The 144179-nt window shown below is 32.6% G+C and overlaps 5 protein-coding genes and 1 long non-coding RNA gene across 12 annotated transcripts; 5 read left to right on the top strand and 1 right to left on the bottom strand.

The window, feature by feature from the left end:
* Nucleotides 1-3472: 3472 nt before the first annotated feature.
* On the bottom strand, nt 3473-14795 carry LOC105322125 (probable ATP-dependent RNA helicase DDX27). Its single transcript, XM_011420665.4, has 20 exons — nt 14688-14795; nt 11878-11955; nt 11566-11679; nt 11358-11442; nt 11034-11104; nt 10622-10714; nt 10352-10457; nt 9553-9726; nt 9107-9257; nt 8632-8873; nt 8336-8472; nt 8070-8168; nt 7685-7767; nt 7413-7507; nt 6364-6570; nt 5931-6010; nt 5714-5831; nt 5079-5175; nt 3981-4067; nt 3473-3667 (listed from the first exon to the last, which is right to left on the bottom strand). The coding sequence occupies exons 1-20, from the start codon at nt 14787-14789 to the stop codon at nt 3664-3666; spliced, it is 2223 nt and encodes a 740-aa protein (XP_011418967.2). The 5' UTR covers nt 14790-14795; the 3' UTR covers nt 3473-3663.
* A 158-nt stretch (nt 14796-14953) lies between these two features.
* LOC105322124 (flap endonuclease 1) lies at nt 14954-26647 on the top strand. The gene is made up of 13 exons (XM_011420664.4): nt 14954-15115; nt 16567-16669; nt 16802-16904; nt 18340-18403; nt 18607-18716; nt 19014-19150; nt 19682-19748; nt 19933-20064; nt 20219-20251; nt 24021-24074; nt 24330-24394; nt 25821-25935; nt 26350-26647. Exons 1-13 carry the CDS (start codon nt 15034-15036, stop codon nt 26413-26415), a joined length of 1131 nt encoding a protein of 376 aa, XP_011418966.1. The 5' UTR covers nt 14954-15033; the 3' UTR covers nt 26416-26647.
* A 10264-nt stretch (nt 26648-36911) lies between these two features.
* On the top strand, nt 36912-64397 carry LOC105322122 (A disintegrin and metalloproteinase with thrombospondin motifs 18). Its single transcript, XM_011420662.4, has 24 exons — nt 36912-37525; nt 49119-49176; nt 51086-51432; nt 53443-53608; nt 54511-54767; nt 54911-54994; nt 55152-55311; nt 55486-55591; nt 56202-56339; nt 56711-56864; nt 57076-57171; nt 57439-57587; nt 57781-57844; nt 57968-58079; nt 58351-58478; nt 58952-59075; nt 59261-59505; nt 59765-59906; nt 60025-60151; nt 60251-60458; nt 60681-60866; nt 61303-61509; nt 61837-61984; nt 62664-64397. The coding sequence occupies exons 1-24, from the start codon at nt 37475-37477 to the stop codon at nt 62774-62776; spliced, it is 3570 nt and encodes a 1189-aa protein (XP_011418964.2). The 5' UTR covers nt 36912-37474; the 3' UTR covers nt 62777-64397.
* Nucleotides 64398-68800: 4403 nt separating this feature from the next.
* Nucleotides 68801-83749, top strand: LOC105325757 (solute carrier family 52, riboflavin transporter, member 3-A). 6 transcript variants are annotated; one of them, XM_034482253.2, is made up of 3 exons: nt 68801-68986; nt 80557-81828; nt 82751-83749. In XM_034482253.2, the coding sequence occupies exons 1-3, from the start codon at nt 68942-68944 to the stop codon at nt 82949-82951; spliced, it is 1518 nt and encodes a 505-aa protein (XP_034338144.1). In that variant the 5' UTR covers nt 68801-68941; the 3' UTR covers nt 82952-83749. The 6 variants fall into 6 exon arrangements, with proteins under 6 accessions (XP_034338144.1, XP_034338147.1, XP_034338145.1 ...); XM_034482256.2 differs by having other exon boundaries at nt 68852-68990; XM_034482254.2 differs by lacking the exon at nt 68801-68986 and adding an exon at nt 79000-79156.
* Nucleotides 83750-97384: 13635 nt separating this feature from the next.
* Nucleotides 97385-98751, top strand: LOC117693111 (uncharacterized). The gene is made up of 3 exons (XR_010711655.1): nt 97385-97525; nt 97718-97861; nt 98566-98751. It is a non-coding gene; the product is annotated as an uncharacterized lncRNA (long non-coding RNA).
* A 12813-nt stretch (nt 98752-111564) lies between these two features.
* Nucleotides 111565-131951, top strand: LOC117680399 (low-density lipoprotein receptor-related protein 12). 2 transcript variants are annotated; one of them, XM_034482250.2, is made up of 8 exons: nt 111565-111977; nt 112066-112265; nt 118433-118583; nt 118664-118771; nt 122263-122331; nt 122615-122722; nt 127320-127522; nt 127801-131951. In XM_034482250.2, the coding sequence occupies exons 1-8, from the start codon at nt 111926-111928 to the stop codon at nt 127963-127965; spliced, it is 1056 nt and encodes a 351-aa protein (XP_034338141.1). In that variant the 5' UTR covers nt 111565-111925; the 3' UTR covers nt 127966-131951. The 2 variants fall into 2 exon arrangements, with proteins under 2 accessions (XP_034338141.1, XP_034338139.1); XM_034482248.2 differs by lacking the exons at nt 127320-127522; nt 127801-131951 and adding exons at nt 123096-123183; nt 124522-126103 and having other exon boundaries at nt 111611-111977; nt 122615-122929.
* Nucleotides 131952-144179: the final 12228 nt, after the last annotated feature.

Here is a 144179-nt window from a genome sequence, read left to right as displayed (position 1 = left end):
CCGATATTGATATTCACTTAGTTTACATTGTTGAGAACTAAAGACTAGCATGTTGTGTTATTTCTAAAGCGACACTAGTTATTGGGGTTTTGGCGTGGTCATGACTCCAAATCCACTGACGTTTTTGCAACCACTGTCAATCAAAAACACACACTTATAATTGTCGGTGAAAACCAAAGACGTAACAACAGGTTCTCTTTTGTTATTCTGTTATTTTTATTACATTTCAAGATCCATTCCGTTAAAAGAGCTTAGACACATGTAAACGGCGAGTGGAAATATTTAAGTTATGGATTGTTGAAAATGTATGGGAGGAGAAAACGGAATACAATTGAGTGTATTATTTGCTCAAATTAAACTTGGTACAAAGTCGTTTCACTTGCATGCTGCATGATAGAGTTTTTGAAGAAGCTAGAAAATTTCAATGAACCTAAACACAGCGGACTCTGAGGCTGAACACAAGTACTTATAGTATACATGGATGTACCACAAGTTGCAGTTACCGCGTCTCTTTGAAGTAAAGAAAAATTAATATTTATTACATATTTTGTACATTTATTACAAAAGGTATGGATCATCTAGACAAAAGCATCTCGAACACAGCCATGCATGTTTCAAATAAAAGTAAAACTTGATTTAGAGATATTTTTTAAACAAATTCAGACCCACTTTGCATTTAAAGACATATTTGTGGTTTTAATTATACTTTATTCAAACATTTTGTACTTTGCAAATAATTTTATTGGTTCCCCAAACGTCAGAGCGCGACCCTTTTCAAAACGCGATATCGCTTAATATTCTGAAGGGTCATCAAAAACTTCCAGTGCCCTTAATAAAATATATCTATAACGCTATAAAATATCAATCTGCGCAATAAATGGCGGAGTCATTTATCCTTAGTCCTGAGTGGGGAACATTAAAACACACAGGACAGAACCTTACAACAACCTGTCAAATAAACAGAGACAGAAACACAACAAAGAAAGCACCAAGCCAGAGCATTGGGAAATTCGTCACATCCCCGACAACAAAGGGCTGAGGAGTTTAAATATCACCACAAGTAAATATTTATCATTTTGAAATCTTTGGTTTACAGCTCAATGAATTGGGATATTTGTCTACGTAAGAGTGCAGACAACCTCTAGTCGGCTTACAGTTGTATATATAGATACCTGACCATCCTTTAGGTCAGAATCTGTGGTTATCTGTCAATAGTTGTGTTGTCAAGAGGATGTTTACAAAGACGGAGAAACAATTGTCATATGGTCTTTGAAAAAACGTTACACAGCCTGTCAATATTTATAAACATATCTAGAGAACTGCCTTTAGGACAGTGTATATTTTGACAATACAATGTTCTAGTATGCAGATATTGGAACTTCAATTTAAAACAGTCTTTTCAACTGGCATGTGGTAGGGATATGAGTTCTTATTTTTATTTTATTTATTTATTTTTTTTTTGGGGGGGGGGGGGGGCTAGAGGAGGACCTTCCCTTAATATATCGAGGCATACAAATGTTGACGATATATGTGCAGATGAAGGTGGCAACACAGAATAAATACTAACACAGGTTATAAAATTTTTATTCTGCAATGACCGCTTCCTTCATCACTTGCATGAATCATCAAAGAAAGCATTTTATTGTTTATATTAACATCTCTATTTTAAAAAACTAATAAATTGAACGCAAAAAGTAAGAAAAAATAACTAAATTAATGTTGATTTACACCAGTAGGTTAGATAAAAGAAACAGCCGAATCATCATCTAAGGGAAATCAAGTCTGACATCGTCATGAAGTTTATGTGCAGTCCATGTTTTTTCTTAGGTTCGACCAATCAATAAACGGGGCGTGTAGATTTCAGTCCTGTCAGTTTCTACAGAGCTATGAATTACCATCACTTTCCGAGAAATACACAATAAAATGCTTTCTTTGGTGATTCATGCGGGATATGAAGGTGGCGACATTGCAGAAAAAAACCCATAACCCGCGTTATTACAATGAACAATTTTACAATGAATTACAATTTTCCGTAAGAAATAGAGGGAATACATCGGCATATGTATTAATATATATATACTCGGCAGATGTAAATATAACTTGGTGGATGTAAATATATTATTGTGTCATTTCATATTTTTAACAACCATCCAGTTATTGTTTTTTAAATTTAAAATTCTTATTGCAAAAAAAATGGATTAGCCACGTAGCTTAAGGGAGATCCCTACTCAGACGCGTCATCAATTTAGCGGATATAATAAGCTTTAAAATCGAAAATGATATTTGTTCGGATTTACCGTTTTTTGGTTCTGATTTTTTAATGTTTAATTGATAATTCTAAATTTGATAGAATCAGTCAAGCGATAATAATGTCTACCAGTATATAAAGGTTTTGATCTTCAATGAGTCTAATAGTTGGAAATCGTGAATTTTTGTACTGAGATTTTAGTACGTTTGTGTTTATATATGCAGAGGAAAGGTAATGGTTATCCAAAAAATTAAATTGTACTCATTACATGTAGTTTTGAAAGAAGACTTTTAGTGTTTATCAAAGCAAAGAAATGAAATGCTGTTTTCTGATATATTTTTAAATTGTGTTTGTGACACTTTTTTTTAGCTGCATTTGATAAGGGGGTATATACGTTCTGAAGGTCGTAGAAAAAAAAGAAGCATGTGAAGTACTATATCTTTTTTGCTTTTTGGTTGCATTAGACATAAGTCTAATATTTTAAAGTGTAAAAAATGGTGTTTAAACATAAAATGTTTAAGATAAGTTGAAAAATGTGAAATTATGTAAAAATTTTGAAATAGCATTTTTGTAACATTTCATTATAAAATTTCATTTTAATCAATCAAATGATGATAATCACACTTGTTATTACTTTCTTACTTTAATGATAAATTAAAACGTTTAAAATTTTGTTTTGCCTTGATATTTGTTTAATATTAGCCAAATGATGATTTTAGTTGAAATCATTTGATCGAAGAAGGGGGGTATGCATCTTCTGGAGACTCTAATGATAAAAGTAAATAGTTAAGACATGTATTTTTGGGGCTTTTTTTTATTACATACTGTATTATTTTACTTGATTCATGGAAAAACCCTTACTTTAACCACAAAAATCTTAAGTAGGGACCTACCTTAAGAACTACCGGTAAATTTCAAGAAATAAAAGATGTATGTCTAAAAAAAAACAGCTGTTAAACTTCTGCACTACACAAAATATAACAGTTATTTACAATTTGAAATAACACATAATTTGCATATCATCTACACTTCATACAAAACTTTCCTTCAAAAAACTATCAGCATATAGATCTATTTTACTTTACAGTAGAAACACTAATACCGTCATCAAGCCATAAAAGCACCGGGAACTTGCACAAGTACAGTACACTTGGTGATAAAACAAAGTTTCGTTAACTGAACTACTACCAGGTACAATAACAAACTCTGCGTAGCATAATACCAGCAGATACCACAGACACAATGTCTCCTTAGGATAAAGGAAAAAGACACTCCATTCTGCTTATGGGTTCTTTAATTCAATTCCACCATGGGGAAGACCATAGACAGTTGAAGTAAGAAAGAAGGAAGTTGTTATTCATAATTCATTTTTATTTTTTATAACATCATAAACAATATTCAGTTCTTTCCAAGCATCACCTGCAACAGAGATCAAATAATGTACATGTACTTTTGATTATCACTTTTATTATCCTAAGATTAATACAAAAATAAATGAAACATATTCAATACATTGTGTTTATATTGTGTGACCTAATCACCAGTGAAGGTCATTCAAAGGTCATGGTCAGGTGGTCTACTAGGATTTTGTAATAACCTGGCTAATACCGGTAATAAATAATCTTTTTGATCTCATGACCTTGAAAATTTTTCTTGGGTCATCTGTCCACTTGATACCCAGAAACATATCCATGATGCTGAGGGTTAATAATAATTAGATCATCACACCTACCTTTTTTTGCCTTTCTTTGCCCCTACTGGTTTTTTGCCCCTCTTTTTACCCAATAATCCAAGTTCTTTCTTTTCTTTAAACGAAGGCCTGAAAATACAAGGAATCACAGAATTGGTATTGTTATCTTATACAACGAGGTTCTTATTATCAGCTATTTCAAAACATTTACAGCGAAAAAATACCCTTTCATTATCATCATTCAAAATGATCTTAACTTAGGCAATCATTTCTCCATTCCCAGAAAAATTCTTCCAAAAGCATGCTGATTTTGCAAGACTTGAAAATACAAGTATCTGAATGCATTATTTTGTAAGGTACACGTCATTTATTCAAGCAAGAAGCATGAATGTTTGATCACGCTCATCAAGTATTCTTTTATGCCGTCTAAAGTTGAAATAAAGGCCTATTTGACACTCAAAAAAATTCTGTTTGATGTGAATATATGTTATTTGATGTCCATGATGTTATGCAAATATAACAATAATATTTTCATAAAAGCCTTTTTAAATCAAAAAATTAATGATACATTTGTAAACAACATGAATTTGCTCAGAAAACTTTTGAGCAGAGATTATGAAAAATAGAGACCAAGATGTTAACCAAATATATCAGAGCTTTGATATAAGAACAAAACAAGACATTTTGTGTCCACTTGTATACTATATATTGTAGCTGAAAAGGGCTTTTTTATACGGTATTAGAAAATACAACTACAGTATACATGTTTCATCACCCTGATATCAACTTGAGCATTCATAGGTAATTATTGAATAAAGGGTCTATCAAAAACAAATTAATCAAATTGTTACATAATTTATAATTCTGAAAAATGCACTTTAATGTTTTTGCCAAATCAATGAAAAAGTTTACATAACTAGTTACAATGGTTTCCTATTTGAAATAGATCAATATTGACATAGGAACTATATCAACACAAAAATAAGTTGGTTGGATCTCTGATGAATGCTTACATTTCAGATCTTAGTACCTTGCTTTTATATATTAATTATATTACGGGAAAGTACAGAATAGAAAAGCAAGCAATTTAAAATTGATTGCCTGGTATGAATAAAACTAAAAATGAAAAGTACAACTTACCCCGATCTGAATTTCTTTACAGCACTCTTTCCTGTATTTGTCAGTTCCTGATCAAAAGCAGATTTCCTCTTCTTTGCTTTCTTGTTTTGCTGTTTATCTATAAAATAAGAACGTGAAACATGCGAAAATCAGAAATAAAATCTGCTTTTAAAATCTGTAGTTGATTATGGTCTAATTCATCACCATACATTGGACACTAATTATGTAGCTTTGTGATTACATGAGAAATATCTTACACATGAACAAAGACAAACATCCGTTCCCTTCATCACAAATCTCATACAGGTTATAATGTTATTTACTTCATGAAAAAAATGGAAACATATACTTAATGATAAAGAGTGCTGACAACAAAATATAAAACCCTTATATGGTATTGACACTAGTTTTGTACATGTATGCAGGTCTGATCAATTTTCTATTTTCTTTCTTGAAAGAGTTACTGAATTCAATTATGGAATGAGGTTGGAATTCATCTTATCTCTTTTTCTTTAGAAATTCCTTACATCATTTATCAACTAACAATCTTTACACTTCTTTATGACTTGTACATGTACATCCCTGTAAACTTATCTTACAGTAAGGCAGACAACTCCTAATTAATCGAAAACCAAGTACCATTTCACAAAACTTACTGTTAGTGAAGTCCTCATCTTTGAAAACTCTGATCTTTTTTTGCTTGAAGGCCTTTTTACTGCTACGTACAGCAAACTCATGAGACTTCTGAATTTCATGGTTCACTCTATCCTCTGACTAAAATAGAAATGATGAAACGGTCAGCAGAATTAGGCTTATTGTGATAGGTAAAGGGAAACAACTCTGTTTTGTACTGTTGCACACTTGTGAACATACCGTGAGAGCCTTCTTTTTCTCCTTGTTATTGGCCTTCTTATTTTTGGGTAATTTGGTGAACTCTCCCAGCCGTAATGCCTCTAGAATAAGTAAGAATGTTAAATATCAAAAATTTCGTTGTGAAATCTACAAGAATAGAATAAAGGAACTGCCACCATATATTTAGATCCCATAAACCTCTATCGTAAAAGCCATTCATTAATTGTTGACCGTACCATTGAACAAAATAATTTACAAACTAATGGTAAAGAAATATAGATCACTAAGTCATTTAAAATAATTTCTAGCATTAAACTAAAAGTATTTTTCTCTTTCGTAACATGTATATTTTGTACCTGTATATATTATTCAATCAAAGACTTCTCTTCCCTATGTTGTATTTAAAACGAAGAATCAGATCTTAAATAGAGGTACTTGGGCCTCTGATACTTACCCTTTTCCTGCATTCTCTCTTTGTGGGTTTGGAACCAGGATCTTTTCTGGTCATCCATTCCATTTTTCTCTCTCTCCAGTAACTTCTTGGCCTTATTCATCTGGTTCTCTGTTGCTCTTAGATAGGACTCCTCTTTTTCCTGTGTTTCTATTACTTCCAAGTCCTTCTCCAATTTGCTGATTTTATCTCTGTACTTTGATATCACCTCTGAAAAGTTTGATATCACTTAATGTTATAAACATTGTACAATAAAACTTGTTTAGTACGATCACGGATATAGCAAATTCTAAGATATAGCAAAGTTATTTCAAGTCCCCGGTAAAATTCTTAACAAATCTTTGCAAAATTTTACAGTTATAATGAATTCAGATGTACTGCTTTTGAGTCCCGAAAAGGTGAATAACAATGAAATTAAACACTTTTATAACGAATTTTTTATCTATAATTCAAAAAAAGTTTGCACTACCATTTAAAATAATAGTTTGAATGCAGTTATCTTCATATAAATTTTTGGACTCACAATCCGATTATTAAAGGTATCAAAGTAATGTATTTATATTCTAAGCCTCAATTAGCAAAAATTATAGTCTAGTGAAAGAAAACATGTATGCAGTGAATTTGCTATAGTTTTTTTACGAATTTGTTATACGGATATAACGAATTACAGATATAAAGAAGTAAATCCATTGGTCCCTAGGACTTCGCTTTAACCGAGTTTTACTGTAAATGCATTTTACTTCTCATTAATATGCATGCAATAATGGCAAAAAGATTAAATGGGAATAACTTTTGAGGGAATGCAAACCTTGGAATTTAAAATTTGACACTACTGGTATTAAAACAACTTCTTTAAGTTTTTAATTTGGTATACAATGTATCTAGGTACCAGTGGTCAACATATTCAATATCACCTTTCCATGTCACCTACACACTTTTGTTATTATAATGCAAAATTTATAAAGACAAATTTATACACTAGCCACTTTTACATAGTTTTACTCTTTATATTTAGAAAACACTGGAGCCATTATCTCTCCAAATCGACAAACCTTGAGGCACGATCCTGGTTTTGAGCGGAGTCCTAGCTTTTTTGACCACCTCCTTCAGCAGTTTCCTCTCTTGTTCTCCAACCAGGGTCACTGATCTATGAAATGTACAGAATGTTGTTGAACTATTTGTTAGTACCATTTGTTTCCGATTTAAGATATATCATTAACAGGATTATCAAAAAGATCATATCAATGAAATGATAATATGTTATCAAATTAATGAGAATAATAAATAGTGACTATTAATTGATTGAGTCAGAAGTCAGTATTACCTCCCTTTCTTTCCTGCTCTAGCAGTTCTACCAACTCTATGGACGTAGTGTTTTATTGTGTTAGGCATGGTAAAGTTTATCACCTGTTAATAAAAAAATATATTCATGATAAACAACTGAAATTCAGTGCATGCATGACTAAATGAAAATCATTCCTAAAACAGTATGAAATTTAAGTTGGATTCCATCTTCGCTACCCAAGGGTGACGATCTATGGTGAACAGAGAAACACCCTTGGCTAGCGAAGATGGTTTGATTCATTTCATTAAAAATTAAAACTTAATGTTTACAAAGAACCAAACAATTTTCACAATGTATCATATGAAACAACAATTGATTTTTTGTTATGTATAGCACCTAGTTAAGTGGTAAATAAAAGACTCACAGTTTTGACTCCTTCAATGTCAAGTCCTCTTGCTGCCAGGTCTGTGGCCAACAACACATCTACATCTGCCTGCTTAAACCTCTTTAAGGTTTCCAATCTCTAAAATAAGGGAGTACATGTACACTGATAATTCATATACATTGTACATATAAAAGAATCTGAACATGCTTCTCTCAGAGAGAGAGAGAGAGGGAGAGAGAGAGAGGGAGAGAGAGAGAGGGAGAGAGAGAGAGGGAGAGAGAGATTGAGAGATTTTGAATGTTCACCTGAGCCTGGGATAGATTGCCATGTAGTTCCCCGACATTGACACCCAGCAGTCCCAGGATTATGTGCATTCTGTGGGCCTGCTTTTTTGTCTGTATGAACACAATGCAGTGGTCTCGGAAGGTACGGCTGACTAGTGCTGACGTAAAATACAAATCAAACATAGTAAGATATGAAGTTACATATGTACACAGTCATTCCTTAAGTTAAAAGAATTTTTCATTAAAGAGGAAAGGAAAAAAGACTTTTTTAAAAGTATCATCTAATCAAGCATGAATAGACACAACAATGAGCTTACATGCTATGATTGCCTCCCTGTCGCCCTCTCTGTTAGGCCGTATCCTGATAAACTCCTGCCTGAGCCCCAGGGCTACGTCAGTATTCTGGTTGACGAAGATTTTGACTGGCTGTTTCAGCGACACCGAGGCTAGGTCCTGCACAGCCTCTGACATTGTGGCTGAGAATAGCATGGTCTGTCTGGTCTGGGCACACTGACGAATGATCTCGTTCATCTGCTCCGCGAAGTACTCATCCAACATTCTGATCAGAAAAGAAATTTACAGCGACTTCAATAAAATGAATTTGTACAGTATTTCATTTAAAGTAATGTCTTGCATGGCAACACTCTAATACTTCAATATTCATATAAGTCGTTTGAAAACTAGTATTTTGTCAAAAACATTTCAACTACCACCTGAAATACGCTAGCTCTGAATTATGTTGAAAATGGAGAATACATAAAAAATAAAAAAATAAAACAATTGATGTTATACCTGTCAGCCTCATCCAGCACCAGAATTTCAATGTTTCTGAGAGAGAAATTTGGAGAATTGTGCAAATGGTCAATCAGTCTGCCAGGGGTTGCTATGACGATATCTGGTTTCATGCGTAGAGCTGCCTCCTGAGCTTTGATATCCAATCCACCTGTGTAAAATGATTGTTTTAGTCACTTAGCTTGAACAAGAACATTTCACTTATTACAGGAGACTTAGAGTCCTTTGAAGAAATGGTAAAGAAGCAGAGAAAAAACTTTTAAAAATAATAATTCCATTTCTTGAAAATTTATGTTTGTGCCAAAATGATATTCTTTTACATGTAAATCATTTTATTTCATGAATTAAGAAATAGGTTAAAAATCAACATCAAAAGTGTGTATTATATTCGAAAAATTACAGTACCATTTAAATAAAGACATGGTATAAACTGTGAACCTACGTACCAGCTGATAATACGATCTCAATGTTGGTGTACTGAGCTAACTGCCTGGCTACGGTGTGAACCTGAACTGCTAACTCTCTGGTTGGAACCAGAACCAGAACTCTGGTAGCAGCCTCTTCCTGTGTCCTGTACATTAATCGCTCCAGGATGGGCAGCATGAATGCAACTGTCTTACCTGGACAGAGAGAGAACAAAGAGTTATTCTATAATTGATATAGAAAATCTTTGAAATTGTATCACTGGCTTCAACTTGTACCTTTCCATAATCTCAAGATATTTTTTTTTGTAAAATATGTTACATTGTAATTGGAACTTTTTAATTTTATGGAAAATCCATTATACTTCTCTTACATTAAATCAAAATATCATAGTCTACTATGACTCTAATAAAAATAATGTGCATACATTGAATATATATGGTAGTGGTCCTAATTGTTTTTACTACATGTATTGCAAATAGTTTCAACGGAATATTTAAAAATCAAACGCACTAAATAGTTTATACTATGGAATACTTCTGACCATTTTGGATGAAAACATTATTTACTGCTTGCTGCACTACAGAATGTGTAACATGTATGTATAGAATCGATCATTGAGACCCAATTTTTCAACAAATTGATTTGCCAGAGGTAAGCTAGGTTACTGAATAGATCATAAGGGAAAAGATCCAGTAGCTAACTATAGGCAACTAAATGGAATTACTGTATACAGAAAAGATCAAGTTACTAGGTAACTGAATAGATTTATATCATGTACTGGTATAAGGAAAAAGGTCTGAAATATCAATGACAACTTACCTGAACCAGTTACAGCACAGGCGCAGAGGTCTCGACCTAGGAGAGCGATAGGAATGGTAGCTGCCTGGATTGGTGTCGGCTTAGTAAAGTTCATCTGTCCCAGGCCCTGGCAATATAATAATTAATGATATGTGAAGTTTCAGGCCATGTCATCACTGGTCAAACATATCTCTAAAATCTTGTCTTTTGCATGAAAAACTTGAATTTACACATTATACAATTTTCTGGAATCTTGTTTTTTATCAAGTCTATGTAACTCTTTTTTCCTACCTTCATAAGAGGTCGAGAAACATTCATATCTTGAAACGTCAACTTGTCATCATAGGAATCCACTGTTTCTGAAAACTCAACTTTCTCTTTTTCCTTAAATGCAATACAAAAACAAAAAATGAAAAAATACAAAACATTAAGATTATATCAAAGGATAATATGACGGAAGATATAAATTATCATCTACAATTATTATTTCCTTATCACATTACTGGTATTTTACTATGGGTTCATGATTAAAAATACTTCTTTTTGACAAGGCAACATCAATTTGCAAATACATGTACAACAAATAGCATCAAAACAGTTTAAATTCTCAAACTTGAGTCACTCCTAAATGTCCTAAATGTCCTGTTTATAATAAACAATGATTATTAATGGCCAACAGCAAGTACATGTATATCAGATGTACCTCCTCACTATCAGAATCCATTTTCTTCTTCTTGCCTTTCTTCTTTTTAGTTTCTTTTGTTTTGATTTTGTCTTAAAGGAAACAAAACAGACAATGAACAGTTTAATATTAAAAACCTGAAGAATGAAATCTACATGAAATTTGAATAAGCATTGGATGTTTGTAGAGAACGCCTGTTCACATCAGGAATTAGTTTCACTGACTTAAATGATAAATCAACTTTATACCATGGAGCACAAAACAAAGATAAGTTTACATGTATCTTGATGACCTGGCATATATATACACAGTCAAGTACATTCCTCAGTTTAAAGAAATATATACCTGTCCTCATTTCCTCATCTGAACTTTCATCCTCCTCCTCCTCGATTAAATCATCATCACTTTCAATCACTTCAAACTTGTCTCCCTTGAAATCAAAGTAAATTACACATTACTTTGAGATAAATGAGTTTCAGTATATTATTTAGGTATTGATGGCTACCATTGATGGCTTTCCAGTATTTAAAATCACATCCAGCTTTTACAATACCTTTTTCTGTTGTTTTCTGACTTTCGCTATCTTTTCATCAAGAGTTGTTGCATGTTGTTTCCTTTTAGCATGCCGAAGTGCAAAATCAAAGTCAAAGCTGGCAGTTGGGTCAAACTGAAATATATTTTCATTAAATTAATATATAAGTAATATCTTCACTGGACAAGTATTTAATTCATATCTACTACATGTATTTGCATTGAAATACATTTCTATACACATGTATTTGCCTTAAAAATACTACCAGTATTAAAGCAACATAATTATGTGAAATACAGTACTCTGATAAATTACTAAATGGCTAAAAACTACCTGATCTGTGAAAGAAAACTTGGCATTGAATTCATTATCAGTTTTCTTTGGCTTTTTCTTCTTCTGTTTCTTCGCTGTCTGCAAATGAAATAAAACCATCTGTTAAAATATCTTAAATTGAAAAAAATTTACTTTAATTATCTAAAAAACAAAATCTACAACTTATATAGATATTTCTCAATGGCATGGATGATAGCAAAAGGGTGTCATTGATGTTGAAAGAAGTACCCAAAGAAGACCCATGTGTCCGATTGGGTGACGACTACCGGTATACCCATTCACATACAACTGTCAATCACAATTGTCCACACCACTTCTTAGACAACCCCACTGTTTGATAAGTATAAGTACCAGGAATATAAATTAATGTCAATGATGTGCCCATGACTTTGACCAGTATGTTACTTTACATTGATTTAAACCAATGACAGAGGGTGAAGCCCTCTCACAGGCGATGCTCTCTACATGTGTTTAAACCATAACTATGGAAATTACACTCCATATACATGTATCTTTAAACTTGAAAACCTTTTCCCAAGATGGAGGAAAAACGAATCACTTCATGTGCAGTGATATCACCAACATTCTTGTGAATCTGATAATATCTTCATGTTTGCCGATCATTGTTTGTGATTTTTACCGATGATGAAATAAATGTTATTATTCTGCAAATGGTTATTTTTATTTGTGTTCAAAACTTGTAATTTATTTGGATCTTTCTGCCTGTAATACTAATATGTCATCAGTATGTATATGTAAACTGCGAGGGTGACATTTATTGTTAAAGGTGTAACGGGATGGGATAAATAATGACGGACCAGACCAGGATTCGAACCCCGGCCCACTGAATCTCTAATCAGGTGCTCTACCAACTGAGCTATCTGGCGCCGGAATTCGAACCGGTCTGAACAACACATTCCTCTCTCCTTAAATGATCTTCGCCCTCAGAAATCACCCAAGGCTCTTCCCCTGGCAGGAGTTATTCAGTCAGTTTCAGCGATTGGTCACGCCACCAAATGTAACTGGTTGGGAGAAATAATGACGGACCAGACCAGGATTCAAACCCGGGCCTCCTGAATCTCTAGTGAGGTGCTCTACCTTACTGAGCTATCTGGCGCCAGTATTCAAACCGGTCTGACCGTCACACATATATGAATACATAGATAGGTGGATTTTGATTAATGTTCAGTACTACAAGGTTCGACACTAAGGCACGTCCGACCGACATTGTCTAGTAAACGATGGGTCCGGTCGGGTTAAATGTCTGTATACTAGCCCGACTGGTCGTGTGAAAAAAAAAGTGCACATACTTTTTCTGTAATATTAATATCAATAGAAGTAAAAGCACTTTTTCCTAACAGGCTTAAATTCTTCAAACCGTAATTTAAGTACAACCCAAGGATTAACCTAGAGGATGAAGTGGGGGAAATACTCACTTTTTGATCGGTAACTTCGCCGGAATTTCCTCCGGACAAAAAGTCCAAGTCGCACTGTACACGGAGTTCATATAATCGTGCAAATTAACACCAAGGGCAATAAAATGATAATTATCTAATTCTAAAGACGTCTTCACAAACTCAGTTTATGCCTCTTGTAGTCTGTCTTATCTTTAAGGGTTATAAATACGGGTGATGCAACCACATGCTGTACAAAACGATGTTTATTACTTTAAGGCTAGTGTTGATATATAACACTGAATTTGTATGTAACTTGTAATTAGCTAATAACACTGCCAAATTTATGCTAAAAAAATCATAAACCCTTTGTTTACAGTTATAATATCTTTTTTTAAAAATCTAATCCTCAACATAATGGTTGGGTTGGACTAATGCCACCAAAATACACTAAAAACAGAGACTGATTTTATTTGTCATTTTAGTTAACACAATTACAAAACATTTGATCTATAAAATGTATGAATACATCAAATAAACTGATAATTTTTTTTCAATTTTTAGAATTTGTTTTATTTTCTAATTATAATGACTTGTTTCTAATTTATTGTCAAGTAATAAAAGTCTCCCCGATTTCTCAAACTTCTTCATGTTTCTCTGTTAAGGAGAAGTAAGGGAAGTCTCCAAAAAGTTTTGTTGGTCCCTGGTCAACCATTACTTGTATCATTATTAGTACAGTTTGAATAAAATTAAATCTTAAATAGTGTTTGAATGATTCATTATTGGTAAACCAATACAATTAAACAGAAACAGGTATTTAATATTTTATGTTTTTCATTACGTTTAGTTTATTTTTGTGAAAAATTGGTCAGGGCTAGTAGTAAAAGAGTCAGGGCTAGTGAAAAACTTCTGAGGTAGCCCGACTGGTCTAGTAATTCAAAAACTTAATGTCAAACCCTGTACTATAACTGACAATGAAAATGTTAATATTGTGTTTACTGGCTTCGCCCTCAACATGGTCACACCATAAAACATATTACATAGCAAATGCATTTCCAATATTATTATGATCACGATTTTTGTAAGCTGTCTGTGAAATTCTATATGTAGGCTAGACACAGTCATTCATAAATAAGACCCCCCCCCCCTTTCTACGGTTGTTGTTAAGAGTGTGTAAATATTGAATTTATTGTTAAAAATGTAAAAGCGAATATTCTTTTTAAGCAAGCCAAATTTTAAGAAATATATATATGTGTAAATTTGTTGATTTTAAGAGAACTGCTTGATCAAGTTGATGTAAACAAAAGCACGTGTGCCTGTGGTGAATATTTACTTCATGGCCTTCGCAAAAAAACAATCGTTGCAGCGACTTTCAGTTACATAATATTACGATAGAATAAACAAAGCACATATTACTTGAGCCTCTTCGTTATCACTATCAGAACTTTCGGGTTCAACTTCTATTTCGTCTTCATCCCCTATGGTTCCAATAAATCCGAGTTTCCTCAAGTCCGCCATCTTCAATTTTTTCACACTTTAAATTATTTTCGTAAATTTATAGCAAGTATAAATCGGGTATTTCTGTATAAAATCGGAAACGGTTTAAAATTTTTATATTTTTTACAGGATGACAAATGGTACATTACAGTTTATTTGGTTGTTTATAAAGTACGAAACAAAGCAGCTGACTTTACATGATTTGGCGGGTAAAGTGTTATGGTCAGAAAAGTAAACACAAACCGTCTCTTCTTTTAATTTCAGCATGGGAATTCTAGGTTTATCAAAGTTACTTGGAGACTATGCTCCATCTGCAATGAAGGAAAATGAATTTAAGAATTACTTTGGTAAGATATTGGCGCTGTTTCCTTTTGAATAGAACCATGATAGGTTGGCATCTAGTGGATTTTGGATAGCTCTGAATGTTTGTAATCATGTCTGTATATATCGAATGTAATAACCTGTAGATATATATGTGTACTATACAATCAACACATTCTGTTTTCTTTAACATTATCTCTTAAAATGGAACAGAGCTACCATATAGTCTATTGTTAGATGATCGATGTTCTGCATTATGAAGTTTTTACTCATCAACTACATCGTTTGGTTAAGAAAAAAATCTAAATAATTTAAGGTAAAAGTTTTGCTCTTTTCTTTAATCTCTAAACAGAGCTCTTTTTAAGGAGCTGATCAGTATAGTCTGATAGTGGACATGATCATTTAGTCCTCTTAATTTTCTCCATTCTTTCATATCTATGTTTATTTTCTAAACATTAAAATTAAAATTTAATAGGACTGCTTTTGACATTAAAGGACATGAATGTTATATCTTTTTGGTTGTTATTTGTTAGATTTGAAATGTTTTCCAAAATAATCAAATTCTATCAATTTCATAATTATTAAAATATAGTATCTTTAGCTTGAAAGAAACGAGAAGGATTATAGCCATCATATTTCGAACTCTTTCTTAGCTGAGGGGGAGAGCTATACTCTGTCCCAAGATATTTTGGATTCACGTTTGGCTTAATTGTTTGATATTTATAAATACCTCAGGATCCAAACGATGTTCATTCAAAAGTATGAAAAATTTCCAAGATTTCTCAGTCAAAACGCCCCTGTTAGCTTATCAGGTTTCAATACAATGCTAAAAAATGTTATGTCTACGGAGATTTTGCATTGCAGCAAGCCCGGATGATAACGTTGAAATATTGCGCGATGTATTCCGAGTGTATTCCGAATGGAGAAAAGATGTAAACATTCCCCATTATAAATCTCCGTAAGGAATCTGTTTTCGTTCCTGTGAATTTTTCCGAGTGAAAGATGATAATGTGTCAATGAAATTATCTTGGAAAATATCCCTTTCAACTATTTCAATTGCACTTCTTTCACAGGTAAGTGTATTTTTATTAAAAATCGTCCAAACGTGAATCCAAAATATCTTGGGACAGAGTATAGTCTACAATCCTCTGCTTATCACTACATAGGCACATTACAAAGAAAACTTTTGTAGATTTTCCTGAATCCATGATCTATTGAAAACTAGGAGGGGATGGAAGCTCCAATTTTAATTAGGTCGCAATGATGTCTGCCAACAATCTTGCTAAGACTGAATAATTTGTAGAACTTGTTCACTAATTACAGAAATGAAATATTCTCATTTGAATTGTAAAAAGACACTGACAGGGTATAACTTCCAATCAAAACAAGTATGATCTGTGAACACCTTGAAAAGTGTATCAATAACGTGAGTAGTGACATTTGATTTAATATGAATGTGTGTAATTTTTTATTGTAGGCCGCAAAGTGGCAGTGGATGCTTCCATGTGTATTTACCAGTTTCTTATTGCTGTACGACAAGATGGTAGCAACCTAATGAATGAAGATGGAGAAACCACAAGGTAGACTGATTTTAAAACTTTAAAGAATGCTATTAAAGGGATTGAGTTCTAGACAGTATTTATTATGATTTAAGATATACCGGTATTTTGACATAAATCCATAAGCAAAACTATATGCCTTCTGAATTTTAGTCACCTGATGGGAATGTTTTACCGGACCATTCGAATGGTAGAGAATGGTATTAAACCAGTTTATGTGTTTGATGGTAAACCACCAGACATGAAATCAGGCGAGGTGAGTCATGATTATGTCCGTTTTCAAGAAAAAAAAATGAGCCTGATAAATGAATTTCATATCAAAATGAATAGCTAATAGTTTTGTGTTGTCATTTTAGTTGTAATGGAAGATTTCCTTTTTTGACATTTTCAATTAAGGCCAAACAAAAAAATATGTTTGTTTACTGTTACATGCTGAAAAAAACTAGGGTCGGTAGGTAGGATTTTTTTTTTATTTTATTATAATTTTTTTTTTTTTTTTACAAAACTTTACAAATGTCACATAAACTGATAATACAAAACTGTTTTGCCATTGTGTCATGCTTACTTTTGTTTGCCGTATGCACCCCTGCGAATGTTGTTGTCATTTAAATTTTAGACCACGTGGTTTTATTCGATCCTTCAGTTTAGCAGAAAAAATCATGCCTCGTAATTATAGCCTATTTTACAGAATCTAGGTACTTGTAATCAAATATAAAATCTAGAGGTTTATTGATTTAAACTTTACCTTCATTAATTGGTGGAAAAAATGTGCTCTAGAAATCAATGTGACAATACAAAAAAATAGTTTTTGTCTGCTGTTGCAACAAATAACATGCTTAGTAGACACCCCCCCCCCCCCCACCCCCCCACCCCCCCACCCCCCGAGGATTAATTTTTGATCCGCACCTGACCTAGTAATAGTATCAATAGTGCAACAGACTATACTATTTTATGCAGAATGTTCCTTGAAAAGTTTTTATACAGACACCATTATTTAAAAAAAAAAAAAACCATGATATTGCTCACCACAAGCATCAAACATGGCCATGATCGATATGTGTAAAAATGGATTTAATTTTACGGAAATAAATGCAAGAAATTGGTAAGATAACACCACAGGGTTGATGTCTGGTTTTCAATATCAATTGGATAGCGAAATAAAGAAAATCTAGAAAACTTGTTGCCTTCCTGTCGCTTCGCTCGCTATGCTCACGAAGCTCATTGGTAGGATTTTGCCTGTTTCTTATTTATTTTCAAGAAATTGATAAAATCGCAGACTCCTGTGGTCAAAACTACATGTATTTTCCCCTCCATGTTGTTTGCCTTGTACTTTAAAATCGGGAACCTTTTCATTTCCCCCATGATATCGATCAAACACCTGGATAAATGTCATGTTATTCGGCAATGTGTGCGCATTCTTCGAACTGCAGAGAACATGTGATATCGACGCCATGTTTTTTTTTTACTTTCGATTTCAAACGCTTGACCGATTAAGATGAATATAAAAGTTAAACGTACCCACGTGTGACTTCCGGATTTCTAACGATGGGAAAAAACCCAATTAGGGTCGGCGATTAAATATAGGGTAGGTCGGGTAACCGTAAACAAACATATTTTTTTGTTAGGCCTAAGAGAAATTGTACACAGAGAGTACAAGGACTAGCTTGTAACATTGCATTATTCTTCATCAGCTAGCGAAAAGAAAGGAGAGACGAGAAGAGGCTCAGAAACAGTTAGAGAAGGCAGAGGAAGCAGGTAGATGAATATATAATGTCACAATTTTTTATTTACTGTAGTAAAGCTTTCAGTATATGGCCATGAAATTTATCATCAATTTCTGGTAGATGAATTTGATGTTAAATTTTATGACTTTCTGTGGTTAAGTTTCTGGTATAATCTGAATAACATCATAGATTTTTTCCTGAAATTTAAGTAATGTTTGATTTCTATTTCAATAGGTGATGAGGAAAACATTGAAAAATTCAACAGGAGATTAGTAAAAGTTTCTAAGCAACATAATGAAGAATGCAAAGAGTTGTTGAAATATATGGGAATACCCTTTATTAATGTAAGTTGTCAATATCTGAAGCCTGTTACTCAATTTTGTGTGTACTATCAATGAAATTGTAAAAAAAATATGTACCAGGTTGAAATTATTAGATTTAATAGATAGATTTATTATAAACAACATAACATGAATTTGATAGACCCCCTACTTTTAAAACTGGAGGTATTTATAGTTTTCATTTGTCTCTCAGTATTCTCATAAAGAACATAAACCTAAAAACATGTATTGCCTATGCTCACAGATAGAAAGAATGCTTGTTAGCTGAGACACTTGTTATGGAGTTATGATTTCATTTAGGCCCCTGGTGAGGCTGAGGCACAATGTGCTGCCCTGGTTAAAGCAGGCAAGGTGTACGCCACAGGGACCGAGGATATGGACGCCCTCACCTTTGGTACCACCGTACTGCTGAGGAACTTGACAGTGGCTGAAGCAAGGTCAGCTTACATTTTATTAAAAACAAAAGTGACCAAGAATAGGCATTGTTGTATCTTTCTTTACTTTATCATATGGTGTATTGAAAAAATAATTTGCAATGAATATTACATCTCTGCTAGCCATGGGTTCTCCTTTCCAGCTATTGGCAGATTTGGTATGAGTCTCATTTCATCAGCTATCTGTATTAAATTGGACGTAGGGACTAAATAATACATCCAATTAAAAGTGTTTCATGCTCAACCACATGCAAGAAAAGTAAATAAGCAAAAAAATAGTCTTCATCTTTTTGATAGCCAAATTATCCCTGAAGTGTGCAATCTTATTGGTTAAACTGAAAACATGTCATTATTCCCAGTTGGGCACTTCTCAAAGGCTACAATATTGCACTAAATCCACTAAGGATTGGAGAGGTGGGAAGCGGATCTTATCAATAACCCTTGGCTAGTAAAGATTGAAGTATTATTGATGATTGTGATGTAAAAATATTGTTTAATTGCTTGTGTTATATAAGTCATGTTATATTGCTTCAGAAAGTTACCCATCAAAGAGTACTACTACAACAGAGTGTTAGAGGAGCTGGGATTAACCAAGGATGAGGTGATTATAACAGTAGACAAACATATGTATCCCATCATAGATAATGTAGTAATGGCATACATTTATTCAGTAAGCCTAAAGCTTAATAATTTTTGTTGTCTCTCAACAATTTTTGATATTACCAGTCAATAAAATCTTGCACGTACAGTTACTGTAACTCAACAACCTTTGCGTTCTATTTCAGTTCATTGATTTGTGTATACTGCTTGGCTGTGATTATTGTGACTCCATCAGGGGAATCGGTCCAAAGAGAGCCATTGATCTGATCAAACAGCACAAAACCATCGACGAAATACTCAAACATTTGGATTCCAAGGTCAGTATAGTTGTGTCCAGGGAGAGCACTCAGTACTATTCTCTAATACCTTTATATGTTATAAATGGTTTTGGAATGTTTTATAAATACATGCTTTAGCATGACATAGCAAATTATAACGTTTGCTAAGATGTATCTGTGTTTTATTTTGCAGAAATACACTGTTCCTGAAGATTGGATGTACAAGGTAGGAAAAATAATTTGCAGTCAGTTCAAACATTACTACAGCAGCTGTACTTCAAACAAAGATCTGGCATCATTAGCAGCTTTAATGTCAGATATTACACTTTTTCCTCATAGATATATAGGAATGCTTTTCATAGAAACTTAAAAATTTCAAGCATTCTTGTGAAGTGTTATGTCACACATACATAATAAGCCTGTTCTTATATGGTACTTAATTCCAAGAATTTTTTAACCTGATTTTTCACAAAGACACATGGTTTAGTCACTGAGTTATTTATTGTGTGTCATTGTTAAAAAAAGATGTCATTATGACGAAGCAACATCTAAGTTCTTAGAGTACAAACAGTTGTCCTTATTGGATTGATACAAATATCTCTCAGATAACTTTTATTAAAATTTGCAATTTCTGAGTGTCAGATCTATCATTGTATACTGCAGTTTTTTAGCTCACCTGAGCTGAAAGCTCAAGTGAGCTTTTCTGATCACTTTTTGTCCGTCGTCCGTCCGTCCGTCCGTCTGTCCGTCCGTCTGTCCGTCTGTCCGTCTGTAAACTTTTTACATTTTGAACTTCTTCTCTAAAACCGCTTATCCAATTTCAACCAAATTTGGCACAAAGCATCCTTATGGGAGGGCGAATATAAATTGCAGAAATAAAAGTCCGATCTGTTTTCAAAGCGGAGAAAACCTTGAAAATGTAGAAAAAGGGGGGTGCATTTTTAAAAATCTTCTTCTCAAGAACTACTGATTCCAATTCAACGTAGTTTAGCATAAATTATCCTTATGGGAAGGAAAATATAAATTGCAAAAATTAAGGTCTAATTCTGTTTCAAATCTGAGTTATTACGAAAATAATAATAAAGGAAAGCCGTGTTTCAATCAGTTTAATAGCCTCGGATTCGGCATCCGGTAAAATGGGTAGACAAGACTTGGCCTGGGCAAAACAAAAGATAAGCAGTTATTAATCTGCCAATCTCATTAAAATTTCAGGATAATTGATGGACCAGTATATTTGTATTTGCTGTAATTATTGCTGCAAAATAATGCGTATTTGGAATTGACGATTGCCGATCTGCCCCGGCTTTTATTTTGCCACGGCTCGGTTTTGCTTAACCATTTTACCAAGACTCGTATTCCATACTTCTAAAACGAGGTTCTTTGTTGAAAGCAGCCATGACATTATACGAAAAAGGGTCGATCTGACTATGATGAATTTGCTTGTTGTGCAACAGTTCGCGTATGAAGGGAAATTTTTTAAACATGAAAAATATATTGGTGCCGATTTTGTGAAGTAAATTGAGGCTAAATATTTCAATGCATTGACAGTTTTCACACATGACGTTGATGTTAGCTTGTTCTGATTTTCGTTTCGTTTTCATTATTTATGCTTTGTAACCTGGAAACTGTCGTCTGTATTTCGTGATTTTTACGTATCAAATCAAACAGGGACTTCGGTAAATCAAACAGTTACGTTAACTGTTTACCTGCGCAAATTAAGCAAAATCTGATGTAGGAGTACTGAAATACAATTCATTCTATCGGTAATTCGGCATTATTTTTTGCGTAATGGTAGATTAATGCAATAGGTTTTTGTTGAGATGCTCGGCATTTTCTCGAGTTTATTCAGTTTAAATAGAGTTTGATATCGCTTACGGAAATATGTAGGTATATACATGTATATATATGATTCATTTCGAAAAAATAAATTGTGTTCTTTATTTGTTATACATGTAGTGCATGTTTCTTGTGTTTAATTGTTAACAATTTCTATTAATTATTATAAGCAAGATACAGAGATTTGCTAACAATTCTATGTTTGTACACAGATCTTAAAAGCTTAAGATTAAATCAAAGTACTGATAGTACTGAAAAGCGCTAACCCAGCTTCTGTATGTATATAACAGATATATGTATATAGCATTTCAGCTTCTGTATACGCACTATATTATATTATGACAGTCCCTGCAATGATGTATGTAAGCCCCGTACATTAATTTCACAATAACCCGTAAGTTAGATTCACAATAGCCCGTGCAGTTATGTGCATAAACCCCTGAAACTGGTTCCCTAACCAGTTTAAATGATGTATACTTTTGCTTAGAGGGGGCGGTTATTCGATGCACTGGAAGTTGAAGTCTAACGACCATAAAGGGCTGAGCTATGCTTAGCGCTTTAAAAAGTAAAAAAAATTGTCAATATTTATTACGAAAATTTTCAAAATCTGTTCTTCCAGAAACCAACTTATTGAATTGTAAACTTAACCTTTTTAGCTCACCTGAGAATGGGGCCACAATGGGGGGTCGAAGTTTAACAAATGAATATATAGAGTAAATCTTTAGAAATCCTCTTCTCAGAAACTAATCGGCCAGGAAAGCTGAAACTTGTGTGGAAGCATCCTCAGGTAGTGTAGATTCAAAGATGTGAAAATCATGACCCCTGGGGATAGGGTGGGGCCACAATGGAGGGTCGAAGTTTAACATATGAATATAAAAAGTAAATCTTTAAAAATCTTCTTCTCAGAAACTAATTGGCCAGGAAAGCTGACACTTGTGTGGATGCATCCTTATGTAGTGAAGATTCAAATTTGTGAAAATCATGACCCCCCGGGGGTAGGTTTGGGCCACAATGGGAGATCAACGTTTTACATAGGAATATACACAGTTAATCTTTAAAAATCTTCTTCTCAGAAACTAATCAGCCAGGAAAGCTGACACTTGTGTGGATGCATCCTCAGGTAGTGTAAATTCAAAGTTGTAAAAATCGTGACCCCCGGGGGTAGGGTTGGGCCACAATGGGGGATCGAAGTTTAACATAGGAATATATACAGTAAATCTTTAAAAATCTTCTTCTCAGTAACTAATTCGAAGGCAAAGCTGGAACTTGTGTGGAAGCATCCTCAGGTAGTGAAGATTCAAAGTTGTGAAAATCATGACCCCTGGGGGTAGGTTGGGGCCACAATGGGGGATTGAAGTTAAACATATGATTATATACAGTAAATCTTTAAAAATCTTCTTCTCAGAAACTAATTAGCCAGGAAAGCTAAAACTTGTGTGGAAGCATCCTCAGTTAGTGTAGATTCAAATTTGTGAAAAGCATGACCCCTGGGGGTAGGTTTGGGCCACAATGGGAGGTCGATGTTTTACATAGGAATAAACAGAGTCATCTTTAAAAATCTTCTTCTCAGAAACTAATCAGCCAGGAAAGCTGGAACTTGTGTGAAAGCATCCTCAGGTAGTGTAGATTCAAAGTTGTGAAAATAATGATCCCCACGGGTAGGGTGGGGCCACAATGGGGGGGGGGGGTCAAAGTTTAACAAAGGAATTTATAGGGTAAATCTTTAAAAATCTTCTCAGAAACTAATCAGCCAGATGATTCTTTATAATTGTTAAGACTTTGGCCCCAGGACAATTCTTTGGCCTCATGAGAAGGTTGAGAGTTTACTGTACGTTTATATCCCATATATAAACTATTGTTAGGGATCTTTTTGAGAACTGCAATACTCAACACATGATATGACTATAAAATCATCCTGTTAGAAAAGGGACTAATGATTATAAACATTAGAATATCCAGGGGAAAATGGATTTTATTTATACAGGATTTACATGAATTATTGTATATTGTCCAGATAGTTTGTATTATGACTCCATTGAGCTGATTTTATCATACCTATTGTTCCTCAGGTGAGCGATGTGGCCCATGGGCCTCTTGTATGATAATGACAGCTGATAGCATTCACAATGTGTATAAAATCAGAATTTAAAACATTGCAGGAGGCCAGAAGACTGTTTCAAGAACCAGAGGTAGCAGACCCCGAAGAACTTGAGGTAATAAAGCTCCTCAAGAGGGTTGGAATTTCTTATTCAAAGTTCATATAGATCTGTTTCCACAAAGTATTTGCTTTAGATGGTTGAAATTAGATTGGATTTGAATTTTCTTTTGATGTTTAAAGAAATATTGGCATTTTCTACATTTCAAAATTGTTTTCAAGACTTAAAGTTGGTTTTACAAAAATAATTTAAAAAGTAAATTGAAATCAAAATTGGTTTTAAAAATATTAATGCTGCTTATTATATTTTTAGCTCAAGTGGTCAGAGCCAGATGAGGAAGGATTAATTGATTTCATGGTAACTCAGAAAAATTTCAGGTATGGAAAAACTGGTGCAGGAGTTGTCTCCTCTATCAATCTTGTAATGTATACACTGAACTATCTGAAAATTACCAATGCTCCAAGTCTCACTTACAATCAGATCATGGAATAATGAATTTTGAAAGAATTTTATGGTTGGCTTGAAAAAATTTGTAGTAGCTGTCAACAAAGATTTTACTTCCAATGATGAAAACATTTAGTGAAAGTGTGTTATGAAACAAGGAACAGACACTGTTGTATATATTTTTGGATCTTCATTAGAAATCCACTCTGCATTCAGTATCTGTCAGTGGGATTTATTTGTTTTGCATATTTTCTATTATTTTCTATCCCATTGTTCCAGTTGAGTTTAACTTGCACTCAGAGTGCCAGTGGGTAGAGGTTTTGGAGTGACCTTGAACCAGTCTTTGAGACCAAAGGTCAAGGTCGAAAACCTCCCATATAAAATCTGTTTAAACTTCTTAATAATTAAATGTCTTCAGCTGACAGTATGCTCTTTTTGAGTTGGTCACCTTTTCTGCGATGTCCAGTCATTACCTAAAACATTTATTACAAAATGAAAATCATACAATGAGATAAATCATGTATGGTAAATTTGCAGGAGGGCCTTGACTTGCCTTGACTCCATGTTATGTCTGTTAACTTCTGTATTAAAAACAAGATTTTATTGGGCTTTCCCCTTTCTTTCAAATTTTACATCCTGTTACTGAGAAAACAGAAGGATTGGATATGACAATCAAATTGTTATGAAATTTGTAATGATTTATTCTTCAACTTTCTTTTATCTTTTCTTTGTTTTCTTCAGTTCTTCAAGTTCTTCACTCTATTTTGATAAATTCAAAGTGTTTGTGCATTTTGAATTTGTTTTTTCACAGCGATGTCTAACATTGCTATATCTAGGTCCTTATTGGCTAAGAAAAAAGTATTCAGACATCATCTTGACCAAGATTCTTAGAAAACATAACACAAAACTTGATCCCAATCATAGAATTACAAAATGTTGCCCTGCTAAATGATAGATCTGATCATGTGAGAAACTGTAAATTTCTAATGGCAAAGTTGTTGTGTTTTTTTTTATGAAGGTTCTATAATCTAATTTGCAATTTGGAGCATTGCATTCATTTAGTAGTAAACACATATTAATGCGTACTGTGCTAGCACATATATATATATACTACATAATATACAAAACGAGATAAGTGTTTATATTTACATGTAGGCATGATTATAATCTATGAGTACCATTTTCTAAAAACTATTGCTATTTAAATATATGTATTCACTAATATATTAATGTCTTGGTAAGATTTGCAGTTGCATTGAAGTTCTACATTCATGTGAATATTACTGTAAACATATATATTTGTAATGTAGACTGCTCTTCTGCCACTTCTTTATACATAAACCACTATATCTCTTTCAGTGAGGACAGAATACGAAATGGGATGAAGAAGTTACAGAAAGCCAAGCAAGGAACCACACAGGGGAGATTAGACTCCTTCTTCTCTGTTGTTTCAACATCCTCCACAAAGAGAAAGGTTAGATGGTCAGACGTTGGGGAGCTGAAGTATCCAAATGTTGATGAGACAAAATCAGCATAAGGCTTTATGATACATACAATGTGATATTATGAAGTCGCATATGATATTATTTTTTTTGGGGGGGGGGGGGGACTTCATACTTGATCATGATTTTTTTTTCATTATATGGGCTAATGCTGAATTCATTATTCTAAAGTGCATTATTACCTCACAGTTATATTTGATTTAATAATTTAAGCTTTCATCTTAATCTTTCATCTATCATAAAGTGCACTAAATTTGTAAGTACTGATATTTTGATATTTTTAATGAGAAGCTGCAAGGAACTAGCTCTCGATATATGATAGAAATGCTAGGTAAATAGTGAGGAAACTAGAGTTTGATATTTAACATCAATTTCTCTCTTTTCAGCAAGAGGAGCAGAAAGGTTCAGCAAAAAAGAAAGCCAAAGGAGGCGGATACAAACGTCCAAAATAGACACGAGTGCAGTGAGTGTTGACACTGGGATCTTTTAATTATGTGGATATTCTTTTGACTGTAGGAATTCATTATCTGACCACTGTGATGTAGTGAATACTGTGGAGAGACATTCTGTGTGCACAAACAATGAAACAGTTTCTGGCTGATCTTGTAGACATACTAGTGTCCTATTCCTGTACAAATGTGACAAAAAAGGTATTAAAACATATACGACATCAAATTCAGAAAAGTGTAAGGTTGTTGTAAATAAGCAAGATGTATTACAAAGGATTTCCAGTAGTGAGCAGAGTATGTGTAGGCTTTTCACATGCGATGATCATTTAAGTGGATGGAAAGAGGGTAGTATTGCAAGAATTGAAACCCCATGCTGCAGATTTTTACTGCAGTGAGGGATCTTCATTTAGGACTTTTCAAGGGCTAGTTGGATGTAATTTATATTTGCTGAGTGCTCGGTGCCTGTTTGACAAGGGGTGACAAATGTTTTGTGTACCAAGAGCAAAGGTAAAGATCTTCTTCCCATGTGGTGCACTCTACATGGTCATGAATGAGTAAAACTGTATGGGGGGTTTGTGTAACATAGCGTTTATAGTGCTACCCTTGAACAAAAGGATACCCCATCAGGCCATGAGTTTGCATGTAGGTATGGGACTTTAGGTAATATTGAGTATTAATGATTTTTATAGTGCACCCCCTTGTAGCACGAGAAGCACACTATGGGGTTCTAAAGTTACCCAGGGTGGACCGACTGAATGGAATTGCTGAGCAATTTCTGATGGTTCAGTTTGCTGAAAACACTCAAGTGTGTGAACCTTTGAGCCATAAAGAGTTAATTTTAATACACACAGTTGGGTTGAATGCAAGTACAATTTATGTGAGGTTCAGAGGGAAACTTGGTGTAGTCTTAATAATATTGTCCTAGTGTTGCATTTAAAGCTCTAATAGAAGGTAAATAAACTAGAAATCAGGACAATGCACATTCAATTTTCATAGCACTATGTGTAGGGTCATGAAATGGATAAGAGGAAAATTGGAGTAAATATTGTTTTAGAGTAAATAGAAAAGGTGTATTGTATAGTCATTTACATAGCATTTCTAATGCTACAACATTTATGTTTTTCTGATGAAAGCAAAACTTTGGAAGTTGGTCAAGAAATAAAAACATGTAAACCAATTTTCAGGTGGTCAGAATTTCTAGCCTAAAGGAATGGACACCTGTTGGATTAGACAGGTAGATTGAGCTCTCTTGATCGTGAACTATCAAATAAGCTTCAACTATTATAAATTGCAAAATCAAACTGATTTCTAACATGAAGTGCGGGGCCTACAAGCCGATAAAGACACATGTTTGTCATTCAGAAGTTTGGACAGATAAGAAGCGACGTGATTCAAACTTTCTCCTTTGAGTGCATGTCACTTCCAATGGACGACCTACATGGAGTGACAACAGACAAGCTCGCAGATAAACAATGACATCACACTGATCTTCAGAAAACTCCCTTTGCTTAGCTTTGTTTGGTCGATTTACACAGGAAACAAATATTAATAAGTGTTATGAGCATGTTTGAATATTTGTAGCTAAACAAAAACACAGCCATTAAATTCAGTTCAGGGCTGAAGATAGAGAGCTTACTTACTTATTTAGCAGATCAAGCTGATTTATTAAGGGGTATTAAAGTTTTCTTGTAAAACAATATAAAAGGAACAGTTTTCTTCTGAAGTTAGACAAGGGAAACATGACATTCTTTTCTGGTAAGCAGGCAGAGGACACCTGCAATATTAAAAAATCAAGACTGATTAATTCTCATTTGGAGTTCTTGTCCAGCTGTGAAGGAAGCCTGGCTATGTGAGAAAGTTTTTGAAAGTCATGATTGAAATAGTGAAATTATACTTTAATAAAAGTGCAAGGTTTGATACAGTGTTGTTCACTGGTTTCTTTTGATATTCCTATCTGAAGTATAGAGAATAACTGACTGCATAAACAGAGGTGTCTGTGTACTTGAATGGAATAAACTTTGGAAAGATTAAAAGCAAAAAGCCATTGCCTTGAAGAAACTGATTAAAACCATATTAATCTAACATGATACCACCCTGAAGACATGCAGGGGTTTACTTGACTAAGCCCAAACACCTGTTCAGTATGCAACTGAAGCAATGATTTCTGGCTACAGATTGATAATCCCAAGATCTACTTAAGATGTCTGCTGCGTATTCATTATGGTCAATGAAAAAGTTTCACTTTTCGTCAGATTGTCAACTTTTTCGAGGTGGGGTGTTGAAATTGCCTGACAATTATGCATATGCACCCAGTGTTATTGTGCGGTTATATCAAAGTGTGTATGATTCACAGGGGCAATGTGTAGTAACTTGTCACCATTCATTTGGGAACGAGTTGGTTATCTGATTAATGCAGTCTTCTCTATTGATGTCTGCATGAGAAACAATAAAAAAAGTATAATGCATGTGTTAACAAAAACACGCTACTCCATGATATACTGTTAAAAAATTGTCGTATCAGGTACAGAGAAAAGAGAGCAGTGTATAAATTCTAATACATACATCTGCTTTTTATCTATATGCAAAAACAGGCCATTTATTGTAGAAAAACACATTGTTTGCTTTTCTGTGAGATCTGGAGTATTTTAGTCAAAGATAACCTTATGACTCAAAGCTGATCAATTGTCCTTCAGTCTGATTTTATAATGCCTATATACACTAGTCTTCAGTATTTTTATTTCATTTTACCTGTTTTCCTAAAAATCTTTTTTATGAACACCATCATTGATTTAAATTCACCATGTGTTATTTCCTGAATGGAAAAACCAAAAGACTTTGCTGTTGGCCTTGAACTACATCATTATGTCACTTGCAAAGCACCCCAACACTTGAGGATCACCTTGGTGATCTGTCACGCCCAGCTTTTTTTTTCAGAGGATAAAAGTATTGATAGTTTTGTCCCAATGACCTATTTATTTTTTTCTGTCCATTTCCCGAAATAATTGGAATTGGCTCGGGGTCCCAGATTTTCAAACAGACACTCAGTGTCATCAAAACATGGAAAGGAAGACTGGTAGTTAAACCCTTAATCATTCCTTATTACTATGCCTTGCATAATTTTTCTCTTTTTGAACTTGATCAACATAAGGATTGGATTGAGATGCTGTTTTAGGTCCTTTTGAGAATATTCCCACATCAGTGAACAGAGTGGAGGATCCTCCTGCCAGCACCTCCAATGCTGTCGACCTCTGGTTTATGGTACATCTGAATGATCTAGATGTTACTCCCTAGTGTCTGGTGTAGAAACAATGGGTACAAGTTGACTGAGATTCAGACCTTATAAACCTGGCCCCTGGTAATCTGGTAATGTTACTCCCTAGTGTCTGGTGTAGAAACAATGGGTACAAGTTGACTGAGATTCAGACCTTATAAACCTGACCCCCTGGTAATCTGGTAATGTTACTCCCTAGTGTCTGGTGTAGAAACAATGGGTACAAGTTGACTGAGATTCAGACCTTATAAACCTGGCCCCTGGTAATCTGGTAATGTTACTCCCTAGTGTCTGGTGTAGAAACAATGGGTACAAGTTGACTGAGATTCAGACCTTATAAACCTGACCCCCTGGTAATCTGGTAATGTTACTCCCTAGTGTCTGGTGTAGAAACAATGGGTACAAGTTGACTGAGGTCAGACCTTATAAACCTGGCCCTGGGGCCATAAAAGTAGACAAGCTCACTTTTGATCTCGGTCTCACTTTTCTACTAAAGATATTCCTTTTGAAAAAGTGAGACTGAGATCAAAAGTGAGCTCGTCTAACTTTTATGGCCCCAAGGCCTGCAACCCCAAACTAGCTGTGATGAAGATTTGAATTTCAAAAAAAAAATATTGATAATAGTTGTAAGCCAAGCATGTAAAAAAGTGTATTAATCCATTTATGATGATGCTCTTTTATGAAAGATTCCTAATTCCTGAGGTAACTACGCGATGAATAATTGTGCTTTCAACTTAAAGAATGATATTTTTTACCCAAAGATAAAATACTCCATAAATCATGCAAATCTTTTACTTTCTTTATTAATGCAAATTGCTGGATTAGAAAGGGTTTCTACAGGATAAATTAATTGAATACATTTCGTATCCTCCCACTTTTCTGTTATACTTTAGATGTATTGTGTCAGAGCGAAATAAAAGATATTGTAAAGTTAAATACGATATGATGGATAAACTTGGGACCAAACTGATTTATTGTTGGATTGTGTGATATAACAGAAGAATTACCTCTTTACTGATATTCTATACATTTTTCTAAAAACACATTTTGTAAAGAAGGGTTACAGTGTTTATAACACTGTTAAACCACTTTCAAGGTGAAATAGAATGGTTTTGAATTTTTATCAAGGTTTTTGTTGATTGTATAAAGATTCATGAAATTGAAATTTCTTTTTAAGATGATGTAATTCAATACCTGAAACTGGTAATAATTGAATAAAAAAATTCATCTTTGGGTGTTTGTTTTCAGCTTTTAGGATTAAAACTTACTCTTGTCTAGTGATCTTTATTGTCAAGGTCATTTACTGAAGGTCATATAGGTATATTTACTTTTCCTTGAAATTTTTCTGTTTCTTTACAATTTTTAAAGTTGTTTATACAAAAAATTATATTTACCATTCCTGTAACTGCTCTGTGTTTTCATTATGTTTTTACTCAAAATGTCTGCATTTATGTGTCTTGGAAAATGTTTAGTTCACAAATTAGATGAATATGAAAAGTAGTCTTATATAGTCTTACCTATATGTAACTTAAAAAATGTATTAGTGGGTTTTTTGGTATCCTTTGCTTGTGTGGAGACAAATTAAAATAGATTTGTTAATACTTACTTTAAGCTTTATCAAGCAAGTTGTAAGGTTGCTGAAGTGCAGTTTTTTTTTTTTTAATTTTAAAGATAACCATTTGATTAGACAGTGCTCTTAAATTTTAATGTCTGATAGTTTTCTTTTGAAATGAGTATCATATTCACAAATTAGCGAATTCCTCTGATTGCATTCTGTACTGTTTAGGATTTCAAAGAATTCCAAATCAGATATTTTGCATCTAACTTCATAACATATGCATTTTAATCTGTATTTTTTAATATATATCAAAATTTCAGTGCATGTTGAATGTCATTAGAACATGCTTTGTCCTTTTATGCATTTTTTATCTAGAAACTATTTTTCTGATGAGGACTACGATAAAAAAGGAATTCCATGAAGTTTGGTGCTGGGTGCATGATGCGATACAAAGAGCAAGTGTGTATGGAAGAAGTAATTAAAAATATGCAAATTTATCACCTGAAATCTAAGGTAAGGATCAGGTGAGGCCAGTTTTTTTGTGGTTTTACGAATGACTTTGGATTATCATCGAAGTTTTTTTTTTCCAGCTACAGACGATACATTTCTTATTAATGTTACTTGGAATCTTTCTGATATCAGAAATATATTTCTTTTGTTGTAGTGAAAAACAGGTGTTTACCCTGCAGCATTTCTTTAATGTGTCACAAAATACGCTCGTTTCGGTGGTATTGTATTTCTATAAATTAATATCTCCAGAGATAAACATGTCTTTTAATGTTAATGAAAGGCGAAAAAAGAAAGGAATTTTAAGTCTTGATATGAAAATTGTAAAAATTGTTTATAAATATGTATGAATTTGATGACAGTCACAAGTATATCTGTAAAGAATACTTTTAAGGGAATCTGTAAGATGGCCAAATATGTGCGCATAAAGCATTTACCCTTTTGTGATGTTTAGTTCTAAGACAGCAAATATTTTGTCGCTGAGTTGTGTAAATAGTTTATGTAATTACCAGTGACATTTTCAGTAGAGAATTAGTTTAGCAAACAGGAGGATTTGTATCAAAAGTACGCCTGTAATCTTCCTTTGATCAAAAAGGAATGAAAAATCTCGATATTTACAACTGTCTTGCAATAACCCATCAATGGTCCCTGTTTTCACTGCACATCCCTTTTCAAACACACCTACTGATTATGAATGTGATTTACATGCATTTTTAAAGCTTCTAAATAGCCTAAAATGCAATGTTATTTCTGGTTTCCATGCCAGATAAATTTTTGCTTTGAGAGCAAATATAGCATTCAAGTGTCTTATAAATACTGACAGTATATTATATATTCATTGAATTATTTTAGATTGGCTAAAAACATCGTAAATATTAAAGCATAGCAGTTATTAATACATATATTAACACACTGAAATTATTTTGATGAGGTTTGCTCAAAAGAAGAGCCTTTGAGGTTTTTTTTTTAAGCTTGTCTTTCATCCCAGCTGATGTTGTAGATTTCATTTTTGGCAGGACCCCATCATATGATGACAAGAGTTTGGTGTTGGTTTTCTGTACAGGGAGATGCCTATCTGTACATGAATGACAGCTCCATTCATTTGTATGTATATTGTGTTGTTAATTTATTGATCTCTAAGGATCAGTGACCTCTTCTAAAATAAGAAGAGGCCAGCACCTTTAAGACGGATTTTGTAATTGAGATCTAATTCAGATCTGACTTTAATGTCAAGTGTGAATGAAATCTGCTGCTCTTTTGTGGCTATGTAAAATAGAGGGGGAGAATCAAGGTGTCTTTTACTGGAGATTGTCCATTCGACAGTGTAGGAGAAAAAACTACAGGGAGAATAAATTAAGTTTCTGATGGAAAAAGTCAAAAAACTGACATTTTTGCTGGCAGGGATAGGGTTGTTTGGTGGGGAGTCAACCTTTGTCATCTGTGAAGGAAATCGTTTAATGATAGTAGTTAATATTATTGTCTTGTTAAAGAAGATAAATTTAGAAGTTATGACAGTCTCTGTGAATGAGATCATTTGTACATTACAACATTAAATTTGCACTTGTTTTAAAATTGAAGAATATTTTGGATAGAAATATTACCTGTCATTAGGTGGTCCTTTTTAATTGTCCAAACTGATATTTTTCTGATTATTGAAAGAGATAAAGAATCAAATGGATAGATATCCACATCGTTTATTGATATGCAATATTAATGAAATTATGAATATGAAATATTTTCTTGAATAAAAAATAGAATGCTATACACACTCAGAGAAATAAAACCAGTATTCTGTCAAATTAATTTTTTAAGAAATTCAATCACTTTGAGTCACTTCCGAGCTTTGTGTACTCAATCATTTTTCTGTCAACAAAATATTTACATACAAATCAAATCTGTTATGCATAAAAAACACATTTTTCATTAAATCCACATTATACATTTATGGATCAGTTATTACCGTGATTTTTTTTTTCATTCAAAACTTGAATTTTTTGTTTATTTCTAATTAGATCACTAGATGTGGCCAGTGATGTCGGTAGAGTTGATGATGTCATCAGTACCGGTACATACTGTTGATCTTTGGTAAGTTAATCACTAGACCCATGAATATAATTAATGCAATTTAACATCAAGTATAATTAATTTTAAAAAAAAGTGTTAAAGTTTCCTCCTAAAGCACTTACTAGAAAATTAAGAGGGCACTTTTATTTGTAGTATAAACAATTTATTTTTCTTTGATTAAATATTATGGAATTAAATATTTTTTTTACATTATGTATAGCTTCTTTTATTCTCTAATTTTACTCACATATTGTTCACACTCCAAAAAAAAAAGTCTTGAAAAATGGAGGTTTCAAAATATAGTGGACGGTTGCACATTATAGAATTTTAACTGTAGAAGGTCAGGATTAAATTGTTATGCGAAGGTCAATCATGTTTTCTTCACTTTGCATAAAAGATGATTATGTCTCTTATCTCTGTGTAAGTGGAAATTTTGTCTCAGGGTAAATGTCCAGTTAGTTTATATTAAGTCAAGTAATCAGTCACAGATTGATTTTAAGCTGTAGTTCAAAGGTCAATTTTCAAGGAGGTCTTAGAAAAGCATTTGTTTTACTATGCAGACATACTGTTTGAATTATAAATCAAAAAGCAATTTTATACAGTGTAAAATAGATAATTCAAAAGTTTTGATCACAAAAAGCAACAATCCTTATAAAGTAAAAACAATTAATGCAAACATCTGATGTCATGCCACAAATGATGTGGGTTTTACGAGAGACCGGAGAATTTTGCTTCTGACCTTTCCATGAAGTTATTGGCTACAGTTTTACGCAGCTTGGGCGTAATTTGACCTTTCCTTCAAGTTATTGGTCATATCTCTACAGAGGCTGGTCTTTGAAATTCAATTTTTCAATTTACGATATTTGATTGAATTCAGCCACTGGCAGTTTCCTTCTTGGAAATTCAAGAGAAATGAAAGTTAATGCAATAAATTTTTCAATGTCAATCATTATCTTGTCAAAAAAAGTCTATTTTAGGCAAATTTCTTTTAGATATGTAGCTTTTTTATAACTGTATTAGATATTTTCATGAATTGTGGGGGAGAGGAAAATATGAATGTATTAATATGTAATTTGTCAAAACACTAAAAATTCAAGTCTCGTTTGTGTTTAATGGTGGGGATTTTTGTGGCGTTGGCAATTGATAAGAAAACTTAGAAATAATTAAAGTACAAATAACAAGATTTATTGACAGATGAATTGTTTAATTTCCTGTGAAGTTAAGTGAAAATCAGTAATTAGAAAATTATTACAGCAGTTTAGGAGGACTTTATGATCCCAAAATTTGTACTCATGAAATCCTTTGATTAAGGAAGTGTAACTGCTAAGCACTGCTCATCCTTGAGTGATCTTGAGAAAAAGTCTGAAGTATAGTGAGTCATACAGTGTTAGCCCATTAATTTTTCTCTTCAGCTGTAAATCCTGCCACACAGAAACTCAATTCATCTATTTACTTATTATTCCTTTTCTTTTTACCTGTTCTGAGTGTAAATTTCACACACTTGTCAAAATTCAAGTGGAGCATCAAGTTTGATGGGAATGAACAAAACGACAAGTTTCCAATGTCTCCATCAAGATCAACGTTGGTCTTTATTGGCTTAAGTTTAATTTGGTGGGCTTACGTTCTTTATCTGGCCTATTGCTTTGCTTTTAATCCTTGCAGTGAAATTTGGAACCCCCAATCAATGGAAGTTTTCTTAATAAGAGGTAGAGGCTATCATTCCTTGCAGAGACTGTGTATTGGGTCGTTGGGGTGGAAAAGAAAGGGGGATCAAGATACACTCGTTGAGACTGGCCTAGATCGATTATGTGCATGCAACAGTGGAACATGGAGGGTCGCTCCAGGTCATTGTCAGATAAGCCGTGCTATACTGCTCCCTCAGATATTGTTAGATATTCGGGGCACCTTAACTCCAATCACACCTGTCTATTGCTTAACTTTACCAGACAGGGCATTACCTAAAACCAAGATGAAATTCAGTCCACTTTATTATATCTCTCAGTACCCTTTTATTTTTTTTGTTTCGACTCCCACTTTAATGATACAATGGCATTGGACAAAACTTGTAATGCGACTGCTGTCTATATTTCTATAGATGGTAGGTAGAAAAATTTGACTGGAAGTGGCAACTTAAATGTCTGTTTAATTTTCTGATAAACATTTTTTTATACAAAAGGTTGTGGTCCTTAATAAGAAACAAAATACTTGCACTATTTTACTTAACTTAAGTGTGTCATGTTGTCAGAGTCAAAAGAACGCTTGTCTTCTATGACCTTTGAACTTATTAAATAATATCATTAAAATATTTTTTATATGTAAGTAAACATGGCACATTGTATTTTTGTTTTTACTGGCCACATTCTGTTCTCTGTAAAATGAATAGATAGTGCAAAAATTGCCATTTAATGTAACAAATGTATTCAGTTCCATCGGTGTGGATTAATTGACATATTAATTTCCAATTAAAGGTGTGTAATTATAATTAAATACTGTAAATCTTCTTTTTTGTGTATTGCAGTGTTTGAAAATATGAACAAATTTATAGCTTCTGATATGTGCATATGTCTCATTTTTGGAGAATTTGAAAGATTAATAAAGTGCACAATTTCTATTGGTTAATTAATATAAACTATTTGAGATATTACAATGCTGATAAAAAAAAGAAAAAAAGATTATTGCAAAAAACTGCATTTTGGATTCATTCACTATAGATGTGTATATAAATCAGAAATCTGTATGCTATGAAATTTTAATTATAACCATTATATTTGCCACCACAAGTTATCATGAAATTGTAAAGATTTTCAAATTGTATTTTTGAATTTAGGGAAATAATTTATTTAATGAATTGTGCACCAATTAAATCTTTTGATGAAAGTTTTAAAAGAATCTATTTTGTATTTATAAACGTGAAAGAAAAAAACACTTCAGAATAATATTCTGTTCAAGCTAAAGTGCTACCAGTATAAGATCAAGGAATATTAAGTTACTGTAAATTGATCTTTATCATGGTGTCACAAAATATCTCGCCTAACCTTATTTTAGGTAATGCCACTGAATATACACATGCATATATAAATACAATCACCCCTCTAAACTGACAGCAATAATAGTGTAGGTAGATTGTGAGGATCTTCTGCTTCATAAACATCAATTCTGTAATCCACGAGTCTTTACCATTCAGCTATAACTATTTATTGTTAATGTTACTCAAGCAAAACACTGGTTAGAAAACAGGTATACACAGTGTGCCATGTTTGTGTGGAGTTCTAGCCACAAGTAGTTTTGTCAATGAAGACGATTTAATAGCACCTTGTTACCCCTCGGCAGACTAGACTTATTCTTCAGATGGTCACTCATTCCGACAGTGGACAGACCATGAATCGAATTAAATTTAGGAACTTTTTATTGCTCAATTTCAATTAAGTTTTGCAACTTTATTTATCTGTGCAAAAAAGAAAAAAAAAGTTTTGCTGGACTTTTTCAGTGAGTAATTTGCACTTTTATCGAACTAACTTTTCCTTCAAAATGCAGATTTTTTGACATGGTGAACTTGATGAGAAGAATTCCAGTGTTTTTATCCTGCAGTGTGATATAATTAGGAAGTGATTGTATAATTAATGATACAGTGAAAAGTACTGGAGACTACTGCAATAATTAGAATGTGTTGGATGACTCTTTTTCCAGCTGGGCTTATCCATTCCATCCAAATGGTAAAGCAATATTTATTTAAATTATTTGCATTACTTCTGTGCATAGAGGTCTACAAAAAATTTCATTCATAATTGCTTAATTATATATTTGTTGTGTCGGTGATAATGTGTTTTTTATTGGGGCAGTGATGTAAATGGGCATAAAAAAAATTAATTGCCGCTAATTTGTTTACATATTATGAAGTTTATGCAGAATTACAATACATGACTCTAAGGTAGCTGCATACCGTCCGTGTTAAGAAGGAGAAAATTCATCAATAGATAAATTCTCTCTGCAAAAGGAAACCAGAAACTTAGCTGAGTTCAACATTATTAAGTTGTGTGTATAGTGTCTTAATGGGTGACAGGGCTTATGTTAGCTTGAGTGTCAGAATGATCAAATTTATTTTCTGTAGCATTATGTAAGGATGATTTAGCAGCACAATTAAAATTTTTTGATGCAGTATCAAGATTTTTTTAGGAGACTCTAAAATGTGAAGATAAAGCGATGGTTTTCATAGAGGTTCAGTACTGAGATACTTCAGAAATTTTGATACTTGCATACATATCAGGGAGAGATTTTTTAGTTAGGAAACTGAAACCTTGGGCTATATAATGATAAGAAACTGTGTAAGAGAAAGAGATAAAGGTGTGAATGAAATTGTACTGGTCTTATATTACCTCCAGTTTATCTGAACTTTTTTTGTATATATACTGTAGTGAAAGTTGTATACATTTACTTTATTAATCTGATGCTGAGAAATGGAAGAAGACCAAAGGCTATTTCTTTGGAAGCCAATTATCGCCTGGTCAGTCCTTGAAAAAAGTACATGAATATACACTGAGTCTAAGTGTTGCTGATTAGTTTAAAAGGCGGGATAGAAGGAAGGGGTTGGTACAATTGGTGACATTTCTCCTGTAATTAATGTGGCTTCTTGTCCAGATGGTCATTATATTGAAGTTCTGCTTTTCATGAGATTTTGGTTGATTCCGGAGAAAGGCTGTATACATTTTCAGATGGGGATATCTAGGTGGCTGGCACCGCGTCTCCCGTTCACCTAGGCTTAATCCACTGAAAGGGCCCTCATTATTTGAACATTAGATACCAAAAGAGATAATGACCTTAAAGATGACTACCTTCCAAAGAATACAATTCTAATGATTTTCAATCAGATAAGTTACTATTGTTATTATGATTTCTAACTACCAATACTGAAGATCTGGCCACAGGTCATTTTACTCTTCTATAGATGGTTTTCATCTCGAGCATGATTTCAGGAAAGTTCACTGTTTAGAAACCAGTTACCAAGTGTTTGATTTTAACAGTAAATGGTTTCCTGTAGTGACTAAGATTGATGGGGTAAAAAAAAAAGTGAAATCCTCTGGCCAAAATAAAGTCATCCACTGTGACAATATTAATTATGAATCATTAATCTTGCGTTCTCAAGCAAATGATTCAAGACATTAAGGTCTTTAAAGCTTTATTTGAAAATTAATCGACCCTAAATAAAAAATGGAATATGGGTTGAAAGTGCCGATTTTGTAACTTTACCTTAATCCCATTCTCAGTGCGATAAGACTTTGTTGGTTTGATGTCTTAAGAATTGAGAAGTGTGTATTAAAAAAAGTTATACATCTATACAATCATTGTAAAGACAACTTTTTACATGTTAAAAACCATTAAGGGTGTCTGAGCATTATGTTTCTTCAATGTCTGAAAAGTATATGTACATTTTTTTTTTTTTTTTTAATAATCGTTTTGGAATTTTTAAGCGTATTGTGTATTGAAAATGACCTATTTAACACAATTTTTGAAGGAAATATTTTGGAGATATATCATTTTAAATATAATCATTACCAGTGGGGGGAATATGTAGAATATAGGAATTATCTGTGACTGATTGAATTCTGACAATGAGCGTCACTTCAAAGCGACTGATTAGATTTAAGGCTGACATTTGTGTAAGTTTTTTTTCAGTGTGGTTATTGTGTGATAGGGAAATATGTACACATCTTAATGAACTACTAATTACGTGCTCGGCGGTAACTTGTAACTCATCGACATATTTGACCTTTCATAATCGTATCATTTCACTTAGAAATGCTTTCAAAAGCTTCAATTTTGTCGTTTGAACTAAGTAAACTTTCAGGCAAGTGTATTCTGAGGATTTCACTGTCAGTGGGAGAAAACGGATGAAATTGCTAATTTGAGATGTTTCTTCCCCCAAGTACCAGTATAACCCTTTCTGGGGTACACAGGTTTATCTTGATCAAAATTTTTTGAAGAAAGAAGTGTCATTGCAGGGTATGAAATAATTTTATAAGATTTCATGTATTATTTACTGTTCGTAATTGTCAAGATTTGTTATGAAAGAGTTCTGATTCTGTCATTTTGAAAAGGAACTCGGCAGCCAAGGCTTCACTTTACCACATTTATAACATGCCTTAGAAAGTTGACATTTTATGAAAGTGCACATTTTAAATATTTGTATTGAAAACTAAAAAAAATAATTTAAAAAAATATTAATCATTTAAATGCTTAGATAGCCAGATTTAAAAGTTGTAAAAGTTTTTTACTTAATGAGATAAATGATGAATTATCTAGGATTTCCTGCATGGTATTAGATTGAGGACCAGTATCAGTAAATCATTTCAACGCATTTAGTGCAGAGTTTCTTTAACAACTGTCAGCAATATATACAACTTTTCTTAAACCCAGCACCTTGATCTGTGAAAATCAAATATTACTGGGTCATAAAGTGAAAAAGTGCAAAATCTTAGATTTTATTAAAGGGAGATAAATCAATGTGAAGAGGTGACAGTACTTGGTCATAAAATTAATTCATTTTTGCTTTGATTGTATAGAATATATGGATTTAATTAATGAGGGTTAAGTTTTGAATTACTTTATTTACTGGTTTCTTACCTGTCTATAGTTAAAAAAATGTTTTTAATGAATGGTGTGTAAAAAGTACCTCCGTTTTTATTAGTGCATGTTTATGAAAAATATTTGACAGGAAATGCACATTAGATAAAAGTATCAAGTATTTTTGTTGTTGTGTATTTTATTATAAGCTTTATGTATATCTAGAGTTTATATTTGTTTTGTTAGAAAGCATAAAACTTGACGCGACACAGAGGAGATAAGGGTTTAATGGGATATTGAATACAGTCATACTTGCAGAACCCAGAAAACCTCGCTATACAAATCATTATGTAAATTTGTGGTTGAGCTAAGTTTCCTTTTAATGCTGAAATTTGTGAATGAAAACTAGTTTCTTGGTAGTAGGAGTAACTTATTGTTGAACAAAAATTTAAGATTGATTATTATTTAATCTGGGATGGTACTAGCAAACAAATGTATACCCCGGCCGGTATATATAAATAAAATAATGTGAAACTATCAGGTGGACTGTAAAAATGCAAAAAAAAAAGATATGTCATTGAAAACGTCTTCTTATAGCAGATAGTTAGTAAAAGAAATGAAAATAATGTTACTGCCTTGGTAATTTTAAAATGTTCGTTTCATAAGTAAGCAAAAGGAGTGTTAAATTTTTTGACGGTGATTAAAGGAAAACTCATGTTTTTAACACCATTACTGACAACTAACTTTAAGATTGGTTTAAAAGGCTGGATTTCAATTTCTTTCATTGGATGAACTATGGTATATGCTATACATGATGAAAGAGAGTTTTAAAGCTGCAATGGTACGTGTATGTATCTTCGTTTAAAGTTTGTGTAATATTTTATGAATGGTGTTTGTAAAACGTGAAGATTTTGTTGTGCTCCGTGGATAGAATTTTTAAAAAATATGGTTGTAAATATGTAAAATTGTGATTAATTTGCATGCACAGCTGGGCTATAATGTTTTCAGTTCACTCTGGCATAAGCATCTTTTTATTTTGTTTCATCCACTGGAAAAAAGTAGTTCACGGATATTATATATGTGTCATATATATAATGATATTAAGTACGTAAAACTGCAGGATTGTAATTTCAAACGTAACATGACACTTCCCGATAGATAAATGATATATGTACGGGGGTTCTAAATGCTATGTATTGTTGCTTTGCTTCTTCAGTGAGGAGATACGTTTCTTGGTTCGATGATCAAAACGAAGATTTTGTATAAGTGTCGCAGTGGTTGGCAAACAAATCGTTTTCAATCAACTTTGTTGATTTTATTTATGCACAGAAATTTAGGAATACAGATCAGCTTATTATGCTAACCTTGTGTCTGAGTGATGACTAACAAGAGATCCTCTGTTGATGAATTGGGAAGACACTGAATACAATTTTACGGGTTTTTGGGGTCTTTTTTTCTGAATTTAAACCCCAATTTCATTCATGAATCCTCTATGAGGTATGAATCATTTACTGGTTGTATTTTATTGGATAAGTCTATCAAAGATTTAGAGTAAATACACTCAGTGAAAATTAATGGTATAATTGTGGCCTTTGAAACCCCACCAAAACCTTCAATTAAAGGCTCTTTCAATTGCTGGAAATGTCAACCAAACTAGATTAAAAGAGGTTATGATTATTCATACTAAATTTCTTGTGATATCATCTGCTGAAGACTCTAGAAAAGAAAATTAGCATACACCCTAGTAAAAAAAAGAAGTGCACATTAGCCTACTTTTATATCAGGTGTAAATTGTATATATCTTAAGAAATCGGTATTGTAAGCGCGTACATCTTTGCTTCTTTGAAGGTATTGGGTTCCTTGTCATAGCACTTTGCTACCTTTTAGACACAACTGGGGAAAAAACCAGACAAACAACACAAGTTGTCAATGGTTCTGAAATTTCAGACCTCTATGATGTGTAGGATGTTTATAGAGACGTGAACTAACTTTGCAATGAATGGTTCCGCCAGTAATGAAAGTTGGCTTTTAATTATGGCTATTTTGATAGCAGATGTTATTAGAATAAGTAATACACTGTCTTACTTTCTTTGGCTTATTTGGGGTCATACTTATATTCATTTTAAGGTAGTTTCTACATATACATGATATATGTACAACTTCTTATAACTGATGAACAGAACATTAACTGACTTTTAACGTAGCATCCATTTTAATTAATCAGGATTGTGTGTCAGTTATGATGAATTGAGATTCATTTTAAACTAGATGTAGCAATAAATATTTTATAATGTTACATGTATTGTTCTTGTGTTTAGTGTCATTTATTGGTTGACATCTCATATCTCCGCTTGTTACCAATGTCACAAGTTTCTTAGTAAATTTTTGACATGTATATATATACAAAAAAGTATGAAATTAATCACATTTTGGATAAAAATAGGCTTGCTTTGTTGCCAGAGAATTTTTCTAAACATTTTATTATATGTGTTAATGTATGCAAAGCATTTGATTTTTAATTTTATTTGATATTGATATCTTAATAAGACAAAAGAAAATATTTTCGGAATGCAGTCATTGGTATGAATTTTTTATTTCCAATTTAAGTGTTCTAGATTTTAAAAACTGATTTCAATACATCAATTTTTCCGTCAAATATACTTTTTAGACTAAAGAAAATTGGTGTAGGTATATGTGTACTCATTTTTTTCCGTTTGTTTTATTCATATACATTAAATGTCACCTTTATTGATCTTAATCAAGCAAATGAGTATTCCATATAAGATTGGTTTTTTCCAAATTATGCATAACCCAGACTACATCGTATCAGACAGTCATCACTTCATTCATAAAAATCGTGACCGTGCGGAAAGCTTGACGTACAAATACACTTTAAAAAATCAGAGCTGTGTTGGATCATATATATGTTTTCAAGGACTTGCATTAAGATTTCAAATATTTAGTATAGAGTCTTAGTATCTGCGGTCGAGAGTGAATTCAATTGAAATACCATTAACCCCATTTAAGTATTTACCTATACTCTGATGGGCCGGCTTTAGATGGAGAAAAACAAATATTGACGCCATGAGAATTTAATTGGCAGAAATCTGTTATTAAGAATTGGCATATTGAGCTATATTTGATTATAAAAAATGCTAGTGCATGGTACTTAGGATTCCCATATAGAGTCTTTAATTAATTGTTTACTGCCAAGTATTAAAAGGTCATAAAACTCTGCATAACTGTGAAGAGAAAATAAATGTCTTTACTTTTGGCCCTCTTTCATATATTATTCCAAATCTACAGGTCTGCAGTCCCTGTGTTTGCAAAGTTTATCCGTTTGATTGATATAATGTCCAATTTCTATGTCTTGTTCCAAAAAGTCAATATTTGCTATCTTTCAATGGTATTTCATTCTGCAGAATATAGGTCAAACTCAATGACTCATGTGTAAGTTTTGAACTAGCGAAAACCCTCAAATCTAGAATCAATTAAGGCTATATAAATCAAACTTTACAACTATCCCACTTGTTAACACCCCTTTTGTGTATTTTTGAACACACACATATATTTGTATTTATTTGGAATGAGATTCCTTCTGTCATAAAGGAGAAAGTTGAAGGTCAAAGTTGGGTCATGACCTTAATGTTAAGGTAGTAATTTATTAAACAAATTGTCACTTATGACTGTTTCTTAAGAAAATCCTGCATTCAATAATTATCAGTACCATGCGAAATTTTGCGGATTTTTAATCTTTTTGAGAAAGGCTGCGAGAATGATTTTATTAGATCAGGTTTTTTGGACCTAAATCCTAATTATTCCAAAGGAAACAAGATAGGAAGGCAAACATTCACTTGTAATAGAAGCAAGAAATAGATTTTCGATTTGTTTTGAAGACTACAAACGTTTTGACCTCTAAGGTCAGATCATGAGTATCAACGAAGTTTTTATTTTACCATTTGATATCAGTATTACTTGATCTAATAAGAGGAGGTTGGCATATATTGAATTGTAACAAACTGAAATTTAAGTTTAAGGGCAATCTGTGTTTCTAAATGCTGAACCCTTGCTTATATCTTGAGGTCACTAGTAGCAATGTCTGGTGTCCTGATTTTGGAGAGACGGAGATTGTAGCGTGCCTAATTATATATTGTACATCACAAATCCGCACATTATGGGGAAGGATTTATTTAGTGAGGCGAAGACTTCACCTTTTGTTTTGTGAATAATAAATGTTCTCCATCTGCGTTATTTACTGGGTGTGAGGAATAAAGGCCACATTCACGCAATTTGTTTTGGGGTGTGCATGAGGTTTTAAAAAGGTGACGTGATCTTTCAACCGATTTGCATCAATGCAAAGTAGCATAATCCAGTAAGTGAAAGGTGTGCGGTAGGGTGCGCAGCCAAATTCACTGCGGTTTGTGACATTGGCTTGCAAAGGTCAATGGACTGAATAAAAGCTTGTAAACATGCCGATAACCAATTAATTATTCCAGCGGAGGAGGTGTATATAGTAATACTTGAGTGATTTTTTTCTTGGCAGGTTCAGTGGTTAACGCTTGATGACTAAATAACCAATGTTATTGCATTAGTACTCCCACTAGCTGGTAAATTTGGTGCATTGATTAGTTGCATATGATGTTCAGAGAGTGTAGACAAAAAAAACACTAAAACCTTGAATTAGATTGACACTTCAAGGAGAAGGAAAGGAATATTGACACTTGCTAAACATATTTGTCAACCAAGAAGTTTAGAATTTCCCCCAAAGAACACACCCAGGTGAATAATATGACTAAATAAAGTAATTAAACTGTATCTTGAAAATCATGTAAATGGAGTATAGTGTTGCTGTTTTCTGGCTAGATTGAGTAATCCTAAAGACTTGCAGAGATCAAAAGTCTCGCAAATCCTCCCATTTATCTTGAATATCTGTTCCTCCAGTCTTCCCTCTTGGATCTCATGTTTTTGACCTTTAAAGGAAAACTTGATAGTGGGAGAGAGAAATGGTTGATGAAACGATGTAACATATTTGATGACATTGAAATGAGGCGTTTGAATTTAGCTATGACCTCAGTATGACTTTCCCTGGTCCCTCAATAGCTACTGCTTCAATGACGATTTTGACATGAATCAAAGCTTCTATAATTCCATTCCTGCTGGGACACTTTTTGTGATATGTTTCATTCAAAAGAATTGAAAAGTTCATTCTTCATATGGGTTTTTTCCCCACAAGCTTACATTTATTACCCTTTGCACAGTTTGGTGTGAATTACTGCCCCTTCTTTAATTTTGTGAACAGAATGTGCAAATTGCAATTAGCTGTCTCTTCCTAATCTTCTTCTTCTTCAACTATCAATGACATATACACACGTATGTCATTAGTTTATAAGCAAGCCATTTTAATAGAATTGCATGGATTTACTTTTTCCTTTTAACATTGTAATCATACAGACACCCTTTGTAAAGTATGGCTCCAAACAGTATAATATTCACAATAGGAAGGAGGATAAGGTTTAAATTCATCTCTTCTTGTACATGTATCTATATACATATACAATGTCCAGAAGAAGAGAAGATCAAGAGTATAGACAAAGACTCTTAAAAGATCAATCATTCAAAATCTTGCATTGTATTTTGTACATGTAAATCATTAAATGTCACTAAATAGCTTTCTTCCTTTTCCCTTGTAAGTACTCAGGATTGGTTATAAAAATGTCAAACAGTTTCTTTCATTAAAAAAGCAAGCAGATTAGGAGAGGCTGTGAGACTAATGGCGCTTCTACACTCCCTTTGGAGAGCATTTACAGTGAACTGTCTCACATTATTGTTTTGACCCAAACAAATATAAATCTCAATATCTGCTTCCTTTAATTTGCTATGGAAATTGAAGTACTAATGTATCAACATTCCTATAATGGTATCATACATGTACATGTATTATGGGCAAGTTGTTCATCCATCGTTTATTTTTAAATTACTAATTCTTTCAACAACAAATATTACCTAGCCCTGGTTATACATGCATTTTGAAAATTTTTCTCATAAGATAATCTAATGCACACTTAAATGACACCTAAATCCCCAGCTTAGGAAAGTACAGCTCCAACATGAATTAATCTTTGAATGAAATCTGTGTGAATCCTTGGATGTTTAACCCTTATTTTACCTTTGCTGCCAAAATAACGGGGAAAAGAAGGACCATGGCCACACAATAATTTGACTAATATACCAAGGTTGCTCCGAATTGTTGAATAATATAATGAAGTATTCCTAGTCCCGGGATTATGTGGTGATTTCTTGAAGGAGTGTTATCTGTTGAACCTCATTCAAAAATCAAAAAGAGGCTTGTCAACAACAGGAGAATGCACATTCTATCTCTGGTCGCAAAACTTCTTAATTCATAAATACGACAAGGGGGAATCTTTTTCTCATTTTAATATTAAATGCAGCTTTATTAAACTTAATCTGAGGGAGGATCCCAAGGAACACAACTTTAAGACGACTTATTACGAAGATTTAAAAGTATCTATCGTAACGTCAATTTGGATAAGTGCTAATCTCTGGTGAAATGTCGCCATAAACAAGGATTAACCACTTTTCTCCCAGATTGTATTTTGTGACACAATTTATGGGTCATAACCAGCATCTTTACCTATATTGTAGCTGTTAATTGTAAAATGTAGGTGTATCTTCCCACTTTTCATTCAAAAATTGCTTTCCCTATGATTGAGAATTAGGAAGGCAATAAAGATAATTCTGTTCATTTCAGATAAAAATCACAATTATACACTGTCAGTCTGTGGACGTAAATGCTGTCTAACTTAGTTGTTTTGTATTTATAAGAACCATTGAATTTGTAATTTCTTTTACTAAGAATTAGCACTCAGTTAAGTCCTATTGTGAAAGGTGTACAAGTTATGATAGCATATCCTTATGCATAAACCCATTCCGGGTGACTTAATAAACTCTTAAGAGGTCAGACATAATGTCCACTTTACACAAAGTACAATTAATGTTAGCAAGCAGAAAATGGAGAGCATGTTTGTGTTTGGAATATAGAGTTTATTTTGAATTGATTATTATCTTTGGAAATTCAGACATAAGGACTAAATATTGAATGTAAACACTGAGTTTAAAGACCTTATGAATGGTGTAGAGTTGTGGACAGCAATTCAGTTAATAAGATAAAAAGAAATGGTTTATGCTTAAGTTGCATGATGGGAACTTTGTCCTATCTTGTTGAAAGCTAATCTGTTTCTTTATCTGTTATCAAATGAATGGTTAGTCATATTTTGGGCAAAACTTCATATGAATGAAATTCCTTGATGATCAGAAGTTAAATTGATAGCAGGACTATACCTTTAACAGGCCAGATTTTGATACAAGATTTTGTACTTTTGGGGAGCTTGTCCATTGAAGTATTGTGGGGCAAAGTCTTAAACTGATGGCTATTTGGACTGCTCTGGTTAAAAGTACAGAAAATGTTGGGAAATGATGAGGTGTTGATTATGTATGAGATGCAACATCATTAAATACATTTTCTGCTTAAATTGACCAGAAAAGATCTTTTGACTGTGAAGGTAAAAAAGGTCTTTTGACTACGAATAATAGATAACAATCAAAGAGAGGCCTCCAATGTGGATACATGTATATAAATACATCAGTATTAGCGGCGGTGTCACATAGATGGCTCCAGTTACAGACGTTTGTCACCAGTCCAAGAACCAGCTATTTAAAAAACATCTCTCGTTGTTAGAATTTCATTCATAAAGACCAGCGAGAAACTTGAACGATAGGCTTGGTGTGTCGGGTAGCATATTTACGATGAGGGAAGTTGGGTAGAGAAAAGATACACATCTCATTGGCTACACCAATCCCGTGGCATCCATTACACTTTTTTGCGATCTCTGAATGTAGCCCAATTTTATAAAAGGGATTTCCTTCATGCGACAAGCAATAAAAACGCACGTTTTAATAAATTGCTGTGACATTATCAATGGGATTGAACAGCACATCCATTACACATGTCCCGCAATCATTAATTTATTTTTGGTAATAAATAAATCTTATCCAAGGAACTGACATATATAAAGTAGACTACGGAATCTACTGTAAGGTAAACTCTAGGGGAATGGTTGATGGCATTAATTTGCATAACACAATGGCTAGGGCTTACTAAGTTTATATTAATTTGACATTTTTGATGACCAGTGTCGCAGCCACAAATTAAGTTCTCATTTCCTATTTGAGCAAGGTTACTCTGTGAATAGTCTTCATTGACGTCAGTGTTAACTCTTTTAAACAAAAAAACTGATGTACTGATACATTTATAGTATATTTATATATATACATGTACATGTATTATGTATTGCCAAATAAACTTTATAGTGATTATAGTAAGTTTAATTGTTATATGGATGTCATTATGTTTGAGTCACCTTAATTTAATTTCATCACAACCAGATCTTTCTGTTAACTTTTATCAGCGTGTTCTTTCTGATTAATGAAAACTTTTTTTGAAGTTGGGGATTCTCAACCAATCTTTAGACCAACTTGATTTATAAACATTCTTGGACTTGAATCATACATGATTGGGAGAGGGCAATAATTATATCTGTGGAGAGGGCAATTTAATTTTTTAGAACTTGCGGACAATCTTATTGTACAAGATTGCAATAAAATATGTTCAAATCAAACCATGCATGAGATTCAGGATGAAGCTTACATGGTGTATTGTTTATTTTGCAGGTGGTGCTTTACTTCATTTTTGTGACATCATCAGAATTCCAGAGGGATGACACTGCAGGTATGACATCATTATTGTAAGAAGGTTGTCTTTAACAGAAATGTACGATCTTCAGTAAATTAATCTTGTGAAGGATTAATTTTAACCAAAGCACTTTAATTTTGACCTTTAATGTTCATTACTTTTCCTTTTAAGTGCGAGGCATGCAGTATATTGATAATATCAAGCATGCAAACATTATAAATGATATTTAAACAATGTGAGAGGTCTGTTATTTCATAGAAAATCATATTTAGTTATCTTAGGAACACATGGCAGGAATACCATCATAACTCCAAATTTGAAATGTCACTGTGGTTTTTACTATGTTTAAAGTTTTGGTTACTCACCGTATTTTCATGAAATTAAAACCATCGATTTTTTTTATGTTAATATTGTACATGTTGCATTAACAAGAAAATCTATAAATTTGACACCATGACTATGGAATTAAACTTGTTTACAATATTAATTTCATGTATGTGGGGAAAAAAATATTTGAAAAATAGACCTTATGATTGGTTCTTTGGTACCTTAAATATGATCATAGCAGCACAATAAACATTCTAATATGACATATCTATTAACTTAACCAGAACTGCACTTCTTGGTAAAATATGACTGCTTTTCTGAAGATTAGGGATAGGTGATGTCCCAACATGAAGTGGTTACATCCATAAATCACCAGTTGAAAGTAAGAGAACCAGTATCTGGGCAACTGATATACATTTTGACACCTCCTCGCTCTGGGTTCTCAATGGAAAGTTGTTCAGAACCTCTGGAGAACCCTGCATTCTACTCAATAAAACTCCCAGACCCAGAAATTACTGGGTAGTGATTTACTGGCATGAAAATGAACTCCCTGTGACATTTTTTTACTGCCGCAATAATTTAAGTTTTTGTCTGGACACCTGTTTTATTGCCTTAGACGATTATTACGACCAATAAAAATGTATTCATGTAACATTATTTCAATGATTCTTAATGCTGTTCTTCTAATTTTTATTTGCTCAACGTAATTTCTGTTGTGCATGAATTTAAAGCCACAGCTTACAGGCTCTTGAAAAGAATACAGTGTATATTCTATTTGTTCTATTTTTACCATGCTCCCTACTTTCATTGACTAGCTTTATTTATATTAAAAAATAAGGATTGTTACACAATTTTCAAATAATTGTTAGTACGAATCCTTTCTTGTAGACTTTTTGTGTATCTAGGTACAAATATCCCTGTTGACATTTTTATTTATCTCCCCTGTTCTTTTATGAACATGTCATTCATAAGAACGTCGGATCTTTGATGGCTGTATAATTGTACCAGAGTGCATAAATCATCATAAAAACCCATTATAATGTAAAGAGCTACAAAGATCATGAGAAATGTTTTGACCCCTGATTTATTCTCTGCAAATCAAAAAAGAATTAAGAAGTGATTCTACAATAGACCTTTTTGTCCTGTGAATACCCACTGCCACGATTGTTTTTAAATTCTTTATTCGCTGAAGTCAGTCTCAGCATGAGGGAAACTTGACTCGGTTGTCAATGATTGAATTGCCTGACACCAGCCAAGATCTTGATGTTTTGTTAATCCATAGGTGACAATCTCTTTAGTGATCCTTTCTATTCTTCGTGGGGTGACTGTTTGAGCAACCCTGTGGGAGAAGGGAGTGGAGTGGCCACTTGCTTCAGTACCTATTGACTGAAATGTTATAATTTTCCTTTGGCAAGAAAAGACCAATGGAAACCAAAGAATAGTGCCTTTAAATTTTAACACTTGCTTTTGTACATCTTGATGTTGCAATTATGAACATTAATTCTCTGTTATATCAAAATATAGACATTTTAAAAGTGGTAATTTTTTTTTACTAGATTTGTTCTGTTTGAAACATTGGTTATGAAAAGAAACCATTTGATTTTTTTATTTTTTGTAGGCTTTGAAATTGTACATCCTGTTCTCTCAGACATCTCAGGAAACACTGTATCACATGCTCAATTACATGGCAACCGATTCAAAAGAGACTCTGCAAGGACAGACACATTATACCTTAACATCACCGGTCAAGGCCAAGCATTTGAAATTCATCTTAACGAAAATCGCAACCTTTTAGCCCCAGGCTTCAAAGTTTATCATCGGAAAAGAAGCAAAGATTCTGCAGAAGTGGTGGAGACTGTAGAATCTTCATCTGGCGGTCCTTACCATCAGAGCACCACCTGCCACTACTCGGGGAGAGAGAGGTCTCGGGGAGGGAGAGCGGCTCTATCCTTGTGTGACGGACTGGTCAGTATGATTTATATACCGGTAGTATAAATTTCAGTATAATTTCACAGTTACACAGCTTGGATATCTCTGAACTCAGTATTATGCATTTGCCAGCGGATTTATTTATATATGTATTATGGTCAAAGATTTATGACTGCATACAATTTACATGTGTGCTTGTAAGCATGAATGAGATGGGCAATATGGTCATATTCAAATGCATTATCTACAAACAGAATGCTGCTACTGTGTAATATGCAGGCATAATGCATATGTAGATGTATTTTTATAATTGCTTGGAAAAAATCAAGAGCATACTGTCAAATATGCATGCAAAGAGTTTAATAAAAGAAAATGGGAGTGACACAGTCACTTTTGGATAATGTGAGATGCAATTTTTTTAAAGTAATTTGTTTTCTGGATATGGACAATTATTGTAAGAAGAAATTCCACTTTTCCACATGACCAAATTTTGGGAGGTGCCATTTCGTATGAAGTGATCTTTTCACATCAGTAATGAGCTGTATGTCTTTGATAAGATTCAGAAAACTTTGAAGAACCCATGTATTTAACATGTAGAAGATCCATCAAAAGCAGGTACAAAATTTACCTCTTATTTCCTTCTTATCAACGCATTCAAGGTGTAAAACTTGGTTCAGTGCAACCTCATGTTTTAAAGCTTAAATTTTAAAATTTGATTTTTTTGGTTGTTTTTTCATTGAAATGATAGGAAACTTCCTGTTTTTTTAAGCAAATATCAGTATAAAGGTATATTATGAGTATAAAAGGGTCAAGCACAGTTGTAGTGATGATAAAATTCCTTGTGACACTTTTGACTGGTAAATAATGGAGGCACTCCAAGGTAATTATGGGTTTGTGGGAGTGCAAGAGTTTAGAACACGTACCTTCTTCAAGGTTATTGGCAAATACAAACAAGAGGAAAGATCCAGATAAATGATCCATCATTTGACAATTATAACACATACAGTAAATTAAGTATAGGAGTCAGAATAGTGCGTCATTATTAATTACAGATAAGTTTAATTTAAGCCTGACTATGTTTTGAGCACTATAAAACGTTTTTTAGTTATTATTTCTGAAGTCGGGCAATTTTTTTTTGGGGGGGGGGGGTGAAATCCTAAAGTTTGGCAAATCAAAAATAAGAGTTTGACAGAAAGTTTTATATTTTTTCCTGTATATTTAATATACATGTAACAGACGCATGGATTGGCAAACCAGGCTGACCTCAGATAAGGCAGGCATTTCTAGAGGGAACATTAATGTCTCGCAGGTCTGTGTTCTGTCTTGTTAGAATTCAGAGTCTGGTGTCATATTCAATACAGGGGGACAAGTTGCGGTATCCTATGACACACTGATATATCTAAGGGCCGTTTGAAATGGTCAGACTTTTATAGGGCAAGGTGTCAACTGTCACAGCTTTTAAAGAGAGGCTTCTGTGAAGAGGCCCGTTTGACAGGACTCGGCTGGTTGTTATGAAATTTCCATTTTGTATGAATTCCTGATGGACAATTTATATCAACTATTACATTTGATTGGGTAGTCCATTTTAAAAGTGCACACAATTTTATAAAGGAATTCAAAACAAAATAGATTATGTATTTAGTTTGTTACACTAAGTAAGAAACTTACTTCCAAAATTAAAAGGTTCCTCTGAAAAGTAAATTCAATATTTGTGCCTGGTAGTATTTATTTTCTATACTAGCTGGTACATTGTAATGAAAAGGTTACGAGTGATCAATTGCATATGATATATCTTATTTGATAACTTCATCACCAAAATAACCTGTTACAAAGTCACTTTAAGTGATGTGGTTACTTCGTGATTGATTGATTACTGTTGTATGTCATTTCAAGAATCTTTTACTCTAAGTCAAACAAAGTGAAGTATTGGAAGCAATTAATGTTTAGACTGTCAATGTTTGTCTCAAAGTGGTATTATAAGAACTATTAATAATAGAAGAGTGAATGTATTGCTTGCAGTGTTAAGACTATAAATCTCTCTTTCAGAATGGTATTATCAGAATAGCAGAGGAGGACTACATTATAGAGCCCTACAAACAACACAGAGTTAGGCCATCATTTGACCCCCTCTCAGGGCCCCACAAACTTTACAGGAGATCCACCCTAAACACCAAACAGACCCAATTCTGTGGCAAAGCAAAGAGGCGAAGAGGCAAGTTCACCCTAGCTGAATGCTTGTCTCACATCAGAGCCAGAGATTACAATGTTTAGAGCATAGAATAAGAAAGGAATAAGTAGTGGACTCTCTTCCTGCCACCCCTTTGCACATTATTAGGACAGTTTGGAAATATAAGACTCAGATATAGAAAATCTGCTAGATTTTCAGGAAAAAAGCAATGACAAAAGATTTTGTGCCCCTGTTGATCATATACACGGGGAGAAAATCAAATTACAGTGAAAAATAAACTTGCACTAAAAGTTTTATGAACTTTTCAGCATGACTCATTTTATACTCGCATATACAAATATTTTATTCTATTATAATCAAAATGCTATTTGTCATTAATTCAGGCATCAAAAACACAATTTCTCATATTGTGCTTAAATTTTTTACTAGAGCAAAGAAGGAGCTTGATTGATTAGAAAATGCACAAACAGCATGCTTGATGGTCCTTAAATATTTGTGGTTAATGAAAACAATCCTAAATGTGAAGTAAAAGATCATTTATAAAATAAATGAAATGACCCAAGTTTTATATAGTCTAACCTTGTCTATTTTTCTTTTATCTTTGCATCTGCAATGCACCAGGGCTTTTAAAAAAATTACAATAACAGAACAATAAAAGTAAAGATTTAGATTTCTTTGCATGTATTGTCAGTGTTGTATATTTAGCAAAGAATATGAGAATTGATGGTTTTCTTTTTTTTTTTTCATTTTAATTAGAGAATCTTTTGTTTTCTAGCAAATTTAAAATAAATAAACTTGCTGTGGAATCCCGATTACTCTGACAACTTTGCATTGTGTCAGACTGTTTCTTGTCAAATAAAACATGTTAACAAGACAGGGTAAAGGGAGGTTTATGTAATTTTAACGCTGTGGTCCTCAAATTTCAGACAAGAGAAGCACATCACTTGTAGACACTGACAATGACTTCAAAGTGTCAGAGAAAACTCTCACTCAGACTGAGACGAAGGAATCTTCCAAAGAAGAGGAGGAGGAAGAAGAGGAGCCCTTATGGAAGAAGTACCAGAGAGCGATCACAGAACACGAGGAGTGGACCGTGGAAACTCTGGTGGTGGTGGACAAAATCATGTACTACAAGCATGGCAAAGACAACATCACCACATTCACTCTTACTCTCTTCAATATGGTAAAACACCAATATTATATAAGAAGTTGGATTTACCGATACCGATATATTAGATGTACAAAATGTATGTTTGTAATTAGTCCTGAGTACAGGTACCCTGTTGGAAAAAATATAGATTGTTTTTTTCTCTCTTTGTATAACAGGTGTCAGAACTGTTCACTGATCCCAGTCTCGGAGATAACTTGAATATTGTTCTAGTTGGGCTCATTGTATTAGAAGGAGATGAGGTAGGTGTATAGATAGTGTTCATTGGAGATAAAGTAGATTGTAGGTGTACATAACAACTGTAGATCTGTAAGGGATGTTTGCAGCTACAAATTTCTGAAGAGAACTCTTTTAGACTTAAAGTTGAGTTTATTTTAATTCTTCTGTTTTTTTGCTTAGCCGGGTCTGTCCATAGGATACCATGCAGACAACACTCTGAACAGCTTCTGTTCCTGGCAGTCGGTGCTGGTGGGGGCCAATGGACGACAGCATGACCATGCCATTCTGCTGACTGGCCTTGATCTCTGCTCCTACAAGAACGCCCCCTGTGATACACTGGGTAAGGGGCAGTAATCGGGGTTACAGTTCATAGAATATGTTAAGTAAACAAAATCTCTTAAACCAGGAACAGTAAGACAGTTTGATGAGTAGTGATAATTCTTCATTTCTTGAAATGTACATTTAATGTACAAGGTATTTTAAAGTGTGTTTTAATTTTGAGTGCCATTGGCAGGTTTTGCTCCGATTGAGGGTATGTGCAACAGAATCCGCAGCTGTACCATCAATGAAGACACGGGACTATCGACTGCATTCACCATAGCTCACGAAATGGGTCACAAGTAAGCAATGTGTGATATCTGGCTGCTGTCAACATTTCTCACCTGATAGCATTACATGTTTCTCCAGTTCCTTTACTAACCAACCATCACGTCCAGACATAAGGAGACTCGACTAATTAAGTTTCACATGCAATGTATTTTTCATAATGTTAAACTCCAGCTCATATGGCCACTAGGGTTATGAAACCTTTGTCTCCCCAATTTAATGCAACTGTACACCTTGCATTATTCCAACAATTTGATAAAGAGACTAGAATTCTGTGTTAATGTACAACTGACATTTATTGGATGACTTGTCCTTTTTTCCTGTAAACTATTATCCAGCCTCTATTCTTCATTGAAATTGTTTCCAATCTGTTAATCTCACAGCAACACACAAAACAAAATCTTGTCTCTTGTAATTGAGTAAGTGATATATTTTGTGAACTGAGATGTGTCAAATTCTGAAGTTTACCTTGAAAATGATACTATTTAATTCTCCCTATTCAATTCCTTTTTTAAAATATACCTATCTGATGAAAAAAATATACTAGTTGATGTATGATTATTTGATAACATTTATATACATTTTGACACATTTTTAACGCATTGAATTATGATGCATTTTTAGCTTTGGAATGTTTCATGATGGAGAAGGAAACCATTGTACTAAGACAACAGGTACCCTGATGTCCCCTACCCTAGTCAGCAAAGAGGGGCAGTTTCACTGGTCTCTGTGCAGTAAAACCTACCTGATGAAATTCATGAAGTAAGCTCATCTTGTTGGATGTGGATATAGTTACACACCTGCAAAAACAGTGATTCAGAAATAATCTTTCATTCAAGAGAACTAAAAATCTTATAAAGTTATATCTGCTCTTGATAAGGTGTGCAAAAATTTGTATTATTCTAGGCTTGAATTCAAGACCCTTCGATTTAAAAAACAACACTTCACTAACAGAGCTAAAGGGTTTACTTACTAGCTAGTAGGAGAACCGCAGTACTAGATACACACAGTCATATAGATTTCCATTTAATATAATTATAGTATATTAAGGTTTCAACGATGTATATCATGTCCTACACATACACATACAATGTACTGAGCTAAATCTTACTTTAGGTATTCATGTCTTGTAGTACCCCGCAAGCCCAATGCCTGGCTGACCGACCCACAAAAGTAGCAGAACTTCAGTTCCCCAACAAGTTGCCAGGTGAACTCTATGATGCAGACATCCAGTGTAAATGGCAGTTTGGACGGCATGCTCAACTCTGTACTTATGACTTTGGTAAAGTGAGTCTTTTTCTGAAACATCTAAAATTTATTTATCATACAATGTTTGTGTTTTTTTGTTTACTTTACTTTCATGATTATATTATTGGTTATCCATTCAAGACAAATTTTAGATGGATTATACATGTAAAAACTTTTGCAAATCAGAGTGATTTAGTCTTTATGTTGTGTATTTCATATTTTTAACTAACTACCGTAGGTTGTATTTTAGGATATTTGTAAGTCCTTGTGGTGCTTCAGAGGAAAGAAGAGATGTGAAACCAAGTTTTTACCAGCAGCAGAAGGAACCTCTTGTGGCTATGGAAAGGTAAAGATAGGAAAAATGGACACAGACCTTACTCTATTTTAGCACTTATTTTGAAATTGCATGATATTCAGAAGGCAAAGTTCTGGAAATCTACTTATATGAAATCCCAGCACTTGTAAAAACAGTTTTGTAATAAGAACATTGGTTTTTATAAGGTTAAATTGTATTTAATTGTAATAAGTAATTGATACAACATTTATATAAATAGATACAGCACTCCAGTACTTGATAAATCTACATATACTTAGGTTGCATATGTTGTTATAGTGGTGTAGAAGTGGAGAGTGTGTGGAGTTCGGACAGAACGGACCATCCCCGATTGATGGCAGCTGGTCCACGTGGACACATTGGACAGACTGCAGTCGTACCTGTGGGGGCGGGGTCACTACCAGGGAGAGGCAGTGCAATAAACCACTGTGAGTACCAATTTAAAAAATTAGGAAAATTGAACAAGGTTCAGCATCACCTTTACGATAAGTGCACCTGTGTTTGTAATAAGTGCACTTGTGTTTAAAAAATGTGCATTCTTAAAATTTAGATCACGTTATGGGTAAAAAGTTTTCTGAATTGAGATTTGCACTGAGAATTCCAAGCCCTTTTTGTTTTCAGACCACAATATGGAGGCAGTGCCTGTGAAGGGGAAGCAAAGGTCCGAAAGATGTGCAACTTTGAGGTTAGATTTATATTCAATATGGATTTTTAATGTCATTGTTTGTACAGACTACATACTTACTAGTCTATTTGTTGACATCATTATTGAAATCGGGAATAGATTGTGTGTATTGGTATTCTGTAGCCATGTACTGAAGGAGAAGAAGACTTTCACAAGAAGCAGTGTCACTCGTACAACGAAAAACCATTCCGAGGCTGGCTGCTTGACTGGAGGCCTAACGATAAGCTTTACAAAGGTATCACACATATTGTACGGTAGTGTAATGCAGGGATTTTGTAATAATAGACTTATTGAATAAATTGTGAATTATTGAAAAAAAAACAATTTAACAAAATATTTAAATTGTCATCTTGTGATGTACTTTATCTAAAGTATAACTTTTGATGTAGTGAGGTACCTTAACTGTGGATTAATATAAATTTTCCTGATTAAACTTAAAGTTATGCACATGTTTTATATGTCTAAGAGATTTATATATAACTAAGTATATTTATGGTTTATTGTAGCACAAGAACCCTGCATATTGTATTGCATGGCAGAGACCAGTAGTTACGTATTCACTATAAAACACACAGCAACTGATGGGATGAAGTGTAGGGGAGACAAAGATATCTGTGTGGAGGGAACTTGTCAGGTATAGGAGTTAGAGAGAGAGACAGACAGACAGACTAGCCATTAGGGCTTCTTTGCTGATACCGATACAATCATGCTGCAATAAACTGTATTTAAAACAAGTCTGGACTAATTGTTCTTCCTAAGAATAAATTAAATTTGCATAATTATCAATTAAATACGTTCAAACTAAGCAAAGGAGTTTAACAGGCTTCTGTAATATAACAAGGAATCTAAAACTAACGTTTTCCCTAAGAGATGGGCTTTTAGGCTTTCATGTTCTTTTCATTGTCCCTTTAAAAATTTTTACAATCAATTTATTAATTTTTTAAAACAAAGATGTATGTGAATATAAACATTAAAATCCTTTTGTGTAAAATGATGAGAGAGAGAGAGAGAGAGAGGAGAGAGAGAGAGAGGTGAAATATTTTTTTGAAAATTTTGAGTGATGTAATATATGAATTTGAATTGATCATGAATCAATCTTTTTTACAGCCAATAGGATGTGATATGATGGTTGGCTCAACAGCAGAAAATGATCAGTGTGGAGTGTGTAAGGGAGATAACTCGACCTGTCGGATAATTCAGGGAGAATATACTGAACAACCAAACCATGACAGTAAGGACAATTTGAACGTTATAATAGTAAATTTAAGGATTTTGAGATATCAAATGAATATAGAATTGATAGTTCTATTAATTCTGTGTCCTTCATCTGTGTTTGAGGTTGAGAAAAGGCAATGTCTATGTAATTTGTTTTATAACTTACTTCAGGATAAATATTCATAACTTTTTAAATTCCAGCTTATTTTCCTGTTGCTGTGATTCCTAAAACAGCCACATCAATAAAAATCTCTGAGAAAAACTTATCCTCAAACTATCTGGCCATCAGAGACATCTATGGAAATTACTATCTCAATGGTCAACAGCAAGTGGCCTGGCCCGGGGAGTACATGCTAGGTGGCGCCCAGTTTACATATACAAGGCCCTATAATGAGCCAGAAACGTTGGAAAGCATGGGACCATTGAAAGAGGACATTGTCTTGGAGGTAAGATTTAACACTATATCTATATTAAGGTGAATGTGATTTTTGAAGAAATCAGAATGATGTCATTATATTAAATAAATGGATATCACAAATATAATTGCACTTATATTTCATTAAAAGTGAAAATTTCTGTAAGATGATCAAAATGCTGGTTATTATTTTCCCTTTTCCAGAAAAAGATCACAATATTTGCTTTGATAACAATTTTTTTTTAAAGTGGAAATATCTGTTGAATAATCAAGATGCTGTTTGATTTTAGATCCTTGTCCAGGACAAGAATCCTGGCATCCAGTATAAGTACGCCATTCCTCACCTGGTCTCTCCATTCAGGAGCCACACTCCTCCAGACAACTACACTTGGAGTCTGTCGGAGTCTGCATGTACCGATCCTTGTGCTGGAGGTAGAGTCTATCTAGAAATACAGATACACTCATAAAGATCTCTAAAATCTAACACATGTTCTTTGTGTAAATGACTAATTAACATTTTGGGAAGTTAAGGATTGATTTATTTTGATAGGTACCATGAATGTAACTGTCAGATGTTTGAAGAACCTTAAAGAAGAAGTGAATGAAACCCAGTGTGATCTTTCCAAAAAGCCACAAACTGGTAAACTTCCCTGCAATGAGGATGCTTGTCCTCCAAGGTATATTTTGTTGCTAACTTGTTTTATTTACTAATAGGTCTTTTTAAGGGCTCTAGCAAGAGCGAGATAAGCAATTAACAAGTTTGTTCAACATTTCAGATGGGTCCCAGCAGAGTGGAACTCCTGTTCCAAGACTTGTGGCAGAGGAAAGCAGAGAAGAAAGATCTTATGTCGCCAAAGAATCTCCAAGACTCTCGATAAAAAAATCAAGAAGTCTAACTGCAAGAGTTTGCCAAAGCCCGCCCGTACGAGACGATGCAACATGAAAGAATGTCCACCTGTTTGGAGAGCTGGAAAATGGAACAAGGTAGGATCAGTGGAACATTTAAGAGTACTTTGGTTGAATAATTCAAGCTGAGGTAGGATTGAAATTTCCGTTTTTTCTTTTGATTTGTGCTCTTACAGTTTAGTTACTGGTACACAATATTTTTAGATATTAAAGTTAAGAATGGTATCATTTGATATTAATGTTTAGTAGTGTACAAATTTTCAAAGCTCTAAGTTTGTAAAATGAATTCTCTTCTTGCAGTGCTCTGTTAGTTGTGGAACTGGCACACAGGCAAGGAAAGTCTTCTGTAAAAGCAAAGGAAAGAAAGGCAAGAAGCACCCAGATGAAATGTGCAGTGGACCCAAACCCTCCATTGTCCGTCCCTGCAAACGATCCCTGTGTCCCCAAGACTCCAACTTTGAGTGGCACCTTTCTTCATGGGGACCAGTAAGTAATTATCATCATATTTGATCGTATAAACATGATCATATAAAAATCATTATGATTCCTTTATACTAGGGCGTGTACTAAGGATCAGTTTGATTATGGGTCTTCTAGTTCCTAGCTTTAAAAGTAAATTTAATGTAATGTTCACCTGATCAGAATTGGGTGTGTTACATGTATGTTTGTTCTCTTCATTGTGATCATATAAACATTAGTTTGGCACAGAAAATCTGTTGTGCTTCATGAAATAAAGGATAAAGGGAAAGTCTTTGTAGTTTTATGAGATAATAGCCATTAGTTTCAATTTTTGACATAAAACCCAATCAATATGTTATTATTGAATTTTGAAGCTTCTAATAGATTACACTAGGAACATTTGTACATATATTCACTTTGTGACTTTACATTTATTTAAATATTTTGTAAACTTTTGTTCTAGTGCTCCCATTCTTGTGGACCAGGTGTCAGACAGAGGTATCTGGTGTGTAAGAGAGTTGATTATCGGGGAAACGCCATCGCCACGCGAGATAAATACTGCGAGAAGTCGGCACGGCCAAAAGTCTCCACAGAGGAGTCCTGTAAACTGATGGTCTGTCCACACAAAGTGATTGACAGGCCAAAGTGGAAGGTCTCACCCTGGTCACAGGTAAGTGGAACCTCCACAATATTAATACAAGTAGTAACAAGATAAAAATGCATCAATTCATAAAAGGGAGGTGTGCCCAGCTGGATTTGTTTGGTAATACTACTTCTGCCATACATGGTTAGGAGAAACGTTATAACATTTTGTTCTGGTCTGTATGACAGTATCTCATGTATATCTTGGTATTACATGTATCATGTTTTGTTTACCAGGTCATTTAATTTAACAAACAATAATATTGCAGGATAAAATCAGTTTGTTATTGATGAGTCCAATGTCTCTAAGCTTCTAGACATTTTAAGTTTAGTATCAACCATTTTGTAATTGCAGTGTTCAGCATCCTGTGGTGAAGGTCAGAAGAGTCGAGACATAACATGTGTGGACGACACGGGTCAGAGGACACTAGGATGTGACCTTGAGAACCGGCCAGCTACCTCCCAGCTCTGTGATAATGGTGCTTGTCCCACTAATAGTAGTGGTGAGTATGGATGGTGTTTGCAAAAAAATACAATATACATACTGTGGAATCATTAGAATTTTTGGTGGCTCAATTTTTCGTGGTATTTTTTAGTAGCCCTCCCCTATGAATTTACATTTTAAACGAAAAACTGAAAACCAACGCATCCATGAAATTACATCCTTTTGGATAAGCAAAAAACCCACAATTCACGAAAAAATGGCCCCCACTAATTGAAATGATTCCACCGTAATTCATATTTGGTATTGTATGCTACTGGAACTTTTCAAATTGTTAAAAAAAAATTGATGTGCATTAAAAAGTTTACATTTCACCATTTCACAAATTTTGTGACATGAAAATTACTACAATGTTGACATACATTATTAAATGAAAGTCATGTAGTAAAATGAGGATAATATGATTGATCTGACACAACTCATTAGAATCTAGTTGGAAGTACATAATCAATTTTGCTTAACAGAATTCATGTGAGAGGAGCATTCACTTTTTTTTTGTGAAATTCACAAAATCATATCAAATGCTCTTTTAAAATATGAAATTCACTCCATGTGTAGTTTCTAGTTTCCTAAGAATAACTGCTGTCATCTTATGACTGCAAATTTTGACACAAAACATTTGTTAAAGAAGCTTCGTAGTCTGTTCAGAAAATTGTACAGTACATGTTTTGTCTTTGCAGCTACAGACTGCTTCGACCGATACACCTGGTGCCATCTTGTTCCACAGCACAAAGTCTGCGACCATGAGTTCTACGGCACTCATTGTTGTCTATCTTGCAAAGGACACCGGTGATGCTTGATCTGATGTTCAACAACAACCATACAATTTTTACTGTGATAAGAAAACCTTTATGTGTTCCTCTTCCCCTTCACAGTCACTTGGAGGTTCAATGGAGAAGGCCAGTGGAAATATGTCCCAAGTCTTCTGTCCTCCACAACCCGACAAGCTGTCCGCGACACTGCTGGTTTTGTGGTTCGCTTTCTGCTGATCCAGGTCATACACAATGTCCCCAACACAATTTTTGACATTATTTTCAAGGAAAGCAATGAATGCAAGTTTCTGATACTGCAGGCGATGTGTTACCGCAATAGGAAGCTGAAGCATGAATAGTGAGAGGGAAATGGTTAAGTTACTTTAACAAGGAACTCCATATGAACCCTATCTTGATTCTTTGTTTGTTTACAACAAGCCAAGTTATTCCTGGGTGTGATGTTATCATTCCATAAATGTAGTCTCTGTGCAAATTTAACATTATACGCAAAGACCTCTCCTTCCAGTTGTTTGACAGTCATTCCATTCACTATTTACAAGGTCTTCAATTATATCCAGATATATAGAGTATATTTTAGTTAACAAATTGTTGATATTTATTGATGTGTTTGTGTCAGTTTGCCAGTACCTCCTAATATATTCCCTATTCCATTACTTCATTCCAAAAACCCAGGACTCAGTTCGTCATTCCAGACATTTTCAGTCATAATTATTTATTTGAAATACTGATTACATATCACAAATTTTTTTATTTCTCATATTACTGCACTTTAATTTGTATCAATCTCAAAGTTTGTTTACTCACAGTCATCGAATATCATACAAGTCCTTTTATGCTTATGAACCCATCCCAAACACTCCTCTATAATGTTGTGTGTTTTGCCTTATTATCCCAAACTCTATTGATTTATGCAGCATTAGAAATGGCCCTATTGTTAAGTTTTTGTAAATATTATTTTTTACTTTTTCTTACATGCTTTGTTATATGTATTTTGGGATTTTTTTTATATTTGATGATTTTGTTACTATTGTTATGTGTGCAAAGGAACTAAACAATTATTGTTTTTTTTTAACAGGTAGGTATCTTTGCATTGATATTTGCTTCAAACCCAAACCATACATTAAAATTTTTTCACAAATACTGCTCAGGCAATATTCATAGAGTAATTGAATAACCAAAAGAAAAAAAAAGGAAATCTACTGGTAGATTACAACTATTTGACTGTGGACGATTTCTTACCAATTGTGTGTTTGGGCATCACTTACTTCTAAAACAAATGCATGTTTGTTTTGATCTAATATACAGCAAATTTTATGGTAGGATCGAGTTAACTGGTTGGAGAAATGCAAAACTGGATGTAATTATCTTTATCTTAAGCAACAAAGATAGACTTTGGTTTTTAGTAGTCTTTTAAATATCACATAATTTTACTGCAGCATACTAGATGCATAATTTAAAGAAAAACTTAACAATGTCTCAGAGTCTCAGAAGGAATGTTTGCGCCTTTTTCTTCCTTTTTCTACCTTTCTATTTTGACCTGGAATAGTCTTATTTTCATTTTCACTCATATGAACCTACAAAATGAAAATTTTATGTTTGTTGGCATATTCTAAAGTGAATAGAAATCGGGGGGGGGGGGGGGGGGGGGGGGGGGGGGCAATAAAAAATAATGAGTTATTCTGAATTGCTACATGTAATATTGGTATATATATAGATGGACATTGGATTGAAAAATGTATCTGTTTTTTTCTAGATTTTCAATATAAATAAGTTTAGTTCATTTTGATATGATGAGCAATATTTTGTCAGAAATTAAGATTCTGTTTTCAGAATCAAATGGATTTTTATGTACTTAATGTATTATGTGTATTGATCTCACGTGTAAAACATTTTAAGATTTTTAATATTATGAATAAATCTGCTATATTGCTTCAATCTGATTTACCTTTCTTTTTATTCTTAGAGCAAGGTACAGGGCGTATATAGTGGAGAAGATGTACTTTAAATGTACATTTCTTCAAAATTTTAATATCCCCCCCCCCCAACATTATCAATACTCAACGAAATATTAATATTTATGAGGGTAGCGACAGTGCAGTATTTTTTTTTCGCAATGATCGCTACCTTCATAACCCGCAAGAATCATCAACATCTTTCTTTTAACAAATTAATAAATTGATTGTAAAAATGTCTAAGGGGCAACGAAAAGAACTTCAAAGACTATCTCTGAGGAAACATTACTTCTGGATTCCTCGTTATATTATGGAAGTTTATTGAACTCCTTTTCGTAGTTTGAACATATTTTATTTATAATTATGTAAGCTTATTAATTAGTTATTCCTAGGAACAATAATCATTCCGGACTTTGTTGTCAATACAATTTATTGCAGCGATCGTATATGTTTCAGCAAAGATGGGCTAATGCTAATGCTCTCTCTCTCTCTCTCTCTCTCTCTCTCTCTCTCTCTCTCTCTCTCTCTCATAAACTTATAAACATTCATGTACACGAAGAAAACAATTGACCACAATTATAAACAATTGACATTTCGTGCTAAAGTTAAATAAGTATATCAAGTATATGCAGAGTACGTCAGTGTGTCATAAATACATGTGTAAGAAAGTAGCCTTGCACAGAGCTCCGCCTCGGTCATTGACTTTAAGTGATGTTTTACCAACATAAATTAATTATTATTCATTAAACGATGTTCTCTAGGACTGTTAAGGGGCTGATCTGAATATTAAACCACTCTCAGCCTCCCCTTTTCCTGACTTCTAGATTGGCGACTGTTCTTTTACATCAACAATCTAAATAGGAGACATTATTGTTCTTCACAGTCTCTTGATTAATATAGGTCACAGCAAAGCTATCTGCCTACAGTTATAACCAAAAGGATCTAAAATAAAATCTTTTGACTTACTAGTACTCATTTTAGTAGTTTAAACTTCAATATTTTGCCCCCCCCCCCTCCCCCCCCCCCAAAAAAAATAACAAATCCTAATCGCGTAACCTCAAGCAAAACTTTTGCGAATAAACGCAGAACTTTTGCAAATACTAGTACATGTAGTCGCGTTTAAATCGCACGGCATATCACTCGGAACTACTCGGATGTCTCGCGCACTCGTATGGAGCGTAGCGGAATCAGCCGAGGATTGCCGATTGCACGGCATATTGCATATACCTTAAGTGCTATTTCGCGAAAATTTTGCTACATGTATATACATGTATAAAATTAATGAACGCATTATTCTCGCAAAACTTGCAAATGGATGCGTAACTTGTGATCGATGAATAAAATCCAATCGAACCGTCCCTCGTTATTTTATCCTAACAATTACCTCGAAGGGATGCGAGATCGGAATAATGATACAATGTATCCAAAAAACTCATAAAAAGTTTACATACACTGTATTTTACTAGAATGTGCAAAAACATGCGCAATGAAAATTAAAGTCGGCCTCCTTATAAGCAAACTGAGACCATTTTCTCCTATCTAATGGTTGTAGAGAGGACACCATTGAACCCCCTTCAGATTTTTCAGATTTTTAAATTTTCAAAATACGTCTGCAGCTGCGCAGATCGACAGCTGTTCTAAGTGATTTAAAAGGCATTGTCCTGTTCTTGCATACTTTTCATACAAAATGACATGTATGACTTCATATTTATTGCTTTTATATATTTTGGCAACATTTCTGGCCAGTTTTGGGCAGAAACAAGCCAGTTCAATTAGAAATGGTTGCATTCTTGTTCTCAAATGTACAAGATGGGCGTACACTCCCCTTACCAATTCTTTGCCATTCATTTTTCATGCAGTGTTTCCAATATACTTTGTCCTTCAGTCTCTCAAAATTTAACTATATGTTGAAACGCTGATACATAAACTTCTACGAGTTGTGAAATGAAATGGTTCCACCATGCGAGAAAGCATAATAAAACGCCATTTGACTCCTATTATTATGGTATGGAGTTCGGGACAAAATTTATTTCAGTAAGGAGGCTCATGTGTCATTATAGTTATTTGAACTCAATCTCTAAATTGATGCAACAATAGTTTTTGAAAAATGACGAAATCATTATTCGTGAAGATTAAAGGAGGTTCATAAATTTTTTTATCATGGGTTCTTGCTGCCATAACTATAAATTACCTTAATTTTAAAAATGACAGCACTTTAACGTTTTGCGTTTATATTTGTCATTACGTAATTAACGCCTTTGTAGCTTAATTTATGAATTCACAGTTTTCTTTGTTTGTTTGTTTTTTTTCGGTTTTTTTTTTTTGCAATTAGTTTCGCATTTAATTGCGGAAGTTCCGCGTCTATTAAGTCTCCAACGAAGTTTTGAGACTTTCATTGTTTTTGCTCAGTTCTTAAAGTTCTTAAATTTTTTTTCATTTGAGGTAGGTCGACCACATTGGTTTTTTTGTGTTTGGTTTTTTTGAGGGGGGGGGGGGGGTACCTATAAGGATTGTGGGGTCTTATATGGAATGGGGAAAATAGTAGACTCTGTTATAAATACAACAGTCATAACTTAAAAACGGTCAGAGATAATATCATGGGTACGTGTTCAAAATCATAAAATGATTGTTACAGGCAAGATATCTGGTACACTAGATCTGGCCCTTGTGGTAATTTCCAGCCCCATAATTTAGAAATGGAATCCTGACCCCTAAACCAAATATATTCTTGTTCCTTGTGTCATGGTGCATCGTATGGTATACCGTACTTTTGTAGGTTATGAGCCTTGGGGTGGTTCTGACCCCCTGAGATAGGATGTGCCCAAATATCTTGAAACCGTTTAGAACCCTACCCCTACACCATATACATTATTGTTATTTTCTCCTTCACTTTGTTATCCGCAAATAACACATTAATTCTTTTCTATAGCAGTTAATAACAAAAACTCATTACCAATGCAACAATTCATTATATATAGACATGAGTTATGTACTCAGCTTTAATTATAAATACATATCAACGCGTTTATCTCCTTCCTGGTCTTCTGTAAGACAATATACAAATTAAATATTTATTTAATTAAGGATTCTCCACATCTTGATGACGTCTGTCTATTGAAGTTTTCTACAAAATAAAGAATCTGAACCAATATTAATTTCGATTTACCCTGAGTTATGTTCTTCAATATCGGACATATTGAAAGCTGAATACGAACTCGAATGACCACATGTAAGATACACCTGTTTAAATACCTGTGACATATAACACTCATATCCATCTGCATTATTTAAATCCTAAGCCTCACACTAGAAAACATATCGAACACACTTACAAAATTGTTCCATTTGCCAGCGAAAAGAAATTAAATTCCTTGTGTCGTGATTCGTCAAATGGTATGAAGGTCATGAGCGCTGTGGATGGACCTTACTCCCATATAACAGGAAGTGTGATATATAGAACTCGGTTGAGCTTCCCACTCTAAACTGCATATATTCTTGTTCCTTGTGTCAAGGGGCATCAAATGGTTCATGTACTTGCATATAGGTCGTGAGCCCCAAAGCCTGACTCCCCTCCCTTAGAACAGGAAATCTTCAATATCTTTAAAACCGTTGAGATCCCTACCCCTTAGAACGATATATAGATATATTCCTGTTTTCTTGTGTCGAGGGGCATGAAAAGTTATGTAGGTCATAAGCCCCGGAGTGGTCCTGCCCCCCCCCCCCCCTCCAGAAAAGAAAGTGTTCAAAGATCTTGAAAACAATTGACAATACCAGATATTATTGTATCTTATGTCAAGGAGCATCAAATAATATGTTATTCATGACTCCCCGGGATGGTCCCGATCCCACTACATGTAAATAAGGAAGTACTCAAATATCTTAAAACCATTGAGATCCCCACCCCCAAACCATATTTACATTGTATTAGTATTCACTATTCACTGTACCATGTGTCATCACAAGATATCTACAGATATGCCCCTGATTATAATTGTTTGCGACAGTTTTGTGCTCGTACGAACGTTTCGAGCTGTTAACGCATCAAAAAGTTTTAAAAAATGAGCACAATGGGCTTTCATATTATTTTACCTGACCATTCAAGGCCACCAGGCATCTGTGTTTAGAAAACACGATTTTCACGTTCTCGTATTTTGTAACCTACCTATAACGTAAGCGATTTTTCTAGTTATGAAAGCAAAATTTGTATCAGAGACATTCAGCTAAAGGGACGGTATGGAGGAGTTTGATGAACGTTCGTACAATTTAACACTATCCAAGGTAGGTGCCGTATCGTTACGTATTCAGGTATTGGGTTTTTTTAGTTTGTTTGTTAGGGTTTTTTTTTTTTATTTACGGTTGAAGTCATTAACATTTACCCTCACAATATCGGTGGTTTTTAGTGATTTTTCTGACACTGTTTATAAATGCATGTGAAAAATAATATTCTAGTATAGCTATAAAACATTGGAGATTCTAAATTAATATTGTTCCAAATGAAGTATGTTTACATGCAACAAATGCATGATATTTTGAGGATAAGTTTATCCTATCCTTTAAATAACGAATTAAGCTACATGTACGTGCCTGGGGTCTACAATACTTAAACATTAAATGTTTTTTTATGATTCATGCGGTATATGAAGGTAGTGTAATTGCATGCTAGATATATACTTAATTAACCCACGTTAGATCGCTACCTTCATAACCCGCATGAATCATCAACGAAAACACTTTATCGTAACAGTTTATGTTTAGCAAATTAATGAATTGATCGTAAAAGAGTAAGTTAAAGAAACTAAATTATTCTTAATGTACATTAGTACGTTAGATAAAAGAAAGTAACAAATCGTCTTATATTAGAATTTGAGCTAAAGGGACATGGCCCAGCGGGCATGTCAACGTTGAAACAACGTTGTTTCAACGTCAAGCATCAACGTTGAAAAAAGGTTGCATATGAAAGTTTAGGCAACGTTGAAAATGCAACGTTGTTTCGACGTCAAAATTCAACGTTGATTCAACGTAGAAAAAGTGTTGAAATCTGGTTGAAAATATGTAGATATGACGTTGAAAAAAAAAGTTAAAATTAAATGACTTTTTTGTTAATTTTTTCTTATAAACATATTTTTTAATTATGTGCTGTTTAATGTGTTTAGACACTTTATTAAAAGAATATGTGATCCAAATGTAAAAAGTCGCTCTTCATTTAAATCCTATTAATATACGAGTACAGCTTTTGTATAAAGTCCTTGTTAAAAAGTTGAACTTTGCATTTCATAATAAATGTTTTCCCATAAGGCTGTGGGAAAATGAACACAAAGATACCACGCGAACATTCCGCCAAATGGTAGCCATGCTTGTTTTCCATGATATGGAACAAAGGATGTCAACACAAAAACGTGGAATCCACAATAATCAGTTCATCATTTGCACTCTGTAGACTGTTCTAAAAATTACTCCCAAAATATTCCATTTTAAATATAAAATAGTCACAATAGTTCAAAAGCTAAAATCCCGGCATTGTACTGTACATAAAATCCGTGTATGGCTGCACGAGGTGTACCTAAGAACTGAATTTCTTTGTTCACAAATAGCGTTTTTAGCGGTCAAGCTGAAATAGAGCAGCCTGGTAAATTGAATAACTCCCAAGATGAGCAGTGCTTGCAGTAGTGCTGGGTCTGCGCATCCCCATATCACTGACCTAGTTAAAATGCAATTGGCCACTTGCTGTACGCACAGCTCAATCTCAATTTTCTTGATCAAAAAAATATTTTGTATTAAAATATAAAGGAAAAAATCTATTTAACATTTCATTAAAACAATCTTTGATATTAAAATTGGAAAAAAAATATAACAATTTAATTCGAAATCAAATAAAATGAAAATATATTGAAATTAACATTTATTAATATTTGTAAAACACATTATTTCATGCTTCCACAAGTGACAAAATATAGGTAAAATTTTTAAATTTTAAAAACTGAAAAGGAAGTTTCAAATTTGAAAATATGTGGCCAGTTTCATTTATTAAGACGTTGTTTCAACGTTGAAAAGTGGTTGATGTCTTCAACGTTGAAAGTAAGTAGGGTCTTCAACGTGGAATCAACGTTGATATATATGGTTTGGGTTTCAACGTTGAAACCTCAACGTTGAATCAACGTTGAATAATGGTTGATCAACGTTGAAACTTGATTTCAACCTTTCCTCAACGTTGAAACAACGTTGCGTGCCCACTTTGCAACTTGATTTCAACCTTTCCTCAACGTTGAAACAACGTTGCGTACCCACATGGTCACGGTTTTGGTCAAATTCTATATTTCTGTTTTTATTATTATCTAAAATACTTTAGAAATGCATTTCTAATGATCAAATGAAATTTGAGAGTGAGTCGTTGAGTTATAAGCAAGATTCAGGGCTCACAGTTCTTTGTCGTGTAACAAGGCTCGTGCCCTGTTTTTGCTTACGTTGGTTCCATATACCAGTAACAAGTCTATTTCAAGCTGATTTGTTATTCATTTCAAGCATCAATAAACAATTCCTAACGTTTATCACTTTCATTTTAGGTCTAAAACTGGAATTTTTTCTTCAACATTAAGAATGTAAACAAAAGCTTTGTTTACATAGCATAAAACTCAACGAATGACACTCAAAGAAGATGGGTGGATAAGGCGTGTAAAATGCCCATACACGTTTGGAAGACCTACTAAAAAATTAAAATATCAATAAATCTGATATTTGTTTTTAAAAATCATTTAAAACAATATATATTGAACATATCGTTGATTTGTAACCTATAAATATGTTCAATACTTGGAATATGTTGACTCAAACTGGCGTATACGTATCAAAACCTGCAAATAGTGTCATTTTGTAGAACTTTAAGGCATTTTCTTTCATAGAGTCGGGCTGTGCTCCATATTTTTCTCGTAGTCTAAATAAAGTCTAATGGAAAACAAACAGATTTCAATCAACAAAAAAAAAACGTGGAGAAATAACCCACTATACATTAAAAATATCATTTTGTATCCCAACAATTGAACGTTTTGAAAAAAAAAATAATACAAGTTCGTAAATTCGTGGCCAAAGTCACACTTAGTATATAAACATCATGATTTCTTCTGTCTAAAATTGCTCAGTGGTTAGAGCATTTGGCATAAAGTAACCTTATAGATCTAGGGGTTTTATGTTATGGGTTCGATACCACCAAAATTTAATGCAATATTTTTTTTTCGTATCATTTGTTTAATACATTAAAACTGAATATAGATAAAAATTGCGCTTTTGCAAACTTGTATTATAATATATTTGAATGGATTTGATTGGGAAAAATAAATTCAAATTTGGTTTTTCACGACTGAATCGAATGGGCATGTGTGCTATCTTAACCCCCCCCCCCCAATCTTCTTTTAGTTGCCTATCAAAAATGCCTTACTGAAGCATTTTAACATTTAATTTAATTAAAAAATAATTTTTGACCAAAATCGTGACCATTCCCCTTTAATTATATCATAATATTTTCCTGCGGTCATTGATTTTTCTCAAGTTGCTGAAGGTTTAAATTTCGACCTATTGAGAAACTCGTTAGAACTGAATCGTGTGAATCAAAATCTGTCAGTTTCTATCCAACTGTGATTCACAATAAATTTCCCTACGCAGTAGAGAGAACCATACTTAGTGGATGTACATGTATAAATATTTAGCTTTCTTTGGTATCAGAGTAATTATTTATGCGGGATATGAAGGTGATGATTTTGCAGCAATCTACAATGATCTCTACCTTCATAACCCGCATTAATCATTGAAGAAAGCGTTTTATTGTTTATATATACACGATTCTTTTTTTTTTTCAAAAATGTATACATTGATCGTAAAAAGTAAGTAAAATTAAATGAATATATAATTGTTAATGTATATCAGTATGTTATAGATAAAGAAACTCAATGGGAATTGGAGTCTAGCATTATCATGATTATTTCCTGCCGTCCGTGATTTTTTTTCCTTAGGTTGAAGAATGTTCCGACCAATTGAGGCGTTTCTGTCAGTATCTACAGAGCTATGAATTACAATCAATTTTTGTAAGAAATAGGCGGAATCATATACTTAAAAATTGTAACCGATACACGTGTTTGACTACACGCGAGGCAATATATGTGCAAAATAATGCAGATACCTTGAAAATCCATACAAAGAATTAACCTCTTTCATTTTAAATTGATTGTAGCTTCTTTTATTTTCATGCATTTAGAAGCCCGTGCAACATGAATACCTCGGGAAGCAATTGACCATACAATGTAACTTTTTGAACGGTACATGTATATATATACTCCAGTAGCAGTTGAGAACCGATCAAAACTAAGTTAGTGTATGCCACGCCAAATTCACAAAAATGAGCTAAACATAGTTTCACGGTCGATAAACTAGGTTTATCGACTGTTAACTATAGTTTACGGATCGTAAACTATAGTTACCGACGTTAATCTATATTTCACATCTGTAAACTATAGTTAACGCGATAATCTTTGTTTCACATCTGTAAACTATAGTTAACATTGAAAACAAACATACGTAAACTATTGTTTAGAGTTGATAAATATAGTTTCACGATTGTGAAACTATATTTATCAGATGAACTATGTTTTACAATCGTTAATTATAGTTTTCGGCTCTAAACTATAGTTAACTGCCATTTATATTTATAAATCATATTTAAAAGACATAAACTATAATTCACGATCCTATACTATAGTTTTGAGAGATAAACTATAATTTACGTTTGTTAATCATAGTTTACCGTCCTAAACTATAATTCACGTTCGTAGACTATAGTTTACGTCTGTTAAACATAGTTTATGAATATAAATGTGTGTTAACTACAGTTTTCAATTTAAAATCTCGAGTAACCAATCGTGAGAAGCGATACAAAATGTGCGCCATTGTAGAAAATGGCTCTTAATAGGGAAGCACGTGCGAATTTGCCCTCTGTACAAAATTGCATGAGGAGAATTAATTCTCTGCTCGATAATCTGAGATGCCAAGTTACCAGCGACTCTTTTGATCCTACTATTTTGTCTGATATACGCCGTAATCTACAAAGGTTGGAGTCGGCAGGGGAAGATGTTTTTTGTTGTTGTTTGTATTAATTTTTAGCTCACCGAGACGAAGTCACGGAGAGCTTATGCTATACCCTCGGCGTCGGCGTCCGGACCTGGTTAAAGTTTTTGTTGCAGGTCCTGTATCTAAGCTATTACTTGTCCTATCTTCACCAAACTTGCATGGATGATGCATCTGGACCTACTTATGGACTTGAAAGACTTGGATGCTGAATCTGGGTCCTAAATTTCAGATGCTGGAGGAGGTTAAGGTTGTTGGACCAGGTTAAAGTTTTTGTTGCAGGTGCCCTTTGATAGCAATATCTTAGTTACTGCTGGTCTGTACTTCACCAAACTTGCATGGATGGTGTGCCTTATGATACTGATGCACCAGACAGGCTTGAGTACTGAATCTGAGCTATAGGTTTCGGAAGCTGGAGGAGGTTAAGGTTTTTGGAGCAGGTTAAAGTTTTTGTTGCGGGTGCCCATTGATAGCAATATCTAAGTTACTAATGGTCCTAACTTCACCAAACTTGTATGGATGATGCGTCTTATGATACTGATGCACCTGACAAGCTTGAATGCTGAATCTGAGCAATAGGTTTCGGATGCTGGAAGAGGTTAAGGTTTTAAGAGCTGGTTAAAGTTTTTGTTGCAGGTGCCCTCTGATGATTATATATTAGTTACTAATGGTCCTAACTTCACCAAACTTGTATGGATGGTGCGTCTTATGATACTGATGCATCTGACAAGCTTGAACGCTGAATCTGAGCAATAGGTTTCTGATGCTGGAGGAGGTTAAGGTTTTAAGAGCTGGTTAAATAAAGTTTTTGAAACAGGTGCCCTCTGATGATGATATCTTAGTTATTACTTGTCCTTACTTCACCAGACTTCCATGGATGGTGTGTCTTATGATACTGATGCACCTGACAGGCTTGAATGCTGAGTCTGGTTTCGGATGCTGGATAAAGTTAAGTTTTTAGGAACAGCTCACATGTTTAATAGATGATAGTACTATTTCAAACTTGTATAGTTGATTTAACTGTAATATGAATGAATCGCAGAGGGAGCTTCAGATGCAGAGCTTGATCTCCATTATCAAGAATGCTAAAAAAGAAATCTTAGTTATTACAGGTCCTAACTTCACCAAACTTGAATGGATGGTGTGTCTTATGATACAGATGCACCTGACAGGCATGGATGCTGAATCTGAGCCATAGGTTGCGGATGCTGGAGAAAGTTAAGGTTTTAATTGCTAGTGCCCTCTGATGATGATATCTTACTTATTACTGGTCCAAACTTCACCAAACTTGCATGGATGATGCGTCTTATGATACCAATGCACCTGATGGGCTTGAATGCTGAATCTGAGCCATAGGTTTCGAATGCTGGATGAGGTTTAGTTTTTTGGAACAGGTCACATGTTTATAGATGATAGCTTGCATAGTTGATTTAACTTTATTATAAATTAAATGCAGAGGTTGCTTCAGATGCAGAGCCTGATCTCCATTATCAAGGATGCTATAGATATCTCCTACCTCACTCAAACCAGCTCGATAGATAGATGTGTTTGTTGATAAATGATATAACATGATTCCTATGATATAGTATTGTATGATATGAAACAATATTGTTTGATATGATACTATACAAATATAGCCCTTTCACTCGGTCAATCCATGGATATATCGACTTCACAGAAAAGCATATCGACCGAGCACGATGTGCGAGGTCGATATGCTTTTCTGTGAAGTCGATATATCTATGGATTGACCGAGTGAAAGGGCTACATTCGTTATATTATTTTCCAAAGAGGAATTGGCAAGATTAAAACAAAATTATTTCTATATTTAGAAAGTACAGGTCAATCTGAGTTTTAAAAGCTTATTTTTAGAAAGTACAGGTCAATCTGAGTTTTTAAAGCTTATTTTTAGAAAGTACAGGTCAATCTGCATTTTTATACTTTGACACGTGATGTCAAAAGAACCAATGATATACTTCGTTACAATGCATGAAAATAATATTATACAAATATAGCCCTTTCATGAGGTCAATCCATGGATATATCGACTTCACAGAAAAGCATATCGACGGAGCACGAAGTGCGAGGTCGATATGCTTTTCTGTGAAGTCGATATATCTACGGATTGACCGAGTGAAAGGCTACATTCGTTATATTATTTTCCAAAGAAGAATTGGCAAGATTAAAACAAAATTATTTCTATATTTAGAAAGTACAGGTCAATCTGAGTTTTTAAAGCTTATTTTTAGAAAGTACAGGTCAATCTGAGTTTTTAAAGCTTATTTTTAGAAAGTACAGGTCAATCTGCATTTTTATACTTTGACACGTGATGTCAAAAGAACCAATGATATACTTCGTTACAATGCATGAAAATAATATTATATAATATTGTATCATACGATATTGTATGATATGATATTGGTTTATATGATATATTATCATATCACATGAAATTGTATTATATGATATTGTAATATATTATACAATATAATATCATGTTTCAATGTTATGATGTATTATGTAATATGATTGTAATATAATACTATATTGTATTATATTTTATGATATTGTATTATGTGATCAAATACAATAAGGTATAACACAATACAATGTCATATCATACGTTACAATATCATATCACATTATTGTTTATTACGGTATTTTATTGTATTATATGATATATATTATAAATAAGACATGATGCAATATTTAATTTTATATCATTGTATTGATTAACATATGAACATATGATTATCATAAAAAAATTTATCAGATGATATACGATATTTTGTCAAAACAAAATCCATGAATATCCAAGATCATAAAGTATGATTTTCATATAAAATGATAAAGGTGGTCTTATGAAGGTGATGTCTCATAAGGGTGATGCTCCGTCTCGGTGAGCTTAGTAATCTATGATTACCTATGTTTTTTAAATCAAAATAAAAAACGTTAAGTTATTTTAATAATTTCAATTGCCAGAAAGTTATCGAAAAATCACTTTTCTTGTAAAAAAGAAATATATATCTTAACAACCAATGAAAATGATCGTTGTTAAGGCAAAATCTTATCTTGCTGTAACTAGGATTAACGTATCTATGATTTACGAACAAAACTCTAGTTAACTATAGATTCAATCGTAAACTATAGTTTAGGGTCGTAAAATATAGTTTCACAGAGAATTCCGCATGTCAGATACTAAATGAGAGATTCTGTTTGTAAACCATGCTTTACAAACGTAAAACTATATATGTTTATAACATTTTTGTGAATTTGGCGCCTTAATGTCTAAGTAATACAATTTGCATTCGTGAACTATAGTTTAGAGTTGTTAATCATAGTTTCACAATGGTGAAACTATATTTATCAGATAAATTATGTTTACAGACGTGAAATATAGATTAACGTCGTTAACTATAGTTTTCGATCCGTAAACTATAGTTAACAGTCGATAAACCTAGTTTATCGAACTGTGAAACTATGTTTAGCTCATTTTTGTGAATTTGTCTGATAAATGTAGTTTCACGATTTTTGAAACTATAATTAACAACTTTTAACTATAGTTTACGATTGTAAATTATAATTAACAAATGTGAATCTATATCTATCAGCAAAATCTATTGTTAACGTTTTTTACAGACAGATAAACTATGATTATCATTCGTAAACTATAGTTTACATTCGTGAAATACAGTATGGTTTCACAGATGTAAACTATAGTTAACGAATCGTAAACTATAGTTTAGGATCCGTAAACTATAGTTAACAGCTGATAAACCTAGGTTATCGACTGTGAAACTATGTTTAGCTCATTTTTATGAATTTGGCGTGCCATATTAGTGACCAGATGCTTCGCATTTTTCACATGTTCGTTTATAAGCACATGCAATTGAAGCCAGTTAAAATATGATCATATGTTATAAATTGATCTCCATTATCAATATCAAGAATAGAACAAGAAATCATATTGACGCAAGCGTCAAATGGGCCGCAAAAAAATATAATTGTTGTATGAATCATTGGTTGTTTACATAAAAACACCACAAAGAAGAAAATAAGAGTTGGTTGTACTAATTTTTATGGTAAATTTTAATATACTTTCAGCAACTTGTTTTGAAGTTTAACATTTTACTATTATCATAAAGAATCGGTTTCGTTACTGTAAGCATTTCTAACGGAAATTGTATGATTATTGCCATAGTATGAAGTAATGGAGAACACACTGCATGATTTGTACATTACTCTAATACAAAGTTCAACTCATCATTTTCTCCTGGAGATTATGTATTTCAAACCATTTTGGTTTTTTTTTGTTGCATTGTATTGAATGAAAACTTAATGCATTAGTTTCATATATGATTCCAAGGGACCTCATAATAAAATAAAAATGGATTAGTTCAAATTTTCCAGTCAATTCAAATTTTCATTTCTGTCATATTCTTGCGTAAATAATTGATATAAAATTAAATGTCATTTCATGATATTTTCTACCACTTTTTACATGAAAATATAATAAATACACACGCAAAGTCATTTTATTTGACACGGCACATAGAAATTCAAATATATCATTTAATATAAAATTTAATGACATTCAGGTCATTTAGTATTACAGGTCTTTAGTATGTCCCGCATGCCGATCCTGAAAGAATGATTTCCGAATAGATTATAGTCTCGACAGAGACATAAATAACATGTTTAACATGTTATTTATGTCTCTGGTCTCGATAACAACGCGACAAATACGACAATCTACTAAGTATGACCTACTTTTCATTTACGAGTAAAACAAAAAATATGTGATATTTTCTAAAAGGCATAAAACATATTTCTACATGCAAATTTACTTTTAATTCATAAAAATAAGCATAGTATTAATTCTATTAAAAAAGAACTATCCCGCAGAAACGCAGTAACAATATTTAAATGTGTATCAAATAACGGTCCGCCTTCCGGCGGCCCGTAATAAAACGGTATTAAGTTCATCCGAGGTACCCACTTTTATTATTTTTTTTTCTATATACAAGCCCCTGTCAGCAGCTGGTCAGGCTGTGTCCCAACAGAACACCAAATATGACGGTTTTTAAAAAAAATAATTCTGCGTTGAATTATGTAGATGCAATAACATTTTTGACGTAAGTTTTGATTGGACTATTGGACGGTGTTGTTCGGATTGATTTAGTCACATCGTTAGGGTTTCCTTTTTACAATGACATTTTTATTTCCGATTTGACGACAACAAAAAATTACAAAACCCGTACTTCGGGACATGTGATTATAGGATTAAATTTTTTTTAAATTATGGGAACTCGTGGCAGCACACGCGACTATTACACTTGGGTGAGTTTTGTGTCTGTACTGACTGTGAACTATAGCAGTATTACAATTTACAAGTATCTAATATGTCGATACATGCATGACTAATAACCTAGTGAAGTACACAAGGGCAATCATTACATCATCAACAAAATGACTCTTCATCGGAATAGTGGCGTTAACTTTGTAAGTAATTTTATGTTATTGAGGTTGTCTGTTCAGTTTTTATGGATTTGTTGGCTTTCATGTTTTTTAAATGGACGTTTTACACTTCCCGGTATAATACTACCTTGTCGGCATGTTAAAATTAACATCTTTTACTGTTTTGCCATTAGCGGAAACTCATGGAGAGAAAAACGACCGTGGTTTCTTCCGATGTTGCAAATCAAGTTTTTTGGTACATGCTGTGATTTTTAATTTGTTGGGGTTTTACTTTTGCATGATAAATACACTGTATAATGTACACTGTATGTGTTATAAATTTATTGGCCAACGCAAGATGAAAATAAATGCTCCCATGTTTAATAATGATAATTAAGATACTGAATGGATGCATCAATGTCATTTACATCAATTTTCATGATAAAAAAATATTTAAAAATTAAATTTTGCTCAAAATTAAGAAAATAAAAAATTATGCTCCATGTTAAACGTGGTCAATGTGTTTTAATTAATAACTGAGAGAAACTTTGTTAATCCTCTCAGGTACAATTTCAGTGCAGAGACTGAGTTATTTTCCCTTTTTAAAAAGTGATTGCATCATCACTTACCAAGTTTATTGTCCTCTGATTCATTGTGACTTCAGAGTACACAATGGCATATCATCAGAGACATGTTATTTATGTCTTTGATATCATTATCAGGTTTATTGTGGTCTGTCATTTAAAATGAACTCTCCTAAAAATTAACTTTGCACAGCAGAATGTTTTTTTAAATACATTTTTAATGCATAATATCTTAAAGTACCTTTTTACTGATTTCACAAGTCGCAAGAGCATGATTTTAGTGCCAAATGCAATTTACACAGGGTTGCGGGAACAATTCTGATGACAGAAAATTCAGTTTGTCTAAGGGGATAGTAATTGAGATTTTCTCTTTGCACAGGTGTTGTTATTGGAGCTTGCATTGCATTCGCTAGCTGGGCCTGTTATAAAACTGCTTTCAATTGACAATGTATTGTCACAAGTTTTGACAGCAGTTACTAACTTACTGCTATATATAGATATGTACTTATTTACTTTGTATTGTATTGAAAAAAAGAACACTACATTTAACTGTTAATCTAGCTATCATTATACAATACATGTATTACATATATGTATGCACTAATTTGGCCCTTTCCTTTGTTAGATTAGCACTGCTGTACAGCATTTTGAAGTATTTAATATAAGTGTGATAAATAAATGACATTGTTTTTTTTTCAGACAAGCGTACCACAGACAGAAAATTCAGACAGGAACAAGAGAGTGTTCAAATTTAGAAATATTGACGTGATTGTGTATGCAACAGTAATCATTTTTGGCATTGGATCATGGGTAGACATAAATGGTTTATGGGTAGAACTCCCAGCAATGATTACAGAGGGTCTTCCAGAAGGTTGGAAACTGCCTTCATATTTGTCCATCATAATCCAAATAGCCAACATTGGACCTCTTATTGTGACACTTTGCAATGTGTTTGCCCCTGGAAAACTTAACAACAACGGAGTCATATATTGCATTTTAGGAATAGGTAGTTTAGCGTGCCTTTTCCTGGCATTCTTCTGGAAAACCACCGCATATGTTGCTGGAGAAGAAAGAAGCATAGTGCTTCTGATTCTACAATTCTTCTTGGCCCTAGTGGATTGCACAACGTCGGTCGTCTTCTTGCCATTCATGACTCTTTTCAAGTCTGATTACATGACGGCCTATTTCATTGGTGAAGGCATGAGTGGGATGATACCCAGTCTGGTAGCCCTGGGCCAAGGCAGTGGGTCCGTGTCTTGTGTCAATGTGTCCTCTACAAATGCTACCACCAATATAACCACTTACAATGTATACCCACAGTCAAACCCACCCAATTTCCCTGTCCGTGATTTTTTTGTGTTTTTGTTTGCCATGGTCTTTTTCAGTGGCATTGCTTTTACATTGCTGAAATATTGTTCTTACTATGAAGAAGAATATGCCGTAGAAAATGACGATGAGGAAGCTTCTGAGGATAGCAGATGCCACAGCTATGAACTCAGTAATGGCGAACATTCTGGAAGTGTCACTTTCTCAGACCCTACCACAATAGGACAATCTCAGTCTGCATTAGTGAATGAAAATAGAAAACATCAAACTGCAGTTACTTTATCAAAAACACAGGACAGTATTAGAGTTGAAAAAATAGCGGAGCATTCAATATCCAAATTACGCTATGCTTACTTCTTGATTTTGACAGCCTTTCTGAACTCTCTCACAAACAGTGTATTGCCATCCATTCAAACTTTTTCCTGCATGCCATATGGCATTTCAGTGTACCATCTAACAGCTGTACTGTACAACATCGCTAACCCTGTAGCATGCTTCATTGTGTTGGTTTACTCATCTACATCCTGTGTTGTCATTAGTTTTCTGTCTTTCCTGGGATCCCTAGCAGCCGCCATCATCCTGTACACAGCAGCTGCCAGCCCATCTCCTTTACTTGTGGGAACAAAATCTGGAGAAGTCCTCATTGTAAGTTGTTGTGAATATGTAATATAACAGCTTTCTTTTGAGGGCATTGTTATATGAATGAACTAACAACTCGAGTTCAAATTAATAAATGTTCACTATTATAGTTGTAAATTAAAGTCCTTCTGTCATGAAGGTGCATAAGGCTGGGCTTATCCCTGGTTTCCATGGTGCTAAGAGGATTAGGGTCATTGATTCCCCCTGGATGGGACACCAGTCCATCACAGGTTAACTCTGCATAAGCCAGTACCTAATTTCAGCTAGGTGGACTAAGACTGTAAATAAAGTGCCTTGTATGAGTGTACAATACAAAACATTAAGTGACCACAGCTTGGTTTGAACCATCGACTTATCAATAACTAACCTAAGGCCTATGACCACTAAGCCATATGCTCCATAGCTGTGAATGACTACATGTAATTTTATATGAAATACATATAATGTTGATTATTCCATGAGAGTGAAATTATATTTTATATACAGCTTTGTCATAAATTCTTTCAAAAAATCCATGACTAGTCTTTAGGTATCTCTGTAATTAAAATTGCCAATAATATAAAGTTATTATCTTCCTTCTAGATGAAAAGTATGGAAATTCAAGCAAGTGTTAGTTTTATTACATTCACCCTGTTCAATTTTTGTCCTTCTACAAACAGTTTCACTCCTTCTTGAATTTGCCATGTTCGCCCAGATACAGTTGTGAAAAAAGAGAGATTATATGAGACAAAGGAATTTGCACAGTCCAAAATAAGAGACATAGTAGTTCGCACAGTCTTAAATTCACCTGCTGACAGTGAGAATGAAAGGGACAAAAATAAAATGGAGCCAAATGTTTATTTGTATACAGTATTGATTGATAACTGGTTCTGATGGATGACATACATGTATATATAGTGTGTTTAAACAATGTTTTACTTATTTTTAGGTCATCGTGTGGGTTCTAGGAGGACTACTATTAACCTATTCCAAAGTTACCATAGCAACTGTTTTTCGGCAGTATGGTACTAGAGCGTTGATGTGGATTGGTGTGATGCAACAAGTTGGGTCCTTTTTTGGAGCGATACTGTTTTATCTGATCATCAATGTTTGGGTGCTTTTCAAAAGTGCTCCATACTGCCCGGTCTAATTTGAACTGAACAGATCAATGCCTCAATTAAAGGGACCATTATATTTAATAGGCATTTTCAAGACATCACATAATGACCAAAGACTGAATTTTGTGACTGTTGTTATTTGTTTGAATGTATTTATTGTATGATTGTGTTAAATTGTTTTCATATTCAATTAGAATTCATTACATGTATATTAGATAAGCTAAAACCCTTATTATATACTTGCAGTTAAGTGTGCAAGCTTCAGTAGATGTAACATTGAATAGAATTTTTATGAAAGTTGTGTATGCTTAGGAAGAGGGGATAGCAATCTTTGTGGACTGTGAATGTTAGAATATTGCAATGTGTAAATGCATTGATGAAGTGCAGTTTACTTTACTATGAAAAAAACCATGGTTATTCATGTGTTTTACATGTTAAAGTCTAGCTGCAGATCTGTAGCTCTCTGGTTGAAATAATTCGGATAGACAAACCAGAGATCTCTGGTTTGTCTATCCAAATTTTTTCAACCAGAGAGCTACAGATCTGCAGCAAGTTAAAGACAAACTGCAGTGTTTCTAACTATTATTTGAAAACAATGTAGATCAGTGATTATTATCATGATAAAGCACTTGCTTGAATATTCTTGTATTAATATTTTTTTTTTGCTCTTTGTTTTCTACACGTTTATCATGTTTATATATCAAGCTTATCTGATGTTTTGATACAGATCTGAAAGCATCTTTTTCTAAAACTTTATATATGTTAAGCTGTGAAAATGTGAAAAATAGGTATTTTGAATTCAATGTTTAAATAAATTCACAAAAGACAAAGGATTATATGATTATAGCCTTACATAACAGACAGTTTGAACATGACAACAATTTGGATCAAATGGTTAAAGTGCATTATTAATGTTTTTTAATGTGGAATAACACATTATCACAAAATGACTGACCTCTGATCAAAACAACATTTCGTTTTATGAAGAGGATTTTATCGACGACAACATATCACTTACTCCCTAGCCTAGTGAATAAAATGTCAAGCATGTGATCTGTACGTCCCAAATTCGATTCCCGCAGGAGCTTTTATTGTTACTTTTAGATATTCATTTTGTCTCCACAAACTGCAAATTTTCGCTTACTGGTATTTGACGTATGTACAGTTTATTTATCATTATATCTTTCATATAATATAATAACTGTTAATTTGAGTGACTTTTTCCCGGTATGTTATTCCTCGTTAAATATCTGCTTCTTTACTCAGTATTGGACATCTATAATCTACATCAGGGGGTGCTAATGAATTGTTAAAAATGAGCAGAGATGTTTCTACTAAACCTTTGAATGAATATCTCATGGGCCAGGGTTTCTGATATTAAAGTAAAAATTTTTGTATCATTTATCGATAGTACATTATATTTTAAAATTAATGTTTCTCAAAATTGAGTGCTCAATTTTGCATTATATTGACAGAACATCAATCCACCTATATAACCCAAGAACTTAAAAATGTTTACGATCTGTAATCAACTTTAAAGAGAGTTATTCCTCTTTGATTTTTCAACACTGATATTAAAAGTACCAAGTAAAAAAACCGTTGATAACCTTAAATTTTTATGAAAAAAATATTCTTCTACGATAATATGTACAAAAAAGGATTTCGTGATTTTAAGTTGTTTAGTTGATATATTAATAATAAAAAGATTTATGTATGGTATTTTATCAAACAACATAATACTTATCCTTGTTGCACCAAATTAAAAAAAATCAAACAAACCAAGAGGAGCATGTAGACAGAAATTAGTATTGACCCACTGACATATTAAATATCTAGACTAAGAATACCCATAATGCATAGACGTTATGTTCATAGTAAGTGTTTGAATTAGATTATCACGATGCGATAAAGACAATATACGCTGACCTGAAGTTACATTGTATTTCCTTCCCAAAAGAGACTGAAACCCAGACACATTTCTCAAAGTAGTCATTACAAACGTTCGATTTTTTGGTTGTACACTATTAGATTGTCGCAATTGCACAAACGATATAGTTTCCGTAAATAATAGGTCGTGCAGTGATGTGGACTTCAGAATACTGAGACATTATTCTTTAGGAGAAAATAAACCATTTAACTTTTATTTAATATTATTTATTTTTTTATCGTATTTTTACTATTTGATAGAAAATTCGGTTGACAGTATGATTAAATGTTGATATTTCTTTGTATACACTGATGATTGTAATATAGGCTGCCGTCCCACTCACTTTTAATCTAATAATAATAGTTTCTTTGTTGTTCAAGGATTCAGTGATAGGTACTGTACATGTAACGGCTTAATTCAGCGTTCTAGAATATTGAAATGTTACCAGGAAATCTTTGTATACTTTCCGTTTTTTAACTAAAACATTTAAAATATTTCAAAGAGTTGTTTCCTTATTGGCTAGAGGAAATATTCATTGTTTTGAGAATCTCGAGAATATAACAGAGCGAACGGAATCAGAAAGACCAAAGCACAGCGATTGAAAGGATTTTTATACATTTGATACGATTGGAAAATGAAGGCAGCCATTCTTTTCATTGTTGTTTGGAATTTATGTTCAGGTAACATATTTTTTTGTTAACTGTATATCGTCGACAAACCTCATGCATTATGAATCAAATGATAATACGTGAATTTTGCAGAATTGGTAGCTATTAATATTTTGCGATACGAAGACGACATCAGTGGTCAAATAACATCACCGGGCTTCCCTAGGAACTATCCCAACAATGTCAATTATACATGGATAATAAGGACAGGGAGCCACCCAGCAAACGTAGCCTTCAGAATTATAGAAATGAGTATCAAAAAATGGAGGCCATGTGATGATTATTTGGAGGTAAACTTGATTAATATTCAGCATTTATCTCTTTTTTTCTGGAGAGGATGCATACATATTGTAACCCTTTAAATCTCCCTTTTCGAGCATTATTAATCTTCGCCAGTCTTCATTTAAGGATTGCGTTATTATTATATTTGCATTGGCGGATCCCCTTTCTCTGGGACATATGAATTTTTTTGAAAACGTTTAATGCCTATTTAAAGACAATTTTTCCCATTTATACTAGAAATACTGTAATTATCTCAAATAAATGCTTTTAAAATTGCTTATTTAAATAATTTCGTACTACGTCCCATAATTTTGTTCTTATATGAAAAAAACGCTATCGATTTTTTTATCGAAATAAAGTACATTGTACTCCCCTTTAGCATCCGGTGTTTACTACACTGAGTAAACATGTGGAAAATTAAAGAAAAAATACATAAAATTAAGCAATATCACAGATTTATAATAACATTTACAATGTATTTTCTACTCTATTTCTTTTTTAAAAAATCGAATATAGTTCGTACAGTTTTGAACTGACAAGCCATCGAGTAAAACGACGTTAAAATACGAGTACACGCAGTCGTTTTACTTTAAAAAGCCGCTTTCAAATGTATTGTTTAGTTAATTAACCTAAATAATTATAATAGATGAGTTTTACTTCGTTTCATACGAAAAACACAAAGAAAACTACATGACCTGCTTATGCCTTTTTTGTTTTGTTTCCAAGAATCGGATCCGGAAATTCTGTTACAAACAAACCTTGTAAAGGGTTTATGGGTCAATATAAAAAAAGGCAGCTATTTATGTCACTGCTATTTTTAATTTTATTTTTATTATCTAACCATCATTAAAATATCATATAACAAATAACGGACTCTATATATTTTCTATTGCTATAAGAAAAAAGTAAACAAACAAATATATTCTAATAAATATAAGAATTTAATCACCTAAATCTACCAGTTTTACACTGTCAATAGAAATACAGTATCCGTTTAATTGATAAATATGTTAAAAATTATCTATAATACAACCCCCCAAAATATATGATTATAAAATACACAGTAGGAGGAATGTTTTTGAAAGTAAAAAATATGCACCCTATCTCTCATTAAAGCCAATACAATATCAAATATGTCTGTACATTAATTCTTTGTCATTGGTGTAACCGATTTTACTTTGTTGGTAAAGAGTTGTCATTCTTGATAAATGACATCATAACTAGTCCTAAGTTATAAGACATCACTTCCTGTAAGAGACTGCAGACGCCATTTATACATTTCGTGGTTTTTGTTATTAAAACGAGCTTCTTGTCACAAAAGGGTAAGAAATACAATAATGATATGTCATTGGTGTTGTAGTAATTATATCAAAACATTTGTTGATAGAACTAGAATTTATCATACTATAAATATTTTCAAGATGTTTACTAAACAAACTCTGAGGTTGACCTTTTTCACTCTCATAGGTAGTCCGAAATATCTGACGTTTTTCTGGCTTTTTTTAACGATTTTGATATTTACTTGCCAGGAAAACGTCAGAACCGGCGCCATTACGAAAACTGGAAATTTCGCCGCCTCCAACTGGAGGCGGCGTTCTCGGTCCGATTTTAAATACTTGCGAATTGTATCAAATATTTAACTCACAACTTAACAATAAAAAAATGACTTTACTACTCACTCATATCACTCAAAATTAAATATGACTGGCAAGTAAATATCAAAATCGTTAAAAAAGCCAGAAAAACGTCAGATATTTCGGACTATCTCATAGGGTATTTAGGTATAGCAGCCCATTTATGTATACTGCAGTATAGTTTTTGTCATTGGTGTTACTGTCATTGGTGTAACTGCTAAAAAGTAACACCAGTGATTAGTTAAGTTACACCACTGACAGAAGATATACATTTAACTAAACATTTCTTTATATTTTGAACTTTATTTATAATTTACAACTTTTATCAATTTAAAATTTAATAAAAGGATATTTCGTTTCATTTTTAACAACAATTTTTCTAATCAAAAACAATTTTAGGTACAATAGTAACACCAATGACAAATGCAAGTAATACCAATGACAAAAGTATTAAAAATGAATGTTTGTTTTGTAAAATAATGAAATGTTTACTCTATTAAGTTGGTAAATAGAAGAGGATAATATCCATATCACTTGACATAATCAAAGTTTATTATTTTTTGGAAATTTATCTCATAAAGAGAATGTTAGGTACAATTGTAACTCCAATGACATGCTCATGTAATACCAATGACAAAAATATTATAAAGTGAATGTTTGTTTTGTAAAGAAATGAAATGTTTATTTTATTAACCTGGTTAATAGACAGGAATAACATACATGTCAATTAAGATAATCAAAGTTTAATCATCTTTGCTATTTATCTCATAAAAGAAATTTAAAAGTACATGGTAACGCCAATGACATATGCATGTAATACATGTATGTACCAATTACCTTAGCATTGATTTTATACAAACACATTTGCTTGTATAATATATTTATCATTTTATAACGCTGGTATAAGTTGTAAAAGAAAAGTATAAACCTATGCCGTATGTCAGTTTAAATAATCACTAATGATAAATAACAATAATATAATAACATATGATTAACGAGCCAATTAGGGTTGGATCTAAGTACGTTGAAAGTAAAAAAAATTGGAAAAAATTGTGGAAATGTATGCCGAGTTAAGATTTGGGTTAGTATGTAGAGATACCAAATTTGAATGAACATTTGTCAAGATTTTATAAAAGAAAAAAAGAGTGTTAATTACAATCTATGTATGATTGCATTTTGTCATTGGGATAACTAAGTGTCATTAGTGTTACTTTGTCATTTCTCGCTTTTGCAAATCATTTAAAAAATTAGTTTTAATAAATCTTTTTTCATCTTTGTAATTGAGCAAGGTTAATATATGAAAGATTAAGGTCTTTTTAATTCTTTGAGATGTTTTAGACTTAAAATTTTAGTTTATAAGTCATTGGCGTTACTGAAACTATCATTGGTGTAACTATTATTACTTATTAGGTTAGTTACTGACTCACTACGGAAATATATTGGGTTGATCAATCTCATAGATGGCGAGGCGAAGCCGAGCCTTCTATGAGATTGATCAACCCAATATATTTCCGTAGTGAGTCAGTAACTAACCTAATAAGTGTTTTGTTTTCTCGAGGACTATCAAGCGACATATTTATTCACAAATAGCGATGATCTACGCAAAGCCATGTACAAGATGCCTTACATCTCGTCCAATTTAACTCATTTAAACTCTTCAAAATTTTTCATCTCACCTTTAAAATACTCTTTCAAAATCTTTGCTTTACCCATGTTTACTTACAATGTTTTGTTGCTATTTAATTTCAAATGTTTTCTCCCTTTCCTCTGCAGAGATTTGAGCAAATTTCGTCGCTGCCATTTTGTTCTGCTCCAGACAAAACAATGTGACGTCAATATTCTAAGGGCAACTACTCTAATTTTAAAGAATTTCAAAGGGCAACAACTCCAAATACTTTAAGAACTTACAGCATGCAGTTTATGTATAAAATACTATGAAATGTCGAAATGAGTAAGCGAAGCGTCGACCAATGACAGCCATATTGCCTAATATTATTTCTCACAGAACAAATATAGAGATATATGAGGCAATCACGTGCTATGTTTAAACCAATGAAAATGTGACATTTCAGTCCAAGGGAAAACAAAGTGTCATTGGAGTAACCAGCCGAAAAATGTTCCTTCATCTAAAACTTTAGGTATTTAGTGGTTTTTAAATCATAATAATTAATGTATTGAAATTCCGGATGGATTGTATGAGATGAAATTTTGGCTATAATTGCCATTTTTATGTTAAAACATATTGAAACAGGTATGTCTTAAAAAATTGTCTCATATTCATGTCAAAACTGTAAAAAGAAACTTACTATTATAACTAAATGCTATTAATTTTTATTCTTTGTCAAGTCATATAAGTTAACATTTATTTGTACCTCAAATTTATTCTAAAAAGTTGCTTATTTTTTATGTACAGTGTATTGTTTACAGGTAACACCAATGACAATAAAACAGCTATTGTTCGTTTTCAAAAGAGCATTCTGACCAAATTACATTAACTACTGTTTCGAAAATGTGTCTTGAGAAAAATATAGTGTTGTATTTTTACTGTTAGTTAAAAAAAAGTGCAGAAATATCTACTATTTTTCATCATTTTCACCTGAACTATTTAGCTGCTTTTTTTATATTGACCCATTATATATGTAAACCATTATGAAAATGCACAACTTTTCAATTTTTTTTAAAATATGCTCGCGTCTGTACCAGTCCGGATGATGTAGCGCCCATTATAGAGGTCACATCAAGTTCCCTGGGACGACAATTGCTTTTACCATTGTATTACACATGTACCATCTTTTCAGCAGATAAATTATCCCCATTCTTTTGTCATATCCTGTCATTTAGACCTTTATTTAAGAAGGCAATCAATAGAAATCAAAATCGATAAATAGTTCAGAATTTAAAAACACCAAAAACAAAAAAAAAATTACCAAAATATCCATTTTTTTTAATAGTTTGTCGTAATTGGTCTGAGTTATGTTTTGTTTCTTAGTGTTTCTTTTCTATCAAGCATAGGCGCACTTTATCATTCATTTTCTTAGGCTAGATATAATGCAAATCTTCCTTACCTCAACCAAAAAGGCAAAACGCTCAATAATGCAGTGCACTCTAATGTTGATATAGATGTGAAATAGATAGTGATGAGATAAGTGTTTATTAAATACAGTTGTATTCGCACGGAAAACGTATAAAAGTCCTTGTTTATTGACAAATGATGAATTTTGCACATATTGATTTTCATCAAATGGAATCCCCCCTCCTCCCCCCCTTTTTTCAAATTGCTGGATCCGCCTCTGATTTGTACGCATATTTTTTTTTACAGTGTCTTGCAAATTTTTTTATTATCTAGAATCGATATAGTTTGGGTTTATTATCATATCGGCAAATACAAGATTTCATAGAAAGACGTTCGTGGCCCCGGGGCCTGATCAGGCGGTGATAAATAAATATATTAAAATGTTTACTACGTCCGCAGTCTATATAGTCTAATTAGGGTACAACTGTATGTATCGACACTACTAGATAGCTTTTATAAGCAGAGCAGACACATTACATGCATGATTAAAATGAACAAGGAAACGTATATGCCATTATGAAACTTATGATGCTTGAATTAAGAGCGTATTCTTTTGGTCAAATAGTGCGAATGTTATAATAGAAATAGTAATTAAGATTAGTAATCAACATGTTCTATTAGTGATAAGTTGTGATAAGCATATATGCCGGTGTAAAGAAGAATAATGACCCCCGTAGAATAATGACCAGGGGCCATTTTTCGACTTAGAATAATGACCCCTTTTGCTGTAGAATAATTGGATTTTTCTGAAGAAAAAAGACCAAGGGGTTATTTTTCTTCATGTAAAACATGTTAAACGAACTTGTAAAAATAGCTGTATATAGTTTTTCATATCCGTTGCAAACACACACAAACACACTTACATTGCCACAAATTGATTGTTATTAATTTTAACATTCATGTCTCTTCTCTCGTCGACAGATGGCGGGAAATGACACTGCACTTGTGTAGAAATCTGCTGAACTGTACCATGTACTTTACCATGAATAATTCTTAACAACATTTTATATAGCTCTATTTTTTAAAAACGATATTGGATTTACAAAATTTATGCAGCTTGGTAAACTTTATTTTATCGCGATTTTACAATTGCATCGGCAATTAATTGCCAGGTCTACACGTGTGTAATTACATATAGAAATATGTGTTGCTAATGATCTGAACTGAACTGCACTAGGTTCTGTTGCCAAGCCATCCCGTGTAAAAAAAAAAAAGAAAAACAATTTTGTACACAATGAGTAATTATAACTTTCTCTCTCAGAGGAGATTGTGTGATAATTAACGAACAATAATCATGAAAGAATAAACTTGTAAAAATATAAGGCAATATTCATTGGTGAATGAAGTCAATCGGAGCATGATATATTTTTTGTAAAAAAAAAAGACTAAGGAGGCAGGTAACGAAGGAATATGAACACTTGTTATTTACATTTCTGGGGGAAAGTGATTTAAAAAAAACATTTTACGTTCGTTTTGTTTTCTTCTACGTAATACATATTCATCAATATTCAAAACATGTAATGTTGTATTTGTGTTAATGAATAGACTTTATTTTTTTAGAGCAATTGTGTAAAGAGTACCTGTCTATAGGAAATTCTAACTAGACTGATTGCATATGATTAAAGGAGATTATTTCTAAAAGCGTTGATAAGGGGTTCAGGCTCATGATCATCTTAGGGGTTTATATCCCCCTCGATTTTGATCACATGAATGTCATGTTGTAAATTTTGTATTTACTGCCACCCGGTAAATTCAAAATTTACAACATGACATGAACTTAAAAACACACGCGTTAAGGAGAGGAACTTTTAAAATATTTATAACAATCATCTGGACTTCTATCATATCTAAATGTGTCCATTTAGCTCACTAGAACTTTGTCACTTTTTTAAACTTTTCACAACGATATTGTGGTGAATGGTGGGCCGTTATCTTATTCTTCTTTAAAGTGTACATCAAACAAATTACAGGGCAGTGCAGGAGACCTATAGGGCTTTTATTTTCAGGTCCCAAATTTGGGCTGTACGGGTACCGCAAGGTGGTTCCGATTGGTCTATATCTCCCTTGATTTTGATCACAAGACACATTTATATTTCTTATCCAGGCGACCTATACTGCCTCAGATGTTGTCAATGCTTTTATTGATGCATTAATCATCTAGATATTAATTAAAGTATGCCGATAATAAAGTAAAATATATTTTCTGTTTGAGTATTCTCAGTACTTTGATTATTTTCCCGTATTGGCCTTTAGCTTCTACTGGCTTGACGGGACTCTAAAGATGTCAGATCCTTTTCAAATTTGCATCTGAGAATTTCCAATTCCAATTAAACACTTAGTAATAAATACAGGTTTTTGGCATATGTGATACAGATGACGTCACACAACTCGTATTGGCCTCCGGGGCTGATACAGGTTATTGGCCCTAGGGCTGATACGGATCCGTATCACACCCCTTGCGGAACTTCTCTGCCTTTTTCCGTTTCGGCAATTGTGCATGTTTACAGAAAAATATGAAACATATATTGCAGTCGACATTTTTAAATGCAGTTGAAAATTTCAGTTGTGGAGCATTCAAATTTAAAACACGAGGAAATTCCGGTTTTGTAGCTAAATGTTTTGTAAAACAATAAGATCTAATATTTTTATTTCATACATGTATACAAACTACTTTCAAATGATATTTAAAATCAATTTGTTCACGTTGATGCCTTTTTACAAAATTTATTACTAAGTACATAATAAATATAATAATAAATACCCTTTTTCCATATCACAGCCTGTATCAGTCCTCGACCAATATCATACCATGGGCCTTCGGCCCTCGGGCTGATATTGGAGTCTTGGGCTGATACAGGCTGTGATATGGAAAAGGGTATGTATTATTCTCCAATGGAGCTCAGATCTGCTCTGACAACCATAAATCTTGCTTTGATGATAAGAAATGTAAAAGAAACAACTGGGATGCAACTCCATTCTGTGATTTATGTAACATTCTATCTGTAGAGCAAAAGTAGCCATGAAATTTCAATTGGACACACTTAATTATACCTCTCATCAGGCCATCCCTATAGAATTTGAAGAGAATTACTGATCAATGATGATTGACACATCTTAGATAATTTACAGCAAGAGCAATAAGCATATAAATAGAGTAATTCAATAAGGCAATGCATTTATGAAGCATCTTTACACGAGAAATCACATAAGTGCATGCCATATCACAATACTAAAATAAAAGAATCATTATACCAACCCCCAATAGTTGTGGATATGGGTGGGGCATCTATATTGTACCCATACATGTTACATAATATGATTCCATTCAAATTTTGATTTTCATTAATTAGAATAGGACAGGTGTGCTGGGGTTACCATATAAAAAATAGAAATATCTCCTTCTAAACATTTTAACAATGACTAATATTTCAATATCTTAGGTCATTCAAACATAAATATCAGTATTTGTATTTTGTAAATAAGGAACTCCCGATTAAATGTGGGTAGAAACTGATTTTTTGGCTATATTACATTAAACATTATTTGGTCAACTGAAATGCATTAGTACTTAAGGATGAAAACCATGAAAAGCTCCTAGATTCAATCATGCTGATATTCTGTATACTTGACTTATAATGACCCTTCCAATAAATGACTGAAACCTATTTTATAATTATATGAAATATTATTATTATATTTGAAAATTATGTTTTACACGCCAAAAATCATCATTTTTCATATTTTTTTCATTACAAAATTTTAAAACATTTTCTCTCTTCAGACTGCAGAAACTAATTTCTGTCAACAAGATTTGACATAAAATACTGAAAACTGGCATCTGCATGCATTTTTACAATTTAACATACAGCCCTTCAAGGTATCACACCGGTAATTGTTTTCACTATATAGCACTATAGAGGGGGAAACATTCTTAAAAATCAGTTTGTATTTCTCATGACAAAATATTCGGAATAAAAGTTATTTGTTACCTATCGTAATAATGAATTACATGTAACTGTAACTCGTTAAGATTACAGCCATTCCCCGATACCATTCGTCAGTATCATGTTTTACCGGAAGGATTTTTATTTCTAAGAAATGCCCCTTCTTTCACTTTAAGTTTAACTGAATATGAATTTTAATTTCTGCTACTTTCTAGAAACTGCAGTGAAATTTACAATATTATTACTAAGACTACTGAAAAAGTTGAATTTATAAGGGAGTCATTATTCTACAGGGGTCAGTTTAATTTTCTTCAAGTAGAGTGTGCTCATTTTTAAGAAAATGACACTTATTCTTCAGACAAAAGGGTCATTCTTCTACGTAGAATAATGACCGGGGGGAGGGGGGGGGTCGTTTTTCTGCATAGAAAAATGACCGGGGGTCATTATTCTACATCGAAAATTACCCCCGGTCATTATTCTACGGGGGTCATTATTCTACTTTACATCTGTACCAAAATAATAGATTCATTCATTTCTTTAAGCTTTGCAACTCATCAGATTTTACAAATTAAACATAGTAAAGTATAGATGTGGGTATTTTACAGGAGACCCTATTACATTGTTCAATGCACATACATAAATATGAAAAATTGACATAAGTAAAGGCGAAAAGAATCAAAAGAACAACATCTAACGTTAATTACATATATCGTTTCTTAATTTCATACTATAATAAATGTATGTGCCGAGGTTACACATATCTTTAAAATTTTCGTTATTAAACAATTGCAACAGCTTGAACATCGATGGTTTCTCATAAAAATACTTTTTAATATATTTTTGACGGTATTCAATATATACTGGACACACTAAAATAAAATGGAAATCATCTTCAACATAATTTTTACATGAAAAGCAGTTCCTTTGGGCTCTGTGTGTATTATTGTACCTTCCAGTTTCGATAGCTAAACGATGAGAGGACAATCTTAATTTTGATATACACTGTTGAAATTTTACAGGAATTGACTTTCTAAGATAATATTGAAGATAAAATCCATCCACTAAATATTTATAAAAATGATATTTCTACGAATTTTCTTTTTTACCAAAAATATCTTGTTTAGCCAGGTCTGCGATTCGTTGATTTATGACTTTTAGAGTAAGTGAATCAATTGTTTGTTTATTCCAAATTTCATTGAACCCAATTTCATTTAAACTCTTCTTTACATCAGAAGCCCAGTTTTTATATCCATGTAATTCGCATTTAATGTACATTTCTTCGTAACACTTTGTATAATACAATTATAACTACATAACACATCCTTCCAAAATTTTAAAATTGAACAAAACCTTTTTGTAATAAGAGGTTTTTTTTACCTAACTCTGCATACACAGCAGCATTAAATGACCTTTTCACACCGAGGGTTTACTTACAAAAATCAAGGTGCAGTTTTTCAACATTGTTACCTTTATGAGAGCCCCAAATTTCTGAAGCATGAATAATAATGCCACCAACATAACAATCAAAAAGCGATAATAAGGTTTCATGATTAAGTATCATGCCATTAATATTTTTCCTAAGCGCAAACATTGCCTTTCTACCCTGGTCAGATAATTGCTTTTCTGCTTTTGTAAATTTAGTATTGTACTGGAATATTATTCCCAAATAAGTAAATTGTTCCACGATTTCTAATACGTCATTACGAATAAAACATTTTTCGTTACATTTGATTTTGCCCTTATTTCTAAAAACTACAATTTTTGATTTTTCAACATTTATACACAAGTTCCAAATTTTGCAGTAGTGTGACAATTCATTTAAAAGTAGTTGTAGACCTTCAACAGATTCAGAGAAAAGTACCATGTCATCCGCATACATTAGTAGGAACAAATTTAATGATAATAATTCGTGCGGTATGCATCCAGATTTTAAAAAAATCATTTCAAAACCATTTACATTTAAATCAAACAAAATTGGAGATAACACTTCACCTTGCATAAGACCAACATTGTTACAAAAATAATCGCTTAAGCGCCCATTCACGACAACACAAGATTTAACATCATTATATAAAGCTTTAATAACATTTAACAATTTACCCTGGATGCCCACTTTAGATAACTTTAACCATAATTTAGATCTATCAACTGAGTCAAAAGCTTTCTTGAAGTCAATAAATGCACAATACAATCGTTTCCGTTTGCACAAAGTATTTGTTATAATAGAATGGAGAGCAAATATTGTATCTCGTGTACCACAATTAGGTTTGAATCCAAACTGGGTATCCGTAATTACATCGTTTGTTTTCGACCAATCTAACAGTCTGTTGTTCAATATAGATGTAAACAATTTAGCCATATTGCTAACCAGACTTATACCTCTATAATTTTCTGGATTCGTACAATCACCCTTTTTATAAACAGGTACAATGATGGAAGAAGACCAACTTTTAGGAAAAAATCCAGTATCTAGTATACAATTGAATAGACTCTATTACAAAGGCAACATATGCTCCTGAAATAGATAACGGGCAAATATCATTTGCACACACTTCGCTAAACTCTACACGGACACGATGTTCTGGTGGTAACAATACAAGTACACTATTTAAATGTTTTCCCCATATGTTTATCATTAATTGGAATTGGGTACAGCTTTTTAAATATACAAAGAGCATCTTTTATATCTCATCTCTTTATCACATCTTGTACAACATCCTAATGAATGCTGGTGAACAATAACAACACAAACATACATATGTTAATCCTTTCATTAAAAGAAATTATCATATAACGCACAAGACAGCATTGTAATTACATTGATGCATTTCCTACGATTCCACACAAAACTGTGCATGTATTATACTCAGGTGATTTCAAATGTTGATGGACTTTTTGTCTAATGAACGATCACTGATTGCTTGTAGATAGAAGAAATTGAACCTTGTTGTTTTCGCCTGTTTAAACGATGTGGTTATTTGAAGAATTACAATCTACCAGGACGAGGAAAGGAAATCAGAATATCTTTCATATCAGACAAGAGTATGACAGAAAAAGGATTCCACCTCACATGGAGAGGTAGCTTACTTACATGTATATCTTGTTATTAGTAGTCATTTTTCTTTATTTAAATTAATAGATATTTGAAATACTTCACAAATAATTGTTTGATTTGAGCATATTTTACTATGCAAATATATATTTACATAAATGGATTAGGCAGCAGGCTATGCCTATGTAAACCTTCTCCGTAACAAATATTTGTTTCAGTTTTTCTACCACAAACAAAAGCCTTACCGACGCAGAAAATGTTGGCTACGACAACAAAATACAAGGTTAGACATGCATCCAAGGAAATGGACGTTAAAACTACTGTATTGCAACTAGAGACCACAACTCCTACACCATCTCAAGGTAAATGGCTTTACAAATAACAGCTGAATAGGAGAGAACATAAATAGGCATTGTGCCTGCTGTTCAATCCAATTCAATGTATTTATATACTTGAATAAAATACTTATTAAATTAACAGCTGAATAACTTACTGTAATATCCCATTTGTGAATTGGACGAATTACACAGACAAAAAAAGGAAATCTATGCACATTCAAAGAAAAGATGTTGCCATCCTTGTATTTTTTTTCCTCAAAAGGAATTGTACCCATAAATCAAACGAATAAATAAGATTTATGTGAAAAAAAAATACAGAAATGAGAATGAACGTTTTATATTATCCAAATCCTTAATGATTTCATTAGAAGTATATCATTGAGGTTTTAGACAAATTATATTTTAAAATTATACAGATGCAGAAAAAAGACGGGGCGGAAGGGGGACAGTTTTCATCTCGCATAGTTATGGCGCATTTAGTTTGCCTTTTTTGCACTAAAATTGCATTTGTCACTGTATTGACTTTTCAAGCCAGGATTTTAACTAAACAAAATGATAATAGAAAATATTGTTTTAATCATGCACAAAGATCAAATTGAATGAAGAAGATAAACCATTTCTGTTTAAGTTTATGTTCGGGTAACACATTTTCTTGTTAACTGTATATCGTTGTTAAACTATGCCTCACCATGATAAATCACATGGTAATGAGTGAATTTTTTTTTCAGTTGTTAACAATATTTTGCAATACGAAGACGGCATCACTGGTCAAATAACATCACCGGGCTACCCTGGGAGATATCCCAACAATGTCAATTACACATGGATAATAAGGACCGAGAGCCAGTCAGCAAACGTGGCCTTCAGAATAATTGAAATGAATATCAATAGATGGTGGTACATGTATTGTGATGATTATTTGGAGGTAAACTTGAAAACAATTCATAATTTTTTGGAAGGATGCGTGACCCTTTAAATTCCCTTTTTCGAGCATTATTAGTTTTTGCTAGTCTTCTTTAAAGGAGTGCGTTCTTATTTATTTATATAAATACACATACCATTCACAGCGTCTTGCAAAAACGGTTACTATCAAGAATCGTTATAGTTAGGGTTAATATTGCCTATCGGCAAAAACAAGATTTCATCGATCTGATCATGCAGTGACAGCCCCACTCGATATATTCTAATCAGGGTACAATTATATGTATCTGCATTACTAGAAGCAATACTTACTTTAATACTGAGCAGAAATAATAAGTACATAATTAAAATGAACAAGGAGACTTATATTACTATTATGAAACTTATGATAGTTGAGTTTAGCACTTATTTTGGTAAGGGAATGCTCTTTTGGTCAAATAGTGCCAATATCATTACAAATATTGTGACTAAGATTAGACAAGCACAATGAGCTTATTGAGCTATTGTTGATAAGTTTTGATAAGCAAATATGCCAGGACCAAAATGATAAATCACGGGCGAGTATCATTTATACACACTCCTCTATATCGACACTATATTTTCCCTTTGTGTTTATATTTGATTGGAATTGTGAACAGCTTTTTTAAGTGTAGAGTGGACATCTTTTTTTAAATCCAATCTCTTTATCACATCTTGTACAACATCCTAATCAATGCTGGTGAAGTATAAGAACAGTCACAATCAAACATGATTTATTCTTATATTTAAAAAAAAACTCTAGACAATATTGCAATCGCACGAATAAAGTTCATAGGATTCTCACAGAGTTGTATTATACTCAATTTTAAAATTTTGATTTAAAATGTTGATAAACCTTTTATCTAATGAACGATCACTGATTGCTTGTAGATAACGGAAATTGAACCTTGTTGTTTTCGCCTTTTTAAACAATGTGGACAATTGAAGAATTACAATCTATCTGGACGAGGAAACAAAATCAGAGTATCATTCATATCAGACGAGAGAATGACAGAAAAAGGATTCAACCTCACATGGAGAGGTAGCTTACTTATATCTTGTTATTATAAGTCAATTTTCTTTATTTGAATTTATAGATATTTAAATACTTCATAAATAATTGTTAGATTTGAGCATATTTTACTATGCAAATATATATTTACATAAATGGATTAGGCAGCAGGCTATTTTACTATGCAAATATATATTTACATAAATGGATTAGGCAGCAGGCTATTTTACTATGCAAATATATATTTACATAAATGGATTAGGCAGCAGGCGATGCTTATGTAAACCTTCTCCATAACAAATATTTGTTTCAGTATCTCTACCACAAACAAAAGCCTTACTGACGCAGAAAATGTTGGCTACGACAACAAAATACAAGGTTAGAACAACATCCAAGAATATGGACGTCAAAACTACTGCATTGCAACTAGAGACCGCAACTCCTTCACCATCTCAAGGTAAATGGCTTTACAAAAAAACCAGCTGAATAACTTACTGTAATATCCCATTTGTGAATTGAACGAATTACACAGACAAAAGAAGGAAATCTATGCACATACAAAGAAAAGATATTGCCATCCTTATATTTTTTTCCTCAAAAGGAATTGTACCCATAAATTAAATTGATAAATGATAAGATATATGTGACAAAAATACATACGTTAAAATTAACATTTTAACTTATTTAAAATCTTAATAATTTCATGAGAAGTATGTCATTAAAAGTTTTAGACAAAACATACATGTACATTAAAATTATACAGAAAAGGACGGGGTGTTTCAGTTTTCATCTCGTCAACCCAGGATATAAAGAAAGGGGGGTGTCGAATTTTTACATTAGTATATATAGAGAAAAATCTTCTCAAAAAGCAATTGGACTGGAAACCTGAAACTTAAGTGGAAGCAGCCTTACGTAGTGTAGATTCCAGTTTGTCAAATCATGACCCAAGAGGAAGGGTAGGGCCACAGTGGAAATAAATTTTTACTAATTAATATAGATTAAAGATAAAAACCTTTAAACATTGTATTCTCACAGGAGACGGCATCCTCATATAGAGTAAATTTAAGTTTGATTAAATTATGATCCCCGGGGCCACTAAGGGGAAGAGGGTCAAATTTTTAAATAATCTTTAAAAATCATTTTAAAAATATTTCCCTTCAAAAGTTTTAAATGTAGTGAAACGTACCATATATATACTGTAAATTCAAATGTGTTTAATCATTATCTTTGGAAGTGGGGTATGGCCAAAGAGGGCGGTCAATCTTTAGATAGGAACATTTTCTTTTTCTATTGTTGCTCAGTTGAGCGACATGGTCCATGGGTCTCTTGTTATAGATATGATGCGGTTTATCTAGAAATGTCTTCAAAACTTATCTGATTATTAATTTCTCACTGGATTTTCTTTATTGATGTTATGCATTAGTGTAATCTTTTGTGCTGAAAAAAAATGATTAATTATATTAAAAAAATATTTATAATGATCATATGCGCTTCATTTTACGCACCTGTGTTTTTTTTAATATGAAGAGGGTAAAATCATGATATGAAGGATATTTGTGAATTTTGTTAATACATTGGTAAGTCTCTCGTGATAAGAAGGATATTTGAGAATATTGTTGAATAACATTATATACATGTAGCTCTTGAAATATCCTTTATGCATAATGTTTATTTTACTTCCTCTTCATAATAGCCCATAGTACCGTGCAAGCTAAAATTACATCAACTCCTAGGACAACTGAATCAACTACGGAAGACATTAGTATGTTCAAAAATATCTTCTCTACAACATTTACAATACTGATACCAGAGTCCCCATCTACAGTGGAGAAGCCGGGTAGAATAACCAGTCATTCGATATAAATGATGAATAGCATTGAATATTCATAACGCGTATTGCTTCTTTGTTTTAAATTTTCTCTTTATATTAGTTAGTAGTACAGTGCAGGCGATGTTTTCGTCAGCACTTAGAACAACTGAATCAACTACAGAAGACACAACTTCTTCAACTCTGATACCGGAATCCCCATCAACTGTGAAGAATACAGGTAGAGCAACCAGTCCACCGATAACTTCTGAGCTACTACCATCTCGTTCTATCCAGTATTCAGAAACGAAGCGAACAACGCTCGAAACACGATCGCGACCGCTGACATTGTCATCGACGACGAGATCATCCAGTGTTGAGTTGACAACATTAGTTTTTAATGCAACAACAAACAAAGAAGACAAGAATACATTTGATAAACAAACAGGTTAAGTATACATTCCTTGTTCAAAGTTTGAATAACTGTTTTGCCTTCGTTAATTAAATGATTCAAATTTTCTTCGAAAACTATTTATGACAGGCGTTTCTGTCTCGGTAATAAAAAACACCGACAAAAACAATACAAATAACAGAGAGAGAGTGAAAAGTATGAAAGTTTTAAAAATCACTATAAAAATACTGGAGGAATGAGCAAGATAAAAGCAAAGCCAGCAACTGAGAAAGACAACAGAGATATTGTTTATACCCACCAAGGAAGCACATAACGTTTTCATGACATACTGTATACAGGGAAATATTCGTTTTATTTTCGCCTCTATCGCCCTCGTTGTCAGAGAGCGAATTTAAGACTGGGCAAATTCTTAATTGCAAATAATATCTTTGTTAACATAACTGCATCTTGGCGAATTCAAAACGGGGCGAAACCGTTTGCAATTGTTAAAGGGCGAAAAAAAAAACACGGGGTGGAAATAGCCCTGTATACAGTAATTATTGTTATCAGAAAAGCATTCTATATAAACGTTTTAATAACGTTATGAATTTTTTCTAAGTTTCATACTGTTGCAAAAACATTGCGAAATAGATTACGTAGAGCAAAGCTTAAACTTTTTGAAAAAAAAATTATTTAAACATTTTAAAAATGATATAACCAAACTTGTTAACTTCATATAACGTTTCTAAAACGTTGTTATCAACATGATATTTGACAAATCAAATACATTTAAAAAAATGATTTTAATCGTTTCAAAATGATTTTCAAAGATTAATTGGTTTGGAATTATAATGATCATGCTGACCGAGTTTCCGATTTCGTACTTAATGGCTGAATCTGCATTTTGCAATTGTTCCACCATTACTTTTACCGTGGTTATCGGAAGCTTCAAATTTAACAAATCGTAAACAGAAGCAAAGAGAGGCGGGCAGCAGTTTAAAGTGAGTATGAATTTTTTTTGCATGTGTCTCAGATATATGTGCGTTTTTGCCGCTTCTCCTTCCGGAAATTTTAGAAACATTACATGCTTTATTTTTATTAAGAAGCGGTGACCAGCTTCCTTTCTTGAACAATCTTTGGAGGATAACGTGCTCTGTATTTAAATTGTTTTGTGATGTTTTACTGTACAAAGATGAAGGGCTCAGGTGGTTCAATTTCGAGCAGATCGAGGTTAATTATTTCATGAATATGCGTGAAATAATGCTATATGCAGTAATGGTTATATTGAAAATGATCAATTATGGATAAATTGTTTTATTTCATTATTTGCGGCACATTTTATAGTGTGTCCTTTTTATTGTTTGGTGATTGACTGTAGAACTGCATTTGAATCACCGCGGCTACATATGCCAAATACAAAATCCTTGAGATCTATAAGTGGCACAAGTCGCTAGGTTTTACTTTGTTACATAAAATTACATTTATGCAAATAAATGCATTTTTGGCAATCGCGAATTATCTCCTTTAACCTTTTTAACCGGTAGGTGGTATTGTTGTAGTAATTTGTACGGGTAGAGTTGTCTGCCCATTTCACTGCTAGGTGGCAGCTTATTTTTTAGTTCATCAATTTAAAATCAAACAAAGTAGAAACATTCAGAGTGAAGAGTTGACAAAAAATTTATTATTACGGCCCGCCAGAAGGCTAATGCAAACAACCAATGATGATTTTTTGCGGCCCATTTGACGCTTGCGTCAATATGTTTTCTTGTAACATAACAATAAAGAACTTAATATTAATTATTTTCGGATGATAATGCAAATTGGGGCATATGTGGATCTCTATCCCATTGACAGTGATTAATATCAAATAGTAAATTTTGATTTATTAAAAAAAAGCTATTACCAAAAAATAAGCATCAGAACTCTAATGACAAACAAATTATCCCTCGGTTATGCCGTGTTGGGAAACATTTTGATCCTTAAGGGTATCATATTTAGCCAATCAGTGATAAGTACAGGTTTCTGTGCATTCTAACTGTAAATCAGACCGATTTGAATTGAATAAAGACCGCTTAATAATGCATGCATTTTTCGAATTTCAAGTTGTATGAAAGAAGCACAATAATTTCCAAATGTAAGCTCTGTAAAAATGTAATTGAAATGTCTGTCAGATTCATAAAACAGAATTTCTTTAACGTTTTATGTTGGATCATAACACTCCTGCATTACAGCTGCATAAACATTTCTTTTTCACGTGATAACTTCTCAGTGTTTCCTATTTAGCTAATGTCAAAAATCAGATCACTATTGTTTTAAATTACTATATGAACCATGATTTTTATATGTATGTCATGTTCTGAATAAAGTAATATATATATATATATATATATATATATATATATATATATATATATATATATATATATATATATATATATATATATATATATATATATATATATCGCAAAACAACTAACCTCTAACTGCTAAATACTGATCAATTAGCTTACCAAATTTATTAGGAGAGTGCTCACAGACCTTGCTGTGAGGTAAAAAATCTAGAATGGCGAAATGTATATGATTTCTTATGGTGCTTACTATTTGTTTTGATATTCTTATTTCAGGCAACGGATAAAACAAAACACTTCATTTCAGGTTTAAGAAATTTAGTTATTTCTAAACTGGACGTCTGTCAACAAGATGACACAGTTGATGCAGTTTTATAATTATTAATACAATGGATAACACTTTACAGAGGAAGCTGGACAATTTAACTTATATCTAAAATTATCTTTTAAAGTAAATTTCTTACCTGCCTGAGAGAGTTGATATCGCCTCAGTAAATGAAGTAAATTGATAATACATGTAATAATGTTTGTTGCCATTTTTCATGATTAATTTGCGAATTCCATGTTTGTAAAATTCTGTTTCATTTTATTGCCTTCACTTCATTTCAAGGGAAACAATGCAAGAGAGATAACTCGGATCAATGATAATGGGTTCATTATGACCAATTTCTATTTGGGCCAGTTAATTGTCACTGAAAAACAAAAGGGAAAACATGCTTTCACTGGCATCCAGCTCTAAAATCCAACTGTGTATGTCATATGTATTGCGTTTATAAATTAAATCTAGAAAACTGCAGTTTTGGTAATATTCTTCGTCATCATTTTTCGCGAATTTGCTATTCTTTAAAGTTTCATTGAGATTTGAATTTTGTCAATGATTCTTTTAATATAATTGTGTGAGATACATGTATTGCACTTAAAAATGTAATAGTTTCGATCAATTCAACGATGAAATTTATAAAAAAATTTTATTGTGCCATATATATTGAGTAAAACAACAATATTTATTGCTTAATGTGATCATTTTTACATTTCATTTTGTTATTTAAACATTTATAGATTACTAATTTCATATTTTTTTTCATTAATCAGCTGCTGTACGCAATGTTTAAATGAAAACTATACCATATAAGACCGTAAATAAAAGGTTTTGTATTGTTATACTCATGTTTTATTGTATGAATATAACAGTATATAATTTAAAAAAAAAACAAAAAAAAAAACATGCAAAATAACCGAAACATAACATTTTAAAGAATGTTTTTTTCAATGATTGTTATACTAATTTTTAAACATTTAAAAAAATGTTATAGCAGCGTTATAAAACCATATTAATTCACGTAATTGTAACGTAATAGATTTTGCTTTTTTAAAAACATTTTAATAACGTTTACATAACGTTTTAATAACATTGTTGTGCTACATGTAACTGGATATGGTACTCTTATTATCATTATTATTAGCTCACCTGAGCTGAAAGCTCAAGTTAGCTTTTCTGATCACATTTTGTCTGTCGTCCATCTGTCCGTCTGTCCGTCTGTCTGTCCGTAAACTTTTCACATTTTCAACATCTTCTCAAGAACTACTGGGCCAATTTCAACCAAACTTAGCACAACTCCTTCTTAGACAAAGGGAATTCAAAGTTGTGAAAATTAAGGGCCACACCCTTTTTCAAGGGGGGATAATCAGAAATTAATGAAAATTTTTGAAGACTTTTCAAAAATCTTTTTCTCAAGAACCATATAGCCAGGAAAGCTGAAACTTGTGTAGAAGCATTCTCAGGTAGTGTAAATTCAAAGTTGTGAAAATCATGACCCCCGGGGGTAAGGTGGGGCCACAATGAGGGGGGGGGGGTGTCAAAGTTTTATATAGGAATATAAAGAATAAATCTTTACAAATCTTCTCAGAAACTAATTAGCCAGGAAAGCTGAACCTTATGTGAAAGCAACCTCAGGTATTGTAGATTTAAAGTTGTGAATATCATGACCCCCAGGGGTAGGGTGGGGCCACAATGGTGGGTCAAATTTTTACATAGGAATATAAAGAGTAAATCTTTAAAAATCTTCTTCTCAGAAACCAATTAGCCAGGAAAGCTGAAACTTGTGTGGAAGTATCCTCATGTAGTGTAGATTCAAAGTTGGGAAAATCATGATCCTATGGGGTAGGGTGGTGCCACATTGGGGTGTGTGTGTTAAAGTTTTACATAGGAATATAGAGTAAAAATCTTCTTCTCAGAAACTAATCAGCCAGATGATTCTTTATAATTGTTAAGACTTTGGCTCCAGGACAATTTTTCGGCCTCACAAGAAGGTTAAGAGTTTGATGTAGCTTTATATCCCATATATAAACAATTGTTAAGGATCATTTTGAGAACTGCAATACTCAACATGTGATATGACTGTAAAATCGTCCTGTTAGAAAAGGGACTAATGATTATAAACATAAGAATATCCAGGGGGGAAAATGGATTTTATTTATACAGGATCTACAGTGTACATTGTCCAGGTTGTTTGTATTATGACTCCATTAAGCTGATTTTATCATACCTATTGTTATTCAGATGAGCGATGTGGCCCATGGGCCTCTTGTTATTTTTTTTCATGAACTTTCTTACATTGTATTGCCATCCAGTCAAACGTATTCCTGCATGCCATATGGCATTTCAGCGTACCATCTAACAGCGCTATCTGTCCTGTACAACATTGCTAACCCTGTAGCATGCTTCATTGTGTTGGTTTACTCTACATTCTGTGTTGTCATTAGTGTTCTATCTTTCCTGGTATCCTTAGCAGCCGTCATCATCTTGTATAAAGCAGCTGCCAGCCCAACTTAATTACTTGTGGGAATAGAATCTGGAGCAGCCCTAATTGTAAGTCTTTGTGAATATGTAATATAACAAATTAAGTCAAAATTACTTAATATTCTCTATCATATATAGTTGTGAATTAAAACCTTTTTACATGTCATTAAGGCACATAGGTTGGGCTTATTCGGTTTCCATGGTGCTAAGAGGATGAGGTTCATTGATTCCCACTGGATGTGACACCAGTCCATCGCAGGTTAACTCTCTACATTAGCCGGTACCTAATTTTAGCTGGGTGGACTGAGACTGCAAATAAAGTGCCTTGTATAAGTGCATTACACAACATTAGGTGACCACAACATTAGGTGAGCTTGGTTTGAACCATCGATCTATCAATAACTGGCCTGACCACTAAGCCATGTGCTCTATAGTTGTGACTGAATACATGTAATTTTATATAAATTATGTTTAAAGTTGATTATACCATGAGACTCAAATTACATGTATATTATATACACGACTTTGTCACAAGTTCCTTATAAAATCTATCCATAGTCTTTAGGTATTTCTACATCAAAATTGCCAAAAACATATAGTAATCATCTTCCTTCGTGAAAACAATGGAAATTTAAGCAAATAATAGTTTTATTACAAAATATTATTAGATTTACTGTATACAGGGCAATTTCATCCAGTGTAATTTTCACCCTTATCATAGACTTTAAGTTAAATGCGCAAGCTTAACATTATATAGAATTTTAATGAAGGTTGTGTATGCTTGGTAAGAGAAGGTAGCAATTTTTATGAATTGTGAATGCTAGGATATTGAAATGTGTAAATGCATTGATGAAGTGCTTGTCTTCTGATTCTATTATTCACTTTATGAAGAAAAAAACCATGGCTCTACATGTGTTATACATGTTAAAGACAAACTGCAGTGTTTTGAACTATCATTTGAAAACAATATGAATCAATGATTATTTTTATTATAAAGTACTTGCTTGAATATCGTATATTTTTTGCTCTTTATGTTCTACACGTTTATTATGTTTATACATCAAGCTTTTCTGATGTTTTGATACAGATGTGAAAGCATCTTTTTCAAAAATTTTTATATGATAAGTTGTTAAAATGTAAAAAAATATGTATTTTCATCTCAATGTAAAAATAAATTCAAAAAGAGAAAGGATAATATGTTTATAGCCTTAATTAACAGAGAATTTGAACATGTTAATAATTTGGATCATATGGTGAAAGTGCATTTATAATGTTTTAAGGTGGAATAACACATCATCACAATATTTCTGGCCTCTGATTAAAACGACATTTGATTTTGTTAAGAGGGTTTATTAATAGTAACTTGTATCTTACTCCTTAGTGTAACCGAGAGGATAAAATGTCGGGCATACCGGTATGATCCGTACGTCCCGAGTTAGAATCCCAGAAGGGATTGAAATTTTTAGGTATTCATTTTTTATTCCTTGAATTTATTTGGCTTATTTAATTGATAAATGTACAGTTTACTAATCATTATATCTTTCATAATCAAAGAATTTACTGGTAATTTGAGTGACTCTTTCCATGCATGTTAATCCACTTCAAGTATCTGTTTCTTTACATAGTATTGGGCATCTACATTTGGGAGGCTAAGTGAACGGTGAGAATGAGCAAAGGTGTTTGTACTAAACCTTTGATTAAATATCTCCTGGGTCATGGGTTCTGGTATTAAGGTAGTTCTTTGGATCATTCATCGACAGTACATTAATTTTTCTCAAAATTGATTGCGTAAAACATTTACTTTGTCAATTGAATTGGATTGTAGTATAATACTTCTTGATGTGATTCAACTATACCCCTCCCTACAATAACAATACAACATAATGAATTTTTCTTTGAAGTGCTGAATTTTTATCTTTTTCTAACAGATTATAAAAGCCACACATCTATCCATCTATATGTCCAAAGAACCTAAATTTTTACGACCTGTAATCAAATTTAAAGAGGGTTATTCCCCTTTTGATTTTGCAACGCTAATAAAGTACCAATTAAAAACTGTCGATAAGCTAAAGCATGGGTCTTTTTTTTAAAGATAAAAATAAAACATTTATGAAAAAAATATTATTCTACGACAATGTGTACAAAAATAATCGTGATTTTAAGCTGTCTGACTGATTTATTAATAAAAAAAGAGATCTATATTTGACATTTTTTTCATTTTTTAAAACAACCTAGTACTTATACATGTTGCATCAAATAGAGAACCAGGAAAACATGTAGAAAGAATCAGTGTGGCCAACTGACATATTTCAATATCTAGCCTAAGATATGGTTATTTCTAGACATTATGTTCATTTTTAGTGTTTGAATTAGATTATCAAATTATGATCTGAGGCAATACGCTGACCTGAGGTTATTTCTCACTTTGATATGTAATTAGTGAATCCTAGATTGGTGGTATAAATGCTGAAAAATTTGTTTAAATACTTTCAGTAGAGTACATGTACAATTAGTTGGGTATATTCCACTAATGCATTTTCCATAGGCGGTAATGTTAACGTTAGGGTTCATAACTCCTGCCCTAATTTTCCTTCAGGAACGAAGGACCTCTTGAATGAAAGCTCATCAAATTGTCTCTTTCCTGTTTAAATTTCGTGGTGTGAAGTCAGATTCGTTTTCCGGCAAAATGCGTCTGTATTAAAAAACTCTGAAAATGAAAGTAAAATAAGGGATTTTCATAGTTTTGGAAAGGGTGTACATCAAACAATTTCTATTCTTTTCTTCAAATAATAGTTCGATTTTGACATTTTGCCCCCTCCGTATTATTTTTAGTGAGTTGCTATTAAACATGTCCATGTATAAGACTGATAAATAATACTTGATTTGGTTGCTAACAAGATATTATTTTAAACTTGCGAACATAGTCCAATAAAATTTTGTTGAAAATAATCAATACCAGGCTTTTATCTTGCTTTGAGATTTATTTTGTATTTTAATAGCACTTTTTTTCTTTCATTTTGTTTTAAAATAATTGCAATGTCGTGGATCCCTTACATTATAGCTAGTGGGCTTTTCTTGCCGCTCGGCAAAATCCCCATCCCTATTGCACAGTTAGAGAGTGCTCGGTTTGCTGGAAAGGCCTTGGATTTAAAAGAATTTTTCAAAAATACAAAAATAACAGAATATCCCTTTTGTATTTTACACTGTTAGCTATAGATGTCGCAAATGCGCATATCGTATACTTACCCTAACTATTAGCCAGTAATTGGTCGTGCAGTGACTTGGAGTTTAGAAAGTTGAGAAATTATTTAGGAAAAAAAACCATTTAGCGATGCACACCAACTTATAGGGGATCAGGTCAACACACATTATTTAAATTGTTGGAAAGTTTGGTTTGGCATTTCTTATGAAGACACTTAACGTACTAAATGAAAAAAACCCAACGAAATCATGGACTTTGATTTTAAACAGAAGACAGTCTGGTTAATTGTTTATACTTCATATAAACACTGATGATTGTAATCTAGGCTAGCGTCCTTGAAACGGAGAGGGGACAACCTAAAATACAGTCTCATTGTAAAAATTAACGCACTTTGAAAACTTAGAGTGCGTTGTTAAACGAACCAAAATTATTAAGCGACTTTACCTTACTTTAATAAATTCATGTTAGCTATAAGAATTTCCAAAAATGTAGCATTTTTTTTTCTGCACAGAAATGCTGCTCATTTGAAATGCCAGCTGTCTGAGTAAATGATTCTTACTAAGGAGATAAGTTGTTCATTAAGTAGTCAATTGGCATGTGTGTGAGAGATTTGTTTTTTCACATGAAGTATCATATATTTTCTAGATACATAATATTTATATTAAATGATGTATGTATATGTACCTGGTACAGACGGCTTAATGGAAGATTGGAAAAGGAAGCATTGCATAGTTTTTTCCGTAAAACAAGGAAGATTGAATAATTTTCTCCTTGAAAAATATATATGTAGTATTTATCATAAATATAAATATATCTTTAAAGTGAAATCGCATTATTGATAATTATAAATATTAGGCGTCACATGTATGACACATGTACTATATTCAATTACTTGTATCGCGAGTAATCAATATTCTGTTGATTGCGTATTTTGAAGATATGACAAGAAGCAATGAAAATAGAAATGTTCATGTCTTGATCGTTTGACTAAAAACTTAAAATCGTGGCTGTTGATTTACACAGTATTATTGTGCACAACAGTGCAGTTGTGCTATTCACAAGCTCGTGGCATCGTGTTTGAAAATGAGGGGGTTGGGGGCTGAGAGAGAAAGATACACCAAATCTTATATATTCAAATCTGAATCCATGATCGGAAGGGGGGGGGGGGGGGGAAGGTTATAGAACATTGCATCATTATTTAAATCTTAATCTATCCGTTTTCCTATAATTTTAATTCATTTGTGGACAAAGGCTTATATTGAAAGCGATTAAATTGTGAATTTAAACTAGATTGTAGTCTCTTAAGTTTGTGTACTTAATGTTCAAGGTTCAGTGATAGGTTACGGCTTAATTAGGCGTTTTAGATTGTTAAAATTTTACTCGTGAAACGTTGTATCTTTCCGTTATGTAACTATTTTTGAATTAATTGCAGGCAAATGATATTAGTTTTTCAATTGTTATTTCCTTATTGGCTACAGGAAGCAATACATGTTTTGAGAATATTGAGAATATAACATTGAGCAAACTGCTTCAGAAAGACCGAAGCACAGTAAATGAGACGTTTTTAATACTTTTGATACGTTAAGATAATGAATGCAGCCATACTTTTCAAAATTATCGTTGTTTGGAATTTATGTTCAGGTAACACATTTTCTTGTTAACGTTTATCGACGACAAACTGTCTGCATGCTGAATCATATGGTAATATCTGACTTTTTTTTTTTTTTAGAATTGGTAGCTATTGATAATATGCAATACGAAGACGGCATCAGTGGTCAAATAACATCACCGGGCTACCCTGGGAACTATCCCAACCATGTCAATTATACATGGATAATAAGGACCGGGAGCCGCTCAGCAAATGTTACATTCAGAATTATTGAAATGAATATAGAAAAATGGCGGCGGCCATGTGATGATTATTTGGAGGTAAACTTAAAAATGAAAAATAAACAATAGAGAATCCTTTAAAAATTTATGAAAAAACTGTGCATGATATTTTGATGTTGTTGTTACATCATCAATCGTCGTTAGCCAGTCGTCAACAAACAATTATACATTGATATAATGATCTACTAGGACTATTTGAAAAAAACAAAACACCGGGACGATCTTGATCAAGTTCTATTTGTTTCATATCTAGCAGAAAAAAACAACTACTGTCTCGTGATAATGTTATAAACACTGTTATTAACCTCAGGCCTATAAAAAAAATTGTGTGTTTAGGGTTACACTGATGAAAAAATTAGGTTAGGTAGGTAAGAATGTATTTAATTTTATTATATTTTTTTCTGCATGAATCCTAAGAATGTTTGTTTATGTCATATTGAAATGGATTTTTAAATAGTAATGTTATATTCTAAAAATGGTAGGATCGGGGCATTTTTGTTTGTTAGGTCGGGTTACCCTAAACACACAACTTTTTTAGGCCTCACTATAATAAAAATAGAAAAAAATAAACCTTATACAATACAATTGCGACATCGACGCACATACAGTGTGAGTCACAACACAGTCACATTTATTCACAGCAATTGTCTCGAAGCGTTACAGTTTATTATAGCAAAACAATTGAAACCTTTGGGTATCGGTCTATACAAGCATTTAAAACATTTATGTGCCGTAATCTAATGTTAATGCGAATAGAATTTGTTATTGTCCTGCAATGACCCTCCAATAAGTTTTCTGTTGCTGTTTAAGAAGTTTTCTTTTATTGGACGGCCACATGTGACATACTGGACTGCTGCAAATAATTGGGATAAACAACTCACAGAAACACAAAGAAGAGAAGAACATAACTGCTGGTTTCTTCAATTTCATGAGATTATTGAAATTCTAGGAAAATCATAATATGTATTATGGTGCGACCGTTGGGGCGAGCGCAGCAGGTGATCCAAAAATGAATTATAATATATCAATAAAAGTAGTGACGTAAAGTAAATGAATTTGAATGCAAAATAAAATAAACATACCTATTTTTTTTCCAATAAATTTTCATTATTCATAATTCATAAGATTTTTTATTTATTTATTTATTGGTCGCACGCCAGTATAGAATTTATCTCAGATAAAATGTTGTTGAATAATAAAGATTTTAACATAATGTACATTGCAGTTTATTTCCTCTTTTCTTGCAGCAGACATTTTTCTTAAACTTACATATAAAATTGACTTTTCACAAGGTCCCCCCTCCCCCGTTTAAAAAAAAATCAAATTTACGTATAAATAAATTTATTGATCATATAAGGAAAATGGATCCCCCGGGAGCATGTAATAAATAGTAGTGAAAATAAAGACACTTTTGAGCAGCTAAAGAGCTAAAGGCATACTACGCACTCCCAATTCCTCACCCCGATTAGAATTTTCCTGATTTTGAGAATTTATTTTTTCTTTTTGCTTGTGAAAATTTTTTGAATGATGTTGCCACGCCTTCTTTTAAAAAACGTTCCTGGAAATTACCGTAAATATAGTGGTGAATAAAATAAATGTGAGCATTTATCCAAATGAGAGCAAGTTACAGCTGTTTCCTATCGTTGAAGAAATGTCCCAATTCGTTAGCTCTGCACCGAGAAGATTTTGATATTTATATTTCAGCAGATTTACAATAACTACTTAGAGTAATTTCCCCTCAAAGTTCACGTCGGTCAAGTGTCGTCTGTCTCTTTGAAAACAAACTGAAAAAAAAACTAAGCGAACAATATTGTTTTGTTTACTTTTTTTTTTTTTTATTTTACTCTCAAGAAACATAATAAATAAATTCAATACAGTTTTTTAAATATTCTTTCACGCATGCTCACTCTCTCACACTCAATCTAATTGGTAGAGGCTGCTTAAATTGAAAAAATACCAAAAGAATTAAACCAAAAAAAAAAACAAAAACAAAAAACAAAAGAAAAACAAAAACAAAAAAATCATATGGTAAATATAAAGAGTAAGAATATTAGAACGGATGAAAGCACATAAATTGGTAATTAATGAACAAAGTGATAGTTAAGCCAAATAACATGACTAAGATTGAATCATAGTGTCAAAGATAGAATACCAGGGTTGCCAGGTATTGACAAATTTTTGCATTTCAAAATTTTTACAAGCTATATATTTTTCAACCTTGTATTTGTTGAATAAATAAGATAAAAGTCCAGAAAGGCATGGCAGTTTGCCTTTTTTTAAACAAGTAAACAAATATTGTTTCGAACATAGAATAATTAAATTAATAACTTTGTTGTTTTTAGACATTGTAAGTTCACCAAACAAAATATTAACTACATTAAAACCAAGTCTTAAGGAAGTTGCATGGTAAATATGCAAGCTTAGGTTGCTCCATATTGTGGATACTTTTTCACAGTTTATGAAGACATGCTGAATTGTCTCAACTTCATGTTTACAAAATGAGCAACAGTCAGAGGACACCACCTTAATTTTTTTTAAGTAATGATTCACAGGTAGAATTCTATGAAGTAATCTAAATTGTAACCATTGTAGCTGAGTGTCTTTGGTTGTTTTAAAGCATACATTAAAAGCATCATTAACACATATTTTGGCTCCATATTGAACTAACTCTGATTCCCACTTGGATATGGAAGTAGGAATTACATTACAAGAGTTTAAATGTCTATACACTACATTAGTACATTTATTATACAACAACAAAGATTTATAATATATTGGAATGTATGGAGTAATAAACCCTTGGTATGAATTTTTTGTAAGAAAAGATTTAAGATATCTTGATATGGCACTTACTACACTGTTATACTGCATAATGCAGACATACATATTGAATCTATGTTGAAAAATATCATGTGGTAAAAGATTTCCATCCACATCAAGAAAATCACTGATTATTTTGACACCCTTTTCATACCAGCTTTTTATAAATAGTGTTTTCATACCCACTTTAATGTTTGTGTTATACCAAACAGGAATACTAGGGAGGTTTTCTTTGACGAAACTCCCATTAAAAGATTTTATAACACAGAGAAAAGAATTGAAAACATCTTGCCAAAAAACATTATTTTTTGGAATTACACATTCTGATATGAATGCATCACCAAAATCAAGTAATTTGTTAACAATTTGTACACCATTAATTGCTTCAAAAATATCTATCCATGATTTTTTACCTTTAATCAATCTTTTCAACCATGAGCATTTCAATGACATAATAAATTTGTTCATTTCTAACATTTTTAACCCTCCTTGTTGATAGTCTTGAGTTATAACTGAACGCTTTATTTTGTCACACTTTGCATTCCAAACAAATTCAAAAATGTCTTTATTGAGAGATAAAATTGTCTCCCTTCTGGGTGTCGGCAATGATATAAATAAGTGGTTGATTTTTGGAATGATTAAGGACTTTACTACAGTCACACGACCAATTGGAGTTAGAATTCTTCTATTCCAATGTTGTATCATACTTTTTATTTTAGGAATCTGCAAAGAGTAGTTTAGGTCAGTAATTTGTTCTAAATCAACAGAAAAACAGATACCCAATAAGTTAAATGTTGTTGAACCCCAATCAAGTTTCCATCTAGAGTGATGAAACACCTGATTTGAAAATATTTTCGATCCTATCCAAATTATTTTTGTTTTAGAGCTATTTACTTTCAACCCAGATAGTTTTGAAAAAAATTCTAAAGTATCAAAAGCTGTAAATAGTGAATTTGGTGAGCCATCAAGAATTAAAGATGTATCATCAGCATATTGACTTATTTTATGTTCCTTACCATGTATCAGAATGCCCTTAATATAATTATTTTCCTTTATCAAGGCTGATAGAATCTCAGCACAAAGAAGAAATAAATAAGGTGCAACAGGGTCTCCTTGCCTACATCCTCTCTCAACACAAAGTTGGTCTGATAAAAAACCACTTTGTAAAACAGCTGCCTTGAAATTAGTGTTAAGAATCTTAACCCATTGTATAATGTATTCACCAAATCCGAAAAACTTTAAGACTTTGTAAATAAAAGACCAAGAAATCGAATCGAAGGCTTTTTCAAAATCTATTAACACTAATAGTCCTGGTATTTTCTTAACTTCAGTAAAATGCATTAAGTCATATATAAATCTGGTATTTTCTCCAATGTATCTTCCTTTAATAAAGCCCGACTGAGTGTCAGAAATAAGATAATCTAAAGTAGATTTAATTCTCGAACTAAGACAACCTGAAATAAGTTTATATATAACATTCAAAAGTGTAATCGATCGCCAGTTTTTTAAAAATTGTCTAGGTTTATCTCCCTTCGGCAAACATGATATAATTCCCAAACGTTGAGAAATAGGAAGTTCCTTTTTGGAGAAAATACAATTTATTGACTTCAGAATAAATTCCTTTAGGTCAACCCAAAAGAATTTAAAAAACTCGACAGTATATCCATCGCTACCTGGGGATTTATTGTTTTTCATGTTTTTTAAGACTTCATAAATTTCATTTTCAGATATATTTCTGTCCAATGATTCTGAGAGACATGTATCTAATTTTGGAATATAGATTTGAATAATATCTTCGAGGTCTAGGTCCAATAGTTCAGAATCTCTTTTTGCATAGAGATTTTTGTAAAAAGTTTTAACTTCATTAAGAATTTCTGCCTGGTCATAGATCATACCACTTCCTTCTAATTCTAATTTTTTGATAGTTTTATTAATATAATTACGATTTTCCAAGTTACAAAAATATCTGGTAGGCTTTTCTCCTTCCTCAACCCATCTAGCTTTACCTCTGATCATATGCCCTATCATCTTTTCTTTCCTAATGTGTTGTAGTAATAATCTCTTTTCTTCAACTGCATGTAAATTAATATTTTCCTCAGACTCTAATTTATCTATTTCTTCGAGTAATGACTTTTCTTTATTTTCTCTTTCCTTTTTCTTAAAAGTGGAATATGAAATAGTAATACCTCTAATTTCCATGAGTAGAACATCTAGAAATGAACTATCATCTATATCCTCTGTGTTTCTTACCAGATATTGTTCGCAAATGTCTTGTATTGTTTCTTTTACCTTTTGTACATAATTCATGTCTGAAAGTAGACTGTTGTTAAATTTCCACAATCCACGCCCCCTTTTAAAGGTATTGAATTTCAATTCTGTAGTAACAATGGAGTGGTCTGATCTATAACCAGGTTTAATTGAGTAAGATTCCACAGAATTTGATAGACTTTCAGATATCAAAATATAGTCTAAACGCCCTTGTTTTAAGGGTTTTTTTTTACGCCAAGTATATGCCCTTTTATCAGGGTTTAAAATTCTAAAATAATCCAGCAGATGTAAGTCATCCATAACTTCTAATATTTTTTCCCTTGCTTTTGGGTTATTAACTGACTTGTAATTCGTTGTATCCATAACAGGATTCAGTGCAAGATTAAAATCTCCCGCAAGTATATAATAATCGTTATCTAATTCTAAAAATGTTTCACGTACATACTCATAAAACTCAGGACTATCAGTGTTCGGACCATAAATGTTCATAAGAGTAACCCTATTATCTTCTATAGTTAGATCCAATGCAATTAAGTTTCCCCCTTGTTTACTTAAAAAGCATGATGTTCTGGAAATTACACAATTTATCTGTTTCTCAAAAGTTTTACTTTGATTCTCGCGAGATGGTATCCAGTCTAGTGAGTTCGACCGACAATGAGGAATTGCATTGTGGGTCGAAATTTACTGACGCCGAAAAATTCTGTCGGATCAATGTGTAAGAAATCCATTGTGACGTCACTCGAAAGGACGATAACTCCGTTAGTCTTATGTAATGGAATTTGCGTTGTGTCAGCAGTAACAATTAATGCATGTACTTGTACTCGTGAGAGTGTGAAAATGGGAAACCATAATTACAGGGAACTACTGGGACGATTAAAACAAGGCATTACTGGTCCGATTTACTGACGCCAAAAAAATCTGTTGAATGAATGTGCAAATAGCCCGAATTTTCTATTCACACACGCCATGCCGGTTACAAAAAATGACATAAAGCGCAAGATAGTATTTTAAGTACAATACTTTGATGCATTTACATGTATATGGAGCTATATAATACTCAGATGATCTGTAATGTCAATGCACCTCATGTCTAACGAAATGTCATTGATTGCTTGTAGATAATGGAAATTGAACCTTGTTGCCATCGCCTTTTTAAACAATGTGGTAGTTTGAAGAATACCAATATATATGGACGAGGAAACGAAATCAGAGTATCATTCATATCAGACAAGAGTATGACAGAAAAAGGATTCAACCTCACATGGAAAGGTTTTTTTCTTATCTTGTTAGCACAAGTCAATATTTTATCTAAAGAAATATGTGAAATATTTCATAAATATTTGTTTCAGTAACTCTACCACCAACAACGACAAAAAAATATATGGTTAAAACATCTAAGAAAATGGACGTCAAAACTACTGTATTTCAGAATACCAATAGTCCATCTTCATCTCAAGGTAAATTACTTTACAAATTACAGCTGAATTACTTATACCATTGACGAATTAGAAGAGGTACAAAGAAATGTGATTAATACACATACAAATAAAAATGTATGTTTTCTCATGCTGCACAAACTCATCGCAGTTAGGTAGAAAAATGTAAATTTGAATAAAACACCAATGTTGAGATAAAAATATGTCATTAATTGCAAATGACGAAAATAATGAAAAATGATTATATCAAATATTGGATGAGACTCCAAGCTATATTCAATATTCAAGCAATAGCAAAGTGACCTATCGATATGCTGTACCCCTAAACTACATATGTTAAATCATATACAGCACATTAATTAACAGCAAAAAAAAAATTATTAATAAATTAAAAATGCGCATGCAAAAGCCTAAAAAAAACCAAACAAATTACAAATGTTATTTAAACAAATACATACTTATATACATATAAGTAAGGTAGATAAAGCTGGAGTTGGATGGGTGTGAGCTAACGAGCTATTTTCAATCGAGATTGGTGTAACATGAAACTCAAGGTACTCAATGTCTCATGATTGAGTTCTCATGAAAGTTCAAGTGAGCTCTTCTGATCATATTTTGTCCGTCGTCTGTTTGTTTGTCCGTCCGTCCGTCCGTCCGTCTGTCTGTCTGTCTGTCCACCACATTTTGAACTTCTCTAAAACCATTTGGTCAATTTTAACCAAATTTGGCACAAAGCATCCTGAAAGGAAGACAAATATAAATTGCAGAAATAAAAGACCGATCTTTATTCAAAGCGGAGAAAACATTCAAAACTGTAGAAAAAGGTGGGTGCATTTTTAAAAATCTTCTACTCAAGAACTACTGAGTCATATTCAATGAAATTTAGCATAAATAATCGTTATGGCAAGGAATATATAAATTAAAAAAAATTATGGGGTATTTTTTTCAAATTTATTACAAAAAATTTAATAAAGAAAAGGCTTGTTTTAATTAGTTTCTAACTTCAGGTTTGTATTCCATACTTCTTAAACGAGGTTCTTTGTTTAAAGCAGCCATATTGGACGTATGATAAACGGCTCGATCTGACAAAGGTGAATTTCTTTGCCGTGCAACAGCTGGCGTGCGATGGGAATCTTTGAAACATGCAATACATTGGTGCTGATTTTGTGAAGTAAATTGAGGTTTAATATTTCAATGCGTCGACAGTTTTTACATTTGACGGTGGTGTAATGTTATCTTGTTTTGATTTTCGTTTCATTTTCATAATTTATGCTTTGTAGCACGGGGAACTATCGCCTGTATTTTGTAATTTTTACGTATCAAATCAAACATAGACTTCTGTAAACCAGACAGTCGACTGTTTACCTATGCAAAATAATCTGATGTTTTAACAAAATACTTAAATATAATTCATTCTGTTGGTAATTCGATGTGATCTTTTGCCTAATGGTTGATTAATGCAAGGCGTTTTGTTGAGATGCCTGGCATTTTCTCGAGTTTATTCAGTTTTAACAGAGTTTAAAATCGATGACGGAAATATGTAGGTATATATTTGATTCATTTTGAAAAAAAATCGGGCTCTTTATTTTTTTTATTGCATGTTTCTTCTGTTTAATGATTTACAATTTATGTATACTAACCATATTTGAGTGTTAAGCTTCGAACTATAAGATACAGAGCTTAGCTCACAATTCTATGTTTGTACACAGAACTGAGTCCATTCTTTTCTTTTTTTTACATATTAAATGCTGAAAAGAAAATACCAGGTTAAAACATTTAAGCTGAATGTAATAAACTCATGTAAACAAAATATGACTCAAACCTAGCAGAATCGTGAGCTCTATATCTTGCTGATAATTCTACGATTGACGCTGAAGTTTTAATTGAACATAAGAAATGTCTCGTTAAACGTTAAATACGAGGGTCAATCAAAAAAAAATATGAAGAAAATGTAGCTGTCTTTCATATATATTTCATTTAAGTAATAACTAACAGATTAAATTATGCAACACCACTTATTGTATTGATATACGAAGTTTCATTTCATTTGATGAAAAGGTATTTTTGTTACCCGATTTTAAAATCAACATGTTTTGTCCCCACGGTACACGGTAACGTTTAAAACATGACGTCAAGAATACGCAGGCATAGGTATCAGAAATATCCAATCTTTATATCATCCAAGTCTTTTGTGCTTTTCACCATACAATTTAAATCGACGGTATATCATTTGACATCTAATTTGTTCACATATGTTCGAAAATCATAAGTAATCCCTACTAAGGTTTCTTATTTTCACCGCATGTTTCTTCGTTTACAGTTAGAAAATCCCTGAATGTCAGATGACGTTGTATAATCTTTTTATCAAATATTTGCACATATTCTACTCTCTCTCGTACTGCTTCATCTTCGAAATACATATACCGACACCCTCAAAAAATTTGTTAGTGTCAAAAACAAATGTACAAATAAATTGTAGCTTATTTTTTTCTACCTTTGAACATTTTGACAGTTTTTATTGGCTTTTTCCCGACTTAAATCCATACTGTTTATACTTTTCGTTGCGCCGGCGATGTCAATGGTTTTTAGTCAATTGTAAAGAGGACAATGTCTTTAGTTACCTATATCTGTTCAACAAATTTATATATCTCGTCATTATTTGGTATATATGATATCATGACAATTCTTAATTTTAGGTTTAAGTATTATTTAGATTTAAACCCAATTCATGGAGATATTACTTTAATTTAACATAATATGCGTTATTGTTCACACAACACAAAGTTTGATCATGCACCGTGACTTTATTTTTGCAGGATTGGATTCTAAATAATTCTTAGAAATACAGGAATAAAATAACTTTTTTAATTTCAAATTGTTTAAAACAATTGTTAAATTATGTTTACTTTATTTAGTAATAATATGACGTTAAATAACATAGGTAGTTGAAAAATAAAATGTACGTATATGCTTTTAAATATTTTGATTGCTTTATTAAGTGAGGGAAAGGGGGGGGGGCAGAAAAAAATATAGGGAATTGGAAGTTAACATTGTACCCCAACCAAAAGAGTTTAGTTTTATATCTTGCATATGATTTTTTTTTATTTTTCGTAAAAATGGTAATCCATAAAGGTTCAATGTCAAAGACAAAGTGTATGCAAGCATAATTGTAAAATTCAATACTTTACAGTATTTATTTTTTTTGTTATTTTACCAAGGGGCCATTTGTCACAATACCCCCATATCCCCCTTTACCGCCCACATAAAGTCATTGTTGCTCAGGTGAGCGATGTGGCCCCATGGGCCTCTTCGTACATTAACTTGAGAAAACATTCCTTTGTATTGATACTATGGTCATTGCTAACATCTTGCTTTTCACACATCTGTTGTTTTGTAATATAAACAGATGAATTTCTCTAGTGATTTGAACGATCTTTTAAGAATTTTGTTGAATAGCATTATATATCTCTTGAAATATCCTTTATAAGTTTTTTTACTTCCTCTTATATTAGTTACTAGTGCAGAACTGGCTAAGATTAAATCAACACTTACGACAACTGAAATAACTACAACAGGCACAAGTACGTACAAATATATATCCTGTTAATATGATATTCAAGTTATTTTTAAGATTCGTTCAATATGAAATTTAAATGCACCGAACAATTTTGATTAAAAAAATCAATCATAAACCCAATAAATGCACATTAAATTTTACCTCATATATATTTCATGTGAAAAGACACATGAAATATATATGAGGTAAAATTTAATGTGCATTGAAACTATACTAATTATGATTAATAGCAATGAATATTCTTAATGCTTATTGCTTCTTTGTTTTAAATTTTCTCTTTATATTAGTTACTAGTGCAGTTCAGGCGACATTAACGTCAGCACTTGGAACAACTGAATACACTACAACTTCTTCAACTCTGATACCGGAATCCCCATCAACTGTGAAGAAATCAGGTAGAGCTACCAGCCCACCAATAACTTCTGAGCAACTATCATCTCTCTCTATACAGTATTCAGAAACGAAGCAAACTACGCTCCAAAAACGTTCGCGACCGCTGACATTGTCATCGACGACGAGATCATCTAGTGTTGAGTTGACATCATTAGATTTCAATGCAACAACTGAGAAAGAAGACAAGAATACATTTGACATACAAACAGGTGAAGTAAACATTTCTGGATTATACCGTCTTTCCTTCGATCAAAAAGTAATGCAAACTTTTCAGAATTAAATCTAACGTTTCTGTCTTAGAAATAAAAAAGGCAAATGACAAAAAGAGTAAAAAATGTGTGCAAATTGTCAAATTAATTTGTACTGGTTTTGTAGTGTACCTGATCACTGGCTCAGTTGTTTTTGAGTTCTTTCTTTTGCTGGTTGCTTGTGTTAGCATTTATAGATGTCGTAATAAAAGCAGGTAAGAAAGAAATTGTGTTACGAGGGTTGTTCGGAGATTATTGAGACATCGACTCTTACTTCTCTGGGATAAAAGATAAACTATTGAAATTTCACCAGAAATTAAAACAGGGTACCTTTTATTAACGTGCAAATTTCGAAGTTAATGTCTTCATTTGTTCATTACTGGTAAGCTAACAAATTTGCCCACATCTATTGACCAAGAGCAACGTCATTTTAACGTTTCTCCTTGATCCTATGTTTTAAACACCTTACATACGAATGGAAAACAAAATATTCTTCATTTTTTATCCTTTTGTTTTATCTTAAAATTGTAACAGTTACATATTCTCACTCTTTTTGAGTTTATGTGAAAAAATTAAGTTGTTTCTCACCAAAAGGCAACGTACCTTACTGTGTAACGTCTCTTACATTCGTTCTGTTTATATCTTAGAACACAATTTTTGTGTAAAAGGTAATTTATATTTAGTGCCTTTGTTTAATTCTAGTTAAACAATCAGTAAAAACCCCGAGTAACAGAAGCTTTTGACCAATTTTCATAGTATAGTGTTTGTTTAAACAATTTCTTAGCCAGAAAAGGTCTTCTATCGAGGTGTATTTTCGCTGCGCTGCATTGACGTCAAAATTTAATAAATCGTCGCAGTCAGATTTTTATTGCCTGGTACATAATTTTCTATATACATAATTAAAATCAAACAGTCGTGAAACTTGCACAAAAGTTAGTCACAATAAATAGCAAAATGAACATATTTAATCAGATTTTTTTTACCAATATTTAAAAGCAGGTTGAAGTATTTTAAACTCCGAGTTTTGTCGTGTGCCGGGTACCCTGACCACCGACTTGTTTATGTACCGTCTTATACAAATCGTTAATTATTTTGTAATATTACTTTGCTCAATTATTTGTTAAGGCGTCCTCAATGTTTGTGCCAATTTTCACTAAAATTCGTCACTTAGAAAGGAAAATATTTGTGCTGTCTCAATAAATTCCGAAGAACCCTCGTTAATAATCCAATATTGAAAATATTCAAATATCTCACAACATTCCTTTTCCCTCTTTACCGAAGATGTTCTCTAAAGCTAAGAGTAGATTAAACTATAGGGACCATGAAAACTTGATGTGGTGATCATGATGCCGAAGAAATAAAAATTGAAATTTAATGCTTGTCTGATGTGAAAATATCATTTGGTAATTATGTTTTTGTGTAATGTGATTTCCATAGTCACGATTTAGTAATAATTATGTCGTTGCAAAATAATAACTATAGATCATGTTTTTCTTTAATGCACACCATCAAGAAATGTTTTATATTGAACAATTTTTCATTATTTCGTTTAGATCTTTGCAGAAAAACCAGTGTCAGCAAAAGAGGGATGAGGGAGCCCGCAATTTTGTCAACGGTGCATATTGGAAATCAGTTCACGTTTATGACACTATCCCCTTGGATGCTGTCTGTGGATTAGAAACATGTCCAGAAGAGACCAATGAAGATATTGAGGAGCATTCAAAATTGTACGATAAATGTTGGAGGAATGAGCACGATAGAGCACATCCAGCAATGGACGAAGACAACAGAGACAATGCGCACACCTATGAAACCTGTGAGCGATTCTATTTTACTCTGCAAAAAACACATCCGAGTACTCCGCCTGCTACACCCACGCCAATTCAACGAGATTCTACAAACTTTTATCACACTGTGGATAATTTAAGTTTACCAAAGTAAAATACGTGCATCAATATTACAAACAAAATGTCTACAAGCGTTTTATCGTTTTGTCGGATTAAATTTTTGAAAGATATAAAAATTGTGATATTTGTGTAACATTTAAGAACATAACGTCAACGTTTGAAATAGATATATACTAAACTTTCACCAAATCAAATATTTGACATCAAGCTACTAATATATCTGATTTTATGCATAATGAATGTATATGTACATATTTATCATTTCTCTTGTACACACATCGTTCTCTACATACATGTATATCGTTCTATACGCCTCAGTGTTGCCAACCTTTTTTATGCAAGTTAGAATATTTTAGAAATACTTGCAAATATAGTAAATTGCTTATCCTTCTTTTATGTTTTATGAAATGCATCGTGCTTTTCATTTTAAAAGTTTACTGTTCATATCCAGTAGGCCATTAAGTCTTGGTGGATCAATTAGTAAGTAAATAACCGTAATTTGTTTTACTGTAATAGAATAAATGATCATCGCGAATCCCTTATTTCCCATGGTAAACTCTTCAGTCAAACACCAGCCAGCTTGTTACATAAACAAACAGAAGTTACATATACCTCCCCGAACAGAATGATGTAAATGTTTACAATTCACTGTTAATGTATGCATATTTTTTCATTTTGTGAGAAAGAATCTTTAAAATAAAAAAAAAAATGAAAAAAAATATGTTTAAAACTTATTTAAATGGTTTTTTTTTTTAAACCAGAAAGTCTTATTCCACAATTAAGAATTTGTGCAACGAACTATTAATTTTATTTCAAGACATTTTTTAAGTTGAATCTTGGAGGAAATGATAGTATGGGCGATCGTCTATTTGATCAAAAGAAAACTAGAAATCGATATGATTTAAAAATGATGCAATTTCGTTTTAACCAAAGATAAACAGAAATTGAATTAATTTTAAACGCAGAAAGATTTCAAAGAACCGCAATTGTCATACTTAGAGGAGATGATAATTGTGGCGAAATTTTCATTTCAACCACCATGTATATCGCAGATTTTGAAATTTGAAATAGAACAAACTACCTTGATATTCTAATTCAAAATTTAAAAAATTATAATAATTTTTTTTTCGTTATCAAATTAAACCTAGAATAAAGGATTATTACATAGTTATACATAAAAAAATAGATTTTAAAATATTTTGATTTTAAAAATGCTACACAAAATTTTTATCATGTTTCGAAACATGACTTTGATGTTAAAAAATATGTCATTTTAAATGAATTGTTTTGTATAAAAATTGCTGTATGAAGAAATAAAAACATCTGATTTCAAAGATAAAAGTATAGAATTAAACTGTATGTTAAAAATTGTTGTGAATAACTTTGGTGAAGGATTCCACCTTGTCATAGAATCAAGTGAAGAGTACTATGGAGATACGAAATATTCACACAATACTAGTTAAGCCGTTATACAATGTAACAGGAAAAGGGAAAATGTTAACAGACATTACCGATCATATAGCCAACTGTTATCTTCTAGCCAACTGCGAACGGAGAGCAAGCGCTAATTGGGAACAAAACATAATACCATGACTTGGAATGAATGTGTCCATTTAAAAAAAATAACAACAACAAAATTTGGTTTATAAACAAAACGGACCTTCTGGATACTTGATCAATTGTTCTCAACTAATTTAATCTATTTGGAGCTCAGTCATCCTTTTATACCAATGCTAAAAATCGTCCTCAAGCAGAATACAGAGTTCAGTAGAATGGCAATTGTGTCTATGCTTGATTTTTTGTATTAGTTAATGATCCATCAATATTAAATTTTCTTACACCTAATAAAACAAAAAATAGACTTTAATAAATTCAATACATGTAACCAATCAATTCAATCAATTCATCATTCACACAGAATGTTGCTCTAGTGATTATTGAAAGTTTATTTAAGGAACTTTTAATACGAACTGTAGAAACGATTATTTATTTATGCAGTGACAGTATAGACCAATAGAAAGCATAATCTTTATCAGCAGTGTTATACATGTTTGCAATGTTTATAGAATTTCATGAAATTCATTTGGATATCAAATTTTCCTTGTTCATCGATAAGAAAGCTGAAACTCTAAAGAATATTGTATTTCACCAGGAATACTATATGCTCATAAATCACCACTTGTTTTGTTTCTACGTTTGTTCTAATTCCTTGCCAAATCATAATGAACAAATATTTTTGCTGCTGAAAACCTCGTTGTTAAAGATGCACAACATAGAGCAAACTGCATTAGAAAAATAAAACATGACGAATTAAAAGATGATTGTACCTCACATGTGTACATAAAATCAACAAATACATTCTGTTCATATTTACCATTGATCGGAAACAAGTTTTCTTGAAACATTTGTATTGTCAAAAAATTAACTAGAAATGTATTTTTCAGAATTTATTGCTACCAATACTTTGAAATACGAAGACAACATCGATGGTCACATAGTATCACCAGGATATCCTTTGGAGTATCCCAACAATTCCAACTATACATGGGTCATAAGGACCGGAAACACGTCAGCAAACATAATGTTCAGAATATTTGAAATGGATATCAAAGAAAGCACAGGAAATTCATGTGATGATTATTTAGAGGTAAGGTTAAAAGTGCAGTAAACCTAGAACCGAGAAGGTTTGCAGCTTTACACTAAAACATAAACAAAAAATATGCAGAGCCTATTGCTAGACGTTTCCGTTCGTGGTTTTCAGTTAACAATTGAACATTTGCAGCTTTGCACTTAAAAAAAATGATATGATAATGTAATTAAATGTGCATATATGGATATCTATAAATATACCACAGGATTATATTATATCAAATAATATGCACTCTCTGTCTCTCTTTCTAAAGAAATATCAAAAATTGTTTATAGATAGAAGAAATTGAACCTTGTTGCGTCCGCCTTTTTAAACGATGTGGTCGTTTGGAAAATAAAAATTTATTTGGACGAGGAAAGGAATTCAGAGTATCGTTCATTTCAGACCAAAGATTGACAGAAAGAGGATTCAACCTTATCTGGAGAGGTAGCTTTCTTTGATTTTGGAATCCTAAAATCATAAAGTTATGATTTTTTATTTAGGAAAAAAAAACCAAACCATCCATACACCAAACCATTTAAGTATTTCTACCATCATCAAAAGTTTTGCTCAAAACAAAACTGAAAACGCAGACCATTTTGAAAAAATTTAAGAAAACGGACGTCAAAATTACTGCATAGAAAGAAAATATCACAACTCTTTCATTATGAAAAGGTTAAAGGTTTCACAAAAGAAAGCAAGTATATTCTATGTCATGTAGGGTTTTAAGAATTAAAAGGAAACTTTTAATGTGATATACCTGTAGACATAATATGAAAATCAACATTCATCTTATGATTTCTGCTGTTTGAAAATGACTCAATGGTACAGATCTATGCTTTTTTTAACGCCTAGTGCAGTATCGTACAGATATTACTCTTTAACCACGTCTCTACTGTTGATATTGGAGCTTTCATCAATGGAGGAAAATTGAAGATGAATATACAGAATGCACATATCATTTGAGTTATAATCATATTTCTGTAAACAATATTACAACGGCAAGAGTATTTAAAAATATTCGCGACCATTGACACTGGCAGCAACGACGATAAACTAGTAAACTAGCGTTCATCTTTTTGTGAAGATACGAAACCTTAAGAAGAAGAAAAGTTTGCATTGAGAGACACACAAATTTTAAAGTAGGTATTTCATGATTTATAGTTTGAAAACTGGTTTTCAATATATCAAACATAACTTCTAACTATTTTGATAAGTCGAGTTCTTGATTTCTAAAATACGCCATTAGAAGGCTCTGTAGCAACATCTAATGACAAATCTTTCAAAATTAAATCATAAAAAGTCAAAATTCACATCCACTAATGATATACGAAAACACACCGCAAAATAAGTACATTGTTATGTTTGTGATAAAGAAAAGTGTGATTAATGTTCTGTTGTCATAAGAAATTAGGACTATTTATACTATTCATGTGTACACTATGCAATTTGTTTTTCACTTTTTGAATCATTGTGGTTGTAAGAAATGCAGAAATTTAGAAAGTTTTGTCCAAAATGATAAAACTGTTCAAATAGAATATTCATGCTTACTATCTAATGTTAATTGGGTTTAATCACAGCAGAAAGAAAAAACAATTAGATGAATTAGAAGAGTTGAACTATTAAAGAAAGATTATCTACTCTGAAAGACAGGATTGAATTCGGAACCTGCAGATGTTTGTAAATGTTTTAGAGAATCTGTATTTGTATTTACAGAAAAGTGTATTGATTAGAAACTGTTTTGAATAATCAGAATGTCAAACAACTTGTTTTACCAGTCAATTACAGAGATATCTTTTTCAAGCTCATCGACACCAACTTGGGACATTTTGGCAAAGAGAGAACCTCTTTTCAGAGAGGGGTTCTATTGACCTCGTATAGAACAAGCGATATGTGAAAAAAGTAGGAACTGTGATAGATGTGTGAAGTTTAAAACTCCTGAAAAACTTTCATCATAACTGGTTAACATCAAATCTTATCAAGCTTTAGATTAAGTATGCATTCATTATTTGTCACAGAGCAAAGGTGGTAATAAATATATTTTGGTAATAACAGATCACTTCACTAGGTATACTCAAGCGTTTCCTACAAGATACCAAACTGCTAAAACCACTGCTAAAATACTTTCTTAAGATTTTATACTTCTTTAGGGCTTTCCTTTTAGACTTCGCAGTGACAAGGGCAGGAATATTACCAATCATGTCATCAGAGAGCTCTGCAAGTTCGCTGGGTGCAGCAGTCCCGCACTACTCCCTATAATCAAATGGGAAATGGTATGGTCGAGCGATATAATCAGACACTTGTCTGTATGATCGGTTTTTTAGACGATAAACAGAAAGAGAGTTGGAAATCCCTCGTAAGTAGCATCGTTCATGCGGACAATGCGACCAAACATGATAGCAGCGGCTATACTCCTTTCTTATTGATGTTTGGTAGACACCCTTTTACTGCTTTTTTTTGCATGTACATCTGTCTCTTTCTCAGTTTGCTGAAAGTAGTATCAAATAATTAATTTACCTTCTGCTTTGCTTTTTCAATCATTTTGATTTTATAAATTTTATCAAAGAACAATTAAAAAATATTCTTATATTCAAATTTAGATTATGTGAATTTATAATATATAATAACACTCAAAAGTTTACTAAATGTAGTGTTTCAACTGTCATCCATGTACTAGTATACCCTATGCACTGAGGTTCTGTCTATGTGTTATGTGCTACATCGGGGACCATGTTGTGGACTGTATGTAGATGTGTTTGTCCTTCGGGATATTCAGGATATTACATGTACAAGTACTTTTATCTCTATTTGTACTTATATGTATACTTAAAATATACAGTCTGTACCCGTTTTACGCACCAGTTTTCTATTGTGTATAGAGGTGTATAAATATTTTTCATTGAAAAAGTTTTGGTTCAATAAATATCAATATACCAAACAGTAAAGACATGTATGTGTGTGTGTGTGTGGATAGATTATTTGATTGTGATTAAAAGCAATAGAAAAGGAAATAATATTGAAAAATAATTATGAATAAAAATTTATTATATATATCAGATTTAACAAAAATATGTCAAAACAGGAGGGAAACAACTGATTACAGTTTTATCACCCTAATATATAATTATAATTATAAGTAGTAAACTTTTATAAGCTGCAAAGCCCAAAGTGCAAGTGTTCTCTTTAACAAGTTTAAAATGTATTAGATCACCAGGCCAGCGGTTATTTTGAAACCAGCTTCTCATACTGAAGGAAAAATGTACAAATGGTAAACATAAATTTGTATTATATGCAAAATAATAAATATTACACATGTTTAACACTTTTCATTTGTATATATTTCCAATTAACTATGCATATCATAAATATACTTCTGTATCAAGTCCGTATGGTTTTGGTCCTTATTTCCTAATTCATTTTCTCAAAGTATGTCCATTTTACTCAACCTGCGCAAGCACGAGTTATTGTTTAGTATAATTCAGTCAAAACAGACTAATAGGATAACTAAAAAGGAATTACAATAATTTTCTACACCCCTATTGCTGTCGCTGAGCTATTCTCCGTTAGCATCAATGTTAACCTTTAACACACCCACCTTACTTATTAATTTCGATTTTGGAAGTACTTGTTTGCTTTATTATATTTTTGTCCCCCTTTCCCCTCTTCCGGATTTTTTCGTTTGTATATTTCGGGAAAATCTCTCACCCCCTTAAAATAGTATAAAACTGTACTGTTTTATAAATTACTAGTAACATCTATAAGAGTATACATGTTTTTGCATTCCTATTATTGACACTTATAGAAATATTTAACTTGAATGCTAAAGCTAGTAATTATCTGACAGAGTTAAGATATAATTCATATTTCGCGTTCCATTATTTGTAAGATGCAATATGCAATGGAGCCTCAGTTATCCGAACGTTTGCGCTATTTTATTTTCCTTTCATACTAAACAGCAACAAATTAGATTTGTCCTTTGAAATTCATCTACTTTTTATACAAGAAACTACTATCTAGCCAGGGTATATTAACCACACTATAATATTAGCCATATCTAGCTAAATATATCTTGTCCAAGTATGAAATGTGCCATTTACGTTATGTTTTCAACACTCTATTTATAGTCTAATTTCCACAAATGTACTTCCGATCAGTTGACATTCTTTTCCTTTCGTTTTCTTCCTAAACTTCCGGTTTTGTCTTAATCGAACAAGAAAATCCATAGACACTTCATTTGAAATAACTTTTTTGAATATAAATAACACAAATCTACTATGTAAAACTTCCTTGATTTATTAAGTATATTCTTTCTTTGAAATAGAGGGGTATTTTAAAAGGGGATTGGACTTAACAGGCGCACATTTTAATCTACGGAAGACCTACAAAATGCCCTCAGCGAATTTTATACATATTGTACTCGGTGAAAACACAATTTTAATGTTGATAAAACAGAAATAATGGTTTCCTCCAAACGTGCAACATAAAAAAGCTTCTTTTTTTTTTTTTTTTTTTTTTTATCAAAAAGGAGAAGTTATAAAAAATGTGAAAAAAATCAAATACCTGGGTACCGTGCTGTCCAGAACTGGCTCATTTACTGAAGCAAAAAAGCATTTGTCTGAACAGGCTCGAAAAAACTTGTATAGTGTTACAAGAAAATTTAGGATATTTAATTTACCAGTGAATATGTCTATTTCATATATGTATTTGTTCATAACATAATGACTGTTTAGCTACATCGTACTATATAAATGTTTGAAAATAATAAAATTCAGTCGCGCGTTTTGTAATATATGACTATCACTTAGTATATGCAATACGTCATATGTTATAGATGTATACCAGGATTACATTCAAAAGCAATGCAACTTTATTATTTTACATGTAATAAAATTGTGACATCACAATAATCTACAAGTTTATCAATTCAAAGCATGTGTCAATCATATTGTATTTTTAAAGAGAAAATAATTTGAACAAATTGCATATACATGTATGTATAGTGTTTAGTGTTTTGTAGAGGAATTAATGTGTTAATTGTAATAGGTTTTTAAATAACGTAATTATTGTCTTTAGACTTTAATTAATGGGATACAAGTGGTAGGGGGACTCTATAAAAATTCAATACTCTGTATGTAAAAAAAATCATTTAACTTTATTTCACATAGTAAAATTAGATAAAGAATTTACACACTGCATTCATAATGGAAAAATGCCTAGACCCCCTCTTGCTAATAAAACAAAATGGTGAAGGATGGTTGTTAGGGGATTCGAAGTGAAAAAAAGTACCCAAATAGGTAAATTTAGGTTTTGTGTAAACGTTTAACGCCGTCCCTCTACCGTTAGATAAAAGAAATACAGTGGCCAGGATATTTAAGGACTTAAAGTCCGTGCATTCCGTAGTTATTCTTAGGTTACTGAGAATTTCGACCGATCGATAAACTGGTCAGAACTGAATCATGTTGATTTCAAGTTCTGTCATGTACTAGTTCTCGCAAACTTTAATAACGATCGCTCGTTTATAATATATGTATTTCTATAGCTACGACAGAAGTAGCAAGTGCGTCATTTATTAATAGCATAAATGATGTTTCTCTGGAGCTTATCATTTTGAGGAACCTGTTTTAATAAACAAATCTTACACAGAACCAATTTAAATATACTGTGAAGAAAGATATGTGTAGATTTAGATCTAGATAAAAATTGTCCGGACTTCCCCTGTTCAAAATATTCGCATTTTCATGTTTTTACCCTAACTTTACAAAATATCTCTCGGATCCATACCCTAGAAAAAGCGAGACCTTAGCATATATTACCGTGTTTTCTTGTAAAAAAAACCCCCCACAATTCTATAGAAAACATCATATACGCACATGTAATGCATGATGTATAACAATTTCCCCAACTTTTGGTAGAAAATTTGGATCCTCGATCGCCTCTATGCGTAAGCAGTTTTGGCATAAACGTTTTATTACGTTTATGATAGGATTTGTATTTCAGACTATTCGTGTTTTGTTTTTATGGTTTATTTTTCTCCATATATTTCAATCCAATACAAAAGGATACATTGATACGAAGAGAAACAAAAAGTATCTCTCTCTCTTAATCTCTCCCTGCTATATGTACATGTACTACTCTTTCATACACCATACTGAGTACAGTTCATGTTTGGTCACTCAATATTGTTACTATTACCAGCTTTATAAAAAGTATATGCTTAAACAACCTCTCAACTTATAAGTTTTAAGGAACGAATAATTTTATGAACGGAAGCACAACTTTGTTAGGATGCTCTCCAAAGGAAGACAACAATTTAATCAACTTTCTTTTTGTTTAATATATATTATCCTTGCAGTTGTGTGGGAATAGAGTGGAATCTATTCGTTGTCGGTGTACAAGTGGCATAAACGGCATCAATAAGTTCTACGAGAACTCTGCTCGGAAATCTTGAACGCGAGATCAAACCCACGTCATCCACGTAGTCTAGCGGCTGATTCCTAATCCGTGAGACTCGTTCTCTTCTAAGTGTGCGTTGCATCAGTAGGTACGTCGCCATTTTTATTACGCTAAGTACATTCCTACGTCTACGCCAAAACGTAAGATAGACCTTTACTAAACGCAAAATCAGATCTTATTTACATGTTTTGATTGTCAAGGGATATTAGATATTGACATCTTGTTCAAAATATTCTTTTGATAGATCCTTGTCGAAAAAATCACCAAAAGCAGAAAGGAAATTGGGAAGCACGCCAATGCACTGAGATTATATACTGGAAATCTACAATTGACGTATACGAGACTTGCATAATAGAGCTAATCGAGCATTGATTGAAGACTACCATGAAGATATGCATACATATAAGACTATTATACAGTTCTATCACACTGTATGTCACGTCAGTTTACTCAGCCGGGCACAATCCCGTCTTCTCAACGGGATTCCATTAACTTTTACCACACCTTGGAACCTCATGTCAAAACTTGAAATCTATCAAAGTAAAATATTGATCTAACTTTAAGATTTAAACATTTATTTTAACACGGCTCGTTGGATTGTCTCTATTTTAAATGATTTTTTGAATTAGATCCAATAGGTGACATGTGCTACTTATATTTTAACTCTGCTTATACCAATATATGTCTCTATTTTAAATGATTTTTTGAATTAGATCCAATAGGTGACATGTGCTACTTATATTTTAACTCTGCTTATACCAATATAAGCAACTGTTAACCAAAGTAATATGTTAAATAGTTTTACATTTTCACATAACATCTACTAGTAATGATAATAGGCAAAATGTATGTCTGAGTACATTTGTTTCACTCCTGAAATGTCAGGGAAACATCTTTTCTTGTGAAGGATATGTTAACCTTTGAAACTTCAAGAAGTTCTCTTTCTATATTTTAACTTGCTTAAGGCGGTTTTGTTTTTGATGAACCTTGATATCAAACTGGACCTTTTTTTACTGCTTTCTGGATATAAGAATATGCCTTAATACCCTGAGATAGGGTGTTGGCTAAGTTGTTATTGGATTTATTCATTTTAACTGTCAGGTTCTATGTTATATCAAAAAGATAAGCAACTAATCTCGGAATTTTTTCCATTTTTTAACTGAAATGAAATATATGTAGAATGACTACAGTCGCTTTAAAAACCGAATTAAACAAATCTCTCGACCTTCCCTTTAAAAATTGTGAAATTAAATAGAGGTATCGGGATTACTTTTCCCATAATTCGGTATAGAATGTTATAAACTGTTTCATTTTCAACATAAACAAATCATTAATAACGACATTTTGGTTTTAGCACCAAAAAGACACTAAGAAGTTATTAACCTTTAGTTATATTGATCTTAATAAAGATATGCACTAACAAATTTCTTATCTTAAAATAAAAAACAAAAATTAAAAAATAAACCGACTACAAATGTGATCATTTGGATATTCTAATTTGTTTACACGATTATGCAAATCATATTAAATGGTTGAAAATAATTTTTAAAAATCACACCATTTAACTACAATTTAACTATAATGTTTCTGTCTATAAAAATCATGAAATGTAATCCAACTGAAGTTTACCATAAAAACCGAAACACACTTGTTTAAATCGATAAACGTAGCATTATATATATATATATATATATATATATATATATATATATATATATATATATATATATATATATATGTGCAACGAATTTTATATAGGAGAAACTGGAACAACTCTACGCACCCTTATTCATATACACAAACAACACGTCAATCAACCCGAGTACAAAAAAATTAAACTTAGTGAACATCTTGATATTTGTGGCCACGGACAATTTTCAGTTTTCCCGTTTTATAAACTTGATACGGACAATACAATTGAACGAAGGGCAAAAGAAAAACATTTTATAAAGTCATTCAAACTTTCAAACTGACTGTATATTAAGCTATATAACTTTATTCTGATTGTTTCCTTCAAAAAGCATTATGACGTCATAGTATTATTGTTGACGTTATCACTAGGTAACGTAATTACGTCATAATTTTAACGACTGTAAAACCTCTGAAGATTTTTAACAATGAAAGCGCTTATGTTTTGCAATTAGTGTTGCTTTTTTTCTTTTATAATATTTTTACCGGACACTGAGAAAATACTTTTGTGATTTGGATATATATATATGTAACAGGGGTCCTATGTAATGAGTATAAACAGACACCTGCGGGTTCGTTGATATATGATTTATTATATTATCACAATAAATCACCCTGTAAATAACATAAATATAATTCAATTTCATATGTTCAATGCACATAATATTTATAATTGATTTCACAAGTCATAAAATACATGATTTATAAATGCTATGAATAAGACAGAGTTATTCCCCTTGTCACAGCATTTTATAAAACACTTAATTCAGATCTATCATCATGATCAGTATTGAACATTCATATTTCAATTATATATTCTTGTAAAAAGTATAAAATTGATTAAGCATATATTTATGACAAAGAATAAGTACCTGTTTATGTAAATGGAGCTTTCAGTCTCAATTACAGAATCTACTGTATGAGTATGAAGTACTATGACTGTAATTAAAAAACACATTCACTCTAATATCTTTCACACTTTATACATTAAATTGAGTTTGATAACTCAGAATAAATTATGAGATGATTTAGCTACAACTTAATAATTAGAAGAGAAAAGTTAGTACTTACATAATTATGTGTTCTGCTCAGTCTCTTATAATATAACTAAAGCAAGATCATGCCCAAACTTCAAGTCAGTCTAGATTGGCAGTAGCTGACTAAATGTCTATGTCTTAGGTCAAAGTTTTGGAGGTAAAAGTTTTAACCAATGAAATTTAAGGAATAAATAAAGCTTAAATAGTACTCAGGTACCCTCTTACAGGTGTACTGAGAGTATCAGTGGTGGATCAAAAGATTTAGTCATTAATGAATTATTTATTGAAATATTTTATTTTATCATTTGATTAAGCATTATCTTTATTCAATGTATACACAATGTTGATAAAATTATACATACATTATTGCTGGTCAATATTAATTGACACATAGCTTTGTATATTATTAATTAATTAAAATACAGTTACATATTCATAAATGTACTTACATGTATTTGTACATTTGAATTATTTAAAATATACCAACTATTACACATTTCCCCCTGTTGGCAAATGACTTTCACGTCATTTACTAATTACATCTATATATGGAGAGAAAATTATTTATTTCAAATATGTATCCACTGAGTAAGTTGAATAAGTAAAACTTACTCACTGAATTAACTAAGTAGATTATAAACAATTATGTTTCAGCATATTATGAAATTGCTCATACATTCATGGCAATATTCATGCTGAAAATGATTAACAGCATAAAACATTAAAAACATGGATATTACATTTCTAAAATGAATCAGAAGACTTTGTAATTATGTTTATCAAAGCATCTGAAAGGACTCGACTCTCTACATCTTTAAATGCGGCTGTTGACATTAAAGACTGTAAATATTCTGCTCTTGATTTCCAATCAGGCTGATGGATTTGAGAAAATACATATTGATCATTTTTCATCCATTTAGGTGTTGACTTAACCCTTACAGATCTTCTTGGAATGAAAGAGCTATCTGATCCTTGTGTATTCTGATTATGAGATTGGATAGCTATCTCCCTTTCAATTTCATCATTGTTTGATTCATATACAGAACTTCTGTGAAATGAATTTTCAGGAACTGTGTCATCAAACATATCCTGTATTAATACTTTGATCTGATTTATGTTCAGAGTATGTATCTGCATCTTATTGCACATTTGAATCAGTATGCGGAACATTATTCGAATCTATAGATTCTTCAACATGGGGTATTATCTAACTCAGTAGCTGCAGAATCGTTGAATACTTTATCAACTTCTACTGGTTTTTGTTCAAGTGTGTATTACACTATAGAATCATTATCAGAATCGCTGATTGATTCATCAACATTTTCTACACAAGGTCTGCTGTTATTAGCTGATCTATGATTGGAAATTTTTCTAGCTTTTGGGACTGGTTTCCTTTTTCTTGGAACTGGTTTTGGTTTATCATCAATAGTTGAAGATAAACAGATGGGAAGTAATACATTTCTATGTAAAACTCTGATTTTTCCTTCGCCATTCTGTTTTTTAACTCTGTATACAGGAATGTCATCATTTGGTTGAATAATAACAACGTAGGGATCATTTTCCTATTTGTCTGCCAATTTATGTCTGCCATCAAAGGCTACAATTTTTACTAAAACAAGATCATCAGGTTCTAGAACACTGCTCTTTATTTTCACATCAAAATTATTTCTTTTCTGCCTTGCTTGTGCATCCTGTATGTTTTTCAAAGCAAGATTGTAAGAAAACTGAACTCTTATCTTTCAAAGATTCAATGTACTTAGATTTGGAAGTAGTATCGACTTGTGTATTATTGTCGAGTATGATATCTATAGGTAGATTAGGTTCTCTTCCAAACATCAAATAATATGGAGAAAATGATGTGCTGTCTTGTTTTGTACAATTATTTGCCTGTACAATTGGCTTAATGAAAGACTTCAATATCCTGTTTCGCATCTGGATTCAGTGATCCCAACATTGATATTAAGGTACGATTAAACCTTTCACATTTACCCTTACCCATTGGGTGATATGGTGTGGTTTTAGATTTTTGTATGCCAAAAAAAGAACACAACTCTTTGATGATTTTACTTTCAAAGTTAGCTCCTTGATCAGAAAGGATCTTTTGTGGTATACCATGATATACAATAAAATTCTGATAAAATACTTCAGCTGTAGTTTTAGCTGTCATATTCTTTGTAGGTATTGCCATCGCAAACCTAGAAAAATGATCAGTTATGACCAATACATATTCGTAACCACCTTTTGAGCGTTCAAGAGTTAAACAATCAAGACATACAAGTTCTAATGGTTGCGACGTATTAATATTAACAAGAGGAGCAGTTATATTGGTTGGAGTTTTCCTCCTGATACATCTACCACATTGACAAATATGGTTTTCAATGTCACGCTTCATTCCATACCAATAAAATCTATCTTTGGCAAGTGAAGAAAATCCACTCTACCTTGATGATCCATTTTATCATGAATAAAATGTAAGACTAGACCTATAAGATATGATGGTAAAACAAGTTGATGTACAATACCTGTTTCTGTTTTTATGTCTCTGTATAATTTGTAATAAATAATTCTGAATTTGTCAAAACACTGAAACAAAACTCTACTGTAAGGAGTTGGTGGTATATCATCCTTATGTGGTTTGTAATTGTTATAAACTTGATCAAACCAATATGATATGTCTGGATCTTTAATTTGATCTTGAAAAACATCAATACTTTGAAAGCTTTCATTATGTAATGCACTGATGTTCATATTGATAGCATCTTCAGTGACAGGTAAAGTTTCAATAAATGGACATATGTTTGATGCATTACATATAGCAGTGACAGAATCTGATGATACAGTAGTCACATCTTGTTTCTGTAGTATAGATATACCTGGTAAACGAGACAGTGCATCTGCATCTGCATTTGTTTTACCTGGTCTATACTTAAGATCAAAATTTGTAAGCACAAAGCTGCAAGCCATCTATGGCCAGTTGCATCTAATTGTGCAGTTGTAAGTACATAGGTAAGTGGATAATTATCCGTATATACTGTAAAATTGTGGCCATATAAATATTCTTTGAATTTCTCTGTAACAGACCACTTCAGTGCAAGAAACTCTAATTGATGAGCAGGATAATTTCTCTCAGCCTTGCTTAGACTTCTACTGGCATATGCTATGACATGTTTCAGTCCATCCTCATTTTCCTCATATAAAACAGCACCTAAGCCATGTAACGAGGCATCAGTGTGTAATTCAAATGATTTTGAATAATCAGGATAGGCTAATATTGAATGTTCTACCTCGGATTTTCTTTTGAGTTGTAGGCATAAGATCTATTAAAGGTCTGGCTATTATTGAAAAATTCCCTATAAATTTCCTATAATAGCCTACAAAACCTAAAAATTGACGGATTTCTTCACGTGATTTAGATTGAGGCCATTCCAGTACCTTTGATACCTTTTCTTCATCAGGCTCAATGCCTTTTTCTGAAACAATATGACCTACATATTTCACAGGGGTTTTTAATAAAGAAAATTTCTTTGAAGAAAGTTTAACTCCTGCTTCCCGTAACTTTTGAAAGACTAAGTGTAATTGGTCTAAATGTTCTTCATAAGTCTTGGAAAATATAATAATGTCATCCAAGTATATAAAACAAACTGTTAGGTGTTATTCTCCAAGACATTGTTCCATGAGCCTCTGATAAGTAGCAGGTGCATTTGCTAACCCAAAAGCCATTCTGTTGTATTCATAGAATCCTAGTGGACCAACAGTAAAAGCAACAGTAAAAGCAGTACTTTCTTTATGTTTCTCTTCAATTGCAATTTGATGAGTTTCTGATTTCATGTCTAAAATTGAAAAATACTTATTGCCAGACAGAGAATCTAACATCTCATCAATTCTTGGTAAAGAATAATTATCTTTGATAGTTCTTTGATTTAATTCTCTAAAATCTATGCATAGGCGTAATTCTCCTGTTTTCTTTTTGACAAGTACAACATTTGAAGCATAAGGAGAATGTGAACGTCGAATAATACCTGCACTTAATAACTGTTGCAAGTGATTTCTCACCTCATCACAACATTGATGGGGGAATTCGACGATGCCTTTGCTGAAATGGAATTTCATTGGACAATTCTATATTATGCTTTACTGACTTGATATAGCCAATATCTGTGTCACCTTTTGAAAAGATGTCATTGAAGTTATATATCAACTCAGTCAGTTTTTGTAAATTGTCTCTTGAAAGTTCATCTTTTGGAATGTTAATAAATTCCATGATATCAACCTCTTTGGACACACTATCATCTCTAAGAGATGTAAAATTTTCAACACTGACTGGTTGAACTTCACAGAGTAAAGCATGCGGAGTCAAAGTAACAGTTCTTGTAGTAATATTACTAATATGTACAGGTACTTCTCCACTCTGTCTATGCTGATATGATATAAGTACAGGAGACACATCTAAGTCTTTAGGTATCTTTGATTTAGATGCTGTCTGTAACAATGCACAAACTGGTTGATATGGAAGTTATTTATGTAGATACCCTTTGACTACAATATCTGTATTTGGGGGAATAGTAGCTCTAGATGACTCAGCTAGTCTAACTAAAGCTAGAACATTCTTGTGTCTTTGTAACTCTTTGTCTCTAAAAGAAACACATCTAAATGCAAGGTGCCATGGAGCAAATAAATTTGCTTCTTGTAAGTACCTAGATTCATTAGAACAGAGATAATGTTGGTACTGATTAAAACGGGAACACTTTTGTTATATGATGTGTTTGGTACAATTAAGAATAAACCATCTACACAAACTTGATTGTTGTCGATACCTTTAGCTTTCAGAGAACACTGAATATAACCCAAGTAGGGCAATGATTGACCATCTGCACACTCTAAATGTAAAATATTTGACAAAGATTGCAGTGGTATATTATAAAGATGTTCTGCTTAAGATCTGTTACTGTTCATGGTATCTGTACAACTTGACCATTGTAGATATCCTTGGGGAGTTGACTGTCTACCATATTGTTGTGGTTGATAGGAAGTTTAATCGTTGCTCCTAGCTGTTGTACCTACCTTGATTACCTCTTCCTCGCCAAATTGGACGTTGACCTCTTCCTCCTCTGTTGGGTTGCTCTCCTCTCTCTTGTTTGATTTCTGATAGGGTGTTCTCAAAAGTAGTCATCTTTGCATCCATTTTTTCAATTTTCTTTTAGATATTCTTTAAGATGGTATCAGTGGAACTTGTAATTGGATTATGAGGAACAGAGGTTCAAGAACTTGCTTTGGAATTTGAAATCTCTAATTCAATAGCTCTGATTTCTTTTCTCAAAGAATCAAAGTCCTTGGTAGTTTCATATTTATACCTACTGTCATTTTTAAGTTCCGAATCTCTGAGACCTGACCAAAATGTGGTTCGAAGCATGTCATTTCTTGCCGTCTGTGTGATGTGACCTTTTTCTACAGCAGATTGTAATATTGTTTCTAACTTTATTCCATATTCAGCTGCAGATTGTCCTTCTTCTTGTTTTTCCATATAGAATTTCTGAATGACTGCTTCACTGTCATAAACATTACCAAAAACACCTTCCAGTTTATCAATAACCATTTCAGGAGTTGCTTCATCAGACATTGATAGTAATAAGGATCTAGCTTTTCGTTTGAGAGAATTCCTTATTGATTGTAACAAAATTGGAGTGGAGTAATTTTACTCTCTTAGAATACACTTGACTTCAAATTTCCAAACCTCAAATGATGAATCATTTTTCTCTTCCCCTGAAAATATTTGGATTCTGTGGGAGGATAAAGTAACTGGGTTAGGAGAAGTAACTGAAGGAGGCAATATGAGAGAACGATTCAAAAGAGGGAAAAGAGACTTTGGTGTGGATGTTAAGGTGCGTGGAATACCTTTGGTATCTTTGTCTGTTTTAGACTGTGTTAAATCATGGTATTCTTTTTCTGTCAAAACTTTATACTTTGGATTTTGTGTGAGATATCTAATCATTGTCTTGAAAAAATTTCTATCGCAAAGTGATGTAAAGTGGTCGTGCGCCAATTGTAAAAGGGGCTTTACGGCTTAATTAGGCGTTTTAGATTGATAAAATTTTACTCGTGAAACGTTGTATCTTTCCGTTATCTAACTATTTTTGAATTAATTGCAGACATTCAATTGGTATTCCTTATTGGCTACAGGAAGCAATACATGTTTTGAGAATATTGAGAATATAACATTGAGCAAACTGCATCAGAAAAACCAAAGCACGGTGACTCAAACGAATTTTAATACATTTCAACGTTTAGAAAATGAACGCAGCCAAACTTTTCAAAATTATCGTTGTTTGGAATATATGCTCAGGTAACAAATTTTCTTGTTAACTGTATATCGTATGTATGATGAATTATATTATATTACGTGAATTTTGCAGAATTGGCCGCTGTCAATATTTTGCAAAACGATGAAAGCATCAGTGGTCAAATAACATCACCGGGCTACCCTGGGAACTATCCCCACAATGTCAATTATACATGGATAATAAGGACAGGGAGACAGTCAGCGAACGTGACCTTCAGAATAATTGAAATAAATATCAAACAATGGATTCCATGTGATGACTATTTGGAGGTAAACGTAAAAATGATAGAAAACTATGTATATAGAAAACTTAAAACATTTTTTTTAAAAAGTGGTAGACATGACATTTTTGTTGGTCGTACATTATCACACATTATCAGAAGTAAGTAAATAAAAAATTGAACATCGATTGATATAGGATATCTTATGATTTGTGATGATATATGAGTTTTATTCATTGAGTTGTGTGTTTTCTATCCTAGAGCATTGATATACAACGCATAATAAGCTAAACATGTGATAAAATATTATATTAAGAATATTTTGAAAAATCTACAAGGCTTTTTTGGTTCAAAAATGTAATGCCTAAGGACCTCTTGTCTAACAGAATGTCATGGATTGTTGTAGATAGTAAAAATTGAACCTTGTTGCTTTCGCCTTTTTAAACAATGTGGCCATTTGAAGAATGAAAATAGAATTGTACACGGAAAGAAAATCAGAGTATCTTTTATATCAGACAAGACTATGAAAGAAAAAGGATTCCACCTCACATGGAGAGGTAGGTTTCTTTAATCTTGTTATCAGAAGTCATTTTTTCTTTATTTAAAGAAATATGTGTATTGTATTTTTGTTTATAAATATTTGCTTAAGTAACTCTACCACCAACAAAAGCCTTACCGACGCAGAAAATGTTGCCTACGACAAAAAAATACATGGTTAGAACATCTAAGAAAATGGACATCAAAACTACTGCTTTTCAGCAAAAGACCACAACACCATCATCTCAAGGTAAATGACTTTATAAATAACAGCTGAATAACCATTAACGGATTAGAAGAAATACAAAGAAATGTAATCAATACACATACAAATAAATATTTATGTTTTCGCATGCTGCACAAACTCATCGCAGTTGGGTAAAAGTAAAGAAACATTGAAT

This window comes from Magallana gigas, chromosome 3, assembly GCF_963853765.1.
Source record: "Magallana gigas chromosome 3, xbMagGiga1.1, whole genome shotgun sequence".
Taxonomy (NCBI): Eukaryota; Metazoa; Mollusca; class Bivalvia; order Ostreida; family Ostreidae; genus Magallana; species Magallana gigas.
This window is presented reverse-complemented; position numbering and strand designations above follow the sequence as displayed.

Excerpts from the sequence above, each read along its gene's own strand:
- LOC105322125 (XM_011420665.4), bottom strand. The coding sequence starts at position 14,789 with ATGGCGGACTTGAGGAAACTCGGATTTATTGGAACCATAGGGGATGAA. Across the intron at positions 11,105-11,357 it reads AGATGAGGAAATGAGGACAG|ACAAAATCAAAACAAAAGAA; the intron begins GTATATATTTCT and ends GTTTCCTTTAAG. Across the intron at positions 8,169-8,335 it reads GCAATCTATCCCAGGCTCAG|AGATTGGAAACCTTAAAGAG; the intron begins GTGAACATTCAA and ends CCCTTATTTTAG.
- LOC105322124 (XM_011420664.4), top strand. The coding sequence starts at position 15,034 with ATGGGAATTCTAGGTTTATCAAAGTTACTTGGAGACTATGCTCCATCT. Across the intron at positions 18,717-19,013 it reads TGGGAATACCCTTTATTAAT|GCCCCTGGTGAGGCTGAGGC; the intron begins GTAAGTTGTCAA and ends GATTTCATTTAG. Across the intron at positions 25,936-26,349 it reads CATCCTCCACAAAGAGAAAG|CAAGAGGAGCAGAAAGGTTC; the intron begins GTTAGATGGTCA and ends CTCTCTTTTCAG.
- LOC105322122 (XM_011420662.4), top strand. The coding sequence starts at position 37,475 with ATGTGTTGGATGACTCTTTTTCCAGCTGGGCTTATCCATTCCATCCAA. Across the intron at positions 49,177-51,085 it reads CCAGAGGGATGACACTGCAG|GCTTTGAAATTGTACATCCT; the intron begins GTATGACATCAT and ends TATTTTTTGTAG. Across the intron at positions 59,506-59,764 it reads AAGAGGACATTGTCTTGGAG|ATCCTTGTCCAGGACAAGAA; the intron begins GTAAGATTTAAC and ends GTTTGATTTTAG.
- LOC105325757 (XM_034482252.2), top strand. The coding sequence starts at position 79,431 with ATGTTAAAATTAACATCTTTTACTGTTTTGCCATTAGCGGAAACTCAT. Across the intron at positions 79,530-80,556 it reads GTTGCAAATCAAGTTTTTTG|ACAAGCGTACCACAGACAGA; the intron begins GTACATGCTGTG and ends TTTTTTTTTCAG. Across the intron at positions 81,829-82,750 it reads AATCTGGAGAAGTCCTCATT|GTCATCGTGTGGGTTCTAGG; the intron begins GTAAGTTGTTGT and ends ACTTATTTTTAG.
- LOC117680399 (XM_034482248.2), top strand. The coding sequence starts at position 111,926 with ATGAATGCAGCCATACTTTTCAAAATTATCGTTGTTTGGAATTTATGT. Across the intron at positions 111,978-112,065 it reads TGTTTGGAATTTATGTTCAG|AATTGGTAGCTATTGATAAT; the intron begins GTAACACATTTT and ends TTTTTTTTTTAG. Across the intron at positions 118,772-122,262 it reads TAGTCCATCTTCATCTCAAG|TTACTAGTGCAGAACTGGCT; the intron begins GTAAATTACTTT and ends CTCTTATATTAG.